General features: G+C 43.8%; 2 protein-coding genes across 2 annotated transcripts; one reads left to right on the forward strand and one right to left on the reverse strand.

Moving 5' to 3' along the window:
* The first annotated feature begins 17,874 nt into the window (after window positions 1-17,874).
* Window positions 17,875-22,432, forward strand: si:ch1073-184j22.2 (dual specificity protein phosphatase 18). Its single transcript, XM_014139459.3, has 2 exons — window positions 17,875-17,996; window positions 18,846-22,432. The coding sequence occupies exon 2, from the start codon at window positions 18,852-18,854 to the stop codon at window positions 19,446-19,448; it is 597 nt and encodes a 198-aa protein (XP_013994934.2). The 5' UTR covers window positions 17,875-17,996; window positions 18,846-18,851; the 3' UTR covers window positions 19,449-22,432.
* Window positions 22,433-29,213: 6,781 nt separating this feature from the next.
* On the reverse strand, window positions 29,214-59,476 carry si:ch1073-184j22.1 (erythroferrone). The gene is made up of 8 exons (XM_014139157.3): window positions 58,199-59,476; window positions 57,799-57,915; window positions 54,145-54,259; window positions 38,818-38,945; window positions 38,323-38,434; window positions 36,094-36,175; window positions 35,903-35,978; window positions 29,214-35,590 (listed from the first exon to the last, which is right to left on the reverse strand). The coding sequence occupies exons 1-8, from the start codon at window positions 58,358-58,360 to the stop codon at window positions 35,492-35,494; spliced, it is 891 nt and encodes a 296-aa protein (XP_013994632.3). The 5' UTR covers window positions 58,361-59,476; the 3' UTR covers window positions 29,214-35,491.
* Window positions 59,477-119,094: the final 59,618 nt, after the last annotated feature.

A 119,094-nucleotide genomic window follows, 5' to 3' on the forward strand; every position in this document is an offset into this window, starting at 1 on the left:
AAGGAGATTGGAATGACAAGTGGACTACACGTCTCGAATGTTCAGGAAGTTAAGCTTACGTTGCAAAAATCTTATTGACTAAAATGATACAGTACTGCTGGCTGGTGGAGTAGGCTAGCTAGCAGTGGCTGCGTTGTTGACTTTGAACGTGTAGCTGGCTAGGTAACCTCGGTAGTTTCAGTACTACACCTTGTCATGATACAAAGCAACTTTGTAGCTAGCTAGCTAACATAACACTAATCAAGACGTTCCTTGTAGTGTATTTAGTTTCAACAATGCTGCTCGTCGGTAATAGTTGGCTGGGTTAGGAAAAATGGCGTCGCGGGGGACGGAAATAGCTGGCTAGCTAACCTCGATGGCTGGCTAGCTAACAATTATCAAGCTATGACAAAGACAACTAAGTAGCTAGCTAGGTAACACTGCACTAGTCAAATCGTTCCGTTGTAAAGTATTAGTATCTACAGCGCTGCTAGTCGGTAACGGTTGGCTAGCTGGTAGTGGGTTAATGATGACTAGGTGTGTTGAGTAAGTCTGGCGCCGCGTCGCGGCTGGCTAGCTCACCTCGATAATACTCAAACTCAAACTACACAATTATCTTAGATACAGAGACAGCAAAGACAACTATGTAGCTGGCTAACTAACACTAACACCACACTAATCAAGTCGTTACGATGTAATAGTTTCTGCAGTGCTGCTAGTCGGTAGAAGTTGGCTAGCTAGCAGTGATGACTAGCTAGCTAGCAGTGTTGACTACGTTAGGAGGACGAAGATAGCTAGCCTCGATAATTACTCAGTTACTCTAAACTACACAATTATCTTTGATACAAAGACGGCTATGTAGCTAGCTAAGAAGAATTGCTCAGATCAAACAAATCAAGCCATTGTAATGTAGTGAAGTGTAATATTACCTGTGGAGCGAAGTGTGGTGCGACTGCTCGCTCCAAACCGGAAGCCAGTTTAATAAGGGCAAATTATATTTTCTCTTACGACTTATTCAAATTCCTTTATTAGTCACATTAGCCTGCAATAGTTATTATTTAAATGGAAACCGAATTTTGATTCTTAGGTCGTTAGAAGTTAAATCAAAATTCCTTCTTAATTCGCTCTATAACGTTATGGAAAAAAGGTTTATTGGCCAAGTGTTTCCCACACTGATCTGTTTCACCTGTCTTGTGCCAGGTGTTGCCCATTTCCCCAATTATCCCCTGTGCATTTATACCTGTGTTTTCTGTATGTCTGTTGCCAGTTCGTCTTGTCAAGCCTACCAGCATGTTTTTTCCCGTACTCCTGTTCGCTCTAGTCTCTGTTTTCTAGTTCTTCCGGTTTTGACCATTCTGTCTGCCCTGACCCTGAGCCTGCCTGCCGTTCGGTACCTTTCTGACACTGGATTATTGATGTAATAATTGTTTAATCCATGTTGTATTGTAGGCTATACCAAACTCATAGGCTATTCAATTTCAGCTTCCAACATTGATAGTTTCATGTACCATGGGCAAAATATTGTTTCTTGCTGTATTTTTGTAGGCTATACCAAACTCTTTATAGGCTAGTAGATTTCAGCTTCCAATGTCAATAGTTTCATTTACAATTGACAATTTTGTAATCAGCAGCCAACTATTAATTAAGTAAATACATAATGACTGTACACAATTTACCCAATACTTGCTCCTATCTTGGTGAGTAGGTCAAACTGGCAACAGACAAACTGGTCAAGTCAAAAGTACCTTTGTAATTCCTCTCCAAAAAGGCGTAGTTCCATGACCAGCCGATTTTACTCCCCATGCTGCTTTCTGGTCTGCAGCAGCAGCTGGACCCAGAAAGACCTAGGGCGCCGACGGGCGTTATTGTCCTCAAACAGCAGGAGCTTCCTAAACTTCGGTCGGTCTCAACAAACCAAGTTTCCGTCCAACCTTTTTTATACGAGTAAAGTAGGCCTACATGTCGGATAAAAAATGTCATGACAGGACTGATGGAAACATTTTCTTTCCAGATGTTGACAAAACAAAATACGCTAGAAAAGGTGGGATTTTTTTGGTAGGTAAAATTAAATAAATGTCACTGGAAATGCTTTTATGTCCATCTATTGATAGCCAAGCGAAGTAAACTTGGAGACACGCGATGACACGATGACATGTTGTGTGGTCCTCCCACTAAAGCATGCAGTTTATTAGGCTACAGATGAAATAAGTTCTGAATGTATTTTTATGTGCACTACATCATCACGCAAGTCAGTGGAAACATCTCTGGTGGAAAATGTGTATATTATTTTTATGCAGTATTAGATTATTAGCATGAAAACCTGTCACCAATTGGATGGAAACCTAGCTACTGTGGTAGATGAATGAAAACTTTTCAGCGAAATAGCCTATATATACATTTTCTGTGAAAATGTCCTTCTCAAATATACCCTAAATACCGCAAAAAAATTCAATATTTACCTTTAAAAAAAATATTGTAGCCATCTCATAAACACAAAGCTGAAAACTACACATAAAGACCTTCTTCAGTGGTTTATCTACTTCAGTTTCTGTGACCACATGGCAAAGCAACCTACAGTGCCTTCGGAAAGTATTCAGACCCCCTAACTTCTATGGGCTACGTGGGATGCTAATTATATGCATATAATTGGTAGTATTGGATAGAAAACACTCTAAAGTTTCTAAAACTGTTAAAATAATGTCTGTGAGTATAACAGAACTGATATGGCTGGCGAAAACCTGAGGCGAATCCATCTGGAATATTTTTTGTTGTTGAGCTCACCACTCATTGTAATGGCTGTCTATGGGAGAATCAATGGAATACCTCCCAGGTTGCAGTTCCTAGGGCTTCCAGTAGATGTCAACAGTCTTTAGAAAGAGTTTCAGGCTTGTTTTTTGAAAAATTAGCTAGAATTTGTAGTTTTTCTAGGTGGCTTCCATTTTGGCTGTAGTATTGTGGCGCGTGGATGAGGGCGCGCACTTCGTTATTTATCTCCGGTAATGAACATACTATTCTCTGTCTTAAATTTGATCGTTTATTTACATATTAGGGTACCTGAGGATTGATTAGAAACGTTGTTTGACTTGTTTGGACAAAGTTTATTGGTAACTTTTGGGATTCATTTGTATGCATTTTGAACGGGGGAAACCGGTGGATTACTGAATCAAGCGCGCCAACTAAACAGACTTTTTTGGGATATAAAGAAGGACTTTATCGAACAAAAGGACCATATGTTATGTAGCTGCGACCCTTGGGATTGCAAACAGAGGAAGATCTTCAAAGGTAAGTGATTTATTTTATCGCTATTTCTGACTTTCGTGATGCCTCTGCTTGCTTGGAAAAAAGATTGTAATGCTTTTGTACGCAGGGCGCTGTCCTCACATAATTGCATTGTATGCTTTCGCTTTTTGAAATCTGACAAAATGGCTGGATTAACAAGAAGTTAAGCTTTTAAACGATGTAAGACACTTGTATTTTCATTAATGTTTAATATTACAAATTTTGTATTTTGAATTTGGTGCTCTGCAATTTCACCGGGTGCTAGCGGCACGCCTAGCCCAAAGAGGTTTTAATGGACTTCCGCTGGGACTCATACAGTTTGATGCAAGCTGTGTGCATGCTGCGTTAGTGCATTCAAAAAAATGCCATTACTATTTCTCTCTATTATATAAAATAATGTATCTTTCGTCTCTCTTTGTTTCATAATTTTCCTTCAATTTGCAAGAGGCTGAATATCTTACCTTCGAAAGCATCCGAGCGAGTGAAACTGCACCCCTCTGTATGTTTGTGTATCCCATCTGTCTGATGCTGTCTGGTCAAAAAGAGTATGACATTGTTGCCGCCCATATCTTTGAACGCAAGGGAAGCGAGCGAGCATTTGGCCTCCCTTGATAAAAAAGTATAAAATAATAGCCAATCAGCGTTGAGCTAAACTGAGTGAGCTCAACTGTGAATGGCCCTGGTGTAACCAAAAAAAGTGTCACTGGAAGCCAGTTAGGATTTGGCTTCACACCAATCACATCAAAGCAAATCGTAATTGACAGAAAAAAACTTGACAGCAAAAATTGTTGCATCTCGTTGCATCGTTGTTCTCCGCTGGCTGGCTAGCTAGCTAAAAGTGTCCCTTTCCTAAATTAGCCATGGATAGGGATTTGGACTTAATTTTCCATACTGCCCAATGATTATAACGGTGATTCTGATCGGCATGTCTGCTTATTTTTGTGCCATTGCTATGGCCTAATATTTCCTGTTGCTATGGTTACGCCTATTGGGAATTTTCTAGTACATGTGTGCCCATTATACATTTTGTAGTAGTCAGCAGGATAAGTGCACTCTTTATGTGTGTCTAGGTCATTAGGCACCATTAGACATGCACCTGTCTTGAGAGTGGGCAAGTCTGTTTATTTTTGTACCATTGCTATGGCCTAATGTTTCTATGCCCTAATGTGAAACCAAACAAAAATTAGTGCAAGGCAATAAGATAACGGTGGCTAAATGCCAGAGGGGATGAATCATTAACATAAAGAGGAGTTACTATGTGTGTGACATAAGGATGAAACCTGTATAAAAATGTGTGCCAAGGCTGGAACGGGAGTTACTTCATGAACCAGCTTGGCTTATATTACTTTGTAATAAAGTCTATTTGAACTCACAGGCTCTGGTATTTGAGAAATATTATTGACTAAATATTTCCACGACAATAGTTGGCTCCATTGCTGTTCTGAAAGCGTGATTATAGTGTACTAATAGAAGGGATTTGTAAAAAAAAATTGAATTGTAATTTGAGAAAATGTACATAATATGTCTGCAATAATTTTGGAATGATAGTCTTTCACAGTATTACTTACTTGCCAGTGTTGTGATTGCCTGTGATATTCCCCTATTGATTTCTCTTGCTGGGACAGCTTTTGTTGTCAAAATGGGAAGCACTGACTAGTGTAGGGAATCATTGTACCTTCTAAATCGCTGTGTGATAACCTTACTCTGACATTCTTAGCAAAATATGTTCATTACATTAGGCAAAAGTTACAACAAACCTATCTGATGTAATTAAAATGAGTTTCTCTATCGTATTTCTTTAATTCTACAGCACGTATACAATGTAGAACAAATGTGTCATTGACAAACACATTTTGATTAGATCAGATAGGTGTGTTGTAACTGTTGCCAAATAATTGCATTAACATATAATGCAAAGAATGTGAGAATAGGTTGATTCCCTTAGCGATTCTCGAACACAGGCCACCAACATCGAACACCCTAACCACTGTCCCAATAAGGGATATCTCTAGGGCATTAGCTTATTGTGCTAATATAGTTAGGCCTTGTCCAGAAGAAACCCTAACCCCTCCTCCCTAGGCACTTATGTAGATGAAACAACTTGATAGATGTAAGCAATTGGGTGAATGCACTTTGAAGTAAATCTCAGCTCTATTAAAAGTACACTCATGAAAAACAATTTTATTGATCATGTGATTCAGGAGTATCATTAAAACAGGTTAACATGCCCTACCAACATTAGACAACAATTCAGAAAGCCCTTAAATTGCTGAAATATGTAAATCAAATGCATTATGAGAATAGTCAGATTAACTGATACCTGACATGGACATGGTGGTGTAGTGGGAAGATCGGAGTACCGTGAATCAAGAAGTTGTGATTTCAAAGGACATAATAAAGGACATAATAATTACTGTATAAATAAATATGCACAATATAATAATGTGTATCAAATATGTACATTTAAAAAAGCTATGTTATAAGTACTGTGTGAGAGAATCCCTAACCTTGCCAACAGACAAAGGGCCTTGATTGGCTTGGCAACAGTAACAAGGCGTGATGTGTAATGAAAACATTTTTGGAGGGGGGGAACGTTTCTTTGGGACCATCAGGCGGCATTCTGACAAATGATACAAATAAATGTTTCTGCAGTGTACCCATGAAACGTGTAGATCATTCATATCTTATATTCTGAGAACATGGCAACCATGTTCTGTGTTATTTTTCTTTGTGTTCTTGAACATAGCCCTGTTTCTTTGTGTTCTGGAACGTAGCTTTGTCTTTCATTTTTGTTCATTGATTTCACCTGTGTTCGTTTCTCACCTGTTCTTATCAGCTCCCTATTTAATTCAGTTCTTTCTGTTTGTATGGTTGTGAGGTATTGCTTGTTTTTGACTGCCTACCTGTGTTTGACCATTGCCTGCGACCACGATTCCTGCCTTCTGTGAAGGCTTAACCTCTCTTGGGTAGGGGGCAGTATTTTCACGTTCGGATGAAAAGCATGCCCAAAGTAAACTGCCTGTTACTCAAGCCCAGAAGCTAGGATATGCATATAATTGGTAGCTTTTGATAGAAAACACTCAAACGTTTCCGAAACTGTTAAAATTATGTCTGTGAGTATAACAGAACTGATATGGCAGGCGAAGAAACCCCGAGGACAAACCATCCCCCCCCAAAATAAATTCAGCCTACCACTGTTTTCAATGGCTGCCACTTTTATTATAAGGCGAAATCCTCCCAGATTGCAGTTCCTAGGGCTTCCACTAGATGTCAACAGTCTTTAGAAAGAGTTTCATGCTGGTTTTTGGAAAAATGAGTCAGAAATTGTAGTTTTTCTAGGTGGCTCCCATTTTGGCTGTAGTGTTTCCAAGCGCGTGGAAGAATGAAAGAAACAGGGCTATGTTCAAGAACACAAAGAAAAATAACACAGAACATGGTTGCCATGTTCTCAGAATATAAGATATGAATGATCTACACATGTTTCATGGGTACACTGCAGGGAAATGTCAGGGATTTCTGATGCAATGCAGCAAATACATTGAGCACAACCCGATTAACTTCGCCACTGACAGGAGCAGGGTGGATTTTGTTGTGTCTCTACTCACAGGCAAAGCCCTGGATTGGGCCACCACCATATGGACTGCCAACAGCACAGAACTCGGATCCGAGACCCATTTCCACACCCTCTTCAAAGAGGTATTCGATCACTCTCACTCCTTTCGTCCTATAGGAGACCTCCTCATAGAACTTCAACAAGGACGCAATTCAGCTGCCGAGTATGCCCTCGAGTTCCGCACAATGGCTGCAGGGAATGAAGGGAATGAGGCTGCTCTACTTACCGTCTACCGAAGAGGGCTCAACAGGGAACTTCAGGCAGAACTGGCCTGTAGAGGTGACCATTAGGATTTAAATCAATTCATTCGTACGTCCCATCTCCATCGACCACCTTATCGCCGACCGCCGAAGACCTCTGCCATTCAGGAACCCGAAACCTTCCTCTTTTCAAAAGTACGTCATCCATCCGAGTCTTCCAGAGCCCATGCAGTTGGGCCATACTCCTCTCCCGTGTATCAAACGTCAAAAGCGGATCCAAGAAGTGCTCTGCCTATACTGTGGAGGGAAAGATCATCTACTCAGCCATTGCCCTGTTCGTCCCCACGGAGAGATGAGAAGGGCCGCCCCGCTGCCATAAAGGTAGGTGTGTCCTTATTTCTAAATATCTCCCAGAATCAATTCTCCGTCTCAGTATTGATAACCTTGAAGGGGGTTATGATAAGAGAATTATCTAATAAAGGTAAATTAATCAATAAACCATGATGAATTATTAGTCATACAGCATGGTTAATGAATAATCAATGTAATGATCAATGTAGTGATCGATTAGTCCGATTAGTCCCAGAAAATCTAGTAGAGGCTGTAGAGGGAAAGAAATGTGTGTGAGTATTTAGTGTGCCCATGGGAACAGAGGACAGATGGTAAAAGGAGTAAAAACTTCAAGGGGTTTCTAACCTTGAGGGAAAGGAACAGGCTGAGCTGGATAGTGATAAACAGTGAGGGGAGTCAAAGTGGAGAGGCAGTTCACCAACAGTTTGTGTGTAAATGCATGTGCGTAAGTAAGCAAGAACTATATAATGACTGTTTTGTTATCCTGACCTCTGAATAAAGCTACAGAAACCTTTTGCAGAAAGCTGAGTCCTTGCCTAATTATTTAACCCATTGTCTTACAAACCTTGGGCATTAGTCAAGGCGTATTGATTATTATCACCAAGATAGAAAATTATTTTAACAGGTTACCAAGTACGTAGAAGGCTTGATAGATTCAGGAGCAGCAGGTAATTTTATCGATCACCAGCTAGTACAAGAGCTTGACATTGCTCTAACACCTGTCGGCCCTCCCTTAACCTGTTGAGGGTAGGGGGCAGTATTTGCACGGCCGGATAAAAAATGTACCCGATTTAATCTGGTTATTACTACTGCCCAGAAACTAGAATATGCATATAATTATTGGCTTTGGATAGAAAACACCCTAAAGTTTCTAAAACTGTTTGAATGGTGTCTGTGAGTATAACAGAACTCATATGGCAGGCAAAAACCTGAGAAGATTCTGTACAGGAAGTGCCCTCTCTGACCATTCCTTGGTTTTCTTGACTCTTTTTAATTGAAAACTTAGGATCTTTGCTGTAACGTGACACTTCCTACGGCTCCCATAGGCTCTCAGAACCCGGGAAAAAGCTGAATGATGTCGAGGCAGCCCCTGGCTGAAAAACATTAGCGCCTTTGGTAAGTGGTCTATCAGAGGACAATGAGACTGAGGCGCGTGCACGAGGCGACCCCATGTTTTTATTTTCTCTCTCTTTGAACGTAAACATGGTTTCCCGGTCGGAATATTATCGCTTTTTTACGAGAAAAATGGCATAAAAATAGATTTTAAACAGCGGTTGACATGCTTCGAAGTACGGTAATGGAATATTTTGAATTTTTTTGTCACGAAACACGTCGGGCGCCTCACCCTTCTTTACACTTCGGATAGTGTCTTGAACGCACGAACAAAACAGAGGATATTTGAACATAACTATGGATTATTTTGAACCAAACCAACATTTGTTATTGAAGTAGAAGTCCTGGGAGTGCATTCTGACGAAGAACAGCAAAGGTAATAACATTTTTCTTATAGTAAATCTGACTTTGGTGAGGGCTAAACTTGGTGGGTGTCTAAATAGCTAGCCCTGTGATGCCGGGCTATCTACTCAGAATATTGCAAAATGTGCTTTCACCGAAAAGCTATTTTAAAATCGGACATAGCGAGTGCATACAGGAGTTCTGTATCTATAATTCTTAAGGATTAACACCCTGGATGGGCAGCCATTGGGCACAGGCTACATCACGCACCTAACACAGAGCGTCACCACACCGAAACCATTCAACTCATGGAACTCTCATCCCCCAAACAGCCACTCATCCTCGGACACCCCTGGCTTTGCCGTCACAACCCCGCCATATCGTGGCAACAAGGTGAACTACTGTCCTGGTCTTCTACCTGCTTCTCCAGTTGTCTCAGCCTACCCTGCAGAGCCACCACCATTGAGGACTCTGCCTCGGCAGTGCCACCCACCACACCATCTGAATACGCCCAGTACAGCGACGTCTTCAGCAAAATTAAGGCCTCCACTCTGCCACCACATCGCCTAGGAGACGGCGTGATTGACTTAATCCTTGGAGTGTCCCCACTGATGAGCCTTGTTTACCCCCTATCTATCCCGGAAAATGAGGCAATGGAGAACTACATCGATGAATCACTCAAACGGTTTCATTCGTCCTTCTTCTTCCCCGGCTGCATCCAGCTTCTTCTTCGTTGGAAAAAAGGATGGTGGTCTCCGTCCATGTATTGATTATCATTCCCTGAATGACGTCACGGTCAAGAACCGTTTCTCTCTTCCTCTGATCCTAGCGACCCTTGAACAAGTGGGCAGCGCCACCATCTATACTAAACTCAACCTGTGAAGTGCATATAACCTTGTCCGTATACGTGAAGGCGATGAATAGAAGACAGCCTTTATCACCGCTCGAGGGCACTACGAATACCTGCTCATGCCTTATGAACACCCCCGCCGTCTTCCAATCCTTTATGAACGAGGTTTTCCAGGATATGATCAACCGCTTTCTCATCGTCTACATTGATGACATCCTGATTTATTCTTACTCCCTGAAGGAACACATAGAGCACGTGCAAAAGGTTCTTCAACGGCTCCTTGACCATAACTTTATGTGAAGACTGAAAATAGTGCCTTCCATGTAACCTCGGTAAACATCCTCGGCTTCGTACTGACACCTGGAGGGGATGAGAACAAAGTCACCACCGTCAGTAACTGGCCCAAACTCACCACCGTTAAAGAACTCCAACGTTTCATTGGGTTCTCCAACTTCTATCGCCGGTTCATTTGGAACTTTAGTTCTACTGCCGCAACCCTCACTGCCCTTACCAGCCAAAAGACCCGGACCCTTCAATGGACTGATACCTCCGTGACTGTGTTCAACTTGAAATGCCTCTTCACCTCAGCTCCTGTCCTTTGTCAACCTGATCCGACCCTTCCTTTCACCCTGGAGGTGGATGCCTCCGAAATAGGAGTAGGAGCCATACTCTCTCAGCGGGTGGGAACACTTCTCAAATCACATCCCTGTGCCTTCTTCTCCAGGAAGTTATCCCCCGCTGAGAGGATTTACGATGTGGGGAACAGAAAACTCCTCGCCATCAAGCGGGCCCTCGAGGAGTGGCACCACTGGTTGGAGGGTGCACAACATCCCTTTCTCATCCTAACAGATCATCGTAATCTGAAATATATGCCAAGAGGTGCCAAGAGGTTAAACTCCAGACAAGCCCGCTGGGCTCTCTTCACACGCTTCCATTTTCATGTTACTTACATCCCTGGAAAGAAAAACGTAAAAGCTGACGCTCTCTCCCACCAGTTTGACCTTCCGACCAGTAACTCAGACCCTACACCCATTCTTCCTTCCTCTTGCATTATGGGACTGGTACAGTAGGAGGTTCACTCTGCCATACAAGAAGCCCTAACCTCAGACCCGGCTCCTCCTGAGACACCAGCTGGGAATAGTTACGTACCAGCAGCTGTTAGACCCCAACTGATGCAATGGTGTCACACGGCCTTGGGGTCAGGACATCCGGGCATTACACGAACCACCGAACTTCTAGCCCGGAAGTTCTGGTGGTCCTCACTGGCATCTGATGTAAGGGAATATGTACTCTCCTGTCCAGTCTGCGCTCAAACCAAAAGCCCTCCATCTCCCTTCGGGGAAGCTTCAACCTTTGCCAATCCCTTGCAGACCCTGGTCCCACATAGCTGTTGACTTCATCACAGACCTTCCTGAATCCTCTGGTAACACCACCATCCTTGTCATAGTAGACCGTTTTTTCAAAAATGTGTCGTCTGGTTCCTCTTCCTCATCTATCTAACGCCGTGGAATTGGCGGAATGTATCTTCCAGCAGGTGTTCCGTCTATATGGGATTCCGGAGGACATCGTCTCTGACCGCGGGCCCCAGTTTGTCTCCTGGGTGTGGCGAGCCTTCTGTGACCGACTGGGGGTCGCCCTCAGTCAGTCGCCCTCAGCCTCTCCTCCGGGTACCACCCCTCATCCTTGATTCCAAATGCCTGAGAGGTCGCATCCACTACCTTAGTGGACCGGGAAGGTTATGGGCCTGAAGACCGGTCCTGGGTCCCCGACCAAGACATCCTCGACCCAGAGATGTTTCAGGCATTTCACCATAATTGTCCAGATCGTCCCGCTCCCCGACTTTGGGGTTGACCCCCGAACAGACCCACTGGACATCAGCCTCGATGCAGAACGTCGGGTCAATCCACGACCTCGTCGAACCAGCCTGCCAAACCTCGACCCCGAGGTAGGCGTACACCTCTGCTCATCCGCTGGCCCCACCTTCCGTTGCCGTTGGGTCGTCAGGAGCCTCGCTTGGGGGGAACTGTAAGGTTCTGCTTTTCTTTTCTTAGTTAACCTTGTGGTTTTTTTTGTGTTCTGGAACGTAGCCCTGTTTCTCACCTGGTCTCATCAGGTCCCTATTTAGTTCAGTTCTTTCTGTTTGTATGGCTGTGAAGTATTGTTTGTTTTTGACTGCCTACCTGTGTTTGACCATTGCCTGCCTGTGACCACAATTCCTGCCTTCCGCGACGGCTTAATAAACATCTGCCGATCTCTGCGTGTGAATCTACACCTTGTTCTCCCTGAGTATGCATTACACAAATGCAGCTACTTTGGTGTTATTCTGGCTGCACTTTTGACGTGACTGTAAATTAGCCGTAGTTGGCTAGCTAGCAAGTAAGGGATAAGAATGTTGCCAGCTAGTATGGCAATGACACATTTAGAACGAACGACTGCATAGATGCAGAACAAAAAGACTGAACAACTGGGTCGCGTCTCTAGCAACCGAACCGATAGAACAAACAACCAGACGGCTTGGGTAGCAACCTTAGATTTGTGTCTTCTTGAAGGATGAAATAGTATGAGTAAATTCATCAAAATAACCTTTTTAATGAAAATATGTCAATTATTTGGATATGTTGGTAAACCGTTGTATAAAAGTGATAATGCCCTCCAAGCCAGTGTTTGGGGGATATGCACCGAGCTGTCTGTCTAAACTACTGGCACACAGCGAGGACACCCATGCATATCCCACAAGACATGCCACAAGAGTTCTCTTCACAGTCCCCAAGTCCAGAACAGACTATGGGAGGTGCACAGTACTACATAGAGCCATGACTACATGGAACTCTATTCCAGAAAAATGAACTGACGCAAGCAGTAAAATTTAGATTTAAAAAACAGATAAAAAAACACATTGTGGAACAGCGGGGACTGTGAAGCAACACAAACATTTGCGCACACACACACACACACACACACACACACACACACACACACACACACACACACACACACACACACACACACACACGATACATACACATGGATTTAGTACTGTAGATATGTGATAGTGGTGGAGTAGGGGCCTGAGGGCACACAGTGTGTTGTGAAATATGTGAATGTATTGTATGTTTTTAAAATTGTATAAACTGCCTTAAAACTTCTTATGGCTTGGGGGCAGTATTTCGACATCAGGATGAGAAGCATGCCCAAAGTAAACTGCCTGTTACTCAGGCCCAGAAGCTAGGATATGCATATATTGATCGATTTGGATAGAAAACACTCTAAAGTTTCCAAAACTGTTAAAATAATGTCTGTGAGTATAAGAGAACTGATATGGCAGGCGAAAACCTGAGGAAAATCCATCCAGGAAGTGGGATTTTTTTTATGTGGGTACTTTTCAAATGAATGCCTATAGAGTTTCTAATGGGTTAGGACCCAAATTGCAGTTCCTATGGCTTCCACTAGATGTCAACAGTCTTTAGACATTGTTTCAGGCTTGTTTTCTGAAAAATGAAGAATGAGATCTTTCTCTCAGTAGACTGAGGAAGAACGCTGAGCTGTTTGCGCGCATGACCGATTGCGCGCCCTTCGTTGTTTTTCCTTTCTATTGAATACGCTATTGTCCGGTTGAAATATTATTGATTATTTAGACAATTGACAACCTGAGGATTAATTATAAACATCGTTTGATATGTTTCGACGAACTTTACCGGTACTATTAGGAAGTATTCGTCTGCATGTTTTGACCGCCTTTGAGACAGTGGATTACTGAACAAAACAGAGTTTTGGGGATATAAAGAGGGACTTTATCGAACAAAACAAACATTTATTGTGTAGCTGGGACTCTTGTGACTGCAACCATATGAAGATCTTCAAAGGTAAGTGATTAATTTTATCGCTATTTCTAACTTTTGTAATTCCTTTACTTGGTTGTAAAATGTTTGTATGCTTTTGTAAACGGGGCGCTGTCCTCAGATAATGGCATGGTATGCTTTTGCCGTAAAGACTTTTTGAAATCTGACAAAGCGGCTGGATTAACAAGAAGTTAATCTTTAAGCCGATGTATAACACTTGTATTTTTATGAATGTTTATTATGACTATTTCTGTATTTTGAATTTGGCGCTCTGCAATTTCACCAGATGTTGTCGAGGTGGGTCGCAAGCGGAACGCCTGCACCAGACAGGTCAATTTTTGCTGGACCCCAGAAAGAGTAGCTGCTGCTTTGGTAGCAGCTAATGGGGATCCATAATGAATACAAATACCTCAGTCCCCTTCAAATAACACCCAATATATATATATATTTATTATTATATATATACAGTGGCAAGAAAAAGTATGCGAACCCTTTGGAATTACCTGGATTTGATCTGATCTTCATCTAAGTCACAACAATAGACAAACATAGTGTGCTTGTAACGATCGTCGTAGAGAGGTGACCAAGATGCAGCGTGGCACGTGTTCATGATTATTTATTTAAATCAAATAAACACTTGAACAAAAATAACAAACGGAAACAAAAGTGCACAGTTCTGTCAGGTACAGAAACACAAAACAGAAAACAACTACACACAAACACAGGTGGGAAAAGGCTGCCTAAGTATGATTCCTAATCAGAGACAATGATAGACAGCTGCCTCTGATTAGGAACCATACTCGGCCCAAAACAAAGAAATACAAAACATAGAATGCCCACCCTACACGCTGACCTAACAAAATAGAGAAATAAACCGTCTCTCTCAGGTCAGGGCGGGACAGTGCTTAAACTAATAACACAAATTATTGGATTTTCCTTGTCTATATTGAATATATCATTTAGACTTTCACAGTGTAGGTTGGAAAAAGTATGTGAACCCCTAGGCTAATGACTTCTCCAAAAGCTTATTGGAGTCAGGAGTCAGCTAACCTGGAGTCCAATCAATGAGACGAGATTAGAGATGTTGGTTAGAGCTGCCCTGCCCTATAAAAAACACTCACAAAATTTTTGTTTGCTATTCACAAGAAGCATTGCCTGATTTGAACCATGCCTTGAACAAAAGAGATCTCAGAAGACCTAAGATTAAGAATTGTTGACTTGCATAAAGCTGGAAAGGGTTACAAAGTATCCCTAAAAGCCTTGATGTTCATCAGTCCACGGTAAGACAAATTCTCTATAAATAGAGAAAATTCAGCACTGTTGCTACTCTCTCTAGGAGTGGCCGTCCCGCAAAGATGACTGCAAGAGCACAGCGCAGAATGCTCAATGAGGTTAAGAAGAATCCTAGAGTGTCAGCTAAAGACTTACAGAAATCTCTGGAACATGCTAACATCTCTGTTGACGAGTCTACGATTCGTAAAACACTAAACAAGAATGGTGTCCATGCGAGGACACCACGGAAGAAGCCACTGCTGTCCCAAAAAAACATTGCTGCACGTCTGAAGTTCGCAAAAGAGCACCTGGATGTCCACACAAAATATTCTGTGGACAGATGAAACTAAAGTTGAGTTGTTTGGAAGGAACACATAACACTATGTGTGGAGAAAAAAAGTCACAGCACACCAACACCAAAACCTCATTCTCACTGTAAAGTATGGTGGAGGGAGCATCATGGCTTGGGGCTGCTTTTCTGCCTCAGGGCCTGGTCAGCTTGCTATCATTGATGGGAAAATGAATTCTCAAGTGTATCAAGACATTTTGCAGGAGAATGTAACACTATCTGTCTGCCAATTGAAGCTCAACAGTAGTTGGGTGATGCAACAGGACAACAACCCAAAACACAGAAGTAAATCAACAACAGAATGGCTTCAACAGAAGAAAATACACCTTCTGGAGTGGCCCAGTCAGAGTCCTGACCTCAACCCGATTGAGATGCTGTGGCATGACCTCAAGAGAGCAGTTCACACCAGACATCCCAAGAATATTGCTGAACTGAAACAGTTTTGTAAAGAGGAATGGTCCAAAATTCCTCCTGACTGTTGTGCAGGTTTGATCCGCAACTACAAAACATTTGTGGTTGAGGTTATTGCTGCAAAAAGGATGGTCAACCAGTTATTAAATCAAAGGGTTCACATACTTTTCCCACCCTGCACTGTGAATGTTTACACGGTGTGTTCAATAAAGACATGAAAACGTATAATTGTGTGTTATTAGTGTAAGCAGACTGTGTTTGTCTATTGTTGTGACAGATGAAGATTAGATCAAATTTTATGACACATTTATGCAGAAATCCAGGTAATTCCAAAGGGTTCACATACTCTTTCTTGCCACTGTAGATTCTACAGACCCTACTGAGTAATCCCAAACCCACTTTTACTTTGGCACATAGAATAGTTTTTTCTCTATAAACCAATATGTAATTCATATACAATGTATTGCATTGGATTGAATGGAATGGGTGGAGTAGAAGGTGCTGCTGGTTATTTAGACCACAGTCCCCATGAAATAACACCATATTTAGATTCTACAGACCATATAGAGAATTGTATTAATAGTGTATTTCTTTAAATATAGCTTACACAATAGTTTTCAACATACCAGTATTGGTATAAACTTTCTAAAGAAATACTGGTATAAATAATACAAAATTCGAAGTAAAAGTATGTCAAATTATCCAAAATTGATATTCCCAAAGTTTAACATGTCTTTACAGGGGGATGTTTTGAAAAAAGACATCCTTGATCGTAGTGTTAGTAGAAGGGTAATATGTGCAATGCATTGGAAACATAGAGCTAGATAGAGGACTCATCTTCATACCATTGAGGCTACAACCCATAGGAATCCCCACTCAGTTAAATTTTACTCAAATTAGTAATTTACTCAAATTCTTATCCAGAGCAATTTACAGGAGCAATTAGGGTTAAGTGCCTTGCTTAAGGGCACAGATTTTTCACTTAGTCGGCTCTGGGATTTGAACCAGCAGCCTTTCGGTTACTGGCCCAACGCTCTTAACCGCTAGGCTACCAGTTGACTAATTTAAAATGGCGGAATCATGGTGGAAGCCCTCAATTGCAATGTCCATGCTAAAACAGGTTATATTCATAATGAGTCCTCTATCTATCTCTATGGTTGGAATGCAAAAACAGGATGTTGCGGACTAACTACATCACTTGCCGTTTAAACGCACACTGATGTTGTGTATAATGTTAGACTTTACTGCATTCAAACATAGAGCATCTGTATACTTTGCCTCTTCCTCTCTGATCCAAATACATTTGATATTAATAGTTCATTCAAGGTATACGTCCTGGCAAAAAATTATTAATGTATCGACAAAGTTTCACCTTTGTTAGTAGAGTCTGTCTTTTTGAACGGTCTTCCATTTGACTGACAATAACATTAATAAAAAAACTAAGTTTAATATTTTATGTGCATTCATTGCACGTTTCACAAGGGTTATAATAATCCAGAAAACATATTAGCCTAAATATGAACAGCATGATAATCCACTAATGTCAATGTAGGCCTATGTCTTGATGTCACAAGATATGTATTTTATTTGACCATGCATCCCACCCTATATCAAATAAGAAAAGGAAGTTAATATTCAACTGGTATATCCAATGGTTATGGTTAGGCATAGGGATAAAAATGGGCTAAGAATAGGGCTACATTTAAGGTCAGGATTAGGGTAAGGTTAGGCATTGGTTAACTTTCCCCCATCCAAACCGATCTGACACCCAATGAAGAAAGAGATGTACGCTGTCTAGTGCCTGAATACAAATTTTACAACCACAAAAAAATACTGATCAAAGGACATTCTGTTGCATATTGGTATCATGTTTATGGTCTCAAAAACAACATGTCGTTTGACTTTTGTCTGCTGTAGTAACGTATGTCACTGCCTCTCCTGGTAATTCCATCCAAAACCTAAAATACATCTGCGAATGCCATTCATTCACTGACGGGACTTCTGTTAAACAGAAAGTTGAATGTTTATGTTAAACTGTTCAATGTCTTCAAATGTTATGTAGCCTAATAGTGTTTTTCATTTCGACTGTAGAGACTGGTGATAATGGAAATTGATCCCTGTCAGATATATCTGACATTGGTTTGTGTGTGTGTGTATGTGGAGGGGGGGGGGGGAAGTGGGGTGCACGTGACAAGGTTTTCAGGAGCTGTACCCCAGCTGCCGGGGTAGTCTAAAATTAATCTCTCTTTTTATTGGCCATCAGGCCCAAAGCCTTTTTAGGGGTGTGTGTTTGTGCTATGTGAGTGCCCCAACAGGGGTTCACTTCTCGTGGCCAGAAATGTTCTAACCTGAGAGAGAGATCCAGACATACAGAGGCGGCATACTAATAAAGGACCAGGTAAGTCACTATACACACAAACACACAGGCGGGAGCTGCGACAAACATAGTCTCACAACACATTACACAACACATAGGCTCACTCCTATGAAACATTTAAACACACAGAGCTTTTACTTTATGAATATGACACCATTGCGTAAGCCTACCTTTTAAAATGTTCATGGTATTGAGCCACAGTGTCTTTCTAGTCACCCACATGATATGCTCATTTTACTGAGGGTAAAGGATTGTGAAAGTGTGCAGAATGGGTATTCATAGAATAATAGAAGACTGATTGGTTCTTACTAACTTAACGTCCACTTTGTTCAAAAGGTTGTCTTTTTACTACGATAAAGTGGTACACGTATTTTGAGTATGTATCATGCTACAATTTGTTTCTATCCAGGTCCTCGTAAAACATTTGTGTTGAACTCAACAATTTAGTAATGATGATCTCTTACTAGGTTGTATTGATGTAAATGAAGTGGTCGCCAAGTCTGGTCCTAGAGAACAGGTTATGCTTTGGAAACAGCCAAAACACCTGATTCAACTAAAGGTCTTGATTATGTATTTCGATATATGATTTTGGATGCATTAGGTGTGCTAGCGCTGAACTGGAACAAAAGCCTGCACTCCAAGACCAGGGTTAGTAGCTACAGCATTTTAGGCATATTATGGATCCCCCACTCAGGTTCTAAGTGGTAGAAGCACACCGGTTTCAAATAATCAATAACCATCATGTAAAATCATGGTCTGATCATCATTTTTTTGTCTGGACCCAGATAAGCTGATGCATGTGTTACTAGTGCTGAGATGGAACTAAAGCTCGTATTGGTAATGAGGTGTTTGTGTGTGTTTCCCTCGCAGGCAGCCATGTCGGTCTCTCAGATCACCCCCACCCTGTTCCTGAGTGGAGCAGACGCCCCCCTCAACCAGGCACTGGTCTCCCGCAAGGGCATTACCCTCATTGTCAATGCCACCCTCAACCACGCCTGCCCAGTCTACCCAGGCGTGGAGTGCCTGCGTGTGCCCGTCTCCGACCTGCCCAGCGCCCGTCTGGGTGACCACTTTGACCGTGTGGCAGAGCGCATCCATAGCAACCGGACGGGTGGTACGCTGGTGCATTGTGCGGCTGGCATGAGCCGCTCGCCGGCCCTGGTCATAGCATACCTAATGCGCTACCGGGGAGTGACTCTGTGCCGGGCCCACGCATGGGTGCAGGAGAGTCGGCCGTACGTACGACTCAACGCGGGTTTCTGGGCGCAGCTACTAGAGTTTGAGAAGAGGCTCTATGGGAAGAATACGGTTAAGGTGGCTGCGCCCATGCCGCCGGTGCAACCGCCCCTGTTGCCATGGACACTTCGGTCATCATGGACACAGCGGTCACCACCGCTGTTGCCCAGGTCACCGTTGTTGTCGTCTTTGTCGCAGGCCAAGAGGTTGAAGAAGGGTAGGCTTGGAAGGAAATAGTAGGGAGGGAAGTTTGCTTTTCTGTCTGAAGATGTGAGGGGAGAACTTACAGCCCTACTGCCTGAGGATGTAAACCAGGGAAGCAGGCATGTCCCTTGCCTTGATTTGATAAGGGAAATATAGTACAATAATAATCTTTATATATATATATATATATACACTAAACCAAAATATAAACACAACATGCAACAATTTTTAAGATTTTACTGAGTTACAGTTCATATAAGGAAATCATTCAATTTAAATAAATTCATTAGGTCCTAATCTATGGTTTTCACATGACTGAGAATACAGATATGCATCTGTTGGTCACAGACATCATAAAGAAAAGTAGGGGCGTGAATCAGAAAACCAGTCAGTATATGGTGTGACCACGTTTTGCCTCATGTATCGCGACAGATGAGTTGATCAGGCTGTTGATTGTGGCCTGTTGAATGTTGTCCCACTCCTCTGCAATGGCTGTGCGAAGTTGCTGGATATTGGCGGGAACTGGAACACGCTCTCGTACACGTCGATCCAAAGCATCCCAAAAATGCTCAATTGGTGACATGTCTGTTGAGTATTGTGTACAGATTTTTGCGACATGGAGCCGTGCCTTATCATGAGGTGATGGCGGCGGATGAATGTCAGTGGTTTCAAATTGCAATTGATAAAATGCAATTGTGTTTGTTGTCCATAGTTTATGCCTGCCCATACTATAACCCCACCTCCACTATGGGGCACTCTGTTCACAATGTTGATATCAGCAAACCGCTCGCCCACACGACTATATACACGCTGTCTTCCTGGCACAGTTGAAACCAGGATTCCTGGTACAGTTGAAACCAGGAGTCATCTGTGAAAAGCACACTTCTCCAGTGTGCCAGTGAGCATCGAAGGTGATCATTTGCCCACTGAGGTCGGTTACAACGCTGAACTGCAGTCAGTTCAAGATCCTGGTGAGGGCGATGAGCACGCAGATGACCCTGACACAGTTTATTACAGTTTGTGATGAAATTCTTCAGTTGTGCAAACCCACAGTTTCATCAGCTGTTTGGGTGGCTGGTCTCAGACGATCCCGTAGGTGAAGAAGCCGGATGTGGAGGTGCTGGACTGGCTTGGTTACTCGTTGTCTGCGGTTGTGAGGCTGTTTGGACGTACTGCCCAATTCTCTAATAACATCCCTGTTACCAGATCATTTCTCGCATTTCTCTAACATACATACATTTCTCTAACATATTACTTTAGAAAAAAATTGCCATTGACTGATCAGATCAAATGATTGACATAAAGAGTCGTTGTGTTGAACACTGTGCGATGTTTAACAGTAAGAATGGCAGAATGGTGAACTTACTAAATGACTGAGAGTTTGAATGTGTGATATTAGGTTGCTTCTTGTGTAAATATTTTCCGTCTGGATTTTTATTATTTTTATGTTATGTATGTTAGAGAAATTAGAGAAATTATCTGGAAACAGCTTTGGTGGACATTCCTGCAGTCAGCACACCAATTGCACGCTCCCTCAAAACTTGAGATATCTGTGGCATTGTGTTGTGTGACAAAAGTGCACATTTTAAAGTGGCCTTTTATTGTCCCCAGCACAAGGTGTAATGATGATCATGTTGTTTAATCAGCTTCTTGATATGCCACACCTGTCAGGTGGTTGGATTATCCTGGCAATGGAGAAATGCTCACTAACATGGATGTAAACAAATCTGTGCAAAAAAAATGATATATTTTAGCTCATGAAACATTGGACCAACACTTTACATGTTGTGTTTAGATTTTTTTTTACAGCGTATATATAAAGTCAAAAGTTTGGACACATCTACTCATTCAAAGGTTTTTCTTTATTTTTACTATTTTCTACATTGTAGAATAATGGTGAAGACACCAAAGAAATTCCACAAATTAACTTTTAACAAGGCACACCTGTTAATTGAAATGCATTCCAGGTGACTACCTCATGAAGCTGGTTGAGAGAATGCCAAGAATGTGCAAAGCTGTTATCAAGGCAAAGGGTGGCTAATTTGAAGAATCTCAAATATAAAATATATTTATTTAAAATTTTATTGGTTACTACATGATTCCATATGTGTTATTTCATAGTTTTGATGTCTTCATTATTATTCGACAATGTAGAAAATAGTTAAATAAAGAAAACCCCTTGAATGAGTAGCTGTGTCCAAACATTTGACTGGTACGGTTTTGTGTATGTATATATTATTATTATTATTATTATTATTATTTAATAATATTGGAATTCCACTCCCCTTCCATGTTATTGTGTTTAAATACAGATAGGAATGAGAGGGGGAGAAAGTTGAGGTGAAACACAGCGCAGAACATTTAAGAGGCAGTTTGTGGTCCAGAGTTGGCAGCGCCACCTCTGCACAAAAATGTGAATTCCACTACCTGAGGAAGAATGTGGACAGCAAATCTTCTGCTGTGGAATCTTGTTCCTAGGAGTTTTCCTAGGTTCTTCCTGAAGTTTAAAACTGTACATGACAGTGGAGTAAGATCTTCTTCACATTCACATTATCTCAAGGATGTCCAGTAAGGACTAAGCCTGGACTACAGTTTTTTTTAGTATGTTTTTGATGTTGTTGCATTTATGTAATTTGCAATGCCTTGTTTTATTTCTGGATATGAACATCAACCCTTTTAAAGTTAAAGCGTGTAAAATGTGTAGACGTGCCCATGACATTATGTTTGACATCATTATATTTCAGGAGGCCTTTTATGTAGAGGCCTTTGTTCTTAACGTTTACAGCTCAACGCTAGGCCCTTTCTGCAGTGGGGTGGTTTTGCAACTCAGAAAATATTTTGGTGTATTGCAGATTGTTCTGGCAATTCTCACATAGAAACTAAATTAGGAGGAAGGATGTTTGAAATGTTTAAAAAAATTGTGTCACAAACCATTTTGGGGAAAATCATTATGAAAGTGACAATTTTATGCCCTACACATGCCTCCTGTAAGACCCTAAATACATGATACAGACATATTGGTGTCATTATGCTCCTTATACTGTAGTGTGCTCTAACATATGGAGTATGTCTAGATTCTGAAATACAAATGCTCACATTCATTTATTCAACAAACAAATATTTATATAAATATCTCAAAACTATCATTTTTTATTTTGTAAATTTGTACACAACTTCCATAAATCCCATATCCAACCTAGCAGGTCTCACTGAGGGCGCTTTCACATATTTCTGTATGATCTGGATCGTATGATATCCTGATCCACGTTAAAAAGCATATGTGAAACGTAAACGAATCCTGGCACAAATAAATCCTGGATCCTGCAAGGGCTGTGGGTCCAAGATCCAGGACCAGGGTACCAGGTATTGTGACACGGCAACACCCTGTGCTGATGTTCATGTGTCATAACACTTTTAAAATACAGGTTGCAACTGGAGCGATATTCATTATTTTTTGTTGGTTAATCAACTTTTGTTATCCAGTTAACGTTAGGTAGACAATTAGCAAAAAACATTATATAATTTAAAATAAGGGCAAAGGGGCGACATGGACTGTCTGTAAAACCGAGACCTTACTGCAGATCTGAGGGAGAGTATCAAGGCGGAAAAAGCAAAAGGCTATTCAGGGAATGCAGAGCAGTGTAGGACAAAGATTTTTTTAAACTACGCTCACAATACATTTCAACCAGGGATGCACTCAGGAAGTCGGGAAGCTCGGCAGATGAAAAGGACAAGTGTCAACATTTTGATATGATTGACACCATCATTGGCTCACGACCAACCAATCCAGTCGGACCTGTGGATACATTGTCAGAGACAGTCCTGTGCCTGCTGCTGCAAATTAAAGTCCAAACACACTGAACAGTTTGTCATCTGAAATTGACGATTTCTTCCCCAGTGGTAAGTTGACAGTAGGCTATGCATAGCAATGGTACACTGTAAGCTAATGTGAGCTAGCCAGCAAAAAGTAATAACAACTTTAGACCAAGTAACATCAGCCTGTGATTAGTCCATTGCTTACAATAACTAGCTAGCTCAGTCACATTTCAACTTTTTGGGGTTACAGTAACCAATACTGCAAAAGTATTACATTCTTTTACCTTTGTTTTTTAGATGATCCTGTTTGTGCTTCAGGGGATGTTATCCAGCAAGCGGGGACATGTAACCACCAGTGAGGCTAGGCGGACAAAGAGGAAAAGGAAGGCACCTGACACACCAAGTACCATGGCAGCAATTGCAGACACACAGAAGAAACAATTTGAGGAGTTTATGAAGTTGGAGACTGACCGCCTCTTGAGTGAGCTTGCAGATCAACTGGTGGCATGGACAGCAAATGAGGAGAAGAACAGCGAAAGGCAGCTTCAGCAGTGAAAATAAGATCTTTCTTACTGTGTTTCAGCACTTGGCAAACACATTTGAACGTGTGGCAGGGGCCCTTGTCCTACCTCACCAAAGCTGTTCCCCAACAACATAAAGCAGGCCCAACAACACAGCGTGGTATCCCCCCACAACACCATTTGGAGCTTCAATGTATACAGCCTCAGATCTGAATCCCCTTTACACCATTGAGAATGAGCTGTCAACATCGACCATGACCACATATTATCGTCTGTAGTTATCCATTGCAGAACTTTTGTATCTTTTATATCTGTCTGACTTGATCAGATAGATATAATTCTAATTTGTTCAGTTTTGGTTTTTAGATCGTAAATAATATATTATTTATTTGATCAGATTTAATGAACATCAATTGATGAAAATATTTATTATATAACAATAATATCTTTATGTTACATAATAATAGCATGTTAATAATGTAATAGCCAACGATTGTCATCTTGAATAGATAAGGCCCCTGAGGCCTACTTAATGAACATGTAATGGTCGTCGTAAGTCATGGACCAAGGCGCAGCGGGTTGAGTGCTCATCTTAACTTTATTAGAACACGTAACAAACAAAACAAGAAAACGATCGAACGAACAGTGTTGCAGGCTAACACACAGCAGTACAACAACAACTTCCCACCAAGGGACAGGTGAAAACAGGGCTACTTAAGTATGACTCTCAATCAGCAACAACGATGTACAGCTGTTCCTGATTGAGAGCCATACCAGGCCAACAAAGAAATACACAACATAGAAAAACATAGAAATACAAAACAAGAACATTACCCAAAAACCCCGGAACACAGAAATCAAACACCCCACTTACATAAATACATAACCCATTAAACCCCGAACCACATAAAACAAATACCCCCTGCCACAACCTGACCAAACTACAATAACCTATAACCCCTTATACTGGTCAGGAAGTGACAGTACCCCCCCCCCCCCCCAAAGGTGCAGACCCTGGATGCACCTCACACAAAAATAAACACAAAATAAACCCCCCAAACTAAAGGGAGGGAAGGGAGGGTGGCTGCCGTCACTGACGGTTCCCGTGCTACACCCCCCCTCCCCAATCCTCCTACTGTGGATGTGGCTCAGGCTCTGGCCTTAGTCCACCACCTAACCTGTCCACCCCCGCTGAATACCTCTGGCTGAGGCACGTCGCTGTAGACCTCAGGCAGAAGGACGATTCTGGGAGCTCCGGACTGTAGGGCGACTCACTCGGTTCCGGACTGTAGGCCGTCTCACTCGGTTCCGGACTGTAGGCCGTCTCACTCGGTTCCGGACTGTGGGCCATCTCTAGACGGGGCACTGTCGCCGGACACTCTGGACGGGGCACTGTCGTCGGACACTCTGGACGGGGCACTGTTTCCGGACGCTCTGGACGGGGTACTGTCGCCGGAAGCTCTGGACGGGGTACTGTCGCCGGAAGCTCTGGACGGGGTACTGTCGCCGGAAGCTCTGGACGGGGTACTGTCGCCGGAAGCTCTGGACGGGGTACTGTCGCCGGAAGCTCTGGACGGGGTACTGTCGTCGGAAGCTCTGGACGGGGACTGCGCACTGAAAGCCTGATGCGTGGGGCTGGTAGTGGAGGTACCAGACTGGAGACACGCACCCCAAGGCTAGTGCGAGGAGCAGGAACAGGATGAGTTGGACTGGGCTGACGCACTGGAGGCCTGGTGCGCGGGGCAGGTACTGGAGATGCCAGACTGGATACACGCACCCCAAGGCTAGTGCGGGGAGCAGGAACAGGACGAGTTGGACTGGGCTGACGCACTGGAGGCCTGGTGCGTGGTGCTGGCTTTGGATGTGCCAGACTGGATACACGCACCCCAAGGCTAGTGCGGGGAGCAGGAACAGGACGAGTTGGACTGGGCTGACGCACTGGAGGCCTGGTGCATGGGGCTGGTACTGGAGATGCCAGACTGGATACACGCACCCCAAGGCTAGTGCGAGGAGCAGGAACAGGATGAGTTGGACTGGGCTGATGCACTGGAAGCCTGGTGCGTGGGGCTGGTACTGGAGGTACCAGACTGGAAACACGCACCTCAGGAGCAGTGCGAGGAGCAGGAGTAGGACAAGCTGGACTGGGCTGACGCACTGGAGGCCTGGTGCGTGGGCCTGGTACTGTCTTCACCAGACGGCTAGCACGCACCTCAGGTGACATCAATTTTAGGACACGCTCCGTAGGACGAATGTCGTGCCTAAAACACCAACACAGCACCTCTCTCATAGTTTTCTCCTCCAATTTTCCCCTCCAATTTTCCCATCAACTCCTTTACAGTCTCTCGCTCACCTCCAATTTCACCCCGACTGGCTCTGGTTCCATCCTCGGCTCCGCCGATCTGTCTGTGTGCCCCCCCCAAAAAATGTATTGGGGCTGCGTCTCAGGCTTAAATGCCAACCGTGTGTATAGAGCCTCATACCAGCGCCGCTCCGCCTTGGCTGCCTCTATCTCCTCCGGTGGGCAACAATATTCCCCAGCCTGGTACCATGGTCCAGCCCCGTCCAGGATCTCCTCCCATGTCTAAGTTTCCCGATAGTCCACATAATTCTTCTGTTGCTCTTTACCCCTCTGCTTGGTCCATTTGTGGTGGGAAGTTCTGTAACGGTCGTCGTACGTCATGGACCAAAGCACAGCGGGTTGATTTTAAAGATTTTACTGAGGTACAGTTCCTATAAGGAAATCAGTCAATTGAAATAAATTCATTAGGCCTTAATCTATGGATTTCACATGACTGGGAATACACATATGCATATTTTGATCATAGATACTTTTAAAAAAGGTAGGGGCGTGTATCAGATAACCAGTCAGTCTCTGGTGTGACCACCATTTGCCTCACGCAGGTGAGGCAGATGAACCTGTAGCCATATTACTTCAACAGTATTTAACATTAGATTGTCTCTGGCTCATTGAACAAATTGTACACTGTCCATTTGCAATGTCTTACAATGGGCATTTACCATCACAAATTGGACATGCTCTAATATACTGCAGAAATGCCCAATTGACTGGCTCGTTGAACTCGGGATGGCCGAGCAACGATAGTGGTTCCTCTCCATCGCTCGTTGGTGTTGATTTCAGCCTGTCCATTTGGTGATGGTAAATCCCTCATTAAATACATTGGAAATGTACACTGTCCATTTGCAATATAAAATGTACAATGCCAATATATTATACTGCCATCAAGTCAGCCATCAGCGACCTTAATTAGTGCTGAAAATGCACTTTTTCCAGGCGAAGCGACGGGGTCCCTGAAAGAGCCATTGGACAGAAACTTTACGGTCCGTCTCTATGGGCTGAGGCGGTTTCAGTGCACCTAGATGTGTGATTTTGGGACTTTTCTAAATGTTGTCGTTTTCTCGATGTAAAAAATGAAAGTTGGAACTGTAAATCTGAATATTCTCTATTTTTTTAGGTGGTTGAAGCGTAATCTACATGATCTGCGATTGCATATTATAATCTGTATTTATTTGTATTATTGGAAATGTTTGGTTGTTGTTATGTTAATGTCTAAGGACCTGCGCGCTCTGGAGCAGGTTTTCATCAAGGATCTCTCTGTACTTTGCTCTGTTAATCTTTACCTCGATCCTGACTAGTCTCCCAGTCCCTGCCACTGAAAAACATCCCCACAGCATGATGCTCAGTTTGGCCGGGCGGCCAGCTATAGGAAGAGTGTTGGTAGTTCCAAACTTCTTCCATTTAAGAATGATGGAGGTCTTGGGGACCTTCAATGCTGCCAAAAGAATGTGGTACCCTTCCCCAGATCTGTGCCTCGACACTATCCTGTCTCGGAGCTATACGGACAATTCCTTCGACCTCATGGCTTGGTTTTAACTTTGACATGCACTGTCAAATGTGGGACATTATATAGACAGGTGTGTGCCTTTCCAAATCATGTCCAATCAATAAAGTTTACCATAGGTGGTCTCCAATGAAGTTGTAGAAACATCTCAAGGATGATGAATGGAAACAAGATGCACCTCAATTTCGAGTCTCATAGCAAAGGGTCTGAATACTTATGTAAATAAGGTATTTCTGTTTTTTGTTTTTAATACATTTACAAACATTCTAAAGACCTGTTTTCACTTTGTCATTATGGGGTATTATGTGTAGATTGATAAGGGAAAACATTTATTTAATCAACTTTAGAATAAGGCTGTAACGTAACAAAATGTGGAAAAAGTCCAAATTTACTGTATAAAATAAAACTAATCAAGCAGAAAGTACCAGTGAAGCACTCAATATGGAAGAGGTCCAATGAAGCGGATGCTAAGCTACAGGACTGTTTCGCTAGCACAGACTAGAATATGTTCCATGACTCATCCAATAGCATTGAAGAGTTTACCATATTAGTCACCGGCTTTATTTAGAAGTGCATTGACGACGTCGTCCTCACAATGGCTGTATGTACCGTAAATATCCCAATCAGAAGCCGTGTATTACAGGTAACATCCACACTGAGCCAAAGGCTAGAGCTGCCACTTTCAAGGAGCAGGACACTAGTGCTTTGAAATGCTTTGAAAGGCTGGTCATGGCTCACATCAACACCATCATCCCAGACACCTTAGATCCACTCCAATTCACATACGGCCCCAACAGATACACAGATGACGCAATCTCTATTGCACTCTACACTGCCCTTTCCCACCTGGACAATAGGAACACCTATGTGAGAATGCTGTTCATTGACTATAGCTCAGCGTTCAACACCATTGAGCCCTACAAGCTCATCACTAAGCTCAGGACCCTAGGACTGAACACCTCCCTCTGTAACTGGATCCTCGATTCCTGACAGGCCCCCCCACAGGTGGTAAGGGTAGCCAACAACACATCCACCACATTGACCCTCAACACAGGGGCCCCTCAGTGGTGCGTGCTTAGTCCCCTTCTGTACTCCCTGTTCACCCAAAACTGGGTGGCAGCGCACAACGCCAACACCATTAAGTTTGCTTATGACAACGCGGTAGTTGGCCTGATCACCGATGATGATGAGACAGCCTTTAGGGAGGAGTGGGTGCTGCCCAGCCTATTGTTTTCTTTCTGATGGTGGATAGAACGTTGAAGATCTGACGTTGTTTTAAAGGTACAAATTGAATATATTTTATACAAGGTTTGTCTATGTTGAAATTTGGTTACCATGATGACATAATCATGTGGTTGAAACTTCACCCTTAAAACAATTTTATTCAAATCCAATGTATTTTCCACATAGATTCCACTTCACAATACGTTGAGAAATTACAGTGAAACAACACTAAAATAAAAGCCCAGAAGAAAGCATGAGCATCTATGCATCGCTGCAATCAGCCTATAATTACACTAGGAATTGAAATTGCAAATAGAACGTTTGGAGATTATTCCAAATTTACACAAAAAACAAACACCAGCGAGAATATCCTAACCTGGATTGCAATAAATGTTTTATTACAAGCAATAAGATCCACAACTTTTCATATATGGTATTCATTTCACATCCAAAAGGAAAATAAATATTCTGAATAGCGTGTTAAAGCGAATCATCGACAATGAAAGTAGCACTAGAAAAATACATCTAAGTATATATAGACAAAATGGTTATTTAAAATGTTGTTAACAAAATGTCCTGGGTCGTGTTCAGTAGAAATCAAACGGAAGAAAACGGACCAAAACGGGGAGGGACTACCTGAAGTTGTCTAATAAGAAACAAATTATATTGCAAAATATTTTGCTACTGTGTGCACTAATGAATACGACCCTGTTGTCTTAGCAATGCTGTTATGGATAATTACAGAGGCTGGTCTGAATATTGATGATGTTTGCTAATGACACACTCATCCCACTCATAGTTAACAGTGTGAGGCATTCTCTGCTCTCTGCCCGGAGTGGCATATAGCTGTGTGCCACTCTAGACAGAGAGTCTACAATTTTGAGAAATAATTTCTGTTTGTACATACAGAGATTGGATAGGTATTTCAATTACTTTTGAGTATTTTGTAATTTGTATTTGAAAGTACTGAAAAAGTAATTTGTAAAAAGATACTTCAATGAATGGTATTTTGTATTTTCAAAACACTCAAAATATTTTTATAACCTTTTTTTTCATAGAGGTTCACAATTTTGTGTCCCCATTTCAGAAGTCTTATGACACTATCGTGTACAGCAATGAGAGTTGTTGGTGGAGAAGCTTGCAAAAAAGTTAATTCACGAAGATACAGTACACTTCAAGAGAGAGGATAATGCAGTGAATTTGATTTGTATTACTACACTCACTCTCATTCGCAAGTGACTTTCTTTCAAACACATTTGCGCATCCACCTACACCCTCTGATGATTTGAGTTTATTTGAGTTTATTTTATTTTTACAGGGACAGTGCACATTAATCAACGTTTCAGTAAAAGTGCCGGTTTTAGCCAGCCGGCTAATTTTCAACCGCAGTCCCTGATGTAAGGCTTGTAGTAATATATGGTATCTCCTTTCTGACACCAATGCAGCGAATTTGGAATAATATGCGGCCACAAAGCTCTGAAGATTAACACTATGAACTGTGCCAATTGTCTAAGCAATAGATACTGTTCATAGAGTGTTAGCCAAGGTTCACAGGCTGTTTTATAATTCATTTAAAGAGGCTGCCTGTAAATGAATTTTCTGTATTTTGAAAATACAAAATACATGTATTTTCATCAAATACATTTGTTGGCACCAGTATTTTGTAGTTCATTACAATACATTGGTCTTTGGGGTATTTGATGTTTTGTAACAGATACATTTTAATGTATCTTTGCCCACCTCTGTGTACATACATTACCAGGCAAAAGTTTGGACACACCTACTCATTCAAGGTTTAAAAAAAAATAAAAAAAATAAAATGTATTACTATTTTCTACATTGTAGAATAATAGTGAAGACATCAAAACTATGAAATAACACATATGGAATCATGTAGTAACCAAAAAAGTGTTAAACATATCAAAATATATTTTATATGGGAGATTCTTCAAAGCAGCCACCCTTTGCCTTGATGACAACTTTGCATACGCTTGGCATTCTCTCAACCAGCTCCATGAGGAATGCCAACAGTCATGAAGGAGTTCCCACATATGCTAAGTACTTGTTGGCTGCTTTTCCTTCACTCTGCGGTCCAACTCATCCCAAACCATCTCAATTGGGTTGAGGTCGGGTGATTGTAGAAGCTAGGTCATCTGATGCAGCACTCTCCTTCTTGGTCAAATAGCCCTTCCACAGCCTGGAGGCATGTTGGGTCATTGTCCTGTTGAAAAACAAATGATAGTCCCACTAAGCCCAAACCAGATGGGATGGTGTATAGCTGCAGAATGCTGTGGTATCCATGCTGGTTAAGTGTGCCTTAACCTGTTGGGTCTAGGGGGCAGCATTTGCACCTCTGGATAAAAAAAATGTACCCGATTTAATCTGGTTACTAATCCTACCCAGTAACTAGAATATGCATATACTTATTATATATGGATAGAAAACACTCTAAAGTTTCCAAAACTGTTTGAATGGTGTCTGTGAGTATAACAGAACTCATTTGGCAGGCAAAACCCTGAGACATTTTCTGACAGGAAGTGGATACCTGATGTGTTGTATTGACTTTAAACCTATCCCATTGAAAAACACAGGGGTTTAGGAATATTTTGGCACTTCCTATTGCTTCCACTAGATGTCACCAGCCTTTACAAAGTGTTTTGAGTCTTCTGGAGGGAGATCTGACCGAACAAGAGCCATGGAACGGTGATGTCCCATTAGACACCTGGCGCGCTACTTCATGTTGGGTACCCTCGTTCCAATAGGTTATAAAAGAGTATGCATTCGTCCACCTTGAATATTATTCATGTTCTGGTTAAAAAAGGCCCTAATGATTTATGCTATACAACGTTTGACATGTTTGAACGAACGGAAATATATTTTTTCCCCTCGTTCATGACGAGAAGTCCGGCTGGCTTACATCATGTGCTAACGAGACGGAGATTTTTGGACATAAATGATGAGCTTTTTTGAACAAAACTACATTCGTTATGGACCTGTGATACCTGGAAGTGACATCTGATGAAGAGAATCAAAGGTAATGGATTATTTACATAGTATTTTCGATTTTAGATCTCCCCAACATGACGTCTAGTCTGTATCGCAACGCGTATTTTTCTGGGCACAGTGCTCAGATTATTGCAAAGTGTGATTTCCCAGTAAGGTTATTTTTAAATCTGGCAAGTTGATTGCGTTCAAAAGATGTAAATCTATAATTCTTTAAATGACAATATAATATTTTACCAATGTTTTCTAATTTTAATTATTTAATTTGTGACGCTGACTTGACTGCCGGTTATTGGAGGGAAACGATTTCCTCAACATCAATGCCATAGTAAAACGCTGTTTTTGGATATAAATATCAACTTGATAGAACTAAAAATGCATGCATTGTCTAACATAATGTCCTAGGAGTGTCATCTGATGGAGATTGTAAAAGGTTAGTGTATCATTTTAGCTGGTTTTATGGTTTTGGTGACCCTGTCTTTGACTTGACAAAACATTACACACAACTCTTGTAAATGTACTGTCCTAACATACTCTAAATTTATGCTTTCGCCGTAAAACCTTTTTGAAATCGTAAAACGTGGTTAGATTAAGGAGATGTTTATCTTTCAAATGGTGTAACATAGTTGTATTTTTGAAAAATTTGAATTTTGACATTTATTTGGATTCAAATTTGCCGCTCTTGAAATGCACCTGCTGTTGATGGAGTGCACCACGGGTGGCACGCTAGCGTCCCACCTAGCCCCAAGAGGTTAAATTCTAAATAAATCACAGACAGTGTCACAAGAAAAGCACTCCCACACCATCACACCTCCTCCTCCATGCTTCACGGTAGAAACCACACATGCGGAGATCATCTGTTCACCTACTCTGCGTCTCACAAAGACACGGTGGTTGGAACCAAAAATCTCAAATTTGGACTCCAGACCAAAGGACAGATTTCCACCGGTCTAATGTCCATTGCTTGTGTTTATTGCCCAAGCAAGTCTCTTCTTCTTATTGATGTCATTTAGTAGTGGTTTCTTAGTAGTGGCAGCAATTCGACCATGAATGCCTGATTCACGTAGTCTCCTCTGAACAGCTGATGTTGAAATGAGTCTGTTACTTGAAATCTGTGGAGCATTTATTTGGGCTGCAATTTCTGAGGCTGGTAACTCTAATGAACTTATCCTCTGCAGCAAAGGTAACTCTTGGTCTTCCTTTCCTGAGGAGGTCCTCATGAGAGCCAGTTTCATCATAGCGCTTGATGTTTTTTTGCGGCTGCACTTGACGAAACGTTCAAAGTTCTTAAAATATTCTGCATTGACTGACCTTCATGTCTTAAAGTAATGATGGACTGTCATTTCTCTTTGATTATTTGAGCTGTTCTTGCCATAATATGGACTTGGTCTTTTACCAAATAGTGCTATCTTCTGTATACTCCCCCTACCTTGTCACAACACAAATTTGTATTTGTATTTATTATGGATCCCCATTAGCTGCTGTCAAAGCAGCAGCTACTCTTCCTTGGGTCCAGCAAAATTAAGGCAGTTTATACAATTTTAAAAACATACAATACATACACAGATTTCACAACACAATCTGTGCCCTTTGGCCCCTACTCCACCACTACCACATATCTACAGTACTAAATCCATGTGTATGTATAGTGCGTGTGTGTCGTGTGTGTATCGTGTGTGTGTGTATGTGTGTATGTGTGTGCGCACGTGTCTGTGCCAATGTTTATGTTGCTTCACAGTTCCCACTGTTCCACGATGTGTTTTTTTATCTGTTTTTTAAATCTAATTTTACTGCTTGCGTCAGTTACTTGATGTGGAATAGAGTTCCATGTAGTCATGGCTCTATGTAGTACTGTGTGCCTCCCATAGTCTGTTCTGGAATTGGGGATTGTGAAGAGACCTCTGGTGGCATGTCTTGTGGGGTATGCATGGGTGTCCTCGCTGTGTGCCAGTGGTTTAGATAGACAGCTCGGTGCATTCAACATGTCAATACCTCTCATAAATAAAAGTAGTGATGAAGTCAATCTCCCCTCCACTTTCAGCCAGGAGAGATTGACATGCATATTATTAATATTAGCTCTCTGTGTACATCCAAGGGCCAGCCGTGCTTCCCTGTTCTGAGCCAATTGCATTTTTCCTAAGTCCTTTTTTGTGGCACCTGACCACACGACTGAATGTGTATGTATAGTCAAGGTGCGACAAAACTAGGGCCTGTAAGACCTGCCTTGTTGATAGTGTTGTTAAGAAGGCAGAGCATCGCTTTATTATAGACAGACTTCTCCCTATCTTAGCTACTACTGCATCAATATGTTTTGACAATGACAGTTACAATCCAGGGTTACTCCAAGCAGTTTAGTCATCTCAACTTGCTCAATTTCCACATGATTACAATATTTAGTTGTTTAGGGTTTAGTGAGTGTTTTGTGCCAAATACAATGCTTTTAGTTTTAGAAATATTTAGGGCTAACTTATTCCTTGCCACCCACTCTGAAACTAACTGCAGCTCTTTGTTGAGTGTTGCAGTCATTTCAGTTGCTGTAGTAGCTGACATGTATAGTGTTGAGTCATACGCATACATAGGCACTCTGGCTTTACTCAAAGTCAGTGGCATGTCGTTCGTAAAAATCAAAAAGAGCAAGGGGCCTAAACAGCTACTCTGGGGAATTCCTGATTCTGACTGGATTATATTTGATAGGCTTCCATTAAAGAACACCCTCTGTGTTCTGTTAGACAAGTAACACTTTATCCACATTATAGCAGGGGGTGTAAAGCCATAACACATACGTTTTTCCAGCAGCAGATTATGATCGATAATGTCAAAAGTTGCATGTCTAACAGGACATCCCCCACAATCATTTTATCATCAATTTCTCTCAGCAAATCATCAGTCGTGTGTAATTGCTGTGCTTGTTGAGTGTCATTCCCTATAAGCATGCTGAAATTCTGTTGTCAATTTGTTTACTGTGAAATGGCATTGTATCTGGTCAAACACATTTTATTCCAGAAGTTTACTAAGGGTTGGTAACAGGCTGATTGGTCAGCTATTTGAGCCAGTAAAGGGGCTTTACTATTCTTGGGTAGCAGAATGACATTAGCTTCCCTACAGGCCTGAGGGCACATGCTCTCTAGTAGGCTTAAATTGAAGATGTGGCAAATAGGAGTGGCAATATCGTCTGCTATTATCCTCAGTAATTTCCCATCCAGATTGTTTGGCTCAAATGATTGGCTCAAACGCATTAAAAAGGAAATAAATCCCACAAATTAACTTTTAACAAGGCACACATGTTAATTGAAATGCATTCCAGGTGACTACCTCATGAAAGTTGTTTAGAGAATGCCAAGAGTGTGCAGAGCTGTCATCAAGGCAAAGGGTGGCTACTTTGAACAATCTCAAATATAAAATACATTTTCATTTGTTTAACACTTTTTTGGTTACTACATGATTCCATGCGTGCTATTTCATAGTTTTGATGTCTTCACTATTATTCTACAATGTAGAAAATAGTAAAAATAAAGATAAACCCTTGAATGATTAGGTGTGTCCAAATTTCTGACTGGTACTGTACGTGGTCTAATATATTTGTTCATTTCAGTCTATGGGTGTGTGTGTGGATCTGCTTACGTATGTGTGTGTATCATTTGTTTTACTGTGTTCACACTCCCAGGAGTATCCCGGAAAACAAAGTATCCTGGAGGACTGTGAGTGCTGAGCCTGTTCCGTTGTCGACGAAAATGGACACATACTCCCCCGCCTGCAAGCCAGAACATAAAGGGTTAAAGACCATCAGTCACTCCGCACTCTACTCTCAATCCTTTCACCAAGAGCAGTGTTTATGCTCATCTATCACTCTGACTGCCAGTATCATTCCTGGCAAACAAGGTAATTGCACATAATTGTCAAAGTATATGTCTTTATCTGGAGATGAGAGTGTTGATAGGAGTGTGTGCAGATATCAGATTGTTGTGAATGGGTGGCCATATATACGTTTAACTCTATACTGTGTTTGTGTGTGCGTGTGCGTAAACGTGTAATAATACCCTGTGTGTGTGAGAGAGTATATTACCTGTATGTAAAGGGTTCCTGTCAGTAAGATGCTGAAGACTCCTGAACTACCCACCCCTGTCACCGAATCGAGAGACCTGGAACATTCAGAGGCATAGCTCAGGAAAAACAGGCAGGAACAACTGGCAATGATTGAATACAACCCTGTTTGTGTGTGCGTGTGTGCGTGCACGTGTGTGTACTAGAACTCACACATTGCTCTGGCATAGGGACTCAATGCAGATGGAAGCCTTCACACTATCCTTCATCCTGGCTTGTGACCTCTCATTGGGCTCTGAGAACACACACCATTTACATCACATGCACAGAGGCCAGTGACAACCCATCATTCAGGGCAGGTGGGGCTTGCCTGTTTTGCTTGTTATTTTGGCATTATTAATACGTGTCACATATCAGTTTGCAAACAATGTAAAAAAAAAAAATGTAGTTGAGTTAATAAAGCCGCATACAAACATGGTCTCTTTTTTTGCTTTCTTGAGTAAGTCAGGTGTGTCAGGGTAAATGCAGGTGTGTCAGCCTAGCCCAGTGCTTTCTGTGGTGGTGGGGCGAGCCAGCAGAAAATACAGAGCGTTGCGCTGATTGGCTCAGTTTTCTGTCATGATTGGCCCAGTTTTCTGTCACTCATGGGACAGTACGTCATCCCCAATTCTAAGTTCAGAGCTCGAATATTTTATCCCCTTGGGTTCTGCCATAGAGTTATATTAGAAGTGCCCATCCAAGAAGGCTCAAGGTCATTGGCCACAGATAGAATGACATCAAATCACGTTATATCTACTGTAGCTTTGATTGGACTGATCATGTCAACATCTTACTTTCAAAGTCTTAGCTAGCAGTCATCATCATAAATCAAGTTGACAATCTACTGGCAAATCATATGTCATATGAAGAGAAATTATAGATAAAACGTATCGGTCCTCATCAGCCATTGTACATAAAGATTACACAACAAGTGAGAAATCGCAAATTCAACAATGAGTCGTTTGGAAGGAATCGGTGGCTAACTGCAAGCGTTGCAAAGAAACCACTAACGTTAGCCTGCTATTCAATGCCAGACTTTGATGACAAAGTTTGATGACAAAATTTGCCAACAAAGGACCGCTGCGCCAACTTCACAAGGTGAGTCCAAAAATGTATTGTATGCTGTTGCATAAATGATGTAATACGCAAGGGAGAAATGTATACTGTAGCTAAGAAAGTAAAACTAAGTATATGTTGTGTAGTAAGCTGTTAGTAGTCCATGTGCCTCACCCTAATAATTTCGTCTATTTTCACCTCTTAATTTTGCCTACTGTTCTAACTTGGTGGTGAACAAATAGCCTATAACCTGTTTTAGAGAAATGTAATCACTGAATATTGTAAGAGCTTTCATTGTCTGTTTATATGCCCCATTTATTTATCCTACGGTTCTGACGTGTACAGGGAGTACACTGTAAGAACGGCCCATGTTCTCAATGCTGTCGCTGTACATTTCAAAAGTGCTGAACAAATAGTTATATTAACTATGTCCGTCGTCGATTGCTCATTAATGTCTTCATCGAAGTTACGGATTGCCTCTTGTCTGCTTGTCGTCCCCTTATGCCATAGTTTGTACATCTCAATTGTCATTAGAAACCACATTTGTTTAAGCAAGTCTGCCATATCAGCTATGTTTTTACGTGTAGTTGTTTTGCTGGCATGCATCCCACTTCTTTTTTTTTTTGCTCCACCAAGATTTACATGCTAAAATGGCCACTGACAGAGGCATACACATTACAGTGGTGGTGTAGGGTGGTTTCCCTTTGGGTGGACTTTCTGAGGAAAGACCCCACCCCTGTTCCTCAGAACTTGGCCAGGCCTTATCTTCTCAACATCTGACACTGATTGGCCAGGGCAGTGCCTAGGCCACTTCTGATTGGTGTAAGCCAATGACACACCCAAAACATTCAAACCGTTTTTTGCCTGGCTGCCATCTTCACTTCTCCACTTGGCCTCTTGCAGGCAAAAAATAAGGTCAGATATATTTCTAGGTTATGAGGGAAAAGTTACTTAGTGAAAAATATATACTGTATATTGCTATGGAGTTATTGTAATGTTGATTTGTATTTTATCTGTTGTGGAGATGCGTTTGTTTGTACAAATCATTCTTTTGTATGGTTTCCCATCATTTTTCTTCTTTCCTTGATAGTCTCCTCTCTCCGTCTATCCATCCCCCTCTCTCACTCCCTAGCCACTCCCCAGCTCCTATCTTCCTAATTTCCTTGTCTAACCACTTTTCTTCCCCTTGTTATATCTCTGTTTTCTATCTATTTGTCCTCCTCCCTCTTGAACCTCTTCCTCTCCCTCCCTCTTTTTGTGGTATGGGAATCAATTCAGCCCCAATGTACTGCAAACCCCCTCACCCCCATAATTTAACACTGGTATGGGCCGGTGTGGAAGTCTCACCTATGAGAAGGCTGGCGGTGAGTTGGTAGAACCCGGAGACGGGAGCCGTGTAGCGGCCACTGCTAGAGTTGAAGCCCTGGCCCCTCTGGAGGCTCTGCTCAGTGTCCGAGACCTGGAGGGGTGAAACAGGGAGACAAAGGTCAATGGTCAAGTGATACTGCCTTTACTAAAATATAAACCATTTAAGCCTAGTCGTATTTGGCCATTTTTTTCACTTGCTTTTGGAGGGATAGAAGGTGCTCTAATATCTGATGATGTAATATTACTGTGCATGTGTGTGCACGTGCATGAGTTTATTGTAGCGTGTGTATACTCATACAGTTGAAGGCCTGGGGCTCCAGTGAGTTGTGTCTGTAACCATATGCATGTGTGTTTGTGAGTGTGTGCCTGCCTTGGCATATTTAGGGTGTGTGTGTGTGTGTGTGTGTGTGTATGTGTGTGTGTGTGTGTGTGTGTGTGTGTGTGTGTGTGTGTGTGTATGAGCGATTCACTCACACTGCTGAATGGCTGCAGCTCTAGCAGACTGCGGCGTGGCACGGTGAGGGGGTGGTGCAGGCGGCAGTGGAAGGCGGTGGCCACACGGGGAGGTCGCTCACAGAGCAGACAGGGACCACCCGCCATCTCTGAGATAGAGGGAGAGAGTTCCTGTGATCAGTTGACCTATTTATTTATTTTTAAGAGAGACAGAGACAGATTCCCCTCAATTCATTAGTGCACTACTTTTGATCAGGACCCATAGAGCTTTGTTCAAAAGTAGTGTGCACTATATAGGGAATACGGTGCTATTTGAGACGCACACAGAGACTATTCATGGCTTTCACCTACCCAGTCAAGGCAGATCAATGACTGGATAGGTGAACACCTTCAAGGAAGGAAAGAAGGAAAGGATGCATTGTCAAAGTATTTGAAAAGTCCAGGCTTTGATAAATGTTGATTATGTTGATACTGTATGAGTTTTCTGTAATGGCAAGAGGAGGGGAGATGAGTTAGATTAATGTGGATTGAGTGTCAGAATAATCAAAAAGGTTCTGAAGTGAAAGACGGAATTGTTTTGTGTTGTTTATATTCTTAAAGAATATATGTTTGAGTTGTGGTGTGTGAGATTTGCTGTCTTACATTGCTTTTTGAATTAAGAATCTGAGAGTGTCGTGTACATGCCTAATATAAATATATTTGAGATTGATCTGTGTTGATGTGTGCAAATCAGTGGCATACTGCAGTTTCATGAGGTCCCCCTCACAAGAGCCCCACCCCCCTTTAGCCTAAACCATGGGCTAAAGAGAAAAATGTGCAGTTTCATGCTATTCTACACCTTTGCCATCAGACTGAGAGAAAATGTTGCTGTTTTTAAGCACATTTCCTGCAATTCTACACATTTTTATATAGCTAATCTTTCGATATATATATTTTTACATTAAATGCACTATGCATTGTGGGTTAAATGCTGTAACACAGAATAAAACAATTAATAAAAGTCCCATGATGGTAGTGACTGCCCATGACTGCTGATCACTTATTAACCATCAGTTATTCATATTACTTTACTTCAATAAAATATTTAAATTATTGTGTATATTAGATTTGTTTTATTTGATGACTTTATTATTTGATTCCAAGTCATCATGTCATCTCTATAGAGATGCTGCCTGTGCTGTCTTACAAAATCACAAGTAGTTCTTCAAAGTAAATAAGGCATAGTTTTATGACTGCCGAATATCAACTATCAATCACTTAGATGATGTATTTTCAGGTAGAGATACCTCAAAGAAACTGCTTTCTATGCATCCCCTCTTGATTACTGTCCCTTACGTAGCAGGCATAAAAGAAACAGACCGGACAAGTAGCTGCGCAACGGATTATGGCTATTGTAATTAATTATCACATGTTGTGCACTAAACTATGTAGAACATTGGCCTGTATGATACTACAACTCCCAACTGTTCAGGCATGATCTGATTTATCTCTAGAGAAACTGCAGTGAAATGTGTGCATTGAGCTCACAGAAAAAAAAACTGAATGAAATGGAATTAAAATAATTGAACTATCAATGTCTGTCAATGTCAGGCTGAGAGAAGATTTTGCATTTTTAAAGCTAATTTCCTGAGATTCTACACATTTTGCAATGAGTCTGAGAGAAAATGTTGCCGTTTTAAAGCACATTTCCTGTAATTGTAAATATTTAAGGCTTGTTCATATGCTCCCTGGGGGGTGGGGGGGGGGGGGGGCGACCCCCAGAAGGTCTGTGGGGGTGTGTGGTACACCAGTGGTGTGAATATACATTTGTTTGAATATCAGCAGTGTGTGTGTGTGAGTTTAAGTGTTAAAGAGTATGTTTTAGTTTGTGTGCTAGTGTCTGTAGCGTGTCTGCGAGAGTGTGTGTACGGCGCCACCCTGCTCGGCTGTGTGAATGGAAGTCTTTATGTTTTAGAGGGCTGTGAGAACAGCCTGCAGTTCCCGGAGAGCACAAACAGACCCGTGTCTACTCACATGGCAGCCTGCCAACTCTCATTCCACACACAGACAGTTATTACAAACACACAAATGCCAACTGGAAACATACGCACAAGCACAAATACCTCATACACACGTACTCACGCACAAGCACACACACAAAGTAACAAAGACACACTAGCGAGTCTGGAGGAATCTGAGGAATTTTACAGCCCAGCCAAGTCACATCCACGTTCTGGAAAATTACCTCTATTAAGGGATCAGACCAGCCCACAATCAGACAAACAGCCTCCCAAGCATTTTTTTTTAAATATCCTACATTCACCCACATTGTTTAGAAAAACCAACTGTAACCAATACAGAAAATGTAGTGGCTGTGCATTGTTAGGCAGCATGTACTGAGTTATGCTGTGTTTGTAGTGTGAATACACTGCATGCACCGCAGAGTATGTATTCCGTATATTGTTTGTGTCACGGTCGTCGTTGGTTAAGGAGGACCAAAATGGCGCATTAAATTCCAAAATGAACACCAAAATAACAAAAAGAGAACGAACGATCAACAAACAGTCTGGCAAGGGACAAGGATAAACTCAGAACAATCTCCCACAAACACACAGACAAACACACCCAACTAATATAGGACTTCCAATCAAAGGCAACACCACACAGCTGCCTTCAATTGGAAGTCCACCCCAATTAACTCAATATAGAAACAGACTACCTAGACTAAACATAGAATGCATGAATCTCAAACAGTGCCCAATAAATCCCGGAATACTAAATCAAATGCCCTTACTACAAAAACACCACCCTGAACCACATAAAACAAATACCCTCTGCCACGTCCTGACCAAACTACAATAACAATTAACCCTTATACTGGCCAGGACGTGACAGTTTGCAGCAATTGTAGTATTTTAGGGTTAGGGCTATTTTTTTCCATTTCAGATGACAGTTTTCAAGCTCTGGCTGCATTCGATAATCAAGATATAAGTCATAATTCAATAATCATGTTGCAAAATATAAACAATTGTGATCTCTGATTCAAACAACTAGCACTGTGGGTTCTGCTTTAGAGTCGGGTGTGGTTTTTCTTCAATATCGAATTGATACCTTTTTATGGATTTCATGGTCATCACTAGCCGTTTATTGTTATAACATCACTCCATTGTTATGAACGTTCTCAGCGGCCACTGATTCCCAACTTCGGTGTCCACTAGTTTTAAACGGCTAGTGATGATTTCGTAGTTGCTTAAAAATAAGACGTCATTGCTAAAAAAGACAAATAATTAATAGGCAACTCCTTGTCATCATTATGATGTCCTCAGATCAGTGGCGGTTGGTGCCATTTATGATTAGGAAGGACAATCTTTTTTTTTTATTAGCATGGCCTTATTTCTATAAAAGAATATTGGATGACTGTCATTCATATTCCATTCACCCAGTTCAAATATTTTAATTTGCCCTATACCCATCATGATGTTGCTACAACCTAGCCTATAAAAAAAATTAAGCTACAAAATGTGTGAACTAGGCCTTTGTTACTCCTGTAATAGCGGAGAAAAATACGTCATAGTCACAAAATGTCCTCCGGCTACACCATGGTGCTACTCTAGATGATGCTGTTTGTATTTGTATCTATCCGGGATCCCCATTAGCAGCAAAATTAAGGAAGTTATACAATTTTAAAAACATTACAATACATTCACAACACACTGTACCCTCAGGTCACTACTCCACCACTACCACATATCTACAATACAAAATCCATGTGCACGTGTGTGTACAGTGCTTATGTTATTGTGTGTGTGTGTGTGTGTGTGTGTGTGTGTGTGTGTGTGTGTGTGTGTGTGTGTGTGTGTGTGTGTGTGTGTGTGTGTGTGTGTGTGTGTGTGTATGCATGTGTCTGTGCCTATGGTTGTGTTGCTTCACAGTCCCCACTGTCCAATAAGGTTTATTTTTATTTGTTTTTTAAATCTAATTTTACTGCTTGCATCAGTTACTTGATGTGGAATAGAGTTCCATGTAGTCATGGCTTTATGTAGTACTGTGCGCCTCCCATAGTCTGTTTTGGACTTGGGAACTGTGAAGAGACCTCTTGTGGCATGTTTTGTGGGGTATGCATGGGTGTCTGAGCTGTGTGCCAGTAGTTTAGACAAACAGCTCGGTGCATTCAACATGTCAATACCTCTCATAAATGTGACTGACCGGTCTTATGTAGAAACATTTGAAGTTGTGTATTTTACATTAGATAAAATGTAGAGACTCAGATACAAAATGGTATATCATACACTACAGATGAGGAACAATGGGAAAGCAATTTTGCTTTGAAAGTTGTTAAACTTGTAAACTCACTTTTGAGAAAATGGCCTTTGGATCTTTTGGTACTATTACTGGAGAGCTCTTCTTTGTCTACACCCATTCAGCATCGTTCACACGCTCTGAAGCTTTAGCCCCACCCATCTCTTTAAGGGTTGATTCGAGCGCTGTGTACTAACAACAGAAGTAAAGCAACCAAGCTAACTTGCTAGCTACTTCCAGACACAAATGACAGAACAGCTCACTGAACATTACTCGCCCTAGCAGTGCTGGTTAGGCTGTTATGTTTTCCAGAGCGTTGGTGACTACAACTGTGCTGTCAGATTGTCCGTTCGGAAGTTCAAAACGTGTCGTTCTCGGAGCGTTCAGAGCTCACACCAGACGCTCTGGCCGATGAGTAGGGTTGATCCGAACGAACGTTCTGACCTCACAACGGCAGTCAAGCACCCAAGATAACTGACTAACATTGGCTAACTTGCTAACTTGCTAGCTACTTCCAGACACATAATGAGAGAACACCCCACTCTGACCATTTGAATCGCCCTAGCAGAGCTGGTTAGGCTGTTTTCATGTTATCCAGAGTGATGGTGACTGTAACTGTGCTGCTGGGAAACAATTTATTTACGCTTTTTTGCCTACGTTTACTGACACCAGTCATATTCCATGGGTGTTGAGAGTTCATAAATTCATCAGTTATTCTGCGCACTGGCACACTCAGACGAGAGTGCTCTGAAATTGGAGTAGATAGCCAGACTGAATTTACGAACGCACCTGAAATTTTTACTTGCGTAGTGGAGTCTTTTGTTAAGACATGTAGCTAGCTAGCTAGGTAAACAATGAACCATAATCACATGGAGTTACTACCCAGCTTGAATCTGCAGGTAGCTGACCAACCAGGTTCAATGTTAGCTAGCTAACATTAGGCTATAGCTAGCCAAGCAATTGGCTCTGAGATACGAATAATAAGGTCATACACATAACTTTAGCTAGCCAGCCAGCCAGCTAATGTTAGCTAGCTAGGTAAACAATGAACCATGATCCTAACTCATGACGTTACTACCCTGCATGAATCTGCAGGTAGCTAACCAACCAGGTTCAATGTTAGCTAGCTAACATTAGGCAATAGCTAGCTAAGAAAATGGCTCTGAGATACGAATAATAAGGTCATACATGTAACGTTAGCTAGCGAGCCAGCCAGCTAATATTAGCAATGGTAAACAATGAACCATAATCACAACTCATGACGTTACTACCCTACATGAATCTGCATGTAGCTAACCAACCAGGTTGAATGTTAGCTAGCTTCAATTAGGATATAGATAACCAAGAAAATGGCTCTTTCTGTTAAAATTAGAAACCCGTAATATCTGAAAATGTAACTAGGTAGACTATCTTACCCGTATCCATCATTCATGGATGGACGCATCTCCTGTCGTTAGTAAAGATTGAAAAAAGTAATGGGCCTAGACAGCTGCCCTGGGGAATTCCTGATTCTACCTAGATCATGTTGGAGAGGGTTCCATTTAAGAACACCCTCTGTGTTCTGTTAGACAGGTAATTATTAATCCACAATATAGCAGGAGGTGTAAAGTCATAAACATACGTTTTTCCAGCAACAGACTATAATTGATAATGTCAAAAGCCGCACTAAAGTTGAACAAAACAGGCCCCACAATCATCAATTTCTCTCAGCCAGTCATTTGTGTAAGTGCTGTGCTTGTTGAATGCCCTTCCCTAAAAGCGTGCTGAAGGTCTGTTGTCAATTTGTTTACTGTAAAATAGCATTGTATCTGGTCAAACACAATTTTTTCCAAAAGTTTACCAAGGGCTGATAACAGGCTGATTGGTCGGCTATTTGAGCCAGTAAAGGGGGCTTTACTATTCTTAGGTAGCGGAATGACTTTTGCTTCCCTCCAGGCCTGGGGGCACACACTTTCGAGTAGGCTTAAATTGAAGATGTGGCAAATAGGAGTAGTAATATCGTCCACTATTATCCTCAGTAATTTTTCATCCAAGTTGTCAGACCCTGTTGGCTTGTCATTGTTGATAGACAACAATCATTTTTCATAATTCGGTCAGATATACTTGGATGTGTAGTGTCAGTGTTTGTTGCTGGCATGTCATGCCTAAATGTGCTAATCTTGCCAACAACTAAAGTAGTTGGCAATATCAGTTGGTGAATGAGCCATCAGATTCAATGAATGATGGAGATGAGTTTGCCTTTTTTCCCAACATTTTATTTAAGGTGCTCCAAAGTTTTTACTATTATTCTTTATGTAATTTATCTTTGTTTCGTAGTGTAGTTTCTTCTTTTTATTCAGTTTAGTCACATGATTTCTCAGTTTGAAATATGTTTGCCAATCGGTTGTGCAGCCAGACTTATTTGCCATTCCTTTTGCTTCATCCCTCTCAACCATACAATTTTTCAATTCCTCATCAATCCACGGGGATTTAGCAGCTTTTACAATCATTTTCTTAATGGGTGCATGCTTATTAGTAACTGGAATAAGCAATTTAATAAATGTGTCAAGTGCAGCATCTGTTTGCCCCTCATTACACACCAGAGACCAACAAATATTCTTTACATCAATAAATTAGGTTACTTACATTGTGTCTACCAACACCCCTGATATAATGTACAGTTGCTGAAGCATTATGACAACTCAGTGGCACAATTGTAGGGATTTACTGAGCTGGGCTTGGGTCATTGATAAGTCATTGTCTCAATGTAGCCTTATAATGCTGTGAAAGGGTACAGGTATCCAAATGATTTGGATGGATCCCATCTTCCTTATAAAACATGTTTTGTTTCCAAAAGGTATCAAAATTGTCAACAAAAGTTACACTCACTGAGCTGCAATAATCACGTAGCCAGTTGTGAAGAGAAAGAATCCCGCTAAAGTGTTCAATGCCACAATTCAGAGAGGGCACAGGGCCAGATATGATGGGTCTTTTATTAGTGTCTAGAAGAGAGTCAATCAGCTTTTTAAAATCCAGTTTGAACTGTTCAGAGCTGCCCTTCATAATGTCATTAAAACCCACATGGACTACGATAGAATCAATTTCCATGTCCTGACGTAGTACATTCGGGAGCAGTTTAGTAATGTAAATTACTCGCGCTCCTGGATAGGACATTGTTTTTGCACCGAGAGCTGTCCAAAATCATGGTTGGTGAGAAGGACAAGATAATCCGATGGCTCCCACGCGTCAAAAGATTTGGAGAACCCTTTATGGATGGGCGAGAGGCAGGATAACCTGAGCCCATTGCTCCTGGCGCCTGGTGCAGGCCTCCGACAGATGGAGAAGCCCCGGTCGATCCAGAGCAGGTTGCCGACATCGACTTTGAAATTGTAGGAGTAGGCACTGCGGCCGCAGACACAGGTGCAGGAAGATCAGGCTCCAGGACGGCGGAACTATTCGTTGGTTGTATCCGCTCTGGGCCTCTCGTTGGGAGTGTAGACTGCTTTGCGAGAGGCCGCTGTCTTCGGCTTCCACGGCTTGTGACATGCGACCATCGTTGATTGCCATGTTCCTCTTGCAGTGCTCCATTGACTCCGCTATCAGATGGGGGAGGAGAGGCAGGAGATGGCTCCCCTGGTGAATGAACTCCAGGCAACACCGGCCAGTATGATAACAACAAACGATAAGGCGGAGATGCATCCAGCAAGCGTGAACGCCGCCCAGCCACCGGTGTAGAAAAGGTCAACATTCCACTCTGCGTTTGCCCCAGTTTCTTACGTAAGCTGGCGACCTGTGTGATCAAGGAAGCCATCTCAAGCGTATAATCCTCGGCAAGCAAACAATTGCCACATTGGAACTCTGAGTGTAGAGGTCGACCAATTAATCGGAATGGCCGATTAATTAGGGCTGATTTCAAGGTTTCATAACAATCGGTAATCGGTATTTTTGGCCACCGATTTGCCGATTATTTTTTTAATTATTATTATTCTTCTTCTTTTTTTTTACACCTTTATTTAACTAGGCAAGTCAGATTAAGAACACATTCTTATTTACAATGACGGCCTAGAAACGGGGGTTAACTGCCTTGTTCAGGGGGGATTCGTTTTTGCAACCTTCAGTTACCAGTCCAATGCTCTAACCACCTGCCTTACATTGCACTCCACAAGGATTAACAGGCTGACTACTTGTTACGCGAGGGCAGCAAGAAGCAAAGGTAAGTTGCTAGCTAGCATTAGACTTATAAAAAACGATCAATCTTAACATAATCACTAGTTAACTACACATGGGTGATGATATTACTAGTTTATCGAACGTGTCCTGCGTTGCATATAATCGATGCGGTGCCTGTTAATTTTCATTGAATCACAGCCTACTTCGACAAACGGGTGTTGATTTAACAAGCGCATTTGCGAAAAAAGTACTGTCGTTGCACCAATGTACCTAACCATAAACATCAATGCCTAACAGGAATATTTAGACTTAGTCACCCGTTAGATAAAATACGGAACGGTTCCGTATGTCACTGAAAGAAAAAAACGTTTGTTTTCGAGATGATAGTTTCCGGATTCTACCATATTAATGACCTAAGGCTCGTATTTCTGTGTGTTTATTATATTATAATTAAGTCTATGATTTGATAGAGCAGTCTGACTGAGCAGTGGTAGGCAGCAGCAGGCTCGTAAGCATTCATTCAAACAGCCCTTCGCTGTGCTTCAAGCATTGCGCTGTTAGGGCTAGGGGGCAGTATTGACACGGCTGGATAAAAAACGTACCCGATTTAATCTGGTTACTACTCCAGCCCAGTAACTAGAAATTGCGTATAATTATTGGCTTTGGATAGAAAAGACACCCTTAAGTTTCTAAAACTGTTTGAATGGTGTCTGTGAGTATAAGAGAACTCATATGGCAGGCCAAAACCTGAGAAGATTCCATGCAGGAAGTGGCCTGTCTGACAATTTCTTGCCCTTCTTGATTATCTCTATCCATTACAGAGGATCTCTGCTGTTACGTGACACTTCCTACGGCTCCCATGGGCTCTCAGAAGGGGGCAAAAAGCTGAATCGTGGCTTTGCAGGCTCTGGTTGAAAAAAAGTAGCGCGTTTGGGTAGTGGCTGGTTACAGTACTGTGAGACTCAGGCGCGTGCCCGCGTCGACCGAATGCTTTGTTTTCTTTCCTCTGTTTACCTAAACGTAGATTCCCGGTCGGAATATTATCGCTTTTTTACGAGAAAAATGGCATAAAAATGGATTTTAAACAGCGGTTGACATGCTTCGAAGTACGGTAATGGAATATTTAGAATTTTTTGTCACGAATTGCGCCATGCTCGTGACCCTTATTTCCACTTCAGATAGTGTCTTGAACGCACGAACAAAACGCCGCTATTTGGATATAACGATGGATTATTTTGGACCAAACCAACATTTGTTATTGAAGTAGCAGTCCTGGGAGTGCATTCTGACGAAGAACAGCAAAGGTAATCAAACTTTTGTAATAGTAAATCGGAGTTTGGTCAGGGCTAAACTTGGTGGGTGTCTAAATAGCTAGCCGTGATGGCTGGGCTATGTACTCAGAATATTGCAAAATGTGCTTTCAACGAAAAGCAATTTTAAAATCGGACACCTTGATTGCACAAAGGAGTTCTGTATCTATAATTCTTAAAATAATTGTTATGTTTTTTGTGAACGTTTATCGTGAGTAATTTAGTAAATTCACCGGAGGTTTGCGGGGGGTATGCTAGTTCTGAACGTCACATGCTAATGTAAAAAGCTGGTTTTTGATATAAATATGAACTTGATTGAACAAAACATGCATGTATTGTATAACATAATGTCCTATGTGTGTCATCTGATGAAGATCATCAAAGGTTAGTGCTGCATTTAGCTGTCTTCTGGGTTTTTGTGACATTATATGCTAGCTTGAAAAATGGGTGTCTGATTATTTCTGGCTGGGTACTCTGCTGACATAATCTAATGTTTTGCTTTCGTTGTAAAGCCTTTTTGAAATCGGACAGTGTGGTTAGATTAACGAGAGTCTTGTCTTTAAAATGGTGTAAAATAGTCATATGTTTGAGAAATTGAAGTAATAGCATTTCTAAGGTATTTGAAAATCGCGCCACGGGATTACACTGGCTGTTGCGTAGGTGGGCACGATTTCGTCCCGCTTAGCCAAGAGAGGTTATGACTTCAACCTGGGTGGGTATAATTTGTGGAACGTTCCAACAGGAATCTATTCCAAAAACATTGTAAATAACAAGGTTTCCAAAAAACAACGCATACAAAGTTGTATAGCGGCAGAATAAGATACCAGGTAGGGAGTGGTCTATTTCATTGCGTTTTTCACTCATCACGTTTATTCCGAAAAATGTCTCTCCTCACATGTCTGTTTGCCTATGGACAAACATTAAGAATAAGCTACGTGGTGAGTTGATGCCTATTCGGCAGCTAGTTAGCTAGGTTTGTATGCGTTGCTACTTTGTATGCATTGTTGGTTGGCAACCTTTTACTTTACGTTTTTTGGAACAGATTCCTGTTGGAACGTTCCACAAATTATACCCACCCCTTCAAGCCTGTCAACTCCCAAAATTAGGCTGGTGTAACCGATGTGAAATGGCTAGCTAGTTAGCCGGGTGCACGCTAATAGCGTTTCAAACGTCACTCGCTCTGAAACTTGGAGTAGTTGTTTCCCTTCCTCTGCATGGGTAACGCTGCTTCGAGGGTGGCTGTTGTCGATGTGTTCCTGGTTTGAGCCCAGGTAGGAGCGAGGAGAGGGACGGAAGCTATACTGTTACACTGGCAATACTAAAGTGCCTATAAGAACTTCCAATAGTCTAAGGTATATGAAATACAAATCGTATAGAGAGAAATAGTCCTATAATTCCTATAATAACTACAACCTAAAACTTCTTACCTGGGAATATTGAAGACTCATGTTAAAAGGAACCACCAGCTTTCATATGTTCCCATGTTCTGAGCAAGGCACTTAAACATTAGCTTTCTTACGTGGCACATATTGCACTTTTACTTTCTTCTCCAACACTTTGTTTTGCATTATTTAAACCAAATTGAACATGTTTCATTATTTATTTGAGGCTAAATTGATTTCATTGATATTGATATTAAGTTAAAATAAGTGTTCATTCAGCATTGTTGTAATTGTCATTATTACAAATAAATAAATAAAAAAAGTGGCTGATTAATCGGCATCGGCTTTTTTGGGCCCTCCAATAATCGGTACCGGTATCGGCGTTGAAAAATCATAATCGGTCGACCTCTACTTCAGAGGATCCGATGCAATTGGGAGGCACCAGACTTTCCGCTCTGGAGAGTCAGATGGTCTCCTGCGGCCGATACGGTACGCACCTTGCTTCCGGCCAACCTGCGGTGGGACAATGGACAGTTGGACATTCCTGCTTTCATAGACTCTGGGGCTACTGGCTGTTTTCTGGATCGCACATTAGCTCGCCCACAGAGGCTGCCACTCACTAAGCTGGACACTCCATTGTCGGTCACTGCGCTGGATGGTCAACCTCTAGGGTCTGGGAAGGTGAAGCAACTCACCATGCCTATTCAGCTACGAGTTCTGGATGACCATGTGGAGCTTATTCAGTTACATCTGGTGGACTCTCCTGAGCTTCCCCTGGTTCTTGGACATCCATGGCTTTCCACCTATAATCCTCAAATTGACTGGCCTTCGGGAAGCGTTCTGGGATGGAATCCTTCATGCCAGTTCACCTGCCAGCAGCTCTCTCCACACCTTTCCAGACCTGTTCGTCTGGAGACTTCTGCTCCTGTTCCGCTAGCTGGGAATGACAAGCCTGACCGTTACTGCGTACCTCGGGATTGCTGGGATTTGGGTCAGGTCTTCAGCAAACAAAGGGCCAGCAAACTACCTACTCACAGGCCCTACGATTGTGCCATCGACCTCCTGTCCGGTACCACTCCTTCGAGAGGAGGGCTGTATTCTCTCTCAGGTCCAGAGACTGCAGCCATGAACAGTTATATTGAGGAGGTGCTGGCGGCTGATTTTATTCGGCCATCCACTTCACCTGCAGGTGCGGGTTTTTGCTTTGTTAGGAAGAAGGATGGGGGATTACGTCTCTGTATTGATTACCGGGGTTTAAATAACATTACCATCAAGAACCGTTGACGGCGCCATTGACAATGCTCACCAAGGGCTCGGCTGGGCATGTATGCTGGACCCTTGCTGCAGAGAAGGCGTTCCAGGACCTGAAACGTTGGTTTTCTTCTGCACCCATTCTCGTTCATGTGGATCCTTCTCTTCCCTTCGTGATAGAGGTGTATGCCTCTGACATTGGCGTGGGGGCGGTTCTGTCTCAGCGCTCGGTGAAAGACCTAAAGCTTCATCCCTGTGCCGCCTTCTCTAGGCGTCTCACTCCAGAGGAGAGTAACTATGATGTCGGCAATCGGGAGCTTCTTGCAGTCAAACTGGCTTTGGAGGAGTGGCGGCACTGGTTGGAGGGCTCGGAACATCCCTTTACGGTTTGGACTGACCACAAGAACCTGGCCTCCATCCAGAAGACTAAATGCCTCAACCCCCGAAAGGCTAGTTGGGCTCTCTTCTTCACTTGGTTTAGATTCACGTTATCTTACCGTCCGGGGTCTAAGAACGTGAAGCCAGATGCCCTTTCTTGCCAGTTCCCTAGCTCCAGTGAGGATCGGCCGTTCGAACCCATCATCGCCAGGTCGCTCATCCCCGTGCCGGGGGGTCCTGGGGTATAGAGACTGTAGTGAGGGAGGTGCAAGGTAGGGAGGCAGTTCCAGACAGCTGTCCACCTAACATACTTTTTGTTCTTCAGTGGGCTCACTCGTCGCATCTCACCTCTCATCCGGGAGGGCAGTGAACGCTAGAGTTTTTTAGGAGGAGGTTTTGGTTGCCCTCGGTGAATGCAGATACTCGGACCTTTGTGGCTGCCTGTCCGACATGCGCCCGGAACAAGACTCCTAGTCAGCAGCCTCTGGGGCTTCTTCATCCGCTGCCAACACATTCAACCATGGTTCCATCTCTCTATGGATTTAATCACAGGCCTTCCATCCTCAGAGGGACACACGGTCATTCTGGTCATTGTGGACTGCTCTTCCAAGGAGGCACATTTCATTCTGCTCCCTAAACTCCCATCTGCCGTGAGACTGCTCAGCTAGTTTTCCGCCTTCACAGACTTCCTCTGGACATAGTCTCCGACCGGGGCCAGTTTGCCTCCAGATTTTGGAGGGCATTTTGTACTTTTCAGGGGTCATCAGCCAGTCTGTCCTCAGGTTATCACCCTCAGTCCAATGGTCAAACTGAGCGGGTGAACTAGGATCTGGAGACCACCTTACAGTGCTGTGTGTCCGCCAACCCCGTCATTTGGAGTCAGCACCTTCCCTGGGTGGAGTATGCACACAACACTCTCCAGTGTTCCTCCACTGGCCTGTCACCATTCCAGGTCAGGAGATTGAAGTGACGGTTCTGTCAGCTCAATGCCTCACCTCTCATTGCCGCTGGACCTGGAAGAGGGCTTGGTCAGTGCTCCTGAGGTCCTCAGCTCGGGTTCAACAACAGGCCAACCGTCATCGCCGCCCGAGTCTCCTCCTGCGTCCTAGCCAGATGGTCTGGTTGTCTACTAGGGATCTGCCTCTACGCATGGAAGCAAGGAAGTTGGCTCCCCGGTACGTTGAGCCATTCAAGGTTCTACAGCGCATCAATCAATAGCCTATCGCCTTCGTCTTCCCTGGTCCATGTGGGTTCATCCCACCTTCCACATCTCCAGACTCAAGCCTGTGGTGTACAGTCCTCTGGTTCTGGCCACTCGGCCTCCACCTCCGCCTCGCATGATAGCGGGACACCCAGCCTACACGGTGCGACGCATCCTCTCCAGTCGTCAGTTCCGGCGAGGGACTCAGTGTCCCGTGGACTGAGAGGGTTACGAGCCTGAGGAACGTTCCTGGGTTCCGGCCCGGGACATTTTGGACCCCGGACTCATTCGTCGACGTTCAGCTACCCCTGGTGGAACGTCAGGAGCCATTCCTTGAGGGGGTAGGGGGGGTCCTGTCACAGGTCAGGTTTTCTCCCTTGAGTGTACTACCTGAGGTTGCCACTGGAGAGCACCCTTGGGTTATATCTAGTATCCAGGTGACCCTGATTGGGCTTATTGGGATCACCTGCTGGATGACTATTTGGGTTCCTCTGTGGACTGGGCCAGTTGCTCAGGTCTCATGTTTTGTTCAGTGTTCTCGTGTGCCCTTGCTTTGATGTTTTGCTATGAAGACCTTAAGTAAATATTCTGGATGTAGCCTTACCTCTGCCTGCTGTGTTTCTCTGCGCCTGGGTCCGAGTTCGTACTAGCACCATTGTCACAATTATGTGACGATTAATAGGCAAACGGGTAGCCTACAGAATGTAGCCAATTGGAATATAATCAAATATGGGGCCTATTGCAACCATCGATTGCACTAGATTATCGCCACCTGATGTCTCAATAAACCATCAATACGCTCTAAATTCCCCCACACAGCTGATCTCAACTGTCACCATTATTGGTCACCTCATTACCGCTTCCTAAAATATGTCGGAATTACCGTAGTCCTGCTTGCAACCAAAGTCTTAAGATATGTTCGCCTCTGGTTGGTATTGTAATCGGAACAACTTAGACCTTTTTGAACAGACTAATGGCGTATTTAATTGTTTACCACAGCAAACCTACTGTGGAAATTTACCCAACATTTTGTATGAATGGAAACTCATGTTTGTGAGGCCTATTGTTATAATTGTTCCCTATTTCTGTTATCCAAAAGTGTCTGGTATGGTAATTTATTATCAAGATCGGGGGTAAAATATCCCTGGACTGTCCATATTTGAAATGTGTAAATATATCAAGCCAATCGGGGGATCGAGTTCTTTGTGCCAGAAGGGCGTGGGCCAGAATCGACACGATGGGCCTGTAACCGCTAGACCACCCCAGGCCATGATTGAACAAAATTTGAACCTTAGGATACACTTGACACTATGTCGCAGCCTAGTGGAGACCAATAACTGGTTGACATCCAGGTCTGTCTCTTAATTTCAGAGTCTGCCATTGTTCTGTTCTTACGTACCTCTCAGTCGTAGCTGGAACTCCTGCATCAGCTCTTCCTGCTGAGGTAACAGGGGGGCGGGGGGGCCGGGTGGCCCTTGAGGGCCTGGTGGTCCGGGGGGGCCCGGTAGACCATGCTACAGACAGAGACAAAAAAACAATTATGAAACCAGTCCTCGATGATCAGTCCTCAATGAGTTCAGACAAACGGGAATATCTAAAGGCGTCTACACCTAAAACTGATTGGCTACAGTTATTCTCGATGGATCATGATAAAAAGCAAGCAAGAGATGCTAGACTATAAATTGCCATCATCAAATCCAGATTAAATGCGGTATACCTAGCCACTCTTTTTTATTAAAATCATTGCCCATCATTTTGACAACTTGGTCGAATTGGCACCTGTTACAATTAAGCAATCTATCACTCCCACCATCTAACACGAAATAGCAGAGATGCCTTACTTCTTCCTGAGCGGGCGCCCTAAACTACCAATGCTCAGACCCCTCCTATCGCATGTGTATTTGAATTTGAACTAAGGTGAAACATAAGGATATCTACCTTGACTTACAATGAATGAAATGAACAACAAAGACACAGTGTATCTAATGTAGACCCATTCGCTCACCAGCATTCAGTTGTCTTCATTGAGAGTTTGTCCAAATCCTTGATATTGTGCAGTTGTAATACATATGTAATAATATGTACCTAGAGTGATTACATTGTACATACCTTAACTACCATGTAAATACATAGGTTTTTGGTAATTAAGTGCAGCCTCTCTTTCAATAGCTATGTTGTTATATAAACTAACCTGTATCCATCTTTTTAATGCTGCACACATGTACTGTATATTTATTTAGCTGTTAGCAATACACCTGCTGCTAATTGTAAATCCAGGGGAACCCACACATAGCCTAGGTGACTATACTGCTCAGTATTTATTCAACTGTGTTGACACTAGGGGCTCTATTCAATCCACATTGCTGAAGTTCAGCTTTACAGCGTGATTCAGATTTTAAGGCAATGGTCCCACTTTAGCGGAGACTGTATTCACGGTAAACACTGCATATGTCGGCTCAGTTATAAATTACCTTTATATTTTAAACACTTCAGCTACACAAATTGATTACCTGGTATGACTTTTGACGTGTTAGCCTAACATTAGCTTCTTTGAACCCATTTCACCTGTTTTCGCTTATGTTACCGTCATACCTGCTTAGCAGTATACTTATTTAAACTTATATAGATTAAACCTACAGTGCCTTCAGAAAGTATTCAAACCTTTGACTTTTTCCACATTTTGTTGTGTTACAGCCTGAAATTAAAATTGATTAAATTGAGATTTCGTGTCACTGGCATACACACAAAAATGTTTCGAAATTCTTACAAATTCAAGTAAAATGAAAAACTGAAATGTCAAATCAGTAACTATTCAACCCCTTTGTAATGACAAGCCTAAATAAGTGCAGGAGAAAAAAAAGCTTAACAAGTCACATAATAAGTAGCATGGACTTACTCTGTGTACAATAATAGTGTTTAACATGAATTTTGACTGATTACCTCATCTCTGTACCCCACATACAATTAATTATCTGTAAGGTCCCTCAGTCGAGCATTAAATGTCAAACACAGATTCAACCACAAAGACGAGGGAAATTTTCCATTGCCTCGTAAAGAACGGAACCTATCGGTGGATGGGTAAAAAAAAGGCAGACATTGAATATCCCTTTGAGCATGGTGACGTTATAAATTACGCTTTGGATGGTGTATCAATAAACCCAGTCACTACAAAGATATGTATGTCCTTCCTAACTCAGTTGCTAGAGAGGAGGGAAACCGCTCAGGGATTTCACCATGAGGCCGATGGTGACTTTAAAACAGCTACAGAGTTCAATGGCTGTGATATGAGAAAACTGAGGATGGATCAACAACATTGTAATTAATCCACAATACTAACCTAAATGACAGAGTGAAAAGAAGGAAGCCTGTACAGAATAAAAATATTCCAGAACATGCATCTTGTTTGCAATAAGGCATGAAAGTAAAACTGCAGAAGATGTAGCAAAGAAATGAACTTTACGTCCTGAATACATAGCTTTATTTTTATGGCAAATCCAACACAACACATCACTGAGTACAACTCTTCATATTTTAAAGCATGGTCATCAGCAAGGACTAGGGAGATTTTTAGGATAAAAAGAAACAGAATAGAGCTAAGCACAGGCTGAATCCTAAAGGAACAACTGGTTCAGTCTGCTTTCCAACAGACACTGGGAGACAAATTCACCTTTCAGCAGGACAGCAACCTAAAACACAAGGCCAAATATACACTAAAGTTGCTTACAAGACGACTATAGATGTTTCTGAGTGGCATAGTTACAGTTTTGACTTAAATCGGCTTGAAAATCTATGGCTGAAAATGGCTGTCTAGCAATGATCAACAACCAACTTGACAGAGCTTGAAGAATTGTAAAAATAATAATGAGCAAATATTGTACAATCCAGTTGTGCAAAGCTCTTAGTGACTAACCCAGAAAGACTGTCAGCTGTAATAGCTGCCAAAGGTGATTCTAACATGTATTGACTCAGGGGTGTGAATACTTATGTACATTTTATATTTCTGTATTTCATTTTTAATGGATTTGCTAACATTTCTAAAAACATGTTTTCACTTTGTCATTATGGGGTATTGCGTGTAAATAGGTGAAAAAAAAGATTTTATACATTTTGAATTCAGGCTGTAACACAACAAAATGTGGAATAAGTCAAGGTGTATGAATACTTTCTGAAGGCACTGTATATATACTGAACAAAAATATAAACGCAACATGTTGGGCCCATGTTTCAGGAACTGAAATAAAAGATCCCAGAAATGTTCCATACCCACAAAAAAAGTTTACATCCCCGTTTGTGAGCATTTCTTTGGCACGATAATCCATCCACCTGACAGGTGTGGCATATCAAGAAACTGATTAAACAGCATGATCATTCCACAGGTGCACCTTGTGCTAGGGACAATAAAAGGCCACTCTAAAATGTGCACTTTGTCACACAACACAATGCCACAGATGTCTCAAGTTTTGAGGGAGCATGCAATTGGCATGCTGACTGCAGGAATGTCCACCAGAGCTGTTGCCAGAGAATTTAATGTTTATTTCTCTACCATAAGCCTCCTCCAACGTCATTTTAGAGAATTTGGCAGTATGTCCTCACAACCGCAGACCACGTGTAATCACACCAGCCCAGGACCTCCACATCCGGCTTCTTCACCTGCGGGATCGTTTGAGACCAGCCACCCGGACAGCTGATGAAACTAAGGAGTTTTTCTGTCTGTAATAAAGTATTTTTGTGGGGTAAAACTCATTCTGATTGGCTGGGCCTGACTCCCCAGTGGGTGGGCTTATGCCCTCCCAGGCCCACCCATGGCTGCGCTGCTGTCCAGTCATGTGAAATCCATAGATTAGGGCCTAATTTATTTATTTAAATTGACCAATTTCCTTATATGAACTCTAACTCAGTAAAATCTTTGCATGTTGTGTTTCTATTTTTGTCAGTGCTTATATAAGCCAGAATGTGAATGTACCTGTGTTAGCTAGCTTGTACCTGTGTTAGCTAGGCTTGTATTAGCCTTCTGTGTAGATCTGTGTGGGTTTCCATTTGTATATCTACTCACCTTAGATGCCCTCTTTGGTGGCTTGGTCTTCTTGTTCTCTCCTTTGTTGGAGTTGTGTCTGAAGACGAGCCAGGAGTTACGAGGACTGACGATGGCCACATCTGAGGAGACAGTCTCCTGCAATTACAATGAGTTACTACTACCATGAATGTTGAAAAATATCCCCTTAAACCATACAGACTGTAACCACTTGGTCCTCACACTGAACAGCAATATCATAATATTTACCACAGCAATTATATCTGACTCACTACCTTATACCCATCATAACAGTCATTCATCAAGTCAGGCACATACTGCCATTTGGAGAGAAAAAAACATGTTTAATTGTTAATGTGCGATTATGTGTGTACATGTGAGAGACGTATTGGTAATGGTGTGTGTGAAAATAGAGACGTACCGGGCTCTCCGTACTGCCAGTGTTATTCTCTCCCTGGTTCTCCTGACTCTTCTCGCTCTGTGCAGCACAAAAAGTCACCAGCAGAACCATTAGGAGGGGCAGCAGCAGGAGCCCTCGTACCCTGCTTAAGGTGCCCCTGCCCTGGGCCGTCCGGGGCAGCATGATGGGGAGGGGCTGCAGGGCTGGTGGTGCTCCTTCCAGGGACACAGCTCTTCAGCTCGCCTGTCTTAGGCACCCATCCTACGGAGATGATAGATCCTCAATACAGTTGCTCTGCTTTGCTGCTGGTTAATGGTAGTAGGATTGTAGTCAAAGTGTAGAAGAATCACCGGCCTTCAGTTCTGTGGTGATTATTTTTTGGGGTTAAGTTGGCAGTATAGTTCCTCAGGTTAGTTTTCGAAGAGTTCCTTCTCCTGTGGAGGCCCCGTGATGCCACTATGTTGCGTTTTGTCTGTCTATGTCACTGTGCGTAGTAATACCAACCCATATGACGCTCTAATGTCTCTCCATGCCTCTTTATCTTCTTTGTTTCTCTCCGTTTCTGTTGATATAAATGTTTTGATTTCAGCGTGTCGAATACTTACTGCATATGTTGCATGCAAACTTGTTTGAGAAATTCAGTGTGTGTGGTATTGCCAATATGTGAGACATAAATACTGTGTGTGTGGCACAGGCAGGATTTCTGTCTTTGAATGTGTGTATGTGTGTAACAATTTTACTCTGTGTGTGGTATTGGCACAGTGGGTGGTATTAATTCTCTTCTTTTGCCCTCCTCTGTCTAGCCACTCTTTTTCCCTTACTCGTTCACTGCCCTGTACTCTCTCTCTCTTCTCTTGCTCCCTCTCACTGTCTGTCTTTCTCTCTTCGCTATAGCAGTTGTTCCTTTGGTTGTCGGTTTAATTAGGGTGTCCTGTTCCCAGATAGATTTCCAACTTGTCTTGACTTCAATCCATATTCCTTGGGCTCAACATGCTGCTCCAGTGTAATGGCTGTGTTTGGACTGGTTCTGTTTGTAGACCTTTCTCTCTCCCAAGCGATTTTTTTAATCTTTCTCTTGTTGTTCAAGACTCCTCCTCCTCCCTCCCTCCTTCTTAGTGGGCTCCTCCTTCACTCTCACTCTATCAGCCTCTTGATCTTGAGCTGTCACTCTTTCCAGCTGCAGCCCTGTTCCTCTTGTCTGCCCCGCGTCATTCTGTCTCTCTTTATCTAACTCCCTCCTCCCTGTGTTCTTTCCCTGTCTCTGTTCTTTGTTTGTGGTCTCTTTCATTCCCTCCCTCTCTGAATCATTTTCCATTCTCTGCTGCAAGTTCTCCAGTACTGACTTACATGGCTTCCCACATGTCATTATTTTTTGCTGGGTCCTAGTGCCAACAAGGTAGCCTTTACTCCTTGACCCTGACCCAAGGATGTGGAATTGAATGTATTATATCCTTAAGAGTCAGACAAATTATATACATTTTTATTATGGTGAACTTGGAGTTGTCAAAGTGTTAGAGTTCAGCCGAATCCACTTTATTGGTCTTATTCACAAATTTGCCTCGAGTTCAAAAGAAATCAAAATTTACAGACCACATTGACATAAATAACAACACACGGTTACACAGACCAATAGAGCCATTGACAACACAAGCTATAACATCTGGCGATATGGAGGATCAATGCAAAAGAGAGAAAGGGGGAGAGTAAGGGAGACAGAAGAAGAGGGAGAGACACACAGCAGAGATATGAGAGGGGTGTGGTCTAACATTGGTTCAATGTTGCCAAGATGATGACATTTGTCAGGAAAGTTGGTGCATGAGAGCGAGTATTCTCCAGATGATGAAATGTTATTTTGAAGTTGAGTGTAGCGTTTCAGTGGAATTGTATCTCCCAATGAGCCAATCTCTCTCGTGGCGGGGCGGGGGGGGGGGGGGGGGGGGGGGTTAATTTCTGGGGAGATGACCGGTTTCCATTTTTTGCTACTGCAGAAATGGCAGCTGCTGTACACTACAGGCGCAGATAGAACAAGGAGCTAATTATACAAATCTTTGCTACGGTATATCAAAAGTAATTCAAAAGTAATTCTCTGGTAAAAAATATTCGTCAGTCTTTCTTCTAAACTAAGCCAGAGGTGTTTATACAGATGTTTTTATACCGCCTACACTTCATGCTAGCTAGCTAGGCTAACATTTGCAAACCTAGCTAGCTAAATATTATAGCAAAAAAAGCTTAGATTGCTGCCAAAGCGCTTGCTAAGACTATGTATATAACGTACAGTGGGCTCCAAAATTACTGGCACCCCTGACTGGCAATGCACAAACAATACTTAAAAAAATATAAAAAATATAATTATAGAGATAAACTCAAAATACCAACATGTGAGAAATACTGTACTTTATTAATGTTTCAATGGAACCCACCAAAAACATACAATTATTTAATACATTTCACCAAAATCAAGGTTTCATAATTATTGGCACTCCTCATTTAGTACTTAGTGCAACCACCTCTGGCAAGGATAACTGCATGGTATTTTCCTGTAATGTTTGACAAGGTTAAGGAACACATTTGTAGGGATTTTGGACCATTCCTCTATGCAGATCCTTTCAAGATCCTTCACATTCTTGGGTTTGCGCTTATCAACTGCCCTCTTCAACTCAGCCCACAGGTTTTCGATTGGACGGAGGCCCGGCGTCTGAGACGGCCATGGCAGAACATTGATTTTGTTGTCACAGAACCATTTCTGTGTGCATCTTGAGGTATGTTTTGGGTCATTGTCTTGTTGGAAAGTCCATATACGGCCAAGTCCCAGCCTTCTGGCAGAGGCAACCAGATTGTCAGCCAAAATTGCCTGATACTTGGTGGAATTCTTTATGCCATCAATCTTAACCAGTACCTCTGGACCTCTGGAATTAAAACAACCCCAAAACATCACTAACCCACCACCATATTTCACCGTGAGTATGAGGTGCCTCTCCTTGTATGCATCTCTGTTTCGACGCCAAACATGCCGATGCTGTATCTGACCAAAACGTTCCATTCTGGTCTCATCTGACCAGAGGACCTTCTTCCAATCATAATTTAAATGACGTTTGGCAAACTCCAAGCACTTCCGTCTGTGTCTTGGGGTCATTAAGGGCTTTCTTCTGGCAACCCTTCCAAAGATCCTGTGGTTGTGGAGGTGGTGTCTGATGCTGCTTTTTTAAACCTGGCGACACCAAGGCCTGCAATTCTTTCACAGTGATTCTTTTGTTGCTTCTCTCACAATCCTCCTGTCACGCCCTGGCCATAGAGAGGGTTTTATTCTCTATTTTGGTTAGGCTAGGGTGTGACTAGGGTGGGCGTTCTATGTCCTTTTTTCTATGTTTTGTATTTCTTTGTTTTGGCCTGGTATGGCTCTCAATCAGAGACAGCTGTACATCGTTGTCGCTGATTGGGAGCCATACTTAGGTAGCCTGTTTTCCTTTGGGTTTTGTGGGTGGTTTTATTTCTGTTTAGTATTTCTTACCTGACAGAACTGTTTGGCTGGCGTCTTTTGTTTCTCTGTTTATTGTGGTCTCAGTATAATAAATTCATGATGAGCAGTAACCACGCTGCGCCTTGGTCTACTCCATTTGACAGCCATTACACCTCCTCCCTATCCTGGGGGGCAAAATGCATTTACGTCCTCTACCCGTGAGGTTTTCAACTGTTCCATATCTTTTGAATGTTTTAATAATTGCCCTGACAGTGCTCAGTGGTATATTCAATTGTTTGTGGATCTTCTTGTAGCCATTACCAGATTTATGAAGGTCTACGACCATCTGTCCCTTTTGAACTGCCAGTTCTTTTCTTTTCTTCATGGTGTTGGATGACAAAGGGATATTGCATGCGTGTTACCTCATTTTTATACCCTAGTGAAAAAGGAAGTGATGTAATGGCTCTATATAGTTCCTTAACACGTAGATAAATCAGGAATTAAATTCCAATTATTTAAGTTTCATTTTGGTAGATGTTACTTACAATAATATTTAAGGGTGCCATTAATTGTGAAACGTTGATTTGGAGGACAATGATTTTTAATTAAATTAATAAATGATTTTGTTGGGTTCCATTGAAACATTACAAAGTACAGTATCATTCACATGTTGGTATTTTTAGTTTATCTCTATAATTGTATTGTTTATATTTTTTAAAGTATTTTTTGTGCATTGCCAGTCAGGGGTGCCAGTAATTTTGGAGCCCAATGTATATACAATCAAACAAATATGTGTTATTTCAAAATAATAACAGTAAACATAATCCCAGTCAACATGGTGGGCTCGGGCCTATTCTGTTTGAGAATCGGGGGACTCGGCATCGACTCGGACTCGGGGAGGGCTTCATGTGGGCCAAGCTCTTCCTAAGTCCGGCAGAATCATATTACTCTGGGTTCCTGCTAATAGCACTCTGGCCACGTCCAATTTTTTAAGGAGTAGACTAGGGCCCTTTTAGGTTCATATTCGGCAGGTGACGGAACAATAAAAAACAAAGACCTAATAATAATCTCAACTGCAAATAGGCTAATCGAATTTGCTCAATCATTTACGAGCTAAAATTCAGTCAATTAGGCTAGTAGATTTAATTTTTTTTATTTCACCTTTATTTAACCAGGTAGGCTAGTTGAGCACAAGTTCTCATTTACAACTGCGACCTGGCCAAGATAAAGTGATAGATGTGCAGAGGATGAATGTGCAAGTAGAGATACTGGGGTGCAAAGGAGAAAAAAATTAACAGTATGGGGATGAGGTAGTTGCAATTTACAGATGGGCTATGTACAGGTGCAGTGATCGGTAAGCTGCTCTGATAGCTGGTGCTTAAAGTTAGTGAGGGAGACATGAGTCTCCAGCTTCAGTGATTTTTGCAATTTGTTCCAGTCATTGGCAGCAGAGAACTGGAAGGAAAGGTGGCCAAAATAGGAATTGGCTTTGGGGGTGACCAGTGAAATATACCTGCTGGAGCGAGTGCTACGGGTGGGTTCTGCTATGGTGACCAGTGAGCTGAGGTAAGGCGGGGCTTTACCTAGCAAAGACTTACAGATTACCTGGAGCCAGTGGGTTTGGCGACGAATATGAAGTGAGGGCCAGCCAACGAGAGCATACAGGTCGCAGTGGTGGGTAGTATATGAGGCTTTGGTGACAAAACAGATGGCAATGTTATAGACTGCATCCAATTTGCTGTGTAGAGTGTTGGAGGCTATTTTGTAAATTACATCGCCGAAGTCAAGGATCGGTAGGATAGTCAGTTTTACGAGGGTATGTTTGGCAGCATGAGTGAAAGATGCTTTGTTGTGAAATAGGAAGACGATTCTAGATTTAATTTTGGATTGGAGATGCTTAATGTGAGTCTGGAAGGAGAGTTTACAGTCTAACCAGACACCTAGATATTTGCAGATGTCCACATATTCTAAGTCAGAACCGTCCAGAGTAGTGATGCTAGTCGGGCGGGCGGGTGCAGGCAGTGATCGGTTGAAGAGCATGCATTTAGTTTTACTTGCATTTAAGAGCAGTTGGACGCCACGGAAGGAGAGTTGTATGGCATTGAAGCTCGTCTGGAGGTTAGTTAACACAGTGTCCAAAGAAGGGCCAAAAGTATACAGAATGGTATCGTCTGCGTAGAGGTGGATCAGAGAATCACCAGCAGCAAGAGTGACATCATTGATGTATACAGAGAAAAGAGTCGGCCCGAGAATTGAACCCTGTGGCACCCCCATAGAGACTGCCAGAGGTCCAGACAACAGGCCCTCCGATTTGACACACTGAACTCTGTCTGAGAAGTAGTTGGTGAACCAGGCGAGGCAGTCATTTGAGAAACCAAGGCTGTTGAGTCTGCCGATAAGAATGTGGTGATTGACAGAGTCGAAAGCCTTGGCCAGGTCTATGAATACAGCTGCACAGTATTGTCTCTTATCGATCGAGGTTATGATATCGTTTAGGACCTTGAGCGTGGCTGAGGTGCACCCATGACCAGCTCGGAAACCAGATTGCATAGCGGAGAAGGTATGGTGGGATTCGAAATGGTCGGTGATCTGTTTGTTAACTTGGCTTTGTTAGTACACAATTATTGTCTAGGCTGTAAACTGCAGTAATGTAGGCTAATTTGAATAACCACTCAAACATCCTTTTGAATGCATGTTTCATGCCAAAATTAAGCTCTGATTAGACAACCATTTGGATCAGTTATGGGTTTATTCTCGACTGAGGAGTATCAATCTGGTTTCCGAGCTGGTCATGGGTGCACCTAAACAGTCCTAAACGATATCATAACCTCCATCGATCATAACCTCCAGGAAAATACAAATTTAGAGAATCTCTGTTGCTATAAATGAATTCGATTTTACTACAGATTTCTTTAGGGGGAACCCCACTCATATTAATTATATTAATTTCGGACCTGCTGCCAATCCTGGATTCTATATAGCCTAATGGGCTCAACAATGTTTTTTAATATACTGGTGGCCACATTAATTATAGTACGATTTGATGATCCACGACAGACAGCACATCTCAGTGTCATATGTGGCCTATTTTCCTATGGTATCTGTAAACGCCAATACATCCTGACAAAATACACCATATGAGTGGACTAATGTAACTTTCTGGACCTTGTAAACAGTCGAGAATAAACCCATAACTGATTGTATAATCAGAGCTTAATTTTGGCATGAAACATGCATTCAAAAGGATGTTTGAGCGGTTATTCAAATTAGCCTACATTACTGCAGTTTACAGCCTAGACAATAATTGTGTACTAACAATAATCAATTCCTCATTGCTGTAGCTTAGGTAGAATCATTTTCTTCTAAACAAAACTAGGGCTAATCAATAGTGGAGCTTTTTGCATATTCCTCAGAGGAACGCATGGCCTATATCTGCCATTTCATAATCTGTTAACTTTCTTGCACTATTGCAGGTAAATATTTATAGCCCTAATATTTAGCTAATGAATGGCCTAATATCTAGCTTTTATTTAGCGTTTTACTTTGGCTCCATATCTCTATAGCCTCTCTCTTTCAGCTGTTCCTGTGCGTAATAGTCTACGCAATGCCAGTGTTATTATTCTCTTCTTGTGAAATCACAGGAAAAGCTATAGCTATAAAAGCTATGGGACATTTATTTGTAGAATTTGTTATACTAGTCCTAATAGCCTATTCGAGGAGAGAAGCAGGCTTTCTCTTGCAATTTCTGAATGTAAAATAGGCCTACAGAGTCAAAATGTAAGCCGAGATCTACCGCAAAGATTGTTTTAAAACATGACTTAAAAAACGTAAGCCTATGCAAGATTAACCAATTAAAAACAGTTCTGTTGCAATGCAATTTGTGCAGTAGGGTATAGGCCCAATACATTATCACTGCATATTAGCTATGCTTGAATTGGCTATGCTTAAATTGCCCTGCCAATGTCGTTCTTCTCATACCATTTTGAAATTATATTCTGCGCCTCACTTTCCACTGGTTGTTGTGAGAATCAGTCAGTTGGTTAACAGTCATGGTCAGCCAAAGAAGTTACCAAAAAGTTCAAAACAGGTCATTGTAGCTATCGTGTTTGTAGTAGTGCATTTTGTCACAGTTGCTACTTGTGACATTGTAGCTAGCTTAATTTCTGGATTGTTCATGGCTGTTGTCAAATTTTCACTGTCAACGTCAGCTAATGTTAATGTTAGCTAGCTAGCTATCTTAGCTAACTGTTAGAGTAGGTAAGTGAATATATTTACGATCTAGCCATTAGGCAGCAAATTGAGCTACCTAGTGTTTTTGTTTGTTAAACATCGGTAATATAGCTAAGACTAGGCAAGACAGTAGCCGGTTGACATACTGTAGCTAGCTAACATTAGTTAGCTAAGAGTCACAGTTAGCTATACTAGCTAGCGAACGTTAAGCTAGCTCTGTCCAGTGAGTCACAAAAGACTTGTGCGTAGTGATGAGTCGTTCACAAATAAACAGTTATTTTTTTGAACAGATCTTTTGGTGAACATCGGGAACCGAATCACATTGGTGAAAGCTCTCCATAGTCAATGTGAGCAAGACATTTAAACAGGTCAACATTCACACGGATTAGCAGGACATGTACTCAGAGCATGTGCAGACCAACTGGGAAGTGTCTTCACTGACATTTTCAACCCCTCCCTGACCAAGTCTGTAATACCTACATGTTTCAAGCAGACCACCATAGTCCCTGTGCCCAAGAAAGCTAAGGTAACCTGCCTAAATGACTACCGCCGTAGCACCTTTCAAAGCCATGAAGTGCTTTGAAAGGCTGGTCATGGCTCACATCAACACAATCATCCCGGAAACCCTAGACCCACTCCAATTCGCGTACCACCCCAACAGATCCACAGATGACGCAATCTCAATTGCATTCCACACTGCCCTTTCCCATCTGGACAAAAGGAGCACCTATGTGAGAATGCTGTTCATTGACTACAGCTCAGCATTCAACACCATAGTGCCCACAAAGCTCATCACTAAGCTAAGGACCCTGGAACTAAACACCTCCCTCTGCAACTGGATCCTGGACTTCCTGACAGGCCGCCCCCAGGTGGTAAGGGTAGGCAACAACACATCTGCCACGCTCATCCTCAACATGGAGGTCCCTCAGGGGTGCGTGCTTAGTCCCCTCCTGTACTCCCTGTTCACCCACGACTACGTGGCCAAGCACGACTCCAACAAGGTGGTAGGCCTGATCACTGACAACAATGAGACAGGCTATAGGGAGAAGGTCAAATAACTGGCAGTGTGGTGCCAGGAGAACAACCGCTCCCTCAACCTGAGCAAGACAAAGATGATCGTGGACTATAGGAAAAGGAGGGCTGAACACGCCCTCATTCACATCGAAGGGGCTGTAGTGGAGCAGGCTGAGTGTTTCAAGTTCCTTGGTGTCCACATCACCAACAAACTATCATGGTCCAAACACACCAAGAAAGTCGTGAAGAGGGCATGACAAAGCCTTTTCCCCCTCAGGAGACTGAAAAGATTTGGCATGGGTCCCCAGATCCAATCGAAAGCATCCTGACCGGTTGCATCACCGCCTGGTATGGCAACTGCTCGGCATCCGACCATGAGGCGCTACAGAGGGTAGTGCGTACGGCCCAGTACATCACTGGGGCCAAGCTTCCTGCCATCCAGGACCTGTATACTAGGCAGTGTCAGAGGAAGGCCCCAAAAATTGTCAAAGACTCCAGTCACCCAAGTCATAGACTCTTCTCCCTGCTGCCGCAAGTCTAGGTCCAAAAGGTTTCTTACAGCTTCTACCTCCAAGCCATAAGACTGTTGAACAATGAATCAATTGGCCATTTTTGCATTGACCCCCCCCCCCCTTTGTTTTACACTGCTGCTACTCGCTGTATATTATCTATGCATAGTCACTCTACCCCTACCTACATGTACAAATTACCTCAACTAACCTGTACCCCCTTACATTGACACGGTACCGGTAGCCACTGTATATAGCCTTATAATTTTTACTTTGGTTTATTTAGTAAATATTTTCTTGAAACTGCGTTATTAGTTAAGGGCTTGGAAGCAAGCATTTCACTGTAAGGTTTACACCTGTTGTATTCGGTGCATGTGACAAATAAAATTTGATTTGAAGTAACAAAAATAACTGTCAAAGAGGGGAAATTGTCAGTGAAAAGTTTTGCAAGCCATCTAATAATTTTTCTGGTAAAAATGTATTTGAATGCGCATTTCACGATCTGACATAATGGTAGCCTACCTTCTGGGCTTTATATTGGAGATTTGCAATTAATCCATGGTTCAAGGTAGATTTTTAAGCATTTTGATCTAAGAGCTGAAGAACAGCCCTTAGCCGTGGCCATATTCCACACCCCCTCGTGCGTTATTTCTTAAATATAACACACAGTGCTTTGAATAAACTATTGAGAATTACAATGGATGACAATTGGATGGATGTTAGGATGTTTTTTAAGGTAAAAAAAACCTAGGAATTACATATCAGTTCTAACAATCGATAGTAGATTTGTACAGCATCTGAATATATACACTACCGGTCAAAAGTTTTAGAACACCCACCCATTCAAGGGTTTTTCTTTATTTTTACTATTTTCTATATTGTAGAATAATAGTGAAGACATCAAAAATGTGAAATAACACATGGAATCACCAAAAAAGTGTTAAACAAATCAAAATATATTTTATATTTGAGATTCTTCAAATAGCCACCCATTGCCTTAATGACAGCTTTGCACACTCTTGGCATTCTCTCAACCAGCTTCACCTGGAATGCTTTTCCAACAGTCTTGAAGGAGTTCCCACATATGCTGAGCACTTGTTGGCTGCTTTTCTTTCACTCTGCAGTCCGACTCATCCCAAACCATCTCAATTTGGTTGAGGTCAGGGGATTGTGGAGGCCAGGTCATCTGATGCAGCACTCCATCACTCTCCTTCTTGGTCAAATAGCCCTTACACAGCCTGGAGGTGTGGTGGGTCATTGTCCTGTTGAAAAACAAATGATAGTCCCACTAAGCCCAAACCAGATGGGATGGCGTATTGCTGCAGAATACTGTGGTAGCCATGCTGGTTAAGTGTGCCTTGAATTCTAAATAAATCACAGACAGTGTCACCAGCAAAGCACCCCCACATCATAACACCTCCTCCTCCATGCTTTATGGTGGGAAACAAACATGCGAAGATCATCCGTTCACCCACGCTGCATCTCACTAAGACACAAATATCTCCAATTTCGACTCCAGACCAAAGGACACATTTCCACGGTTTAATGGCCATTCCTCTGGTTCTTGGCCCAAACTAGTATCTTATTATTATTAGTGTCATTTAGTAGTGTTTTCTTTGCAGAAATTCGACCATGAAGACCTTATTCACACAATCTCCTCTGAACAGTTAACGTTGAGATGTGTCTGTTACTTGAACTCTGGGAAGCATTTATTTGGGCTGCAATTTCTGAGGATGGTAACTCTAATGAACGTATCCTCTCCAGCAGAGGTAACTCTGGGTCTTCCATTCCTGTGGAGCTCCTCATGAGAGCCAGTTTCATCATAGCGCTTGATGGTTCTGGTGACTGCATTTGAAGAAACTTTCAAAGTTCTTGAAATTGTCCATATTGACTGACCTTCATGTCTTAAAGTTAGGATGGACTGTCATTTCCCTTTGATTATTTGAGCTGTTCTTGCCATAATATGGACTTGGTCTTTTAACAAATAGTGCTATCTTTGGAATCTGGGATCATCAGTGACTGAAAGGAAATTTGTGATATTTTTAATAGGCAATTTATTTCTGCTAGTTTTCTTTTTGAAAGAGAAAATGGCCAACATGATCCTGAATGGTCTATTGTTTCAGCCCCTCGGCCTTCAGCTGATGTGGAAAACAGTAAGCCGGTTTTTAATTTCCAAAAAGTCACAGAAGATGAGGTCTTATCTGCACTAGCTGCTATAGATTCTAAGAAATTGTTAGGCGCTGACAATCTGGAGCCATATTTACTCAAGTGTGCAGCACCTATCATTGCTAGTGCAGTGACGTACATCTTCAATCAAACATTAGTCGTAGGAAACATTCCTGAAGCTTGGAAAACAGATTTTGTTTTACCACTTGTCAAGGGAGGTGATGGTTGTGAATTGGATAATTATCGGCCCATCTCTAAGCTCTCCTGTTTGGCTGAAATTCTTGAGTCATTGGTGAATAGGCAACTACAATCATTTTTAACTGTTAACAATATTCTTTCTAGCAATCAATCTGGCTTCAGACCCAAACACAGCACCCCAAAGGCCACTGTACGTGTTGTAAATTATATTACTAATGCCCTAGATAATAGAAAGTACTGTGCCGCCTTGTTCATAGATTTGTCTAAAGCTTTTGACACTGTAGACCATGCGATACTTTTGGGTCAGCTGTCGTAATAGGACTGCGATCGGATGCCTGTCATTGGTTTCATGACTATCAAAAGCATAGAAGTCAGGCTGTTAGAGTCGACGGCATCCAGTCGGAGCCATTGGAGTTGGTTAAAGGGGTCCCACAAGGTTCTATACTTGGTCCAGTACTGTTCACTCTCTACATAAACAATATCAGTGATGATGTAAGAAAGTGTAAAATTCATCTATATGCTGGTGACACTGTCATGTACTCTATTGTTTCAAAGACTGACCAAGCATTATCACAGTTGGAGACAGATTTTAAGATTTTACAAGGGTCTTTTTTTACAGCTGAAACTTGTTTTAAATGCAAAGAAAACATATTTTATGATTTTTAATAGGTCCAAAAAAGTTGGTTGAAAATACACTTGTACTTACGAGCTTAGATGGCTCTCGTACTAATCAAATCAAATCAAAGTTTATTTGTCACGTGCGCCGAATACAACAGGTGTAGACCTTACAGTGAAATGCTTACTTACAGGTTCTAACCAATAGTGCGAAAAAAAGGTATGCGTGTGTGTTTGTGTGTGTAGGTAGGTAAAGAAATAAAACAACAGTAAAAAGACATTTGAAAATAAGAGTAGCAAGGCTATATACAGACACCGGTTAGTCAGGCTTATTGAGGTAGTATGTACATGTAGGTATGGTTAAAGTGACTATGCATATATGATGAACAGAGAGTAGCAGTAGCGTAAAAAGAGGGGTTGGCGGGTGGTGGGACACAACGCAGATAGTCTGGTTAGCCAATGTGCGGGAGCACTGGTTGGTCGAGCCAATTGAGGTAGTATGTACATGAATGTATAATTAAAGTGACTATGCATATAAGATAAACAGAGAGTAGCGGGGGGGGGGGGGGGGGGGGGGAGGGCACACAATGCAAATAGTCCAGGTAACCATTTGGTTACCTGTTCAGGAGTCTTATGGCTTGGGGGTAAAAACTGTTGAGAAGCCTTTTTGTCCTAGACTTGGCACTCCGGTACCGCTTGCCATGCGGTAGTAGAGAGAACAGTCTATGACTGGGGTGGCTGGGGTCTTTGACAATTTTCAGGGCCTTCCTCTGACACCGCCTGGTGTAGAGGTCCTGGATGGCAGGCAGATTTGCCCCAGTGATGTACTGGGCCGTACGCACTACCTTGCGGTCGGAGGCCGAGCAATTGCTGTACCAGGCAGTGATGCAACCGGTCAGGATGCTCTCGACGTTGCAGCTGTAGAACCTTTTGAGGATCTCAGGACCCATGCCAAATCTTTTTAGTTTCCTGAGGGGGAATAGGCTTTGTTGTGTCACTGGGCAGCTCGCGGCTGTGCTTCCCTTTGTAGTCTGTAATAGTTTGCAAGCCCTGCCATATCCGACGAGCGTATGATTCAATCTTAGCCCTGTATTGACGCGTATTGACGCGTATTGACGGAATTTCTTGTAAGCTTCCGGGTTAGAGTCCCACACCTTGAAAGCTGCAGCTCTACCCTTTAGCTCAGTGCGAATGTTGCCTATAATCTATGGCTTCTGGTTGGGGTATGTACGTACAGTCACTGTGGGGACGACGTCCTCAATGCACTTATTGATAAAGCCAGTGACTGATGTGGTGTATTCCTTAATGTCATCGGAAGAATCCCGGAACATGTTCCAGTTTGTGATAGCAAAACAGTCCTGTAGTTTAGCATCTGCTTCATCTGACCATTTTTTTATAGACCAAGTCACTGGTGCTTCCTGCTTAAATTTTAGCTTGTAAGCAGGAATCAGGAGGATAGAGTTGTGGTCGGATTTACCAAATGGAGGGCGAGGGAGAGTGCTTTGTACGCGTCTCTGTGTGTGGAGTTCAGGTGATCTATAATTTTTTTCCCTCTGGTTAACATGTTGATAGAGATTTGGTAGAACTGATTTAAGTTTCCCTGCATTAAAGTCTCCAGCCAGGTCTCTGCATATAAAACTGTCTTTTAAAATGCATGTTAACAAACTTTGTAAATGGCTAAAAATCTATTTCTGTAGGAACAGGACATGTTTGTCCTCTAAAAATAGAAAACAAATTGTGCAAGCAACATTTATGTCTGTTATAGATCATGGGGATATTATTTACATGCTTGCTACGGCATCCACACTTAAACTGCTACTTATCATTGCTCACTTAGGTTTATTACGGGTTGCTAGTTACAGAACTGACCACTGTGTTTCGTATCAAAATGTGGGTTGGACTTCGCTGTCCATGAGGCGAGAACAACATGCTCTCGTGTTTGTCTAAAAAGCACTTCTGAATAAACTACCTTCTTATTTATCATCACTCATCAACATTATAATTATAATTCATAAAACCAGGTCTCAAGCATGGATTACACTTGAGGCCCCTGCGATCTCCACAGAGTTGGGTATGGCTGCCTTTTCCTGTTACGCTCCTTGTTTATGGAATAGCCTGCAGACTAAACTTGAGACTCTTGTTCCCCTTGCCCATTTTAAACATTTATTGGAGGATTTTTATTTTTGTATTGCTTGTAACTGCTTCGGGTTATGCAAGTTCTTGTCCTGTTAGGGGAATAACCTGTGTGTAAATGTAACAATCTACTGCTGTATTTTGTTTTATCTGTGATCGTTTTGTTTGTCTTGTGTAATTTCTTAATAATCATTGTACCTAAACTGTATGTGTAAACATGTATACGCAGGGCCCAGCTGTAAAAGAGACCTTGGTCTGTCTGTGTTCCTTGTTGAAATAAAGGTATAATATACCCCCCCCCCCCCCCTACCTTGTCACAACACAACTGATTGGCTCAAACGCATTAAGAAGGAAATAAATTCCACAAATTAATAATTTAAATGCATTCCAGGTGACTACCTCATGAAGCTGTTTGAGAGAATATCACGAGTGTGCAAAGCTGTCATCAAGGCAAAGGGTGGCTATTTGAAGGCTATTTTGATGTGTTTAACACTTGTGTGCTTACTACATGATTCCATGTGTTATTTCATAGTTTTAATGTCTTCGCTATTATTCTACAATGTAGAAAAAGTAAAAAATACATTTAAAAAAACCTTGAACTAATGAGTCAAATGATCAAATTTTTATTCATTATTACAGGAAAATAAACTCACAACAAGATCATGATTTACAAGGCAATGGCGAGCCAATTACAGGAAATAGCTAACGGTTGTGAGTGTGACTAAATAAATGCAGGGCATTCTACTTGAGAATGTTTTATTTATTTAGACATAACGTTATATAACGTTATATCCTAATTTAACTTTGGTGCAGGTAATGTTGTTCTTCACATTACCGTCTCTGGTAAACACATACTCTATCAAATAAAATCTAAGTTTATTTGTCACATGCACAGGATACAGAAGGTGTAAATGGTATAGTGAAATGGTTACTTGCATAGTGGATTATTTTGTTTAGACGTGTAGCTAGCTAGCTGACCAGGTAGCACAAACATCTGGTCCACATCTGGCCTGATCTAAGACTGCTGGCCTGGGTCTGGCAGCCGGATCCAGCCCGAGTCCAAAATGAATGACGGTACAGACTAGGCCCGAGTCATTCGTTCCAGATCTGACAGCTTGAACTTTTTTTATTTACGGATAGACAGGGGCACACTCCAACACTGAGCCATAATTTACAAACGAAGCATGTGAGTTTAGTGAGTCCGCCAGATCAGAGGCAGTAGGGATGACCAGGGATGTTCTCTTGATAAGTACGTGAATTGGACCATTTTCCTTTTCTGCAAAGCATTCAAAATGTAAAGAGTACTTTTGGGTTTGAGGGAAAATGTATGGAGTAAAAAGTACATTATTTTCTTTAGGAATGTAGTGAAATAAAAGTAAAAGTACAGATACCCCCAAAAACGACTTAAGTAGTACTTTGAAGTATTTTTTATTAAGTACTTTACACCACTGAGGCTACAGTACAGTTACAGTATTACTGATTGACAGCACTAAAGCCTTGTCACTACTAGTTGGTAAGTTGGTTGATACGAGGTAGACTACAGGTAGGCGACAGTACAACATTATTACATGATCACAACGTAGCCTTGTCACTAGCTAGTAGTTGGTTGATGGGGTAGGGTAAAGTAGGCTACAATACAGCAACAATAGCCTTCCTACTGTTCTGTTGTTTGTGGGTCTGAAAATTATTCATCTAACTAATATTATAGAGAGATCACACATTAATGCAGTTGTAGTGGTGTAACATTGTCTTTATCCTTACTATAGCTGCTGCCTTTTACTTGAGAGCGCTGCCCTCTTTGTCAGGTCTCCCTTTAAAAATGTTTGTTATTTTTGACATGGTAAAAAAAATGTTTTAGCCCTTTTTTCTCCCCAATTGGTACAGTCTTGTCTCATCGCTGCAACGCTGCAACTCCTGCATGGACTCAGGAGAGGCGAAGGTCGAGAGCCATGCGTCCTCCGAAACACAACCCAACCAAGCCGCACTGCTTCTTGACACAATGCACATCCAACCCGGAAGCCAGCCGCACCAATGTGTCGGAGGAAACACCGTACACCTGGCGACCTGGTCAGCGTGCACTGCGCCTGGCCCGACACAGGAGTCGCTAGTGCGTGATGAGACAAGGATATCCCTGCCGGCCAAACCCTCCCTAACCCGGACGACGCTGGGCCAATTGTGCGCCGCCCCATGGGCCTTCCGGTCGCGGCCTGCTGCGACAGAACCTGGGCTCGAACCCAGAATCTCTGGTGGCACTCTGTGTACACTCTCACTAGATAGAATTGTGTGATTCAGTGGCAGTACAGTATATCATCAGCAATTCTCAATCAGATGAGATACACAGTTAACCCAAATGTAATTTAATTCCTAAATGTGGGAACTAATTATTGTTAATATTACAATTCTCTAGGTACTCCATTCCCAAACCTGTAGCTCCCTGTCCCCAGAAGGAAAGACCAGGAAAAAGTGTTGGTTTAAAGTACAACGTCCTATTGAGGAAATGTAAGATAACTCAATGTCATATTTAAAGTTACTGACATGAATACAAGCATATACAAGCAATCAATCAAATGTATTTTATAAAGCCCCTTTTACATCAGCAGTTGTCACAATGTGCTTATAGAGATACCCAGCCTAAAACACCGAAGAGCAAGCAATGCAGATGTAGAAGCACATTGACTAGGAAAAACTCCCTAGAAAGGCAGGAACCTAGGAAGAAACTCAGAGGAGCCAGGCTCCGAAGGATTGCCAGTCTTCTTCTGGCTGTGCTGGTGGAATTATAAAAAAGTACAGCCATTTAGGCCAGATCGTTCTTCAAGACATTTAAATGTTCATAGATGACCAACAGAGTCAAATAATAATCACAGTGGTTGTAGAGGGTGCAATAGTTCAGCACCTCAGGAGTAAATGCAAGTTGGCTCTTCATAGCTGAGAATTTAGAGGTTGAGATAGTGGGTCTGGTAGAGAGAGACAGGATCAAACAGAAGGTCTGGGACAAGGTAGCACTTTAGGTGATCCCTGAGCAGGTCCCATAGCCGCAGCAGACAGAAACAGCAGAGACTGGATCAACAGCATGACCAGTTGGACTGGGGACAGGGACAGCCAGGAGTCATCAGGCCAGGTATTCCTGAGGCATGTTCCTAGAGCTCAGGTCGTGCATCCTTTATTAGTCCATGTCCTTAGTAGAGTGACCTTCAAATGTAATATTTTACACTTGTTCTCTGTGTATGTAAACCATTATTGTATGGCAAAACAGCTGTCACCTAAGATAGTGTAACATAGCTGACGTGTCAGTGAATGTGAATATCTATTGATTAGCTATGACACTATCTGATAGACAGATCTGTGTTAATACCACTTAAGACAATCAATCAATCAAATGTATTTATAAAGCCCTTTTTACATCAGCCGATGTCACAAAGTGCTATACATAAACCCAGCCTAAAACCCCAAACAGCAAGCAATGCAGATGTAAAAGCACGGTGGCTAGGAAAAACTCTCTAGAAAGACAGGAAACCTAGGAAGAAACCGAGAGAGGAACCATGCTCTGAGGGGTGGCCAGTCCTCTTCTGGCTGAGCTGGATGGAGATTATAACAGTACATGGCCAAGATGTTCAAACGTTAATAGATGACCAGCAGGGTCAAATAATAATAACCACAGTGGTTGTAGAGTGTGCAACAGGTCTGCAAATGTCAGTTGGCTTTTTATAGCCGATCATTCAGAGCCAGAGACAGCAGGTGCGGTAGAGAGAGAGAGAGAGAGAGAGAGAGAGAGAGAGAGAGAGAGAGAGAGAGAGAGAGTCGAAAACAGCAGGTCCGGGACAAGGTAGCACGTCCAGTTTTGAACAGGTCAGGGTTCCATAGTCGCAAGCAGAAGATTTGAAACTGGAGCAGTAGCACGACCAGGTGGACTGGGGATAGCAAGGAGTCATCAGGCCAGGAAGTCCTGAGGCATGGTCTTAGGGCTCAGGTCCTCCGAGAGAAGAAAGAGAGGGAGAGAGAGAATTAGAGGGAGCGTACTTAACCTGTTTGGGATAGGGGGCAGTATTTTCACGGCCGGATAAAAAAACGTACCCGATTTAATCTGGTTATTACTCCTGCCCAGAAACTAGAATATGCATATAATTAGTAGATTTGGATTGAAAACACCCTAAAGTTTCTAAAACTGTTTGAATGGTGTCTGTGAGTATAACAGCACTCATATGGCAGGCCAAAACCTGAGAAGATTCTATATGGGAAGTGCCCTGTCTGACCATTTCTTGGCCTTCTGTAGCCTCTTTATCGAAAATACAGGATCTCTGCTGTAACGTGACATTTTCTAAGGCTTTCATTGGCTCTCAGAAGGCGCCAGAACGTGGAATGATAACTCTGCAGTCTGGGCGAAAAACAATAACGGTTTTGGAGAGTGGTACTTCTGAGAACAATGGCACTGGCGCGCGCATGAATGTGACGACTACATTTTCTTCTTTCAGTGTTTGAACGGATACAACGTCTCCCGGTTGGAATATTATCGCTATTTTACGAGAAAAATCACATAAAAATTGATTTTAAACAGCGTTTGACATGCTTCGAAGTACGGTAATGGAATATTTTGAATTTTTTTTGTCACGAAACGCGCCGGCGCGTCACCCTTCGGATAGTGATTTGAACGCACTAACAAAACGGAGCTATTTGGAACCAAAACAACATTGGGTGTTGAAGTAGAAGTCCTGGGAGTGCATTCTGATGAAGAATAGCAAAGGTAATCCAATTTTTCTTATAGTAAATCTGAGTTTGGTGAGTGCCAAACTTGGTGGGTGTCAAAATAGCTAGCCATGATGGCCGGGCTATCTACTCAGATTATTTCGCAAAATGTGCTTTCACCGAAAAGCTATTTTAAAATCGGACAACGCGATTGCATAAAGGAGTTCTGTATCTATAATTCTTAAAATAATTGTTGTTTTTTGTCAACGTTTATCGTGAGTAATTTAGTAAATTCACCGGAAGATTTCGGTGGGTGTGCTAGTTCTGAACCAAACATGCTAATGTAAAAAGCTGTTTTTTGATATAAATATGAACTTGATTGAACAAAACATGCATGTATTGTATAACATAATGTCCTAGGAGTGTCATCTGATGAAGATCATCAAAGGTTAGTGCTGCATTTAGCTGTGGTTTTGGTTTTTGTGACATATATGCTAGCTTGAAAAATGGGTGTGTGATTATTTCTGGCTGGGTACTCTCCTGACATAATCTAATGTTTTGCTTTCTTTGTAAAGCCTTTTTGAAATCGGACAATGTGGTTAGATAAAGGAGAGTCTTGTCTTTAAAATGGTGTAAAATAGTCATATGTTTGAAAAATTGAAGTTTTTGCATTTTTGAGGTATTTGTAATTCGCGCCACTCTATACCATTGGATATTGGTGAGGCGTTCCGCTAGCGGAACATCTGTCCCTATTAAATTCACACAGGACACCGGATAAGACGGGAGAAATACTCCAGATATAACAGACTGACCCTAGCCCCTCGACACAAACTATTGCAGCATAAATACTGGAGGCTGAGACAGGAGGGGTCGGGAGACACTGTGGCCCCGTCCGAATATACCCCCGGACAGGGCCAAACAGGTAGGCTATAACCCCACCCACTTTGCCAAATCACAGCCCCCACACCACGAGATGGATATCTTCAACCACCAACTTACTACCCTGAGATAAGGCCAAGTATAGCCCACAAAGATCTCCACCACGGCACGAACCCAAGGGGGGCGCCAAACCTGAACAGGAAGATCACGTCAGTGACTCAACCCACTCATGTGACGCAGCCTCCTAGGGACGGCATGGAAGAGCACCAGTAAGCCAGACACTCAGCCCGCGTAATATGGTTAGAGGCAGAAAATCCTGGTGGAGAGAGGGGAACTGGCCAGGCAGAGACAGCAAGGGTGGTTCGTCGCTCCAGTGCCTTTCCGTTCACCTTCACACCCCTGGGCCAGACTACACTCAATCATAGGACCTACTGAAGAGATGAGTTTTCAATAAAGACTAAAAACTTGAGACCGAGTCTACGTCTCTCACATGGATAGGCAGACCATTCCATAATAATGGAACTCTATAGGAGAAAGCCCTGCCAACAGCTGTTTGCTTAGAAATTCTAGGGACAATAAGGAGGCCAGCATCTTGTAAGCGTAGCGTACGTGTAGGTATGTACGGCAGGACCAAATTGGAAAGATAGGTAGGAGCAAGCCCATGTAATGCTTTGTAAGTTAGCAGTAAAACTTTGAAATCAGCCCTAGCCTTACCAGGAAGCCAGTGTAGAGAGGCTAGCACTGGAGTAATATGATCAAATTTTTTGGTTCTAGTCAGGATTCTAGCAGCCGTATTTAGCACTAATTGAAGTTTATTTAGTGCTTTATCCAGGTAGCCGGAAAGTAGAGCATTGCAGTAGTCTAATCTAAAAGAGACAAAAGCATGGATTAACTTTTCAGCATCATTTTTGGACAGAACGTTTCTGATTTTTGCAATGTTACGTAGATGGAAAAAAGCTGTCCTTGAAACAGTCTTGATATGTTCTTCAAAAGAGAGATCAGGGTCCAGAGTAACGCCGAGGTCCTTCACAGTTTTATTTGAGACGACTGTACAACCATCAAGATTAATTGTCAGATCCAACAGAAGATCTCGTTGTTTCTTGGGACCTAGAACTAGCATCTCTGTTTTGTCCGAGTTTAAAAGTAAAACATTTGCCGCCATCCACTTCCTTATGTCTGAAACACAGGCTTCCAGGGATGGCAATTTTCGGGCTTCACCATGTTTCATTGAAATGTACAGCTGTGTATTGTCCGCAAAGCAGTGAAAGTTAACATTATGTTTACAAATGACATCACCAGTAGGTAAAATGTATAGTGAAGACAATAGTGGTCCTAAAATGGAACCTTGAGGAACACCGCAATTTACAGTTTATTTTTCAGATGACAAACCATCCACAGAGACAAAGTGATATCCTTCCAACAGATAAGATCTAAACCAGGCCAGAACTTGTCCATGTAGGCCAATGTGGGGTTCCAATCTCTCCAAAAGAATGTGGTGATCGATTGTGTCAAAAGCAGCACAAAGGTCTAGGAGCACGAGGACAGATGCAGAGCCTTGGTCTGACGCCATTAAAAGGTAATTTACCACCTTCACGAGTGCCGTCTCAGTGCTATGATGGGGTCTAAAACCAGACTGAAGCGTTTCGTATACATTGTTTGTCTTCAGGAAGGCAGTGAGTTGCTGTGCAACAGCTTTTTCTAAATTTTTTGAGAGGAATGGGAGATTCGATATAGGCTGATAGTTTGTAATATTTTCTGGGTCAAGGTTTGGCTTTTTCAAGAGAGGCTTTATTACTGCCACTTTTAGTGAGTTTGGTACACATCCGGTGGATAGGGAGCCATTTATTATGTTCAACATAGGAGGGCCAAGCACAGGAAGCAGCTCTTTCAGTAGTTTTGTTGGAACAGGGTCCAGTATGCAGCTTGAAGGTTTAGAGGCCATTACTATTTTCATGAATGTGTCAAGATATATAGTATTAAAAAACTTGAGTGTCTCCCTTGATCCTAGGTCCTGGCAGAGTTGTGCAGACTCAGGACAACTGAGCTTTGGAGGAATACGCAGATTTAAAGAGGAGTCCGTAATTTGCTTTCTAAAGATCATGATCTTTTCGTCAAAGAAGTTCATGAATTTATCACTGCTGAAGTGAAAGCCATCCTCTCTTGAGGAATGCTGTTTTTTAGTTAGCTTTGCGACAGTATCAAAAATACATTTTGGATTGTTCTCCTCAATTAAGTTGGAAAAATAGGATGATCGAGTAGCAGTGAGGGCTCTTCGATATTGCACGGTACTGTCTTTCCAAGCTAGTCGGAAGACTTCCAGTTTAGTGAGGCGCCATTTCCGTTCCAATTCTATGGAAGCTTGCTTCAGGGCTCGGGTATTTTCTGTATACCAGGGAGCTAGTTTCTTATGACAAGTGTTTTTTGTTTTTAGGGGTGCGACTGCATCTAGGGTATTACGCAACCTCTAATTGGGGATCATACTTAGTGTGTCCTTTTTCCCACCTGTTATGTGGGATATTGTTTTGTATGAGTGCCTATGTGCGCTACGTATTTCACGATCGTTATATCTTTGTTGTTTTGGAAGTTTTACTATCATTAAGAATAACCTTACTGGGAAATCACACTTTGCAGTAATCTGAGCACTGCGCCCAGAAAAATACGCTTTGCAATATAGACTAACCGCCATGTTGGAGAGATATAAAATCGAAAATACTATGTAAATAATCCATTACCTTTGATTCTCTTCATCAGATGTCACTTCCAGGAATCCCAGGTCCATAACAAATGTAGTTTTGTTCGAAAAAGCTCATAATTTATGTCCAAAAAGCTCCGTGTTGTTAGCCCATGATCTATGCCCGCCGGACTTGTCTTCATAAACGAGGGGGAAAAAAATATTTACGTTCGTTCAAACATGTCAAACGTTGTATAGCATAAATCATTACTGCCTTTTTTAACCAGAACATGAATAATATTCAAGGCGGACGATTGCATTCTCTTTTAAAACGTATTGGAACGAGAGTACCCAACATGAACTCGCGCGCCAGAGTCTAATCGACCATCACCGTTCCAAGGCTCTTGTTCGTTCAGTTCTCACAGTAGAAGACTCAAACCACTTTCTAACGACTGGTGACATCTAGTGGAAGCCATAGGAAGTGCTCAAAGATTAATAAACCCCTGTGTGTTTCAATGGCATAGGCTTAAAGGTAATTCAACACATCAGGTATCCACTTCCTGTCAGAATTTGTCTCAGGGTTTTGACTGCCATATGAGTTCTGTTATACTTACAGACACCATTCAAACAGTTTTCGAAAATTCAGAGTGTTTTCTATCCAAACCTGAACAATAATATGCATATTCTAGCTTCTGAGTTGGTGTAGGAGGCAGTTAAAAATGGGCACATATTTATTTCAAAATTCTCAATACTGCCCCCTAGCCCCAACAGGTTAAAATGTGGAACTCTACTCATGCTGCGTCTTGGTCCAATTATTCATACGAAGGTCGTGACTGAATATCCCACCTAAACAGGACCAAGCAGCGTGCCCAGGAGGTGAAGGAGAGTTGGTCATGGGAAGAGATACTTGGTGGATGCGAGACCCTACCTTGGCGGGAGTTGCCGAGGAGTAAAGGAGGACAGCGACGACGCCGGGGTCCGCGGCCACAAACAACCCAAGGGCAACCCCAAGGTTTTTTGGGGGAGGGGCACAAGGGGCGGTCGGCTGAGGAGAGAGCCAGAGACCGTCTGGGAGTTGATGGAGCAGTTTGAGGAGGGATATCGGAGAGAGATGTTGGCTAGGAGTATGCTGCAGTGCAGGCATTTTGAGGAGCGTGTCATCAGCAACCTGTGCCGGCTCCATGCACCAGGCCTCCAGTGCGCCTTCCCAGTCCGGTACATCCTGTGCCGGCTCCCCGCACTCGCCCTGAGGAGCGTGTCATCAGTCCGGGCAACCTGTGCCGGCTCCACGCCCCAGGCCTCCAGTGCGCCTCTCCAGCCCGGTACGTCCTGTGCCGGCTACCCGTACTCGCCCTGAGGAGCGTGTCATCAGTCCGGTGCAACCTGTGCCGGCTCCACGCACCAGGCCTCCAGTGCGCCTCCCCTGCCCGGTACGTCCTGTGCCGGCTACCCGCATTCGTCCACCAGTGCGTGTGTACAGTCCGGAGTCTCCAGCGACAGTCTATAGCCCGGAACCTCCAGCGACAGTTCACAGTCCTGAGCTTCCAGCGAAGGTTCACAGTCCAGAGCTTCCAGCGATGGTCCACGGCCCGGAGCTTCCAGCGACGATCCACGGCCCAGAGCTTCCAATGACGGTCCACGGTCCGGAGCCTCCAGTGACGTCCACGGTCCGGAGCCTCCAGTGACGTCCACGGTCCGGAGCCTCCAGTGACGGTCCACGGCCCGGAGCCTCCAGTGACCGGCCACGGCCCGGAGCTTCCAGTGACGGTCCACGGCGCCGATGCCCAATCCGTGCACGGTGTCCAGTCCTGCTCCATGGCCGGAGCCTTCCTCTGCACAGGTGCTCAGTCCAGGCACGGCGTCCAGTCCCGCTCCATGGCTGGAGCCTTCCTCTGCGCCGGTGCTCAGTCCAGGCACGGCGTCCAGTCCCGCTCCATGGCCGGATCCGCGGTCTGAGCGGGTGCTACGTCCTGCACCGGAGCCGCCACCGACGCTAGTTGCCCACCCTAACCCTCCCCATCTAGTTTCAGGTTTTGCAGTCGGAGTCCGCAGCTTTGGGGGGGGGGGGGGGGGGGGAGGTACTGTCACGCCCTGTGACTAGGGGGGTTTCTAGGTATTATATTTCTTTGTTGGTGTGTGTGTGTATGGTTCCGAATTAGAGGCAGCTGATAATCGTTACCTCTAATTGGGGATCATACTTAGTGTGTCCTTTTGGTGGGATATTGTTTTCTATGAGTGCCTATGTGCGCTACGTATTTCATGATCGTTATATCTTTGTTGTTTTGGAAGTTTCACTATCATTAAAATGTGGAACTCTACTCACGCTACGCCTTGGTGCAATTATTGATACGACGGTCGTGACAACAGGTATACCATACTGATGTAACGACTGTCTTCGTGAAGAGAGGACCAAGGCGCAGCGGGTTGCGTGCTCAACATTATAATTTATTAAATGTGAACACCAAAAAAACAATAAACAAAGAAACTACGACAGGAAACAGTTTAGCAGGCTATACACATAACAGCAGTGCTAAAGACAACTACCCACAATTAACAAACAAAAACCATCCCTAATTATAGGACTCTCAATCAAAGGCAACTACAAACACCTGCCTCCAATTGACAGTCCAACACCCAATACCTAACATAGAAAATACTAAACTAGAAAGAACATAGAAATACATAAAACATAGAACATAACCCAAAACCCGGAAATAATAAATCAAACACCCTTCTAAACAAACCACCACCCCGAACCACATAAAACAAATACCCTCTGCCACGTCCTGACCAAACTACAATCACAAATAACCCCTATACTGGTCAGGACGTGACAACTGAGCTGTTTCCCAAATCAGATAACACTCACTTGTCCCAGGTTCAGTGCCTAAATGGATGTTGCGTGAAACAACCAATAATATTATGTTCAACATACACAAAAATAACATACCGTCTCCAACCTTAAGATCACAGAGTCAAACAGATGAAATGGAGAAACAACTGCATTATTTAAATAGGAATTAGTGACAAGGTTCATGAGTTCAAATAATTCTATACATGCAACAATTTCAACAACTTTGAGTTACAGTTCATATGAGGAAATCAGTCAATTGAAATAAAGTCATTAGGGCCTAATCTCTGGATTTCACATGACTGGGAATACAGATATGAATCTGATATGAATTTAAAAAAAATTGACCTCAAGATCTCGTCACTGTATTTTTTTGTGCATTGAAATTACAAAGGACAAAATGCAATTATGCTCATTGTCCGTAGCTTATAGCTGCCCATACTATAACCCAACCGCCACCATGGGGCACTCTGTTCACAATGTTGACATCAGCAAACTGCTCGCCCAAACAATGCCATACACGTGGTCTGCGGTTGTGAGGCCGATTGGACGTACTGCCAAATTCTCTAAAACCAAGTTGGAGGCGGCTTATGGTAGAGAAATGAATATCCAATTCTCTGCCAACAGCTCTGGTGGACATTTCTGCAGTCAGCATGCCAATTGTCACGCTCCCTCAAAACTTGAGATATCTGTGGCATTGTGTGACAAAAGGGCAAATTTTAGAGTGGCCTTTTATTGTCCCTGTGTAACAAGGAGCACCTGTGTAATTATCATGCTCTTTAATCAGCTTCTTGATATGCCACACCTGTCAGATAGATGGATTATCTTGGCAAAAGAGAAATGCTCACTAACAGGAATATAAACATATTTTATTTCAGCACATGAGACATGGGACCAACACTTTATATATATTTTTGTTCTTTGTAGATTTGAGACTGTTTAGTTCACATTCCCATCCAGTTCTGCATAAAGTAACAATGGACTTAACAAAAAGTAATGCATCCTGAAAATGCAGTGACCCTGTATGTGATATGGGCTTGCACATGAATCAATCCACATCAGCTTGGTTTGAAAAGTACTTTTCCTCATGTTTTGGTGGCTCATAACTTGATCCGGACTACTTTTTCTTATGCAAACCAAAAAACCCATCTGCTGCTACCACCACTGTTCTATTGTCCTGTAAAGAGATATACTTGGATACAACTTAATCATTGTTGGAACCCAGGAAGAGTAGCTGCTGCATTGTAACATATGATGGGGTCCTAATAAGGGACTGGTCGAAATTTACACAATAGTTACCCGGAGGAAAATGGGGAAGGGTCATACTTTTTCAATTTCAGTCAGGGAGAGGCGTTTAGCATTTTTCATATCCAAAACATGGGCATGGAGAGTATCTGGTGAATCAAATAGCGCTTGTCGTGATGACATTGCGAGCTAGCGCGCAACAAGAACAGTGGTAGAAATGCCATGTTCAAAACAACTGTGAACTCGTAATTCTCTGACTTCCGACTTCAGTGCTAATCAGTCAAGATAACTGGGAACTCTAAAAAAAAAGTGTCAGAAGTGTCTGTCCTGAGTGATATAAGAAAGAGCAGGAAATATTAGTTTTAGTTTTTTTTTACATGTATTTAACCACTTATTTTTGGCATTAAACAGGGAGGGTTCTACTTAGCTATATGGAATTGTTTTAAGAAGGTCATACCAAGGATCATTTTGATAATTGAATTTGAAATGTAAGACCCCTTTATGTATAAAGAAATATATCAATAAATTGTTATTGATATCATTGATCTTGGTTTCATAATACAGTTTCTTCTTCTTTGTTTAATTTAGTCACATAATATCTCACTTTGCAGTAAGTCAGACAGTCAGTCAGATGTGCAGCCAGACTTATGAGCCACTCCTTTTGCCCCAGCTCTTTCAACCATTGTCACGGTTGTCGTCGGTGAATGAGGACCAAAACGCAGCAGGTATGTGTATGCTCATCGCGTGTATTTATTTACAGACTAAATGAACATCAAAACTAAACGAACTCACGAGAATAAACGAACAACCAACAGTCTGGCAAAGCATAGGCTCAACACAGAACAATCACCCACAAAATACAAGACAAACACACCCAACTAATATAGGACTTCCAATCAAAGGCAACACCAAACAGCTGCCTTCAATTGGAAGTCCAACCCCAATTAACTCAACATAGAACCAGACACACTAGACTAAACATAGAAATACCTAAACATAAACCAAAACCCGGAAATACTAAATCAAACACCCTTTTAACAAACACACCACCCCGAACCACATAAAACGAATACCCTCTGCCACGTCCTGACCAAACTACAATACTAATTAACCCTTATACTGGCCAGGACGTGACAGTACCCCCCCCCTTAAAGGTGCTAACCCCGGAAGCACCTTAAAAAAAAAACAAAAAAAAAAAACAACCCCAAACAACAAAACAAAAATTCCCCTCTACTAAAGGGAGGGAAGGGAGGGTGGCTGCCGTCAACGACGGCACTGTGCTACACCCCCCCTCCCCAACCCACCTATATCTGGAGGTGGCTCTGGTTCCGGCCGTTCCAGGCTGTCGGGCCACTCTGGCATCGCCGGGGGGCAGTCGGGCCACTCTGGCATCGCCGGGGGGCAGTCGGGCCAGTCTGGCATCGCCGGGGGGCAGTCGGGCCAGTCTGGCAGTTCGGGACAGTCTGGGCAGTCTGGCAGTTCGGGACAGTCTGGGCAGTCTGGCAGTTCGGGACAGTCTGGGCAGTCTGGCAGTTCGGGACAGTCTGGGCAGTCTGGCAGTTCGGGACAGTCTGGGCAGTCTGGCAGTTCGGGACAGTCTGGGCAGTCTGGCAGTTCGGGACAGTCTGGCAACTCGGGACAGTCTGGGCAGTCTGGCAACTCGGGACAGTCTGGGCAGTCTGGCAACTCGGGACAGTCTGGGCAGTCTGGCCACTCGGGACAGTTCTGGGCAGTCTGGCCACTCGGGGCAGTTCTGGGCCAGTCTGGCCACTCGGGGCAGTTCTGGGCAGTCTGGCCACTCGGGGCAGTTCTGGGCAGTCTGGCCTCTCGGGGCAGTTCAGCGCAGTCTGGCCGCTCCGGCAGTTCAGCGCAGTCTGGCCGCTCCGGCAGTTCAGCGCAGTCTGGCCGCTCCGGCAGTTCAGCGCAGTCTGGCCGCTCCGGCAGTTCAGCGCAGTCTGGCCGCTCCGGCAGTTCAGCGCAGTCTGGCCGCTCCGGCAGTTCAGCGAAGTCTGGCCGCTCCGGCAGTTCAGCGAAGTCTGGCCGCTCCGGCAGTTCAGCGAAGTCTGGCCGCTCCGGCAGTTCAGCGAAGTCTGGCCGCTCCGGCAGTTCAGCGCAGTCTGGCCGCTCCGGCAGTTCAGCGCAGTCGGGCAGCTCCGACGACTGTTGACTGGCGGGCAGCTCCGACGACTGTTGACTGGCGGGCAGCTCCGACGACTGTTGACTGGCGGGCAGCTCCGACGACTGTTGACTGGCGGGCAGCTCCGACGACTGTTGACTGGCGGGCAGCTCCGACGACTGTTGACTGGCGGGCAGCTCCGACGACTGTTGACTGGCGGGCAGCTCTGATGACGACTGTTGACTGGCGGGCAGCTCTGATGACGACTGTTGACTGGCGGGCAGCTCTGATGACGACTGTTGACTGGCGGGCAGCTCTGATGACGACTGTTGACTGGCGGGCAGCTCTGATGACGACTGTTGACTGGCGGGCAGCTCTGATGACGACTGTTGACTGGCGGGCAGCTCTGATGACGACTGTTGACTGGCGGGCAGCTCTGATGACGACTGTTGACTGGCGGGCAGCTCTGTTGACTGTAGCCTGGTGCGTGGTGCTGGTACTGGGCTTACCAGATTATGAACACGCACCTCCAGGCTAGTGCGGGGAGCGGGAACAGGACGAGTCGGACTGGGTTGACGCACTTCCGGGTCCGCACGAGAGACAGGAGCTGGAAACCCAGGGCTATGGAGGCGCACAGTCGGTCTAGATCTTACCTCCTGCACAACCCGCCTTGGCTGGATGGAACTAGTAGCCCTGTACGAGCGGGGTGCTCGTACAGGGCAGACTGGGCTGTGCAGGGGCCTGATGGTAGCCGTGCGTAGAGCGGGAGTTGGGTAGCCTGGTCCTCGGAGGCGTACCGGCGACCAGATGCGCTGCGCAGGCATCCTCCTACCAGGCTGGATGCCCGCTCTAGCACGGCACCTGCGAGGGGCTGGAACAACGCGCACCGGACTGTGCGTGCGTATGGGTGAGAGTGCGCTCCTCAGCGAAACATGGCGCTCTCCACCCCATACGCTCCTCCATATAACCACGGGTAGCTGGCTTCCGGCTCTTCTTATGCCTAGCCAAACTACCCGTGTGCCCCCAAAAAATTTTTTATTGGGGGTGCCTCTCGTGCTTCACCCTCAGCGCGTCCATGGCCTCGTACCTCCGCCTCTCTGCCTTGGCTGCCTCAATTTCCCACTGCGGGCGGCGATAATCCCCAGCCTGGTGCCAAGGTCCGGCCCCGTCCAGTACTTCCTCCCAGGTCCACTTCTCCCGCCAGTCCAACTCGAAGTCCCTCTGCTCCTTCTTCTGCTGCTTGGTCCATAGTTGGTGGGTGATTCTGTCACGGTTGTCGTCGGTGAATGAGGACCAAAACGCAGCAGGTATGTGTATGCTCATCGCGTGTATTTATTTACAGACTAAATGAACATCAAAACAACAAAACTAAACGAACTCACGAGAATAAACGAACAACCAACAGTCTGGCAAAGCATAGGCTCAACACAGAACAATCACCCACAAAATACAAGACAAACACACCCAACTAATATAGGACTTCCAATCAAAGGCAACACCAAACAGCTGCCTTCAATTGGAAGTCCAACCCCAATTAACTCAACATAGAACCAGACACACTAGACTAAACATAGAAATACCTAAACATAAACCAAAACCCGGAAATACTAAATCAAACACCCTTTTAACAAACACACCACCCCGAACCACATAAAACGAATACCCTCTGCCACGTCCTGACCAAACTACAATACTAATTAACCCTTAGACTGACCCTATATAACCCCACCCACTTTGCCAAAGCACAGCCCCCACACCACTAGAGGGATGTCTGCAACCACCAACTTACCGTCCTAAGGCAAGGCCGAGTATAGCCCACAACGATCTCCGCCACGGCACAACCCAGACAGGAAGACCACGTCAGTGACTCAACCCACTCAAGTGACGCACCCCTCCCATGGACGGCATGGAAGAACACCAGTAAGCCAGTGACTCAGCCCCTGTAAAAGGGTTAGAGGCAGAGAATCCCAGTGGAAAGAGGGGAACCGGCAAGGCAGAGACAGCAAGGGCGGTTCGTTGCTCCAGCCTTTCCGTTCACCTTCACACTCCTGGGACAGACTATACTTAATCATAGGACCTACTGAAGAGATAAGTCTTCAGTAAAGACTTAAAGGTTGAGACTGAGTCTGCGTCTCTCACATTGGTAGGCAGACCATTCCATAAAAATGGAGCTCTATAGGAGAAAGCCCTACCTCCAGCCGTTTGCTTAGAAATTCTAGGGACAATTAGGAGGCCTGCGTCTTGTGACCGTAGCGTACGTGTAGGTATGTACGGCAGGACCAAATCGGAAAGATAGGTAGGAGCAAGCCCATGTAATGCTTTGTAGGTTAGCAGTAAAACCTTGAAATCAGCCCTTGCCTTAACAGGGGCCAAGCTTCCTGCTATCCTGGACCTATATACTAGGCGGTGTCAGAGGAAGGCACAAAAAATTGTCAAAGACTCCAGTCACCCAAGTCATTGACTGTTCTCTCTGCTACCGCACGGCAACTGGTACCGAAGGGCCAAGGTTAGGTCCAAAAGGCTCCTTTACAGCCTCTACCCCCAAGCTATAAGACTGCTGAACAATTAATCAAATGGCCACATGGACTATTTACATTGCACCCCCCAGTTTTGTACTGCTGCTACTCGCTGTTTATTATCTATGCATAGGCACTTTACTACCTCGACTAACCTGTACCCCCGCACATTGACTCAGTACCGGTAGCCCCTGTATATATCCTCATTATTGTAATGTGATTTAATAGCGTTTTTTTACTTTACTTTATTTAGTAAATATTTTCTTCACTGTATTTCTTGAACTGCATTGTTGATTAAGGGCTTGTAAATATGCATTTCAAGGTAAGGTCTACACCTGTTGTATTCAGCGCATGTGAGAAATAAAATTAGATTTGATTAATATGGGCTATTTTCAGCCCTTTCCTGGATAGCTTCTCAGAGATAGACATAATCTGGAAAATAACAAATATTCAGCAGTCCATTAATCAGTTGGTGTGTGTAAGTGTGTGTGTGTGCTGCGGTGTTGAAGCGACGAAACCATAGGCTTGGATCTCTCATCCTTTTCAGGATTTTGGAATGAAGGGTGGACAATGAGCCTGTTATCCTCTATGGGCAAGGCGGGACGAATTCGTCCCACCTACGTAACAGCCACCTGAATTCAGTGGCGCGATTTTTGAATCGTTTGAAATACTATTACTTCAATTTCTCAAACATTTAAAGACAAGACTCTCCTTAATCTAACCACACTGTCCGATTTCAAAAAGGCTTTACAACGAAAGCAAAACATTAGATTATGTCAGGAGAGTGCCCAGCCAGAAATAATCAGACACCCATTTTTCAAGCTAGCATATAATGTCACAAAAACCCAAACCACAGCTAAATGCAGCACTAACCTTTTATGATCTTCATCAGATGACACACCTAGGACATTATGTTATACAATACATGCATGTCTGTTCAATCAAGTTCATATTTATATCAAAAAACAGCTTTTTACATTAGCATGTGACGTTCAGAAAAAGCAAACTTCCGGGGAATTTACTAACAGTTTGCTAAATTACTCACGATAAACGTTCACAAAAAGCATAACAATTATTTTAAGAATTATAGATACATTACTCCTCTATGCACTCGATATGTCCGATTTTAAAATAGCTTTTCAGATGAAGCACATTTTGCAATATTCTAAGTACATAGCCCAGCCATCACGGCTAGCTATTTAGACACCCGGCAAGATTAGCCTTCACCAAAATCCTATTTCCTATAAGAAAAATGTTCTTACCTTTCCTGTTCTTCGTCAGAATGCACTCCCAGGACTTCTACTTCAATAACAAATGTAGGTTTGGTCCCAAATAATCCATCGTTATATCCAAATATCCTCTGTTTTGTTCGTGCGTTCTAGACACTATACGAATGGTAAATAACGGCCGCGCGCATGGCGCATGGCGTGACAAAAGATTTCTAAATATTCCATTACCGTACTTCGAAGCATGTCAACCGCTGTTTAAAACCAATTTTTATGCCATTTATCTCATAGAAAAGCGATCATATTCCGACCGGGAATCTGCAATAAGCTAAACAGCCGAATGAAATTTCTCCACGGGGGCGAATCGTGCACGCGCCTCATTCAATGGTCCTCTGATCGGCCACTTGGATAAGGCGATAATCTGTTTCAGCCAGAGGCTGCCTCGTCATCGTTCAGGTTTTTCCCAGGTTCTGAGAGCCTATTGGAGCCCTGGGAATTGTCACGTTACAGCTAAGATCCTTACTCTTCAATAAACAGATGCAAGACGCACGACTCCTTGTCAGACAGGCCACTTCCTGCATGAAACCTTGTCAGGTTTTTGCCTGCCATAGGAGTTCTGTTATACTCACAGACACCATTCAAACAGTTTTAGAAACTTTAGGGTGTTTTCTATCCAAACCTGAACAATAATATGCATATTCTAGCTTCTGAGTTGGTGTAGGAGGCAGTTAAAAATGGGCACATATTTTTTCCAAAATTCTCAATACTGCCCCCTAGCCCAAACAGGTTATAGCGGATGTGAGCAATGTCCCCACGAGCTCTGGGGACATATTCATGGCCGGGATAAGTTATTTTCTTTCCTGGCGCACAGCTTCAGGATAGTCCTCGTTGAGGAAGATGTACGTTCCTCAATGAGGACTATCCTGGCTTTTTCCAGAACAGTTCTTGGTTCTTTCCAGAACAGCTACCTTGCACTTGGGTATGTCACCTGGGTCAGTGGTGGATTTTCCATTCCTGTGGGTGCGCTCCACCTCAATCTTCCTGTGGTCCAACTTCAGTTTCTCCGAGATCACTACCCCCACTTTGTCCTCAAACTCTGTCTAGTTCTCATGTGGAGATTCTGCAATTCCGTCCACAACAATGTTGTTCAACCTGGATTGTCCCTTGAGATAATCTGATTTCGCCGTCACTGTTATCATGGATTCACATACAGAACTGATTTCCTCTCTCAATGACATATAGATTGCTGTCATCTTGCCATTTTCCTGTTTAAACTCATCGAGCTGACCCTGGGAGAACTTGCAAACTGTTCATCAGGTCCTGGACCTCTCTGGTCAGGTCGTTCATTCTTTTATTAGTTGACACTACCAGTACTTGGACACAACACTTGAAGCTATTTTCTTGTTGTTGTAACGACTGCTTGTAGAACTCTTTTTTTTGTTTGTTTAAAAAGATCCTTCACCTGTGATAGAGACACCACTGTCCTCAACGGTACTCCCACCAGCTTTGGTCTTTGTCATGGTAGCAACGTAGGCTACACTGTTACTCCTCGCAGTTCCAGACAGGGAAGGTCACAGGGAAGATGGAAACAGCAACAAACTGCAGGGATCTAGACAGCAATAAGCCATGTGACAATCCACAGTCCCAGCCACAAGGGCTAACCGCGTCACGGGTTGTGTTCAAGCCCTTAAGGAAACCCTGCTAGCTTGATAGGCAGCTAACCAAGCAGCTCATCAGACCAGGCAGGATCCCTGGACATATAGCAACAGTCCCAACAACTGATGCCATCCGCATCAGAGAATCCAAACTCAAAAGGTAGCGCCTTGTAACCAAACTTTTTCAATAGAACACTTTTTCAGAGACTTTCAAAACTTTCCCCAACAAACCGAGCTCTCCCTCTTTCCGTGTAGTCAGCAGACCACTGCAGTCTGAGGCTGGCGGAGTGTATGTAACCGATGTGAAATGGCTAGTTAGTTAGCGGTGGTGCGCGCTAATAGCGTTTCAATCAGTGACGTCACTCGCTCTGAGACTTGAAGTAGGGTTTCCCCTTGCGTTGCAAGGGCCGTGGCTTTTGTGGCGCGATGGGTAATGATGCTTCGTGGGTGTCAGTTGTTGATGTGTGCAAGGGTCCCTGGTTCGAGCCCGGGTTGGGGCGAAGAGAGGGACGGAACCTACACTGTTACATGTACAAGGCCAGAGCATATACCTGACCAATGACACTGCTTACACTGCTTACGGCACACACAGGCAGAGCACTACTTGCACATCATTCACTCGGTCTGAAAGAAGAAAATGTTAGTCATGAAAAGTTCCAATAAAAAGTCACACAAACTGTTAACTGAATCGTGCCAAAAAATTCCAATCGTTTTCTACGACATACTGTATCTGTGGTGCGTAACAGAACAATCCGCAATCGGGAATTACATTTCACCATCATTCAGTGTCAACAATGTAGAAAACTTTGCATTTCACATAGTAAACATAATCAACATGCTTAAGAAGTTTAGGTTTGGTGAAACATTTATGTGAAATAGCACTACCTCCTGCATTATAATTAGCCTTGTCCTAGCCTTAACAGTCCATAGGGCAGAAGCATATGTCCTGTTTAAGGCAGCTTGATATACAAGTACATCCCCGGACCAAACCCTAGTCTATTGCAATGCCTTACCCAGAATCCAACTCCTTAATGCCATGCAGTGACGCATTGGGTCCTGCTTTTAGAGTCTTTGGCACAACTTAACTGAGGATCGAACCCAACCTTCCAATCTCAGGGCAGACACTCTAACCCCAAGGCCACTGAGTTGATGGGTGCATTATGCTTTATGTAAAAACATCCGCTGCAGATTGTCTGCTGCTCTAACTCAAAACTGAGGTTTAAGGTTTTCTCTTTCTATGATTTCACCTTGAAACTAAATGTTTGAGGGCAATTGCTTACCGAAACTGGGTAGTTCACATTTACTATCTGCAAAACCTTGCCTTCCGAGTTGTAAAGGGGTGGCCAGCCACATCATTTTTTTAAAAGTCTCCCATGACAACAACAACTATCCCATTGATTATATCCAATAATAGTTTCTTATTGTTCTAGGTATGCTATCATAACACAGTTACCCTACTACAATTAACACTAGAACCGCCATAGTCCAACGGCCACTGAAGTTTGATATTGTACATTAAAAAAAATCTGCCCCCCCCCAAAGAAGCTATATCCTGCTTCTTCCCTGACTTTTACTAATTGTTTGTATTTTACACTGCTCATTTGACAGAATTTTGAAATCACAAACAACATAGTATTTAGAGCCTTTAGAGTGTTTTTCATGTCAATTCCCAACTTAACCCACCAAGACTATGTGCTGTAGGACGATGGTTCCCAGCTAGGCACTAATGCGCCTCTCTCTCCTCACTGAATGAATGACAAATGGATGAATGGGCAATAATTGTGCACTTCACAATTACATTTAAATGACTCCCAACTGAATAATGAGGGTGAAGAGGGTTGATTTAAAACAACAATAGTGTTAGAACCGACAGTTGGAGATGAGAAGCAGGTACGGAGAGGTGAACATTTAATTAGCACAGACATAGAACAGGACAGGAACAGTGTCAGAACCGGGTAATACAAAGACATACGACAATTAATGCAGAAGCAGGGAACAGAGTTGGGGAACAGACAGATATAGGGGAGGAAATACACAGTTTATTGAGTCCAGGTGAGTCCAATGAATCGCTGATGCGCATGACAAGGGAAGCAGGTGTGTGTAATGATGGTGGCAGGAGTGCGTAGTGCAGGGCAGCCTGGCGCCCTGGAGCACCAGGGAGGGAGAGCGGGAGCAGGCATGACAGTACCCCCCCTCTAGGGGCGCTACCCAGCATCCCACCTGGACAAGCCTGACGGGCCGGGCCGAGGCATGGGTGCTGTACCAGCCGGCGGGGGCGTAAAAGCCCGACGAACAGGCAGAGGCGTAGGAGCCTGGCGAACCAGCAAGGCGTGGGAGCCTGACATTCCGGTTGAGGCGTGACAGCCTGATGATCCCGCTGGGACGTGGGTTCCTGATGAGCCGGCTGAGGCATAAAAACCTGACGATCCTGCTGAGGCCTGACGTGAGATGGGCGCCTGTTGAGCCAACCAAGGCAAGGAAACCTCTCTTGCCAGCTAGGGCGTGGAAGCCCTACGAGCCAGCTGAACCAACGCTGGAGATGAGAAGCAGGTACAGAGAGTGAACATGTAATATTAGCACAGACATGGAACAGGACAGGAACAGCATCAGAACCGGGTAATACAAAGACATACGACAATTAATGCAGAAGCGGGGAACAGAGTTGGGGAACAGTCAGATATGGGGAGGAAATACACAGGTGATTGAGTCTAGGTGAGTCCAATAAATCGCTGATGCGCGTGACGTGGGAAGCAGGTGTGCGCATTGATGGTGGCAGGAGTGTGTCGTGCAGGGCAGCCTGGCACCCTCGAGTGCCAGGGAGGGAGAGCGGGAGCAGGCGTGACAAATAGTGTAATGATGAGTTTGTGTTATGCCTATTTATCAATGTTGGTGCTCATGTTAACAATTTGATAGCACGCCTTGCGTGATACCATTCACATTTACATTTTACTTTCTAAAAAGTAGCTGTTACAGGACTTTTATTACTAGAACAGGGGGCAGGCAAAACAACAGGTCAACTGCAGGCAGAGCCCAAAAGATACAAAACGGCAGGCAGTCTTAGGGTCAGGGCACAACGCCATCCTCATCGCGAGAAGCTCACGATTCCCTACATCGTAGTTCCTCTCCATGGCGTTGAGGCGATGGGAGGAGAAGGCACAGGGATGTAACTGGAGGTCCAGGGCAGAACGCTGGGACAGGACAGCTCCCACTCCGACATCCAAAGTATCAGCCTCCACAACCAACTGGCGGGACAGGTCAGGATGAACCAAGATGGGAGTTGTGGTGAAAAGGTGTTTGAGATCCCGGTCAGCAGCTGGGGTCCAAGTTAATGGAACCATGGGAGAGGTGACTGCAGACAGGGGGAAAGGCCAGGGTGCAGTAACCCCGGATAAAGAGGCAATAGAAGTTGGTGAATCCCAGGAAACGTTGCAGCTGCACCCTGGAAGTAGGCTGGGGCCAAACCACCACCATCTCCTCGGCCTTCCCGGGATCCATCTATTCACTCCCTGCAGCGATGATGTAACCCAGGAAGGGGATGGTGGAGCGATGAAATTCGCACTTTTCCACTTTCAGAAAAAGCTGGTTCACCATGAGGCGTTGGAAAACCTGTCAGACATGGACCCTGTGTTCTTGGGCGGAGCGGGAGAAGACGAGGATGTCGTCGAGGTAGACGAAGACGAACCGGTTCAACATGTCGTAGAGAACATCATTAACCAGAGTCTGGAACACAGCTGGGGCGTTGGTAAGGCCAAATGGCATGACCAGATACTCATAGTGGCCACTGGCCATGTTGAAGACAGTCTTCTACTCGTCCCATTCCCGTATCCGCACCAGGTGGTAGGTGTTCCGTAGGTCCAGCTTGGAGAACACGGTGACCGCCTGGAGCGGCTCGAAGGCCGAGGAGATGAGTGGTAGCGAGTAGAAGCTATTTACCGTGATGTTGTTGAGGCCCCCGTAGTCGATGCACGGGCACTATGTTTTGTCCTTCTTCTCCACAAAAAGAACCCTGCGCCGGCGGGGGAGGTAGAAGGAGGGATGAATTCTGCAGCTAGAGTGTACTCAATGTACAGCGGGGGGAAAAATATTTGATCCCCTGCTGATTTTGTACGTTTGCCCACTGACAAAGAAATTATCAGTCTAAATTACCAGCCTACCTAATGGTAGGTTTATTTGAACAGTGAGAGACAGAATAACAACAACAATATCCAGAAAATGCACGTCAAAAATGTTATAAATTGATTTGCATTTTAATGAGGGAAATAAGTATTTGACCCCTTCTCAATCAGAAAGATTTCTGGCTCCCAGGTGTCTTTTATACAGGTAACGAGCTGAGATTAGAAGCACACTCTTAAAGGGAGTGCTCCTAACCGCAGCTTGTTACCTGTAAAAAAAGACACCTGTCCACAGAAGCAATCAATCAGATTCCAAACACTCCACCATGGCCAAGACCAAAGAGCTTTCCAAGGATGTCAGGGACAAGATTGTAGACCTACACAAGGCTGGAATGGGCTACAAGACCATTGCCAAGCAGCTTGGTGAGAAGGTGACAACATTTGGTGCGATTATTCGCAAATGGAAGAAAGACAAAAGAAATGTCAAAATTCCTCGGCCTGGGGCTCCATGCAAGATCTCACCTCGTGGGGTTGCAATGATTATGAGAACGGTGAGGAATCAGCCCAGAACTACACGGGAGGATCTTGTCAATGATCTCATGGCAACTGGGACCATAGTCACCAAGAAAACAATTGGTAACACACTACGCCGTGAAGGACTGAAATCCTGCAGCGCCCGCAAGGTCCCCCTGATCAAGTATACATATACATGCCGTCTGAAGTTTGCCAATGAACATCTGAATGATTCAGAGGACAACTAGTGAAAGTGTTGTGGTCAGATGAGACCAAAATGGAGCTCTTTTGCATCAACTCAACTCGCCGTGTTTGAGGAGGAGGAATGCTGAATATGACCCCAAGAACACCATCTCCACCATCAAACATGGAGGTGGAACCATTATGCTTTGGGGGTGTTTTTCTGCTAAGGGGACAGGACACCTTCACCGCATCAAAGGGACGATGGACGGGGCCATGTACCGTCGAATCTTGGGTGAGAACATCCTTCCCTCAGCCAGGGCATTGAAAATGGGTCATGGATGTGGTATTCCAGCATGACAATGACCCAAAACACACGGCCAAGACAACAAAGGAGTGGCTCAAGAAGAAGCACATTAACTTTTTAGTGACAGGGGGCAGTATTCGGAAATTTGGATGAATGACGTGCCCAAATTAAACTGCCTACTACTCAGGCTCAGAACGTAGGATATGCATATTATTAGTAGATTTGGATAGAAAACACTCTGAAGTTTCTAAAACTGTTTGAATGATGTCTGTGAGTATAAGAAAACTCATATGCCAGGCAAAAACCTGAGAAAAATTCCAACCAGGAAGTGGTTTGTAGTTTTTCAAGACTGGTTTTCTGAGCGCAGTACTCAGATTATTGCAAAGTGTGCTTTCCCCGTGAAGCTTTTTTTAAATCTGTCACAACGGTTGCATTAAGGAGATATTTAGCTATATTTTTTTGAATAACAGTTTAATATTTTATCAACGTTTATGATGAGTATTTCTATAAATTGATGTGCTCATTCACTGGACGTTTTCGGAGGAAAAGCATTTCTGAACATTACGGGCCAATGTAAAATGTTTTTTTTTTATATAAATATGAACTTTATCGAGCAAAACATACATGTATTGTGTAACATGAAGCCCTATGAGTGCCATCTGATGAAGATCATCAAAGGTTAGTGCTTAATTTTAGCTGTATTTCTGTTTTTTATGACGCCTGTCCTTGCTTGGAAAATGGCTGTGTGGCTTTTCTTTTTTAGGCACTGTCCTAACATAATCTAATGTTTTGCTTTCGCCGTAAATCCTTTTTGAAACCGGACAATGTGGTTCGATTAAGTAGAAGTGTATCTTTAAAATGGTGTAAAATAGTAGTATGTTTGAGATTTGAATTATGAGATTTTTGCTGTTTTGAATTTGCCGCCCTGCTATTTCACTTGCTGTGTCCCGCAGGTGGGACGGTAGCGTCCCACATAGCCCAGAGAGGTTTTTAAGGTCCTGGAGTGGCCTAGCCAGTCTCCAGACCTTAATCCCATAGAAAGTCTGTGGAGGAAGCTGAAGATTCGACTTGGAGAAGATCTGCAAAGAGGAGTGGGACAAAACTACAAGAAACGTCTGACCTCTGTGATTGCCAACAAGGGTTTTGCCACCAAGTACTAAGTCATGGTTTTCAGAGGGGTCAAATACTTATTTCCCTCATTAAAATGCAAATCATTTTATAACATTTTTGACATGTGTTTTTCTGGATTTTTGTGTTGTTATTCTGTCTCTCACTGTTCAAATAAACCTACATTATAGACTGATAATTTCTTTGTAAGTGGGCAAACGTACAAAATCAGCAGGGGATCAAATACTTTTTCCCCCCACTGTAGGTCTCCATGGCCTTGGCCTCAGGACCCGACAGAGAGTACATTCGGCGGAGTGGTGCCTGGGCGAAGGTCAATCCCGCAGTCATAGGGTTGGTGCGGCGGAAGCGAAGTGAACACCTCCCGGAGGTCGTGGCACTCTGCGGAAATGGCCCAGGAAGACATCCCGGGGCAGGCTGCGCTGATTTCAGACAATGGGCGTGGCAGAACAGGTTCTAGCCCATAATGGCACCAGCAGTCCAGTTTATGATGGGGTTGTGTTGCTGGAGCCAAGAGAATCCCAATACCACGGGAACCTGAGGAGACTTAGTAAGCATAAATTGGATAGCCTTGCTATGGTTCCCTGACACTCGTAGGTTGATGGGAGTGGTATTGTTAGTGACCCGGCCTATAGAGCGCCGGTCCAGCACTCTAACGTCCATGGGAATGGAGATGGGCTGAGTGGGGATGCCCACCTCGGATGCCAGGGTAGCGTCTAAAAAACTCTCATCGGCCCCAGAGTCGATGAGTACCCGGAGAGATCTCAACTGGTTCCCCTACAGCAGGATGGCATGGAAAGGGGTGCGAGTAAGGAGAGAGGAAAAGTTCTCCATAGGCCCACCAGAGTACCCGCCCCTTCTTGATGAGCCTGTTTTTTTAATGGGCAGGTAGCTACCAAATGTCCCGTAGAGCCACAATATAGACAGCTCTGGGTGTGGAGTCTGCGTAAGCACTCAGCCGGAGTCAGTTTAGCCCTGCCCAGGTGCCTGAACTCCGAAGGAGGTGAGTCGGCAGCCCTCAGTGATTCCCGAGAGAACTCGGGTGATGTCGGGTTCACTCGGACATGTAGACTTCGGGGGTCTTCGGGATTCTTCGGAGGCGAGGTGGGAATCGAGGGCGACAGGGCACAGATTCTCTCTCCCTCCTACGTTCTCGATGCCACCCATTGATCTGGATGGTCAAGGCTATGTGGGAGTCAAGGTCCATGGGCAGCTCCCGGGCTGCAAGCTCATATTTGACCTCCTCCGATAATCAGTGAAGGAACATGTCGAACAATACTTCCGGGTTCCATGCACTCTCATCCACCAATGTACAAAAATCCACCACGTAGTCTGCCACACTATGGGAGTCTTGACGTAGCTGGAACAGCTCTCTCCCGGACAACGGAGAATCAAACACCTTTCGAACATTCCCGTCACAAACTACTCTAGACTGAGGCAGATGGCAGACTGTAGCTCCCACACCGCTGTAGCCCAGGCGAGTGCCCTCCCGGACATCAGCATTATGATGTGCGCTATCCTCGAGCGGTCCGAGGGGAACAAAGAAAGCTGCAGCTCAAAAATGAGGGAGCACTGGGAGAGAAAAGCCAGGCAGTTTCCGGAATCTCCAGCGTAGCACTCTGGAGGAGGTAAGCGGGGTACTCGGGACACTGGGGTAGGCTGGGAGATTACGGGTGTGACCCGCTGCCCAGTGGGGAATCCGCGGAATTGCGCCAGCAAAGTCAGTACAGACAGAATGGTCAAAACCGGGAAAACTAGAAAACAGGAACTATAGAAAAGACAGAAGCAAGGTGACTGGCAACAGACAAACAGAGGACACAGGTATAATATATAGAGGATATTGAGGGGAGATGGGAGACACCTGGTGGGGGGTGGGCACAAGCACACAGACAGGTGAAACAGATCAGGGTGTGACAAAACCAAACGAATGGATGCACTGACAGCATTACAAATGCTGCAAAATTTAGATGAGTTGGAGTCGGATGGAGGATCAGATATTGAGCTTGAAATCGACGTTGCTCATGAAGAGTCTTCATCTGATTCTGACTTCGAACCTCCAATTCTGATGCCTGAGCCTCGCCTTAGAAAAACCAGTACAGAGCCAACTGAGACGGTGAACACAACTGCCACGGTGAGACAAGAGTCTGGGAGGGATGGCACAGTTTGGGTAGAAAAGAGTGACGAATTTATGTGCAGATGTTGCAGCACACCAGAGATTGTATTGAAAAGGGAAGAGTACGTGGGACATGTCTATGGATGAAATCAAAGCATTTATTGCACTCTTGTATGTCCGCGGGTTACACGGCAGAAAAAAGATGGATGTGGAGTCATTTAGATCTGATAGGTATGGGGCGGACTTTTTCCGAGACCATGCAACTCAACCGCTTCAGAGAAATGATGGGACACTTGCGGCAGGTGCTCACGAAACGAGGCCCATGAAAACTGTGTCGTGTAACCGATTTGTTTATGGGGCTTGCTCCCACAAAGCCCCAAAGCTGTGTGCTGATTGTGGACCCAAAGCACAAAGGGGAGATGAGATTGATAAATGCGTATAAATGCACAATACGGTGTCCTACACAATGAACAATTATTTTTTTTATCTTGTCATGAATATATTTCCACAAATATTTATTTATGCAACTCATCCTTCACAATTGTTCATGCACTGGTGCTTTTGATTAGGAATATGGCAAATCATTTCAGGTGTGCACCTGGCTGGTTATATTATTATTATTACTATCATCTTTTTCATTTCTACTTTGACAAAATAAGTTGTAACTGGACTCACAAAAAACATAACAATTATTTTAACCTGTTATGGCTAGGGGGCAGTATTTTCACAGCCGGATAAAAAACATACCCGATTTCATCTGATTATTACTCCTGCCCAGAAACTAGAATATGCATATAATTATTAGCTTTGGATAGAAAACACCCTAAAGTTTCTAAAACTGTTTGAATGGTGCCTGTGAGTATAACAGAACTCATATGGCAGGCCAAAACCTGAGAAGATTCCATGCAGGAAGTGGCCTGTCTGACAATTTCTTGCCCTTCTTGATTATCTCTATCCATTACAGAGGATCTCTGCTGTTACGTGACACTTCCTACGGCTCCCATGGGCTCTCAGAAGGCGGCAAAAAGCTGAATTGTGGCTTTGCAGGCTCTGGTTGAAAAAAAGTAGCGCGTTTGGGTAGTGGCTGGTTACAGTACTGTGAGACTCAGGCGCGTCCCACCTACTCAACAGTCAGTGTAATCCCGTGGCGCGTTATTCAAATTCCTCAAAAATGCAAAAACTTCAATTTTTCAAACATATGACTATTTTACAGCATTTTAAAGACAAGACTCTCGTTAATCTAACCACACTGTCCGATTTCAAAAAGGCTTTACAACGAAAGCAAAACATTAGATTATGTCAGCAGAGTACCCAGCCAGAAATAATCAGACACCCATTTTTCAAGCTAGCATTTAATGTCACATGAACCCAAACCACAGCTAAATGTAGCACTAACCTTTGATGATCTTCATCAGATGACAACCCTAGGACATTATGTTATACAATACATGCATGTTTTGTTCAATCAAGTTCATATTTATATCAAAAACCAGCTTTTTACATTAGCATGTGACTAGCATGTAACTAGCATTCCCACCGAACACTGCCGGTGAATTTACTAAATTACTCACGATAAACGTTCACAAAAAGCATAACAATTATTTTAAGAATTATAGATACAGAACTCCTCTATGCACTCGATATGTCCGATTTTAAAATAGCTTTTCGGTGAAAGCACATTTTGCAATATTCTCAGTAGATAGCCCGGCATCACAGTGCTAGCTATTTAGACACCCAGCAAGTTTAGCACTCACCAAAGTCAGATTTACTATAAGAAAAATGTTATTACCTTTGCTGTCTTCGTCAGAATGCACTCCCAGGACTTCTACTTCAATAACAAATGTTGGTTTGGTTCAAAATAATCCATTGTTATATCCAAATAGCGGCGTTTTGTTCGTGCGTTCAAGACACTATCCGAAAGGGTAAATAAGGGTGACGAGCATGGCGCAATTCGTGACAAAAAATGTCTAAATATTCCATTACCGTACTTCAAAGAATGTCAACCGCTGTTTAAATTAAATTTTTATGCCATTTTTCTCATAAAAAAGCGATAATATTCCGACCGGGAATCTGCGTTTAGGTAAACAGACAAAAGAAAATAAAGCATGGGGTCGACTCGGGCACGCGCCTAAGCCCATAGTACTCTGATCGGCCACTTGCCAAACGCGATAAAGTGTTTCAGCCAGAGGCTGCCTCGATATCGTTTAGCTTTTTCCCGGGCTCTGAGAGCCTATGGGAGCCGTAGGTAGTGTCACGTTATAGCAAAGATCCTCAGTCTTCAATAAAAAGAGCCAAGATTAAACAACTTGTCAGACAGGCCACTTCCTGCATGGAATCTTCTCAGGTTTTGGCCTGCCATATGAGTTCTGTTATACTCACAGACACCATTCAAACAGTTTTAGAAACTTTAGGGTGTTTTCTATCCAAAGCCAAAAATTATATGCATATTCTAGTTACTGGGCAGGAGTAGTAACCAGATTAACCTCTTATGGCTAGGGGGCAGTATTTTCACGGCTGGATAAAAAACATACCCGATTTAATCTGGTTACTAATCCTACCCAGTAACTAGAATATGCATATACTTATTATATATGGATAGAAAACACCCTAAAGTTTCTAAAACTGTTTGAATGGTGTCTGTGAGTATAACAGAACTCAAATGGCAGGTCAAAACCTGAGAGATTCCTTTACAGGAAGTGGCCTGTCTGACCATTTCTGGAACTTCTTTGCCATCTCTATCTTTTACAAAGGATCTCTGCTCTAACGTGACACTTCCTACGTCGTCCATGGGCGCTCAGAGCCCGGGAAAAAACAGAATGTCGTCATCCCAGCCCCAGGCTGAAACACATTATCGCCTTTCTCAAGTGGCCGATCAAGGGACTGTGGGCTTAGGCGCGTGACCTGGCCGCCCCCGTCTTTGTGATTTTTTTCCTCCGTTTGCCGAAAAGGAGATTCCCGGTCGGAATATTATCGCTTTTCTACGAGAAAAATGGCATAAAAATTGATTTTAACAGCGGTTGACATGCTTCGAAGTACGGTAATGGAATATTTAGAATTTTTTTGTCACGAATTGCGCCATGCGCGCGACCCTTATTTACCATTTCGGATAGTGTCTGGGACGCACGAACAAAACGCCGCTATTCGGATATAACGATGGATTATTTTGGACCAAACCAACATTTGTTATTGAAGTAGCAGTCCTGGGAGTGCATTCTGACGAAGACAACAAAAGGTAATCAAACTTTTATAATAGTAAATCTGATATTGGTGAGTGCTAAACTTGCCGGGTGTCTAAATAGCTAGCCCGTGATGGCTGGGCTATGTACTTAGCATATTGCAAAATGTGCTTTCACCAAAAAGCTATTTTAAAATCGGACATATCGAGTGCATAGAGGAGTTCTGTATCTATAATTCTTAAAATAATTGTTATGCTTTTTGTGAACGTTTATCGTGAGTAATTTAATAAATTGTTAGCAAATTCCTCCGGAGGTTTGCGGGGGGTATGCTAGTTCTGAACGTCACATGCTAATGTAAAAAGCAGTTTTTTGATATAAATATGAACTTGATTGAACAAAACATGCATGTATTGTATAACATAATGTCCTAGGTGTGTCATCTGATGAAGATCATCAAAGGTTAGTGCTGCATTTAGCTGTCTTCTGGGTTTTTGTGACATTATATGCTAGCTTGAAAAATGGGTGTCTGATTATTTCTGGCTTGGTACTCTGCTGACATAATCTAATGTTTTGCTTTCGCTGTAAAGCCTTTTTGAAATCGGACAGTGTGGTTAGATAAAGGAGAGTCTTGTCTTTAAAATGCTGTGAAATAGTCATATGTTTGAAAAATTGAAATTTTTGTATTTTTGAGGAATTTGTAATTCGCGCCACGCCTATCATTGGATATTGGAGCAGGTGTTCCGCTAGCGGAACGTCTAGATGTAAGAGGTTAAATCGGGTACGTTTTTTATCCGGCCGTGTCAATACTGCCCCCTAGCCCTAACAGGTTAATTTCTGTCTTATCAAATGAGGAGAGACAAACTTAACACACGAGTCAGAGTTATACTTAAACTACATCTTTAATAATAAGAGCTTTGCAATAGCAATGACTTTTAACGATGCACCATTTCTAATGAACCATTGAGAGTGATAAAACAAAAGTACAAAGGTATTTTATAGCCAAGATACACCCCTCTCAACCTACATGACGAACAACAGATACATAGAATGGTCACAAGGTTAAGATTTGTATGAAAGATATCCATAATACATAGCAGATATCAATTGCTGTGTCAACAGTTTTCATTGTATAGACCAGTGTCTGGTCCTCCTACTCCAAACTGGAACCATCTCATCCTGGTAAGGTATAGCACAAACATTACCTCATGTTCTCTGGAATGCTCTTTAGGTTTTATCACCCAAAGACATCGTAAATCTCCTCTGTCAGTGTTATCTCATAGAGGCCCATCCTCAGTAGAACACACACACAATAGTTAACAGAATACGCTATTCTGTCAAATAAAACAACCATTATAATGCATTACAAGCATTATAACATAATCTTGCAATTTCCATGATACTCTCTTGGCTTCTTGAATGGATGCCAAGTGCTTATGGTCCATCCAGATTGCGAAAGGATGAGGTGCCCCCTCAAACCAATGTCTCCAACCCTCAAGAGCCCACTTAACTGCCAAGAGCTCCTGGTTACCTACATTGTAGTTGCGTTCCACTGGCGAGAACCGCTTGGAGAAAATGGCGCATGGGTACAGTTTCTTGTCCTCCTCCATCCGCTGTAAATAGACCGCCCCTGCTCTGGTGTCCGAGGAGTCCACCTCCACCACCAAGGGACAAGTCGGATCAGGAAGAATGAGAATGGGTCCAGAGGTGAAATATCCCTTGAGCTCCATGAATGCCCTGTCAGTCTCGGGGGTCTATCAAAAACGGGTCTGGGACTCACGGGTTAGGACCGTGAGAGGCGCTTCCACTGAACCAAAGTTGTGTATAAAATGTCTGAAAAAAAATTGGCAAACCCGAGGAACCGCTGGACCTGCTTGAGTGTGGTGAGACGGGGCCAGTCAGCGACCGCCTCAATCTTTACGGGGTCCATTTGGATGTCTGCGGTAGAGATAATGTGACCCAGTAAGGAAACCTGGGATACGTGGAACTCGCACCTCAGGACTTGGCAGACATGCAGTATGTGTTCCGGAAGGGTCTTGGAGAAGATCAAGGTGTCGTTGAGGTAATCAAAGATGAACCTATTCAACATATCCCTCAGGGTGTCATTGACCAATGCCTGAAAGACTGCCGGTGAGTTTGATCATCCGAAGGGCATGACTAAATACTCATAGAGGCCACTGGGGTGTTAAAGGCAGTCTTCCACTCATCCCCCTCCCTGATTTTCACCAGATTGTAAGCATTGCAGAGGTCCAGTTTGGTGAAGAATTGGGCCCCTTGGACCAACTCCAATGCGGAGGAAATCAGGGGTAGTGGGTAACGATTCTTGATCGTCATCTGGTTCAGCCCTCTGTAGTCGATGCAGGGACGCAAGCCTCCATCCTTTTTTGTTTTTACAATATATTTATTGCCATTTTTTTTTGGAATTTAACAATCAGCAAAATATGACACAGAAAATGCTCTGTTATTCTTTCCACCTACACAAAACACCATGCTACATGGGGGCACATCGTGCAAAACCATTCCCTCCCCAACACATGAACACCCCCCTCCCTCCCCTCTACCTGTATTAGCTTCACTGATTAACAACAAAAAAGAAACAGAATTCACATTCCATGCTAGAAAATAAATTATTCAACGCAAAAACAAATAATAATAATACATTAATGAAGAAAGTAATAACGAGGCAGCTAAGGTGACGTCTCTAGAAACTGCTGAAAGTCCAACCAGACATCAGTAAATTCAAAAACCTGTAGGTACTTGAAGAAATGAGTTTGAGGTAACTGAAAATGAGATGTCAGTTGTTGAAAGGATAGTAGGTCACCTTCTCTATAGAGATTACCAAAGATTTTAATGCCTTTGTTGAACCAAGAAAATGTAATACCATCTCTCAGGGCTTTGGGTAAGATGGGGTTATTATAGAAAGGTGTTTGTTCATATATAGATCTAAGCCCTTCTGTTTGTTTACAGACTTCAATCCATATATTTAAAGTGTTTTTAATGAAGGGGTTGTTTATGAGACCTAGCAAAGCTTTAGGTGGGCTAATATAAGGTATAGATGCCAATGTAGCAGGGGTCAGACACTCTTCCTGTATCTGTCTCCAAGAGGGTGAACTTGTTGTTGTATATTGCCATACCCACACAGCCTTTAACTGAGAATCCCAGTAATACAACTGGAAGTCAGGTAGAGTAAGTCCTCCTCCGGAGTATGGTTTGCATAAAGTTGTGAGTTTCACTCTGGGGGGGTTTCCCTTTCCTCAGAAATTAAGAAACCTTCCTATTAAGTTGTTTTAAAAAACTTTGGGAATAGGAAAGGGCAAGGTTTGAAAAAGGTAAAAGAATTTTGGTAATATATTAATCTATACACAATTGACCCGCCCAATAAGAGAAATTGGTAAATCCCGCCATCTATCCAATTCTTCCCCAACCTTTTTGAGAAGTGGAGTATACTTATTTTCAGAAAGAATTTGCAATCCAAGATATGTCATTTTCTGAGGTTTCCAAGAAAATGGCTGGTTTAAGATTGGGTTCTGCATAGATGCCCTGTTAAAAGGCATAATTATACTATTCGATAGGTTTATTTTATATCCTGAAAAGCTCCCATAATCTTTCAGGATGTCAATTAATGTTCGGAGTGAAATTTATGGTTTAGTGAGGTAAAGCATAATGTCATCAGCATATAGCGAGAGCAGATGTTCTCGCCCACCTATACGAACACCATGGATGGATGGATGAGATCTAAAAGCTTCTGCCAGTGGCTCTATAGCCAAATAAAAAAGGAGAGGACTAGCGGGGAAACCCTGTCTTGTGCCACGTCATAGGGAGAACTGTGAGGAAACGTTTCCATTAGTCAGGATCTGAGCTACCGGACATTCGTACAGTAATCTAATCAGACCAACATACTTAGGTCCAATATTCATCCTCTGTAAAACTTCAAACATCCAAACATACCCATGAAGAGGATGCCTGCACCAGCAGGGGATGTTGAAGGGCGAATGAAACCTGCCTCCAGTGACTCCCGGATGTAATTGTCCATGACTGCTGCTTCAGGGGTTGAGAGGCAGTACAGACAACCCAGGGGAGGTGTGGCGCCGGGTAGGAGTTCTATGGCACAGTTGTAAGGATGATGAGGGGGAAGGGTGGTGGCCTTCCTCTTACTGAAGGCCTCCCAGAGGTCGAAGTATTCGGGAGAGAGAGCGGAAAAGTCTTGGTCTTCAAAGGATGCAGGAGGGCACGGCGAGGTTCTTGGTGGGGGTCTTAGACATTTAGTCTGACAGTCCTTACCCAAGTCTAGTAGGTGTCCCGTGGACCAGGAAACTAGTGGGTTATGTAGCGTTAGCCAGGGGTAACCTAGGATAAGGGGGTTCTCATGAGAAGTGATCAACAGAAAACTAAGAGTCTCAGAGTGGTTCACCCCAACGTGCAGTTGAATGGGCTTGGTCTGATATTCCACCTGACCGGAGCCAATGGGGCATCCATCGAGGGCTTCAATCTGCAGAGGGATGGGACATTTCACGCAGGGGATCTGCAACTCTCTGGTGAAGTCTTGATCAATGAAGGGGGGGGCTCCCAAGTGGCGCAGCAGTCTAAGGCACTGCGTCTTAGTGCTAGTGGCGTCACTCCAGACACCCTGGTTAGAATCCAGGCTGTATCACAACCGGCCGTGATTGGGAGTTCCATAGGGTGGCGCACAATTGGCCCAGCGTTGTCCGGGTTTGGCCGGTGTAGGCCGTCATTGTAAATAAGAATTTGATCTTAACTGGCTTGCCTAGTTAAATAAAGGTTAAATAAAATTTAAAAATTATATTATCCGCTGACCCAGAGTACACAAAGGCTTAAATCTGGAGCTGATGGTTGGCCCAGTGGAGGGTTTCGGGTAGTAACAGACGGTGACTGGGTAGCCTGGAGGTAACTGCACAGCTCGTCAGGGTTTCCCCCTGTTCTGGCGAGCCCTGGTGTTTCCCGTCAGCTCTGGGCAGGTAGCACAGAGGTGGCCTTGGCGTATTCACCTGTCACACTCCTGTGGGCTCAGACGTGTGCGACCCAGCAGCATGGGATTGGTGGGCTTGGGGTGCTCAGGAAACCGGAATGCTGGAGTGGTGACAAGGAGGCAGCTACTCTTCCTGGTCTGGCATAATTAAGGCAGTTATACAATTTCCAAAACATTACAATACATTCATTACAGAATTCACAACTCAGGCCCATACTCCACTACCACATACCTAGAACGCAAAAGCCATGTGTTCGTGTGTGTATAGTGCGTATGTTATCGTGTGTGTATGCATATGTCTGTGCCTATGTTTGTGTTACTTCACAGTCCCCGCTTTAACTCAACCACCCACAACCCCAAGTGACAAACATACTCCTAATTATATGACTCCCAATCAGGAACAACGATCACCAGCTGTCCCTGATCGGGAGCCACACAGACCCACATAGAAATACAACACCCAGAACACACATACAGACATACTCTGCCACGTCCTGACCAAACCTACACAACAACACCCTCTGCTGGGCAGGACGTGACAGTACCCCCCCTAAAGGTGCACACCCCGAATGCACCTAAAAAAAGAAACCACAAAATCCCCCAAAACCACAACAAAAACCCCCTAAACAATAAGGGAGGGAAGGGAGGGTGGCTGCCATCAACGGCGGCACTGTGCTAGACCCTCCCTCCCCAACCCACCTATCCTGGAGGTGGCTCTGGTTCCGGCCTCCTACCCTCCAGGTTGTAGGCAGACTCATTGGGGTCCGGGTCGTAGACAGACTCAATCCGTTGTGGATCGTGGGCAGGTTCCTTCATTTCCACACTGTAGGTAGACTCATTCAATACAGTTAGTCACATTCAGTTCTGAGTCGCAGGTAGACTCCTTCGGTTCCGGGTCGCAAACAGACTCACCCGGTTCCGGGTCGCAGGCAGACTCCCTCGGTTCCGGGTCGCAGGCAGACTCCCTCGGTTCCGGGTCGCAGGCAGACTCCCTCGGTTCCGGGTCGCAGGCAGACTCCCTCGGTTCCGGGTCGCAGGCAGTCTCCCTCGGTTCCGGACTAGACACTGGTGCCGGATACTCTGGACTGCACACTGGTGCCGGATACTCTGGACTGCACACTGGTGCCGGATACTCTGGACTGCACACTGGTGCCGGATACTCTGGACTGCACACTGGTGCCGGGCTCTTGAGGCTGGGCCGACGCACTGGAAGCCTGGTGCATGGGGCTGGTAGAGGTTTTACCAGGCTGAAGACACGCACCCTAGGGCTAGTGCGATGAGCGGGAACAGGCTGAATAGGACTAGGCCGACTCATGGGAAGCTTGGTCCGGGTTGCTGGTACTGGTCGTGCCAGACTGGAGGTCCTCACTTCCGGGTTAGCATGAGAGGCGGGAACCAGAAAGACTGGGCCATGGAGGCGCACAGGTGGCCTTGACCGCACCGCCTGCACAACCCGTCCTGGCTGGATGGAACTAGCAGCCCTGTACGAGCGGGGTGCTGGTACAGGGCGAACTGGGCTGTGCAGGGGCCTGATGGTTGCCGTGCGTAGAGCGGGAGTAGGGTAGCCTGGTCCTAGGAGGCATACCGGCGACCAGACGCGCAGGCAATCTCCTACCAGGTTTGATGCCCACTCTAGCACGGCATCTGCGAGGGGCTGGAATGGCGCACACCGGACTGTGCGTGCGTATGGGTGAGATAGTGCGCACCTCAGTGAAACACGGCACCCTCCACTCCATACGCTCCTCCATATAATCACGGGTAGCTGGCTTATGGCTCTTCCTTGGCATAGCCAAACTACCCGTGTGCCCCCCCAAAAAAAAAAAATCTTGGGGGTGCCTCTCCGGCTTCCTCACCAGTCGTGTTCCCCGGTAGCGTTCCCGGTGCTCCCCAGCCTTCTTCCACGGGCCCTCTCCGGACAGAATCTGTTCCCAAGTCCACTTCTCGCGATTGTCCATGTCGAAGTCTATTTCCTCAGAATAGTCCATATATTCAGCGTCCTGCTCCCTTTTCCGCTGCTTGGTCTTGTAGTGGTGAGTGGTTCTGTCATAAATGTTGAAGCTGTATTGAAGAGACCAAACTGCATGCGGAATTTACTTCGAAGCATGTCAACCGCTGTTTAAAATCAATTTTTATGCCATTTTTCTCGTAAAAAAGCGATAATATTCCGACCGGGAATCTGTGTTTAGGTTCAAAGATGAAAGAAAATAAAAACATGGGGTCGACTTGTGCACGCGCCTCAGCCCATTGTCCTCTGATAGAGCACTTGCCAAAAGCGATAATGCTTTTCAGCCAGTGGCTGGAATTACATCATTCAGCTTTTTCCCGGGCTCTGAGAGCCTATGGGAGCCGTAGGAAGTGTCACGTTACAGCAAAGATCCTCAGTCTTCAATAAACAGAGTCAAGAAGCTCAAGGAATGGTCAGAGAGGGCACTTCCTGTACAGAATCTTCTCAGGTTTTTGCCTGCCATATGAGTTCTGTTATACTCACAGACACCATTCAAACAGTTTTAGAAACTTTAGGGTGTTTTCTATCCAAAGCCAATAATTATATGCATATTCTAGTTTCTGGGCAGTAGTAATAACCAGATTAAATCGGGTACGTTTTTTATCCGGCCATGTAAATACTGCCCCCTACCCCCAACAGGTTAATATAATTAAGTAAAGTATACACAGAAAACAATAAACACTCACGACAGGCTAACAGGCTACTTACGAACAAAACGAATAGCAGTGTTAACTCAACCACCCACAACCCCAAGTGACAAACATACTCCTAATTATATGACTCCCAATCAGGAACAACGATCACCAGCTGTCCCTGATCGGGAGCCACACAGACCCACATAGAAATACAACACCCAGAACACGCATACAGACATACTCTGCCACGTCCTGACCAAAACTACACAACAACTCCCTCTGCTGGTCAGGACGTGACAGTACCCCCCCGTAAAGGTCCACACCCCGAATGCACCTACAAAAAGAAACCACAAAATCCCCCAAAACCACAACAAAAAAAACCTCAAGCACCCATGCCTGCTCCTTGGGACCGTAGCCCTCCCAGTCCACCAGGTACTGCAGGGTCCCTCGGACCCGACGAGCCTCCAACAGACGCCGGACCATGTCAAGGGGGCGAAGGAGCAAGTGTGGGGGGTGGATGAGCAGGTGTAGGGGGAGAGAATTGACTGGTCCTTACCAGCTTGAGTCTGGAGACATGAAAGGACGGACAGACCGACCCTCATAGACCTGGGAAGCTGGAAACGATAGGTGATTGGGTTGCTGCGACTCAGGATCTGGAATGGTTCCATGTAGCGAGGAGCGGGCTTCTGCGAGTTCGACAGTGTGTTATGAGCATACTCCGCCCAGACGAGGAACTTGCTCCAGTTGCTGGGCTGGTTGGCCTGCTCAGTTTGCCCATTCGACTGAGGGTGGAACCCCAATCCAATTGTCAAAATAGTTATAGTTATAGAGGCCCAAGAAGATTGTTCGATAGACCTGTTCAGATAGTAGCCGATATGCACAAGACAGCTAACGATTAGCGGGCCGCAGTTAGCAGATGGGCGTTCAGGTTACGTTGAGATGGAGGGGCCAGTTGAATAACTCCCTCAGGCAGATAATGTCGGAATTCCAGTCTTGAAGGCCCGGTGGGGCTCCGCATCGGCAGTAAAACGGGTCCGGATAGGTGATTGTAGCCCAGGACTGGCTGATGGAACTCTTCAGCTGGCTAGCTCCGGGATAGCTCTGGTGTTTGCTCCGGAATCGACGTTAGCCAATAGTCACTCGGATAGCAGCTAGTTAGCTGCAAGATCCAGGTGTAAATGTCCAGAGCTTGCGGTAGAAATTCAGGGATATGGAGAGAAAATAGGTCCAGTATGCTCTGGTCTGTCGTGTTGTACAAAACTGTCGATAGCTTTACGAGGTGAATAATACTTTTGAAAAAAATAACAAAAAAAAACAGATCAGCACCACATTTGGTGAGGCGGGTTGCAGGAGAGTGTTTTGAAGTTGAGTTTCTAGAAAAAATATACACAAAGATATGCGAAGAAAAAGACAAAAAGAAAAAATACATACACACGGGACAAGACGAGGACAAAGGACGTCTGACTACTACGCCATCTTGGAAACCTTGAAGAAGCTATAGAAATAGAATATAGATGCGTTGTTTCTTCTACTATTGTCTCTTGTGTCTTTAGAGGACTGTTTCACTTTGATGTCCTTTTTCTTCTGTCCTTATTTTGTATTTCTTTTCTTCTGTTAAGTAGATATTCTTTGTTATTCTTTGCAAGTTAAAGCATACTGTTAGCTAGCTAGCTGACGTTAGATGGCTGGCTCACTAGCCAACATTACATTTATGATCTGTGTGTAGTAATGTTATCTCAAAATGTCATTTCGCATTGCTAGTTATAGCCTAATGTTAGCTAGCTAACTAGCTAACATTGAACCTATTTGTTTATCTTTAGCTAGTTACGACAATCGGTGTTTATTGCTAGTACTCTATGGATTAGGATTATGGTTCATTGTTTAGCTAGCGTGTCTAAACAAGACTCCGCTTCGCCAGATGATTACATCAAGTTAGCCAGGTGTGTCTGACGATGATTACGGCAATCTATTGTATAATAATGCCAAAATATTTGTATCTGGAATTTGTCTTTCAGCATCAGTAGAACACTCCCGACTCTACTACAAGGAGAATGATCAATTGCCGCCCATCAAAAAGAGAGCTGGCCCAAGCAAGCACAGGTTACACCTGAAGCATGAGGGCTTGCAGTGAGTGGTGAACTTCATCAACAACTATGCAGAGGATAGTGTTACCAGGACGCCACCCAGGAAACAAACACTTTGGTGGAAAGCTGATGCCATCCCATGTGACAAAGCAGCAGTGTGGCCTCTCTACAAGGAATTCATGACAACACTTGGTATGTAAAGCATAAACAACACGTTTTGATTACTTAAATTACCTCCAACATGATTAGCACTACTTTTATTGAGTTCACATTATTTCTGTATTTTCCAGAGGTATGTGTAGTCAGGCTGTGTGTTATCATCTTAACTTCCAGTTTCCAAGATGATCTTTCTGTATGCAGTGCTGCTGCTCTGCACATGTGTACCTACAATACCAGTTTGTGCTCTGGTATTGTGCCTGGCGGACCATGCACAAGCTCCACCACATTCTGGAACTTCACTTCCTGATCACAGGCCACACCAAGTTTGACCCCAACTGGTTCTTCGGCCTCATCAAGCAGCGCTTCAGAAAGACCATAGTGAACACTTTGTCTGAGATTGCTAGTGTTGTGAAGGACAGCACTGTGACAGGGGTCAACATCCCACAGCTGGTACTGGACTGGAGGATGGTACAGTGCTAGTGGAAAGCTATGGCTGGCAACAACACCTGCCTCTGTACTTCAGGCCACTGCAACAGTTCAAGCAGTACCAGCACTTCAGGTGAATATTATTTTCATTGCATTGTATGAGGTTATTCTTCTTATCCAAACTTGGGAGGGGAATTGATGTTGTGCACCAAAGTCAAGGGCAGGACAGAAACAGGCTCTCCGAATATAGATTCCCTTGTTCATGCGTGGTTCGTGCAGTGCCTCTATTCAAATGATTCTCTCCTAACACACACGCCATACATTGCTGCTACAATTTTTATCCTGCTGCTCAGCCACTTTACCCCTGATTTATATGCATATAACTACCTCGTCTATCACTGATATGGTTATTGATATTGTTCTTGTACATACTTTATATTTTATTTATATTGACACTTTCTGATATTGCTACTATGCAAGTAACCATTTGGCTGTACTGTTTACACCTTCTGTAGAGACCCATCCACTTAGCAAGATGTGGCTGGGGGTTATAGTGTTTCTTTCACGTCTAATATCCTGAAAATATTTTTATCTGGACACTTTGTTTACCTGGAATTTTTCCTTATTGTAGGCTACTACGTTTACCACGTTTAGTCTTAATCTTAACTTTTAGCACATGACCTCACATGTGAATCCTTAAAGAGATGGGTGGGGCTGGCTTAAGAGGGTGTGAATAATGCTGAATGGGTGTAGACAAAGCAGAGCTCTCCACTAGGTACCAAAACATTCAAAGGCCAAAAGTGAGTTTACAAGTTTATCAACTCCTCAAAAATGCAGTGTATGATATACTATTTTGTAGCGCTGAGTCTCTACTTTTATCCAAGGAAAAAACGAAATTTAAAATTTTGCTACATACTGTATTTGAGCCTGTTGGTCACATTTTGTCTCTGTTTCACAAATCATTTGATAGGGATTATGCAACATTTAGGGTGTATTCACTTGGAACCACCGCATCCAGTAGGTGGAAGCAACACAGCTTTTTGGGTTGTGGTCTGCCATAAAACCCCACTGAAGAAGAAAAACAGGACCTGAATCTGTGCAATAGAAACTCTAGTTTCTGTGGCAAAACCCCCCGATAATAAATACATCCCAACCTGTGAACCCAGGACGGCAAATAGAAGCCTAGTAATTCCACTCGATTGTAAGAAAGGACAGTTTCTCGCAAAACCCACAAATTTGGACAATTTGAACATATGCACGGTCTCAGTTGAAATTGTCCAAAATAACCATTGAAAGGGTTGCGTATCACACAGTACAACGTGTGATTCAAAGGCATTTATCTTATCCAGAGCGACTTACAAATTGGTGCATTCACCTTATGATATCCAGTGGAACAACCACTTTACAATTGTACATCTATATATTTGTTTTTTTTTGGGGGGGGGGGGTAGAAGGATTACTTTATCCTATCCCAGGTATTCCTTAAAGAGGTGGGGTTTCAGGTGTCTTCGGAAGGTGGTGATTGACTCCGCTGTCCTGGCATCGTGAGGGAGCTTGTTCCACCATTTGGGTGCCAGAGCAGCGAACAGTTTTGACTGGGCTGAGCGGGAACTGTGCTTCCGCAGAGGTAGGGAGGTGAGCAGGCCAGAGGTGGATGAACGCAGGGCCCTTCTTTGGGTGTAGGGACTGATCAGAGCCTGAAGTTCCCGAGGTGCCGTTTCCCTCACAGCTCCGTACGCAAGCACCATGGTCTTGTAGCAGATGCGAGCTTCAACTGGAAGCCAGTGGAGTGTGCGGAGGAGCGGGGTGACGTGCGAGAACTTGGGAAGGTTGAACACCAGACGGGCTGCGGCGTTCTGGATGAGTTGTAAGGGTTTAATGGCACAGGCAGAGAGCCCCGCCAGCAGCGAGTTGCAGTAATCCAGACGGGAGATGACAAGTGCCTGGATTAGGACCTGCGCCGCTTCCTGTGTAAGGCAGGGTCGTACTCTGCGAATGTTGTAGAGCATGAACCTACAGGATTGGGTCACCGCCTTGATGTTAGCTGAGAACGACAGGGTGTTGTCCAGGGTCACGCCAAGGCTCTTAGCACTCTGGGAGGAGGACACAATGGAGTTGTCAACCGTGATGGTGAGATCATGGAACGGGCAGTCCTTCCCCGGGAGGAAGAGCAACTCCGTCTTGCCGAGGTTCAGCTTGAGGTGGTGATCCGTCATCCACACTGATATGTCTGCCAGATATGCAGAGATGTGATTCGCCACCTGGTTATTAGAAGGGGGAAAGGAGAAGATTAATTGTGTGTCGTCTGCGTAGCAATGATAGGAGAGACCATGTGAGGATATGACAGAGCCAAGTGACTTGGTGTATAGCGAGAATAGGAGAGGGCCTAGAACTGAGCCCTGGGGGACACCAGTGGTGAGAGCACGTGGTGCGGAGACGGATTCTCGCCACAACACCTGGTAGGAGTGACCTGTCAGGTAGGACGCAATCCAAGAGTGAGCCGCGCCGGAGATGCCCAACTCGGAGAGGGTGGAGAGGAGGATCTGATGGTTCACAGTATCAAAGGCAGCAGATAGGTCTAGAAGGATGAGAGCAGAGGAGAGAGAGTTAGCTTTAGCAGTGCGGAGAGCCTCCGTGACACAGAGAAGAGCAGTCTCAGTTGAATGACCTGTCTTGAAACCTGACTGATTTGGATCAAGAAGGTCATTCTGAGAGAGATAGCAAGAGAGCTGGCCAAGGACGGCATGCTCAAGAGTTTTGGAGAGGAAAGAAAGAAGGGATACTGGTCTGTAGTTGTTGACATCGGAGGGATCAAGTGTAGGTTTTGAGAAGGGGTGCAACTCTCGCTCTCTTGAAGACGGAAGGGACGTAGCCAGCGGTCAAGGATGAGTTGATGAGCGAGGTGAGGTAGGGGAGAAGGTCTCCAGAAATGGTCTGGAGAAGAGAGGAGGGGATAGGGTCAAGCGGGCAGGTTGTTGGGCGGCCGGCCGTCACAAGTCGCAAGATTTCATCTGGAGAGAGAGGGGAGAAAGAGGTCAAAGCATAGGGTAGGGCAACGTGAGCAGGACCAGCGGTGTCGTTTGACTTAACAAACGAGGATCGAATGTCGTCAACCTTCTTTTCAAAATGGTTGACGAAGTCATCCGCAGAGAGGGAGGGGGGGAGGATTCAGGAGAGAGGAGAAGGTGGCAAAGAGATTCCTAGGGTTAGAGGCAGATGCTTGGAATTTAGAGTGGTAGAAAGTGGCTTTAGCAGCAGAAACAGAGGAAGAAAATGTAGTGAAGAGGGAGTGAAAAGATGGCAGGTCCGCAGGGAGGCTAGTTTTCCTCCATTTCCACTCGGCTGCCCGGAGCCCTGTTCTGTGAGCTCGCAATGAGTCGTCCAGCCACAGAGCAGGAGGGGAGGACCGAGCCGGCCGGGAGGATAGGGGACATAGAGAGTCAAAGGATGCAGAAAGGGAGGAGAGGAGAGTTGAGGAAGCAGAATCAGGAGATTGGTTGGAGAAGGACTGAGCAGAGGGAAGAGATGATAGGATGGAAGAGGAGAGATTAGCAGGAGAGAGAGCGAAGGTTGCGACGGTGCAATACGATCTGAGTAGGGGCAGAGTGAGTAGTGTTGGAGGGAAAAAGATACAAGGTAGTGGTCGGAGACTTGGAGGGGAGTTGCAGTAAGATTAGTAGAAGAACAGCATCTAGTAAAGATGAGGTCAAGCGTATTGCCTGCCTTGTGAGTAGGGGGTGACGAGAAAGAAGGAGGCAGAGAGAAATGAGTCAAAGGTAGACGTAGGAAGGTTAAAGTCACCCAGAACTGTGAGGGGTGAGCGATCCTCAGGAAAGGAACTTATCAAGGCGTCAAGCTCATTGATGAACTCTCCAAGGGAACCTGGAGGGCGATAAATGATAAGGATGTTAAGCTTGAATGGGTGACTGTGACAGCATGGAATTCAAATGAGGAGATAGACAGATGGGTCAGGGGAGAAAGAGAGAATGTCCACTTGGGAGAGATGAGGATTCCAGTGCCACCACCCCGCTGACCAGATGCTCTCGGGGTATGCGAGAACACGTGGTCAGACGAGGAGAGAGCAGTAGGAGTTGCAGTGTTTTCTGTGGTAATCCATGTTTCCGTCAGCGCCAAGAAGTCAAGGGACTGGAGGGTAGCATAGGCTGAGATGAACTCTGCCTTGTTGGCCGCAGACCGGCAGTTCCAGAGGCTGCCGGAGACCTGGAACTCCACGTGGGTCGTGCGCGCTGGGACCACCAGGTTAGAGTGGCAGCGGCCACGCGGTGTGAAGCGTTTGTGTGGCCTGTGCAGAGAGGAGAGAACAGGGATAGGCAGACACATGGTTGACAGGCTACAGGAGAGGCTACGCTAATGCAAAGGAGATTGGAATGAACACTCAATGACACTCAAATATAACTTTCCAACTTCCACTTTAGAAATTATAATTGATGTAAACTACAGTGGTTCAATGTTACCAGGAATAGGCTCAAACTTAGTTTATTCAGCTAGATAACTTGGTACAGTATTCTTCCAGCTTCTTCCAGTGCACCGTATCCTATGACGCTGTAGCTAACTAGCATGCTAGCATCCAATGACACATGGTTAGCACCAATACTTGGTTACAACAAACTACCAATGGATCATTCGTGTCCGTGTCTAGTACCTTTCATAACGCAGAAGTGATTAAACGTTGGCTAGCTAACACAAAGTCAGTCCTGCTAGCTACATATCTCGAATGTTCAGAAAGTTAAGCTTACGTTGCAAAAATCTTGTTGACTAAAATGATACAGTACTGCTCGCTGGTAGAGTTGGCTAGCTAGCAGTGGCTGCGTTGTTGACTTTGTTTGAAAATGTAGCTGGCTAGCTAACCTCGATAGCTACTCTGTACGACACCTTTATCTATCATACAAAGACAACTATGTAGCTAGCTAACATTA

Source organism: Salmo salar, chromosome 14, assembly GCF_965601325.2.
Source record: "Salmo salar chromosome 14, fSalSal1, whole genome shotgun sequence".
Lineage (NCBI taxonomy): Eukaryota > Metazoa > Chordata > Actinopteri > Salmoniformes > Salmonidae > Salmo > Salmo salar.

Coding starts and splice junctions, on each gene's coding strand:
- si:ch1073-184j22.1 (XM_014139157.3), bottom strand. CDS start 58,360: ATGCTGCCCCGGACGGCCCAGGGCAGGGGCACCTTAAGCAGGGTACGA. Junction 57,916..58,198: donor CTGGCAGTACGGAGAGCCCG/GTACGTCTCTAT, acceptor TTGTAATTGCAG/GAGACTGTCTCCTCAGATGT. Junction 35,591..35,902: donor CAGGAACCCTTTACATACAG/GTAATATACTCT, acceptor TCTGGCTTGCAG/GCGGGGGAGTATGTGTCCAT.
- si:ch1073-184j22.2 (XM_014139459.3), top strand. CDS start 18,852: ATGTCGGTCTCTCAGATCACCCCCACCCTGTTCCTGAGTGGAGCAGAC.